Source organism: Schistocerca serialis, chromosome 2, assembly GCF_023864345.2.
Source record: "Schistocerca serialis cubense isolate TAMUIC-IGC-003099 chromosome 2, iqSchSeri2.2, whole genome shotgun sequence".
NCBI lineage: Eukaryota > Metazoa > Arthropoda > Insecta > Orthoptera > Acrididae > Schistocerca > Schistocerca serialis.
Genome location: NC_064639.1, coordinates 941,275,948 through 941,420,126, shown reverse-complemented (window position 1 = coordinate 941,420,126; position 144,179 = coordinate 941,275,948). Strand labels below are relative to the sequence as shown.

Here is a 144,179-nt window from a genome sequence, read left to right as displayed (position 1 = left end):
GGTCCAAGATGTTATCTCCACGAGTCAGTTCTCTGTTTAATTGCTCGAGGCAATTTTCAGATAGTGCACTCAGTATAATGTCACTCGAAGCTCTGTCCCTACCACCTGTCCTAAACATCTGAGTGTCCCAGTCTATATCTGGTAAATTGAAATCTCCACCTAAGACTATAACATGCTGAGAAAATTTATGTGAAATGTATTCCAAATTTTTTCTCAGTTGTTCTGCCGCTAATGCTGCTGAGTTGGGAGGTCAGTAAAAGGAGCCAATTATTAACCTAGCTCAGTTGTTGAGTGTAACCTCCACCCATAATAATTCATAGGAACTATCCACTTCTACTTCACTACACGATAAACTACTACTAACAGCGACAAACACGCCACCACCGGTTGCATGCAATCTATCCTTTCTACACGCCGTCTGTGCCTTTGTAAAAATTTTGGCAGAATTTATCTCTGGCTTCAGCCAGCTTTCTGTACCTATAACGATTTCAGCTTTGGTGCATTCTATCAGCGCTTGAAGTTCCAGTACTTTACCAATGCAGCTTCGACACAGCAGTGTCCTTACAGTAATACATCAAACTTGCAACTGTCTTATGCCTCAGAAATGTCCAAGGTCATAGAAAGACTCTCAGTATCAGTTTATCTATTGCAGTATGGCTAGATACTCATTTATACCAACTGTCTTCAAAGTCTAAGAATTTAATAACTGCAGCGGATATTAATGACAGCTTTCTAAATGAGAGCAGTAGTAAAAATATCCAGCTGAGTCTTTTAACCTGTTGACACAGTACGTTTTTTGGCAAGAGTGACTGATAACTGTCAAAGTCAGATTGATAATATATGAGGGTCACTCCAAAAGAAATGTTTACAGTGTGTAGATATATCCTTCCTGCTTGTTTTCAAACTTAGTTCAACCTGTTCCCATGAGTGGCGCCATCACAGCATGTCTTCAAGATGGCAGCTACACTTGATGTTCATCAGAAGCAATGTGCTGTCATAGAATTCCTGTGCTGTGAAAACGAGACAGTGGGAAACATCCACAAGAGGTTGAAAAAGGTGTATGGAGATACTGCTGTCGATTGCAGTACAGTTAGTCAGTGGACAAGAAGGTTACATGATGAAAGTGGGCACAGCAATATTGAGGATTGTCCTCGCAGCAGCAGGCCTCGTACTGCACACACTCCAGACAATGTGCAGAGAGTTAACAAACCACCATAAATTCTGATGCATATGTGATGACACTGAAGAAACTTCAAGCTCGACTGAGTCATGTTTGACCACATTGGCAAAAGCAGGATGTTTTGGTGTTGCATGACAATGCATGGCCATATGTCAGTCAAAAAACCAAGGAAGCGATCACAAAACTTGGATGGACAACACTGAAACACCCACCTTACAGTCCTGACCTGGCTCCATGAGACTATCATCTCTTTGGGAAACTGAAAGACTCTCTTTGTGGAACTAGGTTTGAAGATGATGACTGCCTTGTGCATGCTGCCAAACAGTGGCTCTAACAGGTTGGTCCAGAATTTTACCATGCGGGTATACAGGCACTGGTTCCAAGATGGCTTAAGGCAGTTCAGAGGGATGGAAATTATGTGGAGAAATGAAAATATTGTTCCTAAAGGATGTATCTACACACTGTATAACTTTCAAACATGTAGAATAAAAAATGGATTTAAAAAAAAAAATTGTGTGCATTTCTTTTGGAGTGACCCTCGTATTTATAGACAAGTAAAGAGTCAACAGGGTCAGTGTGCATCCAGTCATTAATGGCATTTCAATTATGATGCTTAATTGCTTACAATCACTGACATCAATCTGTGCAACAGGTCTGTACACTCTTGGACATCGCTTAGGACAATAAATGATGGGGGTCCTTAAAAATTTCAATTACAGCCTGCAAGAAGTAGATTGGAGTTCAATTTTCAATGAAACAGATATAAATAAAAATTATATTACATTTTTAAATTAAATCATGTTGCTCTTTGAAGCTATCTTTCCAAAAAAAATTATAAACGGCCCTATAGGGACTGACAAGAAAACACAACTCACTGCAGGAATAAATACATTCTGCAGAACAAAAATTATGCTATGTAGCTCTCTCAGAACTTGCAAAGATGCAGCAGCACTACAGTCATTGCTGTAGCACCTTAAAATAGGTAATAAATAAATCTAAGTGCATAAAATCTGAAATTGTGAAATCAGAAAACAAAACAGAAAACATCTGGAATGTGATGGAGATGGAATCTGGTAGAAAAATGAGGAACATGACACACACAATAATTTAAAAAAGATAATAATATTGTAAAGAAATGTGGAATGGTTGCAGAAATATTAAACAAACATTTTTGGCAGCAGCAGAGAAGGCTGGCTGTAAAGGACCTGTGGATGAAGCAATGGCTCTTCTACAGAAAGCTATCAGCAATGTAATGCTGCAGATTTCTCTACCTCAAGTTACAGTAAATAAGCCTGAAAGAACAATTAAGTCAACAAAGATTAAAAAATTTGTTGGTGTGGAAAATATGATTCCAACACAAATTTTAAAGGCGTGATAATTCACGTAGGGACCAACTCTATTAGAAGCAGCACACAAGAAGAAATCATAAATGATATTTGTAATGTAATTCGGTCAGCCAAAGGTTTGTTTCCAAGCTCCAGAATTGTTATCAAAAGAATTCTACAAAGAAGATCGGCGAGTAATGCGTATATAAACAAAATAAACACTGCCATCAGGGAACAGTGCGACAAACTTGGTGTTGTATTTGTTGAACCAAATAAATTTCTCGACAACAATTGTCTTGATAGGAATGGCCTGCACCTAAACAGACTAAGAGCAATGACTTTCAGCAAAATGCTCCTGGACTTACGTAAAACTATAAAAAATAAGGGAAACTAATACAGTCTGCAGGAGGTGACTATCCAAGAATACCATATGCAAACAAAAAACGTGAGTGTAATCGTAATAAGGAAGCAGTTGAACCAACACAGAACGACATTAAAACGAAAAAAAAGTGGGAATGCAAATAGTGTTGGCAAAAATTACTTAACAGTTGTTCACCAAAATATATGTTCCCTAGCAAATAAGACCCAACAGCTAGAAGTGGAGTTGGAGTCTACAGAGTGCTCAGTTGTTTGTCTCACTGAGCATTGGTGCAATGAGGCTGAAATTAATCAATTAGTCTTGCAGTCTTATAATTCAGCGTGTGCATATTGTAGGACTTCTATGAAGTGTGGAGGGTGTTGTATTTATGTAAAACAAAATTATCAGTATAAGACCAGAAGCGATTTAGGTGCAATCAGTGAAGAGCAACATTTTGAACTGGCAGCATTTGAAATCAGGGACCAATACAGGTGTAGGAATTTGATTATCTTATGTATATACAGATCTCCTAGTGGAGACTTCAACATCTTTTTCTCCAAACTTAACCATGTTCTTGACAAGATATCCACTCCAAAGAACCACATTCTCATATGTGGAGACCTAAATGTAGATAACTGAATCCTGATGCTACATGGGACTCATTACTAAGTCTTGCTCAAAGTTTCAATCTAGTTCCAATGGTTAACAGTGCAACAAGAATAACAAAATACTCCAAGGCAGTTGTTGATCAGGTATTAACAGATTTAGGCAAAGAAAACTGTGCGGTGGTGGTTGCAGAGCTAGGATTATCTGATCACTCAGGTCAAATCATTAATATAAAAGTGTCTCCAGAAGAAACAAAGAAAATGCATATTTACAGACGAATTTTTTCTAAACAAAGTAGATATGAGTTTGCCAAACAGATAGCAGGACAGACATGGGACTCAGTATACTCAGAGGTAGATGCAAATGAAAAATTCAAAAATTTCATGACACTGTTTAAAGTAAATCTTGAAGAAACATTTCCTAAAGTGTTATGTCCATTATCAATAGCAGGAAAAAACAAGTGGGCCACAAAAGGCATCAAAAAATCGTCTGAAACACTAAAGTTCCTGAGCTCCATTAAACACAGCCAAACTAATCCTGCTTTCTCACTCTTTTATAAAAGAAATAGGAAAACTACCCATGGTCTAGGACGCCGGCATGGTAGCTCAGCGTGTTCGGTCAGAGGGTTAGCTGCCCTCTGAGTTAATCAATCAACAACGAACTTAAACGAATGTCTTACGACGTCCGCCCCAAGCAGATACAACGAACAAAAGCGAACAAAATGAGATTTAAAAAAAAAAAGGGGGGGGTGGGGGTAGTGCCTTTGATTCATAATCAAAACGCCTTCGGTCCCGGGTTCGATCCCCGCCACTGCCTAAATTTTGATAAATAATCAGCATTGGCGGCCAAAGACTTCCGGCATAAGAAGTCAGCCTCATTCTGCCAACGGCCTTGTCAAAGAGGGTGGAGGAGCGGATACAGGTTCAGGGCACTCTCTTGTCCTAGGGGTGGGAAATTGCCCCTAAAGGCAGAAGAATCAGCAATGATCAACGACATGAGGATGCAGAAGGCAATGGAAACCACTGCATTAAAGACACATAACGTGTATCCACAGGACATGTGGCCTGTAATTGAAGAAGTGTCATGATGATCTCTCCATTGGCAAAAGACTCTGGAATAGTCCCCCATTTGGATCTCCGGGAGGGGACTGCCAAGGGGGAGGTTACCGTAAGAAAAAGATTGAATAATCAACGAAAGGATAACGTTCTACGAATCGGGGCGTGGAATGTCAGAAGCTTGAAGATGGTAGGGAAACTAGAAAATCTGAAAAGGGAAATGCAAAGGCTCACTCTAGATATAGTAGGGGTCAGTGAAGTGAAGTGGAAGGAAGACAAGGATTTCTGGTCAGATGAGTATCGGGTAATATCAACAGCAGCAGAAAATGGTATAACAGGTGTAGGATTCATTATGAATAGAAAGGTAGGGCAGAGGGTGCGTTTCTGTGAACAGTTCAGTGACCGAGTTGTTCTAATCAGAATCGACAGCAGACCAACACCAATAACAATAGTTCAGGTATACATGCCGATATCGCAAGCTGAAGATGAATAGATAGAAAAAATGTATGAGGATATTGAAAGGGTAATGCAGTATGTAAAGGGGGACAAAAATCTAATAGTCATGGGCGACTGGAATGCAGTTGTAGGGGAAGGAGTAGAAGAAAAGGTTACAGGAGAATATGGGCTTGGGGCAAGGAATGAAAGAGGAGAAAGACTAATTGAGTTCTGTAACAAGTTCCAGCTAGTAATAGCGAATACCCTGTTCAAGAATCACAAGAGAAGGTGGTATACTTGGAAAAGGCCGGGAGATACGGGAAGATTTCAATTAGATTACATCATGGTCAGACAGAGATTCCGAAATCAGATACTGGATTGTAAGGCATACCCAGGAGCAGATATAGACTCAGATCACAATATAGTAGTGATGAAGAGTAGGCTGAAGTTCAAGACATTAGTCAGGAAGAATCAATACGCAAAGAAGTGGGATACGGAAGTACTAAGGAATGACGAGATACGTTTGAAGTTCTCTAATGCTGTAGATACAGCAATAAGGAATAGCGCAGTAGACAGTACAGTTGAAGAGGAATGGACATCTCTAAAAAGGGCCATCACAGAAGTTGGGAAGGAAAACATAGGTACAAAGAAGGTAGCTGCGAAGAAACCATGGGTAACAGAAGAAATACTTCAGTTGATTGATGAAAGGAGGAAGTACAAACATGTTCCGGGAAAATCAGGAATACAGAAATACAAGTCGCTGAGGAATGAAATAAATAGGAAGTGCAGGGAAGCTAAGATGAAATGGCTGCAGGAAAAATGTGAAGACATCGAAAAAGATATGATTGTCGGAAGGACAGACTCAGCATACAGGAAAGTCAAAACAACCTTTGGTGACATTAAAAGCAACGGTGGTAACATTAAGAGTGCAACGGGAATTCCACTGTTAAATATAGAGGAGAGAGCAGATAGGTGGAAAGAATACATTGAAAGCCTCTATGAGGGTGAAGATTTGTCTGATGTGATAGAAGAAGAAACAGGAGCTGATTTAGAAGAGATAGGGGATCCAGTATTATAGTCTGGGAGACGAGTCTTTAGTATTGATAGCTCGGTAGCGTCTTTCCGTTGCCTAGCGACCACAGGCAGGCAGCCAATGACGGCCTGACTTTGAGCGGGTAGCAAGGGCCACGTTGTCGCTCTGAAACCCGGTCGCGCGCGCTTATGAAACTTACCAGTGTCTCGCGTGCAGGCGGTGCGGTCGTTTGTCGTTTGTCTGAAGTTGAATTCGCAGTTTATTTCGTTTTTGTTGTTTTTAGTGTTTCTTTGTTTATGTTTCGTTGTAAACAATGTCTAGTGCGGCGGGTAGTACCAGCCCAACACAAGAAGTGAAACGGAGGAAGAAAAGTGTGCTACACACCCAGGCCCGTGAATTCATGTGTTCTGTGAGGGATTACTTTGAGGAAGAAAAGGACAAAGGTGGGCCCTTAATACCTGTTGTTCAGGTTGTGAGGAGAACTGCAGCAGCATTGAAAATATGTAAGAACACTGTTGTAAAGATAGGGAAAGAACAGTATAGTGCAGATTGTGACGAGAGTGGCACAACAAAGCTGCACACACCAGGAAAGAAGCGACCGAGAAATAAGCAGGTGACAGCTTTGGACGATTTTCAGAAAGACGCTATTCGTCATCATATATACAGCTATTATAAGAGAAGGGAACATCTCACTCTATCTAAATTACAGGTGTCGCTTCAGAAAGACGATCTTTTTAAAGGGAGCAAGTTTTCATTGCGTACAGTGTTGAAAGACATAGGCGTCAGCTATTCACTGTTTAACGGACACAAAATATTAATGGAAAGGACAGATGTAGTTGCATGGTGGTGCAGATTTCTGCGCAGGATCATGGGTGTGGAACTCGAAAGTATAGTGTGGTTAGATGAAACTTGGGTCAATGCCAGCCATTCTTTCCGTAGAGGCTGGAATGATGGAACGCCCAAGGGGACAATGGCAGTGCCTGTTGGCAAAGGAGGGCGTATTATTGTCTTACATGCAGGAACATTGAAAGGTTTTGTGCCAAACTGCTTGAAAATGTTTCGGTCAAAAAAGACGGGAGATTACCATGAAGAAATGAACAGTGTAGTATTTCAAGAATGGTTCGAGACATCGCTTATGATGAATCTGACAAGTCCACCAGTGATTGTTATGGACAATGCGCCTTATCATTCCGTTGCTCACGATAAGGCACCAACCTTGGAAACAAAAAAAGACGATATCATTCAGTGGTTGAAACGGCGAAAAGTAGATTTCAGAGAAGATTTAAGGAAGGCAGAACTGCTCGAAATTGTGGCACAAAAGAAACCCCAATTTCCAACATATGTAATTGACGAGATTGCTAAAAGGCACGGGCATGAAATCGTTCGGCTTCCTCCATACCACTGTCACTTCAATGCAATTGAAGGAGTGTGGGCGCAGATAAAAAATTACATTGCTGCAAACAATAAAAAATTCACGATCTCTGAAGTGGAAACTCTCCTTCCAGCAGCTATCAATAAAGTGACAAGCGAACCGTGGGCTAAAATTGTAAACAGCACTGCAAGTGCCATCAGAGAGGTGGCCAAAACCGAAGGGGTTGTGGAAGAATGCATCGAAAATTTAATTATACATCTGGGAGGGAGCAGTGATAGTTCGAGTAGTGCTGAGGAAGACAACGTCAAATCAGATTCTGACAGTGATGTGAGTGGTGTTTTTCCATTACAGTAACTACAACGTATTCAGGAATGTAAGGAGGGAGTTTGCTATCGATCTACAACCAAATCACCATATTGTGAGTACTTTCTTCAGATTATAACTCTTAAGACACTGACCAATTATTCTGTAGCTTGTAGTAGAACAAATTAATAATGTTAATACTTAACAATGGAAACCAAAACTGCTAATGTTCAACAACTTGCGAAAATAGTTTACATTTCAGTTGTGAAGTTTAACAAATAACTTTATTATGTTTCAGCATCTTAGATACTTGTACTAAATAGCTCTTATCAGTTTTTGAGTTAATATATTTCAAGCATCAACTTTAAATAAATTCACGCGTACCAATACGACTTGTATTTTGTCTCGCTTTTATTTCTGCTGCTAGAGAATGCGTGTAGCAGACAGGGCACCGCTTGCTGTGAGCCACATTCGGCTACAGCACCGTCTGCCCACCGGAACTATCAGTACCAATCACTTGTCTCACGGACTATAGAATCGGAATTTAAAAGAACTTTGGAGGACTTACGGTCAAATAAGGCAGAAGGGATAGATAACATTCCATCAGAATTTCTAAAATCATTGGGGGAAGTGGCAACAAAATGACTATTCACGTTGGTGTGTAGAATATATGAGTCTGGCGACATACCATCTGACTTTCGGAAAAGCATCATCCACACAATTCCGAAGACAGCAAGAGTTGACAAGTGCGAGAATTATCGCACAATCAGCTTAACAGCTCATGCATCGAAGCTGCTTACAAGAATAATATACAGAAGAATGGAAAACAAAATTGAGAATGCGCTAGGTGACGATCAGTTTGGCTTTAGGAAAAGTAAAGGGACAAGAGAGGCAATTCTGACGTTACGGCTAATAATGGAAACAAGGCTAAAGAAAAATCACGACACATTCATAGGATTTGTCGACCTGGAAAAAGCGTTCAACAATATAAAATGGTGCAAGCTGTTCGAGATTCTGAAAAAAGTAGGGGTAAGCTATAGGGAGAGACGGGTCACATACAATATGTACAATAACCAAGAGTGGACGATAAAGAATGAAGTGCTCGTATTAAGAAGGGTGTACGACAAGGCTGTAGCCTTTCGCCCCTACTCTTCAATCTGTACATCGAGGAAGCAATGATGGAAATAAAAGAAAGGTTCAGGAGTGGAATTAAAATACAAGGTGAAAGGATATCAATGATACGATTCGCTGATGACATTGCTATCCTGAGTGAAAGTGAAGAAGAATTAAATGATCTGCTGAATGGAATGAACAGTCTAATGAGTACACAGTATGGTTTGAGAGTAAATCAGAGAAAGACAAAGGTAATGAGAAGTAGTAGAAATGAGAACAGCGAGAAACTTAACATCAGGATTGATGATCAGTAAAATAACCAATGACGGATGGAGCAAGGAGGACATCAAAAGCAGACTCGCTATGGCAAAAAAGGCATTTCTGGCCAAGTCCACTAATATCAAATACCGGCCTTAATTTGAGGAAGAAATTTCTGAGGATGTACGTCTGGAGTACAGCATTGTATGGTAGTGAAACATGGACTGTGGGAAAACCGGAACAGAAGAGAATCGAAGCATTTGAGATGTGGTGCTATAGACGAATGTTGAAAATTAGGTGGACTGATAAGGTAAGGAATGAGGAGGTTCTAAGCAGAATCGGAGAGGAAATGAATATGTGGAAAACACTGATAAGGAGAAGGGACAGGATGATAGGACATCTGCTAATAATTGAGGACATAGGTTGCAAGTGCTACTCTGAGATGAAGAGGTTAGCACAGGAAAGGAATTCGTGGCGAGCCGCATCAAACCAGTCAGTAGACTGATGAAAAAAAAAAAAAACACACACACACACACATATAGGAAAATATTGCTTGCAGCAAAGAGAGCTCATAACTCCAAACTGTTGCTCTCTGCTGAAAACAAAAATAAGGCAGTATGGAATATTGTAAAGCAGGAAACTGGTACCAGGAAAATGAATCTGTCAAACTTGAAAATCTAAGAGGAAGGGATTCTAATAAAAGACCCAATATATTTGGCAAATTATATAAATGATTATTTTAGTAGCATAGGTATAAAATTACAGGAAAATTTTCTAACAGCCCCTCAGGTCAAAAAGCCAAATAATGGTGTATCACACTCAACGGTGTTATTCCCTACAACACAAGAAGAAGTCTACAAAGCAGTCAGCAAACTGAAAAACAAAAACTCGGCTGGTCAGGATGGAGTCCCCATTTTCATAATTAAGGACTATATCAAGAGCCTGCTTCCACCTTTAGCTGATATTATAAATCAATCTTTCAAGCAGGGCTCCTGTCCAGACTATTTAAAACATGCTAAATTACTACCTCTCTTCAAAAAAGGTGATGCAGGAAAAATTGAAAATCATAGGCCAATTTCTCTACTCTCGTGTTTTGCAAAAATATTAGAAACCATTATGAAAGATAGGCTAATGAATTTTTTAAATAAATACAACTTACTGTCTGTTGACCAGTTTGGATTTAGATCAGGGAAAAGCACAGAATCAGCAACAGCACACCTCACAAAACACATTCTAGAAGCATTAGATAAAGGGAACTACACAACAGGTATATTTCTTGATCTAACTAAAGCGTTTGATACAGTACACCACAACATATTGCTAAATAAGTTAGATGAACTGGGAATAAGGGGACTTGTGAAAAAGTGGTTCCAGTCATATCTAAAAATTAGAAGACAGATACCTGAAATCTCACATATTTCAAGTTGCTCAAACTATATTGTAAAGTATACTTCAGACCCAAATTATGTAAATATAGGTGTCCCACAGGGTAGTGTTCTTGGCCCAACACTATTCCTCATTTACATAAATGACTTCCCACAGAGCATCAAGCATGGACAAACAATATTGGTTGCAGATGACTCAAATGTTCTAATCAGTGACAAATCACCAGATGCACTGAAAGAAAAAGCCGAACAAACACTAAACAAAGACCAATATGTCTGCTTGTGTCTGTATGTGTGGATGGATATGTGCGTGTGTGCGAGTGTATACCTGTCCTTTTTTCCCCCTAAGGTAAGTCTTTCCGCTCCCGGGATTGGAATGACTCCTTACCCTCTCCCTTAAAACCCACTTCCTTTCGTCTTCCCCTCTCCTTTCCTCTTTCCTGATGAGGCAACAGTTTGTTGCGAAAGCTTGAATTTTGTGTGTATGTTTGTGTTTGTTTGTGTGTCTATCGACCTGCCAGCGCTTTCGTTCAGTAAGTCACCTCATCTTTGTTTTTATATATAATTTTTCCCACGTGGAATGTTTCCCTCTATTATATAAAAATATATAAATATTGTTATAAATATGTATGTCCAGTATTATGTAACATATTCAGTACACTGAAGTGACAAAAGTCATGTGACAGGAATATCACATATACGGATGGCCTCAGTATCATATACAAAAAATATCAAAAGGCAGTGCACTGGCAGGGCTGTCATTTGTACTCAGTTGATTCATGTGGAAAGGTTCCTGATGTGAGGCATGAAGGAATTAACAGACTTCATTGACTGGAAATGGGAACAATAGTGAAATTTTTATGGACGACAGTGCACTCTGTTGCTTGGTCACAGTTGTTTGCAGTTGATTAGAAAGCATTCTGGACAGTTCGCGTGAGTGGTTAGCCACCCAGATCACCCTGACAGGAATCCCATCGAACATTTATGGTACAGAGTCAAGAGGTCAGTTCATGCACAGAATCCTGAACTGACAACATTTTTGCAATTATGGATGGCTATAGAGGCATCAAGGCTCAATATTTTTGCACTGGACTTCCAATGACTTGTTGAGTCCATGCCATGTCGAACTGTTGCACTGGAAATTCCATGTGGCTAGGGCCTCCCGACAGGTAGATCGTTCGCCTGGTGCAAGTCTTTCGAGTTGATGCCACTTCAGTGACTTGTACGTCAATGGGAAGGAAATCATGATGACAAGGACAACACAACACCCAGTCCCTGAGCGAAGAAAATCTCTGACCCAGCCAGGAAGTGAACCCGCGCTGTTAGGTATGGCATCCCGTTGCGCTGACTACCCAGCTACCAGGGGCAGACAACTATTGCACCATGCTGGGCAAAAGGAGGTCCAATACAATATTAGGAGATAATCCATGACTTTCGTAACCTCAGAGTATATTTCTGCAAGAAGGAGTTGTCCCTGACTGACTAAAAGTGCCTGTAATGATACTACTCCATAAAAAAGTGACAAAACTTATGTCACAGACTATTACCCAATATTCCTTTCAACTATTTTTAAAAAAATTTTGAAAAGCTCATACACAGATTGAATGTCATTGATCTAAACTTCTACAATATCCTACAAAAAGTTAATTTTGGTTTCATCCTCATCTTTCTACTAAACAAATAATATTCTCTTTTAATAATCAAGTTTTGAAAGCCTTTAACAAAAAATTTCATCAGTGGATATTTTTTGTGAGCTCTCGAAAACCTTTGATTGTCTAATCCATCAAATTCTCTTGAAGAAAGGGAGAGTATTATAGTTTAGAAGGTGCTGTCAGATTATGGCTTCAGTCATATCTAAAGGATTAAAAGCAGATTGTAATGCTGAAGAGCTTATCTTTCGTGTTAACTGCTATTTCGTAATTTCATTAATGACCACCTACTTTGTTCTGATACAAAGAGTAAATTTACTCTCTTTGCAGGTGATACCACAATTTTCATCAACAAATTGTCAAAAAATAGTCTTGAACAAACTGCAAAATCTTAGACTGGTATTGCTCAAATGGTCTCTCTCTCTCAATGCAGATAAAATCCATTGTGTGAGGTTCCATACACCACAAAGAAGCCATGAAGAAATTGACATGAGGTGTAGAGATCAGTTGATACAAAACGTTGATGATACAGAATTCCAGGGTGCTTTATAGACAGCAAATGTAGTCAATTCATGTTCTTCATCTTTTCAAAAGGCAACATTTACTCTTTGGATTATTGCTTCAGTGGCTGAAGCAGACACCATTAATGCTTCTTGCTTTGGCTACTTTCATTCATTAATGTCATATTCACTTATATTTTTGGAAAACCACCCTCTTGCATAAAAAAAAGAAAAAAATCATTGCACAAAAGAAAGTCATTAGAATGACGAATGGTGTCCATCTCGGGCATTCTTGCAGATACCTATTTTGAAGGAAGAGGATCCTTTTCACAGCTTCACAGTATACTTTTTCCTTATTGACTTTTGCCTGTAATAATAGTTTCCTCTAGAAAGACAACAGCAGATACAAGAATGAAAAACAGTCTGCATATTGAACTGAAAAGTCTTAATCTGGTTCAAAAGGAGTTTACTACTTCAGCATTAAGCTTTTTAATGCACTCCCATCGCATATTAAATGTCTTCATAATCAATTGCCCAAATTTAAACAAAATCTCAAAAAGTACCTAATAGAGCAATCTTTTTCTACAACTGACGAATTTCTGAGACAAAATGAATATCACTTCTAAATTAGCAATCATTCTAAAACTAGATTTGATACATTTTGCATCAGGACAGCTAATCTAAATGTGATTGTGGTGCACTAATTAACAATCTGTGCAAAGTACAGTATTTTAGTCATATTTTTATCTTTTTTATATTGTTGGCCCTACAATTGTTTTTGAACTATTATTGACTAATTTTATGTTAGGAATTCCATTTTAAAAATAACTGTTGTGCTCCATGCAAGAACAGTGTAACATACTTTGCCTGTATCACATATTTGTTCTTTATTATCTTCTTAAGTACATGCTAAGTTTAAACCATTATCACACTTATACTTATTTTGGACACTATCGCAGCCAAGTGAAAATTTGGCATTTGTATTGATATAATTATTTATTGTAATATTTAGCATAATTTTTCTCTCTGTATATATTACTCATCCTCCCACAGTGGCACACAATTTTCCATCAATTCACTGTCTGTTCTGTATCTGATATTTTATTTCCATTATACAGAGTGTTTCAAAATGAACATACTGGTTTTAAGGCATTGTATCAGTTATTACATTCAACTTACAATTGTAAATAATACACCAAATGAAAGAGCAACTCAAACAGTTTTGTTTGTATACCTGTTCACAATGGGAAGAGTATGTAATGACAAAGAGTGACTGAAAAACGTGTTGAAGGGGTGCGAGTCTTTCACTCATAGCCTCAAGAAATATCCCCATGGAAAGTTTATGGGGCCTTTTTTTTCTGTGAATCAAGTTAATGTTTCTTATCTCAGTGTTCTACAGTTATGGCCCTTGCCTCAGTGGGAAGAAGCTGAACAACACATCTTTATTTGGGAGCAAGATGGTGCACTGCCTCACTTGCGTAACTCAGTACACGACTGGTTAAAGGACATTGTATCCGACCGGTGGATTGGGTGCAAGGGGCCGGTTGGCACATCATTTTATGCATGACCTCCATGTTCACACACAATCTGGTGCGATCATGTGTATGTGCCTCCGATACCAGCTGATCTATCAGACTTTAGAAACAGTGTTATTGCAACAGTTACTCTTGACACATTGATCAAGGTTTTGGAACAACTCGCCTATTGACTCAATGTGTGCTCAGTGTTCACACTGAATAATCGTAAGAGAAAACTGTTTGTGTTTCTCTTTCATTTGCTGTATTATTTATAATTGTAAGGAGAATGTAATATGTGTTACAAAGCCTTAAAACCAGTATATTCATTTTGAAACACCCTGTATTTTTATTGTAAGGTAAATTATGTTTCAACTCTGTACAACTTTACACATTCCGTATCCTTGTGATTCACGTGCTGCCGGGATCTACAGAACATGAAGTAAATAAATAAAATAAGTAACTCTTTACACAGGTTATTATCAGAAAACAACATTAGCACTAAAAAGAATCAGATGTTACTGATTCTCTTGGACAAATTCCAGTGGTAATTAACTAATTAACTATAGAAATATACCTTTGAGGTTTCTGTTGTTAATAGTACAAGTAACTTGATCAGAGAGTGGTTTTGACCCTCACTTGACAAATATGGATTTTAATGTTAACTTTAAAAAAAGATACTTTTTCAAGTGCTGTTCGTTAAAGTAATATGTGTAAAAATATAACTAGAGTTCTGTTATTAACAAAAAAACACAGAGGAATTATCTGAATGGAGTGGAAATTGTTAGATGCGATGTACATGTGCAGATAAATCAATGACTTATTCAAGACAAAGGGCTTCACAAACTGAGCAAGTCAGTAAAATGTTGGTCCACCTCTGGCCCTTCTGCAAGCAGTTATTCAGTTTGACATTGATTACAGAGATGTTGGATGACTCCTGAGGGATATCATGCCAAACTCTGTCCTATTGGCACATTAGAACATCAAAAACCCAGCTGGTTGGAGGGCCTAACTGACTCAGCTGTGGTGAAGTCTTGTGACCTTGCTGGTCAAGGCAGGATTTGGCATGCAGGAAGACAAGCAGTAGAAACCCTCACTGTGTGCAAATGGACACTATCTTGCTGAAGTGTAATCCCAGGATGGCTTGCCATGATGGCAACAAAATGGGAATATTGCTGACATAACATTGTGATGTAAGAGTGCTGTGGATGACAACCAAAGGGGTCATCCTGTACAAAGAAATGGCACTCCACCATCATTACTGGTTATTGGGCCATATGGTGAGTGACAGGTTGATATCACACCACTGTCTGGGGCATCTCCAGACATGTCTTCAGCCTGAAAATGCACTGACTGGGGTAAAATGGTCGTTTAAAGTGAATTTTTACTGTTGAAAATATGTCCAGTGTGTGTAAACAGATGTAGCACTGTGTACTGTGTTTTTGTAATGTAACAAGCATCTGTGAGTGATGTACAGTATGTTTCAGAAAGGACTTTACAACTTTAGAAATTCACATAAATTTTGTAGTGAAACACATAAAGTTTTTTTTTTTTTTTTTTTTTTTTTTAAAAAAAAAAAAAGAGCTGTTGTATGTGGCTTCCATTGGTTATCCTGCACACATCTCATTGGAAACAAATTTCTTCCCAAACTTGCTGTAGCATTGCAGGTGTAACTTACATAGTGGCAGCATAAATTCTTGCTCTAAGGACAGGTAGAGAATTTGGCACAGGAGGTACAAACACAGTATCCTTGATGAAACCCCATTAAAAAAATTGAGTGGTGTCAGGTCTGGGGAACATGGGGGCCATGCAGTTGGTGCATCATGGCCAGTCCATTGACCTGGAAAGCAGTCATTGAGAAAATCCTGGATGTTAGCCAGGTAGTGGGGTGGTGCACCATCTCGCGTGAAGTAAACATTTCATTCTTGGTCATCCTCATCGATCTGTGGTATCAAACATTGTTGAAACATATCCAGGTACACTGTCCTGTTGATGGTTCACTCATGGAAAATTAAGGGGCCGAACACTTTGTTCTTGCTCAATGCACAAAAAAGTTCAGTTTAAGGCTATCATGAACATGTTGCAATGTTTGTCGTGGATTTTCACTACCCTAAATCATACAGTTATGTGTGTAAACTTTGCCACTTAAGTGAAAAGTTGACTCATGACAAAGATGACTTTGTCCAAGAAATGTTCATTCTCATGTAATCAATTTAACATATCTGCACAGAAGTTCTTGCAAGCAATTTTATCAGCGTCTTTTATTGCTTGTGGAATTTGCAGTTTGTGAGATGCTCATGCCGGATTGATTTTGTAGGGCTGTTGACAAAACATTGTCTCACTTGCTCAATGACACCGTCAGATGTGCTTGGATGACCTGATGCTTTCCCATGTCTTACCGAGCACCCTGTCTCTATGAAACACTTATGCCGCTCATAAATTGTAGCCCTACCAGGAGGATCTTTAGTGTACATGGTATGGAAATTATGCTGAACAGTTGTCACCAACTTCAATTCTTCAAGTGAAAACACACAGATAGCTCGCTCGTGTCCAGTGAAGGCAACCATCTTTAATGCAGTTGCCACTAGCGCTCCTTACAGTGCGATTCAGCGATGTATTTTCCTACAAATTCACACTATAATCACCTCTGTAGGTACTGTGAATTAATTTATATGAATTTTCCAAGTTGTAAAGTTCTTTTTAAAACACTCTGTTTATAGGGACATGGCCTTCTGCACAAGGTGTTTATGTTTTTAAATATTTTAGTTATGTCAGACCTTTTATAAAATGCTGATTTTTATCTGCTTGACAATTTGGCATGAGGTTCAGTGTAAAATGAACACATTTCAAAGCAAAAAGATTTTTAAGACCTGAAGATAACAGCAAAGTCTGCTGAAACCGGTTGTCTTAAATAAGTTTTTTGTGATACATTGTGGCATATTTTGTGCACCCTACCCTCAGAGTATGCTTTTTGTCATTCTACGAACTGCTAATAGAGCCTCATCATCACTGTCTCCTTGATACTACCACTAACTTAGCCAGTCATGGACATTTACACTCTGTTGATGACACTGCTGTACAGATGATCACAGGTGATTCTCTATATTTAGAACTCCTTAAGCAGTTCCCGAAGATCACACAGTATCTGCTCATGCTAGCACTGGTACAGCATTCAACAGTGTGTTACATACTAACTATGCCAGGACTACCTTGTTACTTGATGCTGGAGAAACTGAAAGTAGTGAAGGAAGAGTTTTACTTCATGCTCACTCAAGGAATGTGCCACCCATCAAGCCACAGCTGGTCCTCAAGTCTCCATGTAGTTCCAAAGGAAACCAACAGTTGACATCTATGCAGTAATTACTGAACCGAATCTGTACATTCGATATCTCTTCAGGAGTAGATCATGGTACAGCTTCGTTACACGAACTGTTCAATACTGTTCATAATGTAACAATGTTTCTTTGTGATTGCAAAACTTATTTTCATTAGGGGAGTTTTTGGACACTCGTGATATTGGGTGAATGTGTTCAGACTTGTCTCCATTATAACTATCACAAATACATTAACTGAAAATTTGATGATTTTTGGAACTTTATATTCAAGAATTGTTCAGATTTTGATCAAAGGTAAATATACAGAGTGTGAAGTTTAGAAACAGTTTCATTCAAGAACATTAATACTTAATACTGTATTATTTTGAAAGTGAACAGGGCCTTATTATTGACATAATTGTCTCATGAATGCATTACAAAGACTCATCCCTATCAGGAAAGATATTTTGTTCTGAAACTCACCAAATCCATGGTCTCCACAGAGAACATATCCTGTTTTATTACAAGAGAATGAGCTGATCCACTATCTCTGACAACATTAATTTCAAGATAAGTATAATTTCGTAACAATTGTATATTGCAACAGACAATGTAGGTGCAGCATATCTACAATGTTTGTTCCTAAATTTAATTGCACACATTTCTCCGTCTGTTGCTTCAGATGTAAATGTTATAAAAATTAATTTTGTGGCTAAATATTTTTCTTAATGCTTATTAGACTGTGGGACAAGGTTGTTTAGGTCTGTGACTCTGTCTGGGCTCTTTTGTTGTGAGCAAAATTCATCTTCCTGTATTTTGCAGATAATAGGACTCATTATGTACCTGTAATGAAAGAAACTCTGGAGGAAATATATGACAAAGTACTGCCTCTGTACATGAATTTTGAGGACAATACTAACTTCAAGATCAATCAAGATAACGAGTGAAAATTAGAAAGAACAGAGGACCTCCAAACAATGTGTTCAGCGATAACCAAGATGAGTATAAAGTTTAAATTTACATTTCTTTGTTTGAACAATTTGTGATTACATCAACAATCATGATCATCATTGAAGAAGTGAATCGGGCAGTGGTGGGAGGGAGGGGGGGGGGGGCAAGTATTATATATAAGTTAATCACATATAAGTCAAGATTTAGACAATTTGCAAATTGATAAGAAACCAGATCAGGAATATACATTGAGAATACTGTTGGCCAAAATAGGAAAATTCAAAACCAAACTGACAAGGTAAATTCAAAATTAGAAAATGTAGACTCAGCTATGAAAGCAAACAATAAATTGTTAAAGTTAGAACTGCCAGGTGACATGGACTCGTCTATAAAAGCCAACAGTGACCTTTTAAGAGGTGAAATGAAAAACATCAACAAACTTTTACAATTGACTATAAAATACAATAATGATCTTTTGAAAACAGAAACCTTACAATTAAAAAATCATTTAGTAGAAGGTATAAAACATGTGAATCCCAGAATAGATGTAATCGAGAATAACTTCATACTTTTGGAAAATGTGTTCACCAAAGAAGTTCATAGTAATGAAAGGACATTGAAGAATTAAAATGTGTATGAAAAGCAGTGGAGGAAAAAGTCAATAACTTAAGTTCTGAAACAGAGGGAAAAATCATTAAGTTATATTCAATAGTAAATGGGGTACATGAAACTGTAACAAACAGAGCAAATGTATTAGACAAAAATATTAATGAAATTCAGTTAAATTTAACATAAAAAAACCTATGTGTGAGTAGTGGCACTGTATAGTCTAGTGTACCTGTGAAAAACTTTCCTCATAACATTTTACACCCTGCAACACTGTAAAGATAACTTTGTGTCTGGTATGTAAAATTATTTAAGGATTGAATTTGTCAAAATGTTTCTTAGAGGAGAGGCATTGTCTTGAGCTAATCAACATTTTAATCAGTGGCAAACCATTAAAAATTTTAAGAAAGGTTTCTTGAATAAGTTTTGGTCTGAGTTTGAGAAAGCTAGAATCACGAATGATTATTTAAGTTGACCTATTTCAGAGGTCAGAATAGAATGCTGAAAGATTTTCATAGGGATCATTTAAAGAAATTAGTACTTTTAGACAAACCCGTTGATGAAATGACTAAGATAGATGCACTCAAAAGAAGGTTCCCAGTAAGATTACAGTGAGGTTTAGTTCGTGGACCAGACAATTCAACTGATCAGTTTCTCAAATATGTAGACAAATTAGATAAGACTATGGAAAGGAATCTTTCATTTAACTTTGCTATTGAGAACTATCACAATGGGGGTTGCAATCCATATAACAACGGGCAGAGTTTTAGAAGATGGGATAATGGGAACTTTAGGTATGAAAACCAGAATAATAAGGCAAGAGAGTATAATGCTAATGTAAGAGGTGGAGGCTGGAAACAAAATGGTGATAACAGAAATGGAAAATGGGATGGGGGAAACATAATGCAAAAAAATTAGAGTTGGGATCACTGCAAAAACCGTTCAGAAAGCACAGGAACACCTCAGTGAGAGTCTGCAGTTTTGGGGCAAACAGGTCAGATTATAATAGGACCTATAACTTTTGCTGGAATTCAAATAAGCAGAATAATTGTGTCAAACAAAGTCAGATTGAGCATAGGGAGCATCAGAGGAATCATAAAAGTTTTGATACAAAGATTTGGGATAGTATGAGGAACTGTGATCCACTACAAAGCAAGTTGTGACATTCGCCTGCTTTATTTCTTCGTTGATGATCCTCGGTTTGTTTTTTTTTTTTTTTTTTTTGCTTTGGGTGATGGTCTCAATGTACTGCGTTGTTATACTGGCTGAAAAATGTGGGGTGGAAGTTCAGCACTGACTACTATAAATGAAGTAGCCAACAGGTGCACAGTTGTGTTTCACAGTTCTTTACTTTAATTGTTCACAACCCCCCAATATACACAGTTGATATGGCCGGTTAACTATTGGAAAATTTTGATAAGCCTTATGAATAGGCTGCAGGCAAACTTCAGCATACTACTACGACAGTTTACTGTTGAATATCTATGAGCAGTAAAAACTTAACCGCACAGTTCTTGCAGCATAATACAGTACGTATTGTTTTAAAACAGCCTATATATTTCACAGTTAAGTTGATAGCATTGTTGTTAATGTAACCAATATGCATTCCTTGTCTGAAAATCGGCCGTGGACTGACTGTCGGTCCTTAAATATCATCACAGTAATATGTACTGAAACTACACATTGTTTGATGTTTAATTTACAGAAATTATAATTAAAACTTGACTCATTAAATCAACTGAATACATCGAAAACTTCCATCTTTTATATGTTTCTCCTAGTACAAGGGTTTAGCCGAATTATTTGTTTAAATCATGAAATTAAAATATATAGTTATGCAAACAATACTTTTGACAAAACTTTAATACTTTGGAATTAATTTAGGGCTGGCTTTGCTAACGTGTTTTCGAATAGAGCCAAATAGATCCTTTAAGAATTCTATTAGTTATTCCTTAAAATTTTTGTAATTAGTGCAGAATTTATATTTGTTTGTAAGTCAACAATATAATTTAAGTTACGAAAAAATTACTGATTTCACTCTATAACAAAAGATATTAACTAGGGATAATCAAAATAAATTAGAAAATCAAGTACCTACATAAAACTAAGCATGAAATTAGATCTGGTATTATATTCTTTAAAACTGAGGGCCAACCTTTTTCTTTTAAGAAAATGCAGATTATACTCATGTATGTTAATGGTAATTAGTCAAAATGAAAAACCGAATTTTAAGGAAGCAGATGGCAAAACAAGATGGGAAGTAAAAATATCCGAGCTCACTTCATCACAAAGTGTGTTAAAAACAACAAGTAGAAAATCCAGATTTGGGTGTGGAGGCTCAAACTGATTTTTGCAACTGAGCGGAAAGTGAGGTTCAAAATAACAATGAGGAGAGTGGTAATTGTTTGTTTCAAAATTGGGGTGGGGGGGATTGGGAAGAGAGCACGATGATGACTTTGTGAATGTTGCTACTGGACCACAAGAAGCTGTAAAGGTGATGCAGGGGAGTGGGGAGACGAGGTGAAAGCAACAATGCTGAAAGTAACTTTTGTGAAGGTAATAATGTTGTAAATACCATTGTAGAGGAGATAGGTGTTCAGGATTCTGAAGGTGAGTGCAAAATATATACTGAAATATATGATGATGAAATGTTGAAGATAAGTGATGATAGTGTTGTTGTTAGTGAAATCAGGGAAACTGTAGTGCTTGATGAAGCTGCTTCTGAATACAGTTTTTGATTATCCATGCTAATCAGTCAATAGTCACTCGAGAATGTTGTGATAAAGTTAAAAATAATATGTCATTTGAATTTGTCTGTTAGTTTTGAATGTAAAGTGAAGAAGATTTTAAGATTTTTATCAGATCAGTTTGGAAATAATGTTGACAGAGAATTATTTTGGAACCAATTAGCAAAGAGCAGTAGACCTATATACCCAAACTGGTGGAAGGAAATTAAAAAGGGACTGAGTTAAAAATATATAACTAAGTGTGATTTAAATGATAATTAAATGAAGACCCTAAGCTGTCAACAGGTATTGATATACATCAACGAGGACAGTTGAAAATGTGTGTCCTGACTAGGACTCGAACCCGGGATCTCCTGCTTATATGGAAGACACTCTATCCATCTGAGCCACCGAGAGCACAGAGGATAGTGCGACTGCAGGGATTTATCCCTTGCATGCTCCCCATGAGACCCACATTCCCAACTTAATGTCCATACACTACATTCATAGTACCCCTGTCCATTACGCTCATTACTCGCGACAGACAATCTTACTGAGTCCTGTAAGAGTTCGGGCAATGCATGTGCATCTAGCACAGAAGAAGAAGGTCGATGGCCGGTTAGCCTTATGTCCCAAAGAACGAATGCCATCTTCATATAATTAAGGCTAACCGGCCATTGACCTTCTTCTTCTGTGCTGGATGCACACACATTGCCCGAACTCTTATGGGACTCGGTAAGATTGTTTGCTGCAAGTAAAGAGCATAATGGACAGGGGCACTATAAATGTAGTGTGTGGACATTAAGTTGGGGATGTGGGTCTCACGGGGAGCGTGCAAGGGATAAGTCCCTGAAGTCACACTATTCTCTGTGCTCTTGGTGGCTCAGATGGAGAGTACGTCTGCCATGTAAGCAGAAGATCCCGGGTTCGAGTCCCAGTCAGGGCACACATTTTCAACTGTCCCCGTTGATGTATATCAATGCCTGTCGACAGCTGAGTGTCTTGATTTAATTATCATTTCATTACAAGAGAGCTGCAAGGTCACCAATGGTATCTGTTCTTTCGGACATGTCTGAAAGAACAGATACCATCTTCATATAAGTGTGATTTGTTTTCTGTTCAGCCAATGCCCAAAATTACTGTATATTCTGATCCCTCTATGGGTGCGGGTGGCTTTCTTAGCGAAGTAACATCCTGAACACCACTTTAAATGAATAATGCTTCATTGCAAGTAACACATTTACATAAGTCAACCCCACAGTTCAATAGTCAACTGGAGACTGCCTGACTCCTTGGCAGGCACCAAAGACCTCTGTACAGATATTTCACATTCCTCAATGTATTGATCTGCCACGCCTTTATTAATTTTGTGGAAACTGAAAGGGATGAAATTGAGGGAAATTTTAAAAATGTTGAAAATGATTTTTTGTATGAAGTTTGTGAAGGGAAGGGAGTTGATAAAGAGCTAGGTTGTCCTTACATTAAAGCTGAAGTAGATCAATGGGAACATAAATGCTTAATTGACACAAGAAATCTTATTTGTAGAATTTCAGTGAAATTTATGGATAAAATAAGAAATAGGAAAGACTTTGCAGCAATGCCAATAATTAACTGGAGTGAAAAATTCGAGGATCGACTGGGAAACAAAGCAAGTTGGTGTAGAATCAAGTGTTGTTAACTTTCAGAATTGAAAATTTAATTCTTGTACAAGGATGTCTGGTGATACCAAATTTGTATGAAAATTTTATTCTTGCAATGGATTGGGTGCTAAAAGTTGGTGCAAGCTTTAGTTGTGATGAAAATCAAATGTTAATTACACAACCTAAGACTAATGTGGCTTTGAAAACTGATCTCTATATTCTGAATTGTGGCAATAATTGAAGCCATATCAGAGGTATAGAGAGCTATGGTGCAAATCAATTTCTTGTAAGGACAGTAGTCATATCAGAGGTATAGTGAGCTATGATGAAAATCAATTGCTTTGTAAGGACATGTCTTTAGATTACACAAGTGAACAAGATTTTGTATAACTGGTAAACTGCAAGGTAAGTGAAGCCATAAATATAAAGGTTAAATCAGAAAAACCAGCAAAGGGATATGTTATGCAATTTCAAGGCGTGTTTAATGAAAAACCTGGCAAAGTTAAGAACTATCAGTATAAACTTTATCTCAAAAAGCATCAACCATTCTGTTTGAAACTGTATGGTATTCCTTTGCCAAAGAAAAAAAGATGTGGTGACAGAAATACAGAAAATGGAAATATTTGCACTAATAGAAAGAAGTAGAAGTGAATAGCAACCTGCTAGTTGTTGTTTCAAAAAAGAATGGAGGCATTAGACTTGTACTTGATTCCCGACATCTTAATAAATTTTCACTAAGAGACAATGATTGACCTGAAAGCACGGATGAGCTTCTGCATAAATTTAATTGTGTAAAGGTTATGAGTAGTCTGGATTTAACTTCCAGCTATCATCAAGTTCCTCTTGAACCTGATCCTAGAACATATACTGTATTTTCCTATGGGTTGAAGTTATCATTACTGTGTTGTTCCTTTTGGGCTGAATGTGTCAGTACCACAATTTGTTGGAGCATTGGACTTTGTATTGGCAGATGAAGATTCTTCTAATTTAATTGTATATGTAGATGACATTTAGGTTACTGGTAGAACATGGGAGGAACATTTTGATCTATTAAGGGAAGTTTCTTTAGGATCAAGGGAAGGGGCATGACTGCAAAATTAGAAAAGTGTAATTTTGAGGTTAATGAACTGAATTTCTGGGACACGTTATTTATGAAAAGGGGATAATATTTATTACTGTCTGTGTCCAGGAACCTTTGGAGAATAAATCATATTTACTGTGTTTTGAAGATTTTTGTTATGAATGAAGTTAGTGGAAGAATTTTTATTTTTTTCTTAAACATAATATATTTTTGATGTGCTTTACTTACTCAAAATTATGCTATGTTGTATTTTTGCTAACTTGAAATAATAGAAGGTGAACACCTATGAAATACTGGTATTTTGAGAGTGGGAAGTCAGATTGTCGTATTGCAGTTATTGTCATATTGTAGTTATAGTCAGTAGCTATTTTTGATTATGTTAAAGTATAGGCCTACAAACTTCCAGTGGGTTGAAAATGATGATATGAAATGAAAATATTGGATCTAGTGTCACAAACTATGTCAAATGTGTATTTATACTTGTTGTTGAGAGAAAAATCTTACTAGAGGAAGATGGTTGTCAAATCAAAATGAATATGAATACAGTGGGATCTTTGAAAAAAATCTGTTGCACTGTAATGTGTTTCTTAGTTCAAAGTAGGGCCTGTATGCTGTGTGGTCATGAGTGAGATATATGACTTATATCCAGAGCATTATTCTACTGGAAGAAATGTAATGATGTTTACGGCACTACGGAAATATTATGGTGTAATGAAGAGTATTTGTTGCGGTATATATAAGGTTAGGGGATGAGATTTATAAGGGTTATAGGAGATGCTGAGATTAAGTTAGTGATGTATTCTGCAATGATAATAGCAAGTACTATAATGCTAGGTTGAGAATGTGTTAAGGACTTGTTAATGGTCTGTTTTGTAATTTACATTATTGTTGTTTATGTTAGTATGCTGTACATGGTTTTGAGAAGTGAGTAAGGTGAGTTTATGGCATTTTTTAAAGTAAAGTTTTGATCTATGAATGTGTTGATGAGTTATTGAAATGCTAGCTTGTGGGGTCTGACATATTTGTGGTGTGTAATTTTGATTGGAAATATTGTAGTGATGGCACAGTAATGAAGTGAATGAAACAACTGGGATGATACAGATGAAATGATGATTATAGTGATGTATCTGACTATAAATAATTATCACCAAAGTATACACCTTAGGAACTGTGTGACTCATCAATTACACAAAATAAATGAAAATAAGGAATTGTTACTGTAGGAAAAATACTAATAATAATTCATCGTTACAAAATAATTAATAAGAACACTATGAACCTGGTACTTACATACTGTAGAACATGGTGAGACTATTCAAGATTTCAGTTTAGTATAAGAACATTTTATGGTTTGTCAGCTGGTCCATTTGGTATAGGTTAAAACCTGAAGCTAGCTACTTTGACTTTCAGATTTGTGGGAGTAACTAATTTACTGAAAATCAGTTATATTCATGAGAAACTTGAGTATTTTTTGTTACTCTCTTATTAAAACTCCAGGTATCATAAGTGTAACTGATGCATAAATGTGAAAGAAATCGAAGAGAAAGAAGATTGTTCTCATTCCATATTTTTTACTTTGTTTCAAACAACTTCCTGCCTCATTGATCAGAAGTCAGAAAGTCAAAGGTTGGTAAAGAGGTACACTGGAATGAGAAGCAGAAGGTCATATATAATCGAATTTTCTTATGTTTTTCATATGTACTCGTTTAGCTTGTAACATGTGTTTTTGAAGTAGAAAATGAAATCGCTGCTGAGCAACCGTGGTGGGGATAGGCACAATATATGTTTCGTACAGATTTTGGAAACATGTGACATTCTGTTTATGGAGATGGTGATTGACTTATTGTAAGATATTTTTATTTATTTATTATTTTTGACACAACAAGAACGATCACTGTGTCAAAAATTTACAGATAACAATCACTGAATGCTGGTCCTTATTTTGACTGGACCAGAGACAGGATTCTTCCTACATGCCCATCAAGAAGCCTGAAGATGGTGTAATGTAGTGCCGAAACTGGCTACACAAATACAATAAGTTGAAATTTAGAAAGCTGAAGGTGTTCTGATTCAACATTTTACATTAAACAGCTGAGGTCCCATAGCCATCTATATAAAGATGGACTTACAGAGAAGCTATCTCTGCTGCAGTAGAGCTGTTGAACATATGACTGCAATTTGTACATAGTGCACACTTACATCAAGAAATTCCGTCACATGCTTGAAGGTCAACAGTTTACGCTGGTCTCTGGCCACAAGCCACAGATTATACTTTCCATCAGAGACCAGACAAAGCATTGCCCCATCAACTGTGTCACTTGGGCAACAGTAGACAATTCAAGAGTCACATAGACCACATCAATGGAGAAGTGAATATACGAGCAGATGCCCTCTCTCATGTAGATGCTATTACAGGCGCAGTTGACTAAGAAACACTTGCCTCAGCACAGCACTTTGACAATGAGCTGCGAAATTTTCTGGTACAGCCATCTGGTATACAGTTCTGTCATGACCAGGTTACACCACCAAACGTATTGTTGTATTGTGATGTTTCTACATCTAGGGCGTGACCATTTGTGACAACTAACTTTTTACAGCAGTCAATTGCATCATTGCATGACTTATCTTATCCTGGGATTTGTAGTGTGATGAGCCTGGTTAAGTGATTTTTTTTATATGGCTGAATACAGACTAAGACTACAAAGTATTTGTGCACCAGCATGTGGGCTGTCAACAAAATAAGGTCACTTGTCATGTCAGTGCGCCTCTTGACGCATCTGTCCCACTAAACCAACAATTCTACCATGTACACTTTGACATTGTTGGATGTTTAAACTGCCTTTGCTCCACTTGTTGTCCTGAAGTTTTCCCCATGGTTGACATCACCGTCACAATAGTTGCAACCACATTCTTTGATGGATGGACTGTTCATTTTAGAGTACCACTCTGTACTATCACTGATCAAGGCAAGCAATTTGAATCTTACCTGTTTAAAGCACTCGGCATCTTGTTAGGCATGAAGTACATCTGAATTACAATGCATCACCCGGCAGCAAACAGATTAGTGGAACAGCTGCACAATTCAGAGTATCTCTTCGGTTCCGTGAATTACAATGTTGGACAAAAAAGCTGCCAGATGTCATCTACAGTCAACTGATTCAACTGCACCATAAATTCAGCAACATACTGAGTGATCTCATCGGGGTATCACACTTTGTCCCCAGATTGCACTTGCAAATCCAGCAGCTACATCCTGATGCACAAAGAATCAACAGACTTGCCACCCTTTTACCTTCACTCACCTTTGGAAATGTGACCAAGTCTTTGTTCGGCAAGCCTCTGCAGCCACCGGCAATGGACTGTATCCAGTCTGCAGCAGGGATGAGAAAATGTTTAATGTTGATGCTATGGGACTCCAATGACAATCTCCGTTGATTACCTTGGACCCACCTTCTGCACTTCCTATGCTGGTATACACAAATCACCTAATCGAGTTACCATGGTTACAACAGAATCGCCCAACACTCCACCACCAACAGACATCGGACATCAAGTCTGATGACAACAGCAGACTTGGCAAAAGCTGTTGTCGCACAATGTGGACATCACATCCACTTCAGTAGAAGATATTATTAGCACTCAGTGGAGGAATGATGAAGCAATTGTGTAGTGCAATGTCAAATGTGCTTAAGACACAAAGTTTTTATGCTCCACAACATAGGCACTGACATAAGTTTATCCTTTGTTTTATATAGTTATTCCTTGGTGTTGTCTTCCACTGTTTCTTGGGCTGCCGTGTGTGTCCTTGTACTTTATATTATTAAATGTTGCCAATAAAGTAAACATATTTAAACCACAAAAAAGAAAGTCTTTCATCCATGTCTGACATTTCCTTTCTCTTACACTTCTCCAGATGTCAGTAGATTTCATACCTTTGGCATCATTATCACTTGATATGGAGTCATTTCAGTAGTCATTCATATTTTCTTCATGAATGACAGCCTCACTGTTTGTGTCTTCTTTGGAAAGAGAACCAATCTTCATTATTAAAATCAAAATGACTTTCAACAAACTTGATGTCTCCTCCAAGAATGATATATCTTTCTTCCGGACACAATAGGCCAATGTCCATTAACACACTGTCCATCCTTGAAACACTTCTGTATTCCAGAAGGGAACTCTCTGGAAATCACTTCTCCAGGAAGTCTAATATACTATTCAAGGAATAGTATATAGGGGGGATAAAAACATAACAGGGGGAAAAGATCCACATGCTTTGTTACACAACCAGTGACTTGACTGAAATGTCAACAACTCACCACCCTCAGTACATTCATACAGTTGGGGGAGGGGGTAATGTGATAAAACTGGTTTTGGTTGCTTCTTAGGCGCCCAGCTCTGTTGTGCATGCACACACCAATACAAATGGTGGTGTCTTGTGTGGGCCATGTAAGCTGTAGCTGCAGCACTGCATTCACATCTACCAGTCATTCCTCCATAAATTGATTGGCCTGTTACAGCGTTTCCATTTTTATCTCATTTTCTACTTCTGAAATAATGGTTGTTTGTCAACACGGTCTTATCCACAGTTATGTCTCATCTTGATCTTGAATATGTAAATGATTAGTACCTATCCTGACATTTCACTTTCTGGTTCAGTTATTTTAGTCAAAGAATAGTAATACTCTTGGACAAGGAAGCATCCTTGATCCATTGTACATTATTATTTAACATATTCTGCTTTTGTAGGTTATATTAAATTTTTGACAGAACATCTGAATTTGTGTTGCAACAATCATTTCAAATATTTTTAGAAAACACTGGAAGAAGGAAAATATGACAGTAATTCGACACATCTTTTTGGGGCATTTTTAAATAGCAATTTCACTTCTGCATGTTTCAGTAGATAAATGGTGAGTGTTGAGAAGTAGGAGAATGCCATATGGGAGAATGCCAAATGAGGACAGAGATATGGAGGGGAAGAGGTAGAAAAACGTTTATTTTTTTAGGTGGTTAATCCTTTGGATAGCAACATGATTATCACAAAATCTTCTCTTTTAGACATTTAAAGCATTTATTTCATGAAATACAAAACAGTACAAATCAGCTGTCACATTAATATATATTTATGGTTTCTGAAGTAGTATACAAGTTTCTAAAGCATGTCAAAAAATAAGTTTTGTGAAGAAAAAGAAATAGAAAATACTCTTTCTGAAGCTTTGTGCCCACATTTCTTTTTCATTTACATCAAAATAGTTTGCACTTATACTGGAAACTGTTACCAGTGAAGGAAGTGCCATGGTGGTGTAGCAATCCTGGCAAAGATGAATTTTACTGTGGCTATTTTATAACACTATTGCTTTCTTATTCTGCCATTCAATTATACAAATCATACAAATAGTTTACTATAATATCAGTACAAGAAATTTTTGATATAATGTGTGTCAATAATTGAGAAAGGCTAGTTAAATATGGTACATGTTATAATGCCCCAGGGCATATTAAACACCATTCAACTAATGTTTGTAATGTATGGTGGTATCCACAGGAATGTCAATAAATGCTTGCTTGTTACAAATCCATTTATCTTTTACAGTAATCATACCATGCAGCCATTTTGTTTTTTCAAACACAAGTTGAACACCTATATTTTCTTGGTTCCTTGATTTATTCAAGCACATGATGATATAAAAAATAGATTTCTTGGTCATGGTTATTGTGTTTTTCATTGATATCACTCATGTTCCTATGATAAATTATAAAAATTATTATACAGCTAACTAAAATAAAATAAATGGCCAAACAGAGGTATAAAAACTAAAAAAATAAAAAATAAAAAAAATAAAAAGATTTGCACATGCCTTGACAAGAGCATTAATGCACTTTCAGATCTTACCAACATTAATGGATGTAATGATGTATTATATGAAATAAGAAGATGAATATCAGTGATAACAATGTGAGCCAGTAACTATACAAATATACACATGGTTAATAGTGTAAATGAAGTTTCATTTTGTACATGATATATACAATAGTAACAATTCATATATCTGTCATAATAATGCAGTAAGCTAGCACTGATAAATGAGATTGTTGTGTGCCATTGTCTCAATTTAAGAAATATATTATAATGTAATGTATAATAATACATATAAAAATGTTTTTCTGGTGGGTAATTAAAGCCTATGTGCACTTACATCAAGCTCAGAAGCTTTTGTTTTCATCAATGTCACTGCTATGTGTAATGACATACAAAATTCATCCAATTTTGTTTCAGATCATTCCATTTTAACATTAAAAGAATAGGTGCATTCAAAATTACACTTCAAAATAATTTCATTATATTCTGATTTTCATTCTTATGAGGTTCTTCGTTTATTCCCCACGGAAGCTAAACACCGCATCCAGAAGGAAACAAACACCATTAATGATCGCCAGTGCTCCCTTTGAGAGACCCTTGTCCCTCAGGTCCCCCTTATACATGTTTTCGTAATACTGAATGCTGAGGGCACCCGCTGCCACAAAGAGAGCACAACCAGCCAGACTGTAGAAGATATCCTGAAAATAAATTTATAAATTAGGTTTGCTGCCTTTAGAGCATAAGTGTGAAGAAGAACCCCTGAATGATAGTACAGAGAAAAAAGACTTCTTTACCAATTCTCAAAATGTAAACAAGACAGAAAGAAATGAGAGGATGATGAAAACAAAAGATTTGGTGTGTGTTTGTTTATTATTGGCCACAGTGATGGATGTGGGTTGCAAACGTTCTGGAGAAATGAAGAGGCTTGCACAGTATAAACTAGCAGCAGTTGCTGCAAGAGCCTAGTATTTTGACTCAAGATTACAACACAACTTCTGATTTTTGCACATTGTGATGGAATGCGCTGGGCCCACAGCAGCAGTCTTTTTAATTCAGGGGTGAAACATTTTCACCATGCATCTAATTTTATTTATTTACCGACCAGTTTCAGAGCATTATAGTTCAATTTTCAGAGTAAATACTTCAAATGCATAGAATGAACTGTTTACATTTAACATATAATTATAATGTTCTGAAACGAGTCTGCAAATAAATAAAATTTCATAATCATGTAGTGATATTTTTTCTTCATATACACCAGCAACAACAAATGATAACAAGCAAACTGCCAGAGTAAATATATTACACAATGCTGGCTTTCATAGCTAGTATTTGCGCCCTTGATGAATTTTGTTTTTCCAGTACCGTGTTTCTTTCAAGATAGAATCATTATTATGCTAATATGTACAGAGGGGCCATAGCAATTTTTAAGGGATCCACTGTTCCTTGCTCAAATATAATTGTACTCTGCTCACACAGGTCGAAGGTAGGTAAAGAATTGATAGTCGAGCACTGAGAGCGCTGAGCGACTGATATTGTTTTCAGAGTAAATGAGTACAGCTCCATGCAGTATATCAAATCCGACTTTCAAAGCAGTGCGTTCAATTAACAATATAAACATTGCAAACTTTAGGGAAAGCCTACAGCAGCTAGACTGGGATGAAGTGTATAAGGAACCCGATGCAAACTTGAAATATAACTTATTTCACGATACATTTTTAAGGGTATTTGAAAATTGTTTTCCCAAGAAAATAGTTAAACATAATTCCAAGAAAACATATAAAAAACCTTGGCTAACTAAAGGATTAAGAATATCTTGCAACCGTAAAAGAGAACTGTATCTAACAATTGTTCAATATTATAAAAACTATTGTGCGGTACTAAGAAAAGTTATTAAAAAGTCCAGAAGCATGTGTATCATGTCTGAGATCAGTAACTCTGATAATAAAATTAAAGCAATTTGGAATATTATTGAAAGGGAAACAGGGCAACCAAGAGCACAGGAAGACTTTAATGCCATAAAACTAAATGACAAGTGTACTAACAAACAATCAGAAATTGAAAATATTTTCAATAATTATTTTTTAAATGTTATGGAGAAAATAGGATCTAGATCTTCACTAGAAGAGGCAAGGCTACTAATAGAAGAGGCCATAACTGTGCAATTTGAAACAACTGTAATTCCACCAACCTCTCCCTCTGAAATCAGTAAAATAATAAACTCACTGAACAGTAAAAGCTCTTACAGAATTGATGGCATTTCCAGCAAGGTACTTAAAGCTTGTTCCCCACAGATAAGTAGGATTCTCAGCCACGTATGTAATAGCTCTTTGGAGCAGGGTGTTTTTCTCGATAGACTGAAATATGCCATTGTAAAACCATTGCATAAAAAGGGGGATACGTCGGATGTCAAAAACTACCGCCCAGTCTCTCTTCTGACAGCTCTATCAATAATTTATGAGAAAGTAATGTATTCAAGAGTAGCCTGCCATATTTGTAAAAATAAAGTTCTAACAAAATGTCAGTTCGGTTTTCAGAAAGGTTTTTCAACAGAAAGCGCTATATACGCCTTCACTGATCAAATATTAAATGCTCTGAATAACCAGACATCACCCATTGGTATTTTTTGTGATCTCTCAAAGGCCTTTGATTGTGTAAATCATGGAATTCTTTTAGATAAGAAAAATCATTATGGTTTGAGTGGGGCAGTGCACAAATGGTTTAATTCATACTTAACTGGAAGAATGCAGAAAGGTGAAATAAATGGTTCATGTAATGTTAAAACAACAGCTGATTTCTCAAACTGGGGAGGGCTATCAAGTATGGGGTCCCACAGGGTTCGGTGTTAGGTCCTTTAATGTTCTTGATATACATTAATGACTTATCATTCCACATTGATGAAGATGCAAAGTTAATTCTTTTTGCTGATGATACAAGTATAGTAATAACATCCAAAAACCAAGAACTAAGTGATGTAATTGTAAATAATGTTTTTTTTCACAAAATTATTATGTGGTTCTCAGCAAACGGACTCTTTAAATTTTGATAAAACACAGTATATACAGTTCCGTTCAGTAAATGGCACAACTCCAGTAATAAATATAGACTTTGAACAGAAGTCTGTAGCTAAGGTAGAATTTTCAAAATTTTTAGATGTGTCCATTGATGAGAGGTTAAACTGGAAGCAACACATTGATGGTCTGCTGAAACGTCTGAGTTCAACTTCGTATGCTATTAGGGTTATTGCAAATTTTGGTGACAAGAATCTTATTAAATTAGCTTACTACGCCTACTTTCATTCATTGCTTTCGTATGGCATCATGTTCTGGGGTAATTCATCGTTGAGTAGAAAAGTATTCATTGCTCAAAAACGTGTAATCAGAATAATTGCTGGAGCCCACCCACGGTCATCCTGCAGACATCTATTTAAGGACCTAGGGATCCTCACAGTAACCTCACAGTATATATATTCACTTATGAAATTTGTTATTAATAATCCAACCAGGTTCAAAAGTAATAGCAGTGTGCATAGCTATAACACCGGGAGAAAGGATGATCTTCACTATGCAGGGTTAAATTATGCTCCCACAAAAGTCTTTGGTCACCTACCAAACAGCATCAAAAGCCTGACAGATAACCAACTAACATTTAAAAATAAATTAAAAGAATTTCTAGATGACAACTCCTTCAACTCATTGGCTGAATTTTTAAATATAAATTAAGGGGGGGGGGGGGGGGGACACAACAACAACAACAACAACAACTTAAACATTAGTGTCATGCAATATTTTGTGTAATGTAATATCTTGTACAGACATCTTTTATTAACCTGACACGTTCCATACCATTACTACGTGTCGTATTCATGATCTATGGAACAAGTATTAATCTAATATAATCTCTAATCTAATCTAGTCAGTGGTTGTTGTAATGGCATACTGGGAGGAGACTTTTCGTACAGGCTGAGTTTCCCCATAACCATGGGCTGACCCTCAGCAAACCTTAAGAATGATACTGGAGGTGACAAAGTATTTGTTTTGGCCAAAAGTGATCATAAAGTTACAGAGTGTCAATATTATGCATTTGCATCTACTGCACCAGCCAATGGAATGCAGTGTGGATCACGTGTGCAGATTACTATCCCAGCATGTGATAAAATTTCAAGGTATCTTGACTCTTGTTGAGCTTATATGTGAATAGATGTGTACAACAAAGGTACTGACCAAGGGCAGTGGCAAGGGGAGGGGAGGTGCTATGGGAGTTATAGTAGCCCCCCCCCCCCCCCCCCAGTGGAGTATCATATTACCTTGGGATAAAATGACTTCAGAAATCAGCAAATATATTATTCCAACAGATTCAATCTTTTTTTTAAAAATAATTATGTAACAATAAAGGTTACAATGTATTTCAAACACATCTTAACAAAAGAATAAGAGCAGCAAACAGCTTACTATCCAAACCAATAAATATCATTTAATTTAAAATGGGCATTTTATTATTTATTAATACACATTTTTTACCATGAACTTCAAAACAGTTACCAAAAACTACTTTAAGCAAAACCAAATTTTACCAATTTGTCGGTGTAGGACCCCAACTCTCCTTTTGTTAAGCGTTATCACATTCCCCAAAACCTCTCCCCCCCCCCCCCATTAGCCCCCCACCATTGACCAACTTCAAGAATCGCCCCTGGTAGTGACTATCTCTTATTTCATCTGACACTAATATATTACCTTACTCATTGCAAACTTATGTGATCTTTGATTACTGCAGAACCTCTGTTCCTCGAATACAGTGTTACTGAATAGCTTAAATCTGACAAACATCTCTCATATCAGTTAAAACCGATCAGCTGTTATCCATCAAGGAGTGGTCAGTAAAGTAAAATATCAAGCTGCTAGATTATTAACTCTCCAAGATAGCAACTTTAATAGGGGGTGTTTCATTTTGGTTACCATGCCTAGGACCTATTCTTATGACTGATCAATAATGAATATTAAATCCTGCAGAGTGTTATGCAATGTAACTTAAAGTAAAATATTGTGCAAAGGAGAACTGTCATTTGGCCTGTATAGTGCAATAATACCTTGTATATCACGAACAAACTTGTTTTCACTATATCAGACAATAGAAGCTGTGCTAATCAAGTGCAGACATTAAAATTTGCATGTATAACTGTGAAATTAAGACATTAAAGGAAGACACACGTGGATATAGTTGCAATGGAATAGGTCAAATATTCATCAGAAAGTTAGTGGAGAAGCATTTTCCATTGCTTTTATGACTGAAATTGCTGTTTGAAGAGTTAAAATCAATTGCTTTCATACGGACCCATAAACTTTAATGCATATGTTAGATTCAACACATGATAATTGTTGAGTGATGTTACAGAGAGAAGCAAAGCTAAAAAGTAGGGTTTGCAAAGTGATGCTACATGCCACTGCAGCAAATACACACAAGGAGTATCAATACAGCAGAGAAACCACATTGAACTGTGACTACAGCAACTTAAGTGGCAAAATAGGGAATATCAGGCACCGAGCTTGACATGTAGTGGTGAAACCCCAAGCTATTTATCAGCTCCACCATCTGGCAGCTGAACTTGTGACTTCAAGCAACTACAGCCATACCGTGTGGTGAGTTATTCGACTGCAACAATGCCAGCACAAGAAGTGAGTACAAGGAGAACGAATGCATGACATGAGCAGCCCTACACAAATAAAGGTACGCCAGCATCAGATATCAAACATCACAACTTGCTAGCTGCAGTGGGCGAGTGAAGACAATCTGCTAGTGCTATACTAAACCATATGACACAATCTTCAGAGGAATTACATCTATTTATCTTCACCCCACATTCAGTGCTAAAACACATGTGATTTCAGTAAATAAAATTTAAGTCTTCATCGAGCCTGCTGTGAATGACTATGTCCACTGCATTTATTAACATTTCCAACAGTTTTATCACAATTTTATTTCTGCCCTGTAATTGTCTTTCATTTTGATCATTGTTTCTTTGAAGTACACAACAGTGCCAGAAACTGACCTCCACTCTATGCCCATCTTAACTTTTGAGTTTCTCTTACTTGGTTAGACATCAGTATTACAGGGTGTACATAAAGTCTGGGAACACTTTCAATTATTTGCACAAGAATTAAACATTGTACAGATGTCATACATATTACATTTTGAAGAGAAACTCTGAAAGATTTTTTTACAAACATTCGATATGCGAACCATGAGTGACCCGACAGATGTCTATACGGTAATCGAATTCTTGCCTTACCCATCCCAGAATGGCATCGTCAACTGTGGCAGTCACTTCCCGTATTCTCTCCCTGAGCTCGGCTACATCATGTGGTAGAGGTGGTACGTACACCAGATCTTTAATGTGTCCCCACAGAAAAAAAATCACACGGAGTGAGATCTGATGATCGGGGAGGCCATTTCATGAAACAGTGAAACAGCTGTCCCCTTGTGTAGCACAGCCAATCCATCGATGCCGCAGCTCCGTGTTCAGGTACCCACGAACTTCACGATGAAACTGGGGTGGAGCTCCATTCTGCTGAAAGATGAACAGAGTGTCCAATTGCACTTGAAACATCAGCCATTGGTGCAACATGTCCAAGTAGGAATATCCAGTGACAGTGCTCACGGCGAAGAAGAATGGCTCGTACAGTTTTTGATGTGACAAGGCACAAAAAACATTTACCTTTTGGAAATCATGCTCAAATTCAATGCATTCGTGTGGATGCTTTGTACCCCAGATTAGACAATTATACCTGTTCACTTTCCCGTTTGTGTGAAAAGTGGCTTCATCACTAAAAATTAAGTGATCAACAATGCCATCCCCATCCTCATTCAATTGGGCAACTGTGAACAAAACTCAAAATGCTCGTCTTTGTCGTCATTTCTGAACTTCAGCTCTAGCTCCAATTTGAATGGTTTCATAGACAGCTTCTGTCCACACTGTCATTGGAGCCATTTCGAGTTCACAGGATGCACAACACAACGATTTCTTTGGACTCCTTATGAATGTCTCTAGTACGCGCACCACATTCACTTCACTCACACTGGGACATACGCTTCTCTTTGCCAGGCACAAGCAATCTGTCATAACGAATTTGTTGTGCCAGTGGTAAATGACCTTCCTTGTTGGTGGCTTCTTACCATGCTTGGATCTAAACATCCATTGAACAGCTGTAGCATACTTGTTTTTATCAAACTCCAACACACAGAAAGCTCACTCAGCACCTGAACTCACCGTGTTTGCAACTAGCGCTGACTATCGGCAAATTACCAAACTACGCTGTGGCCATATACATGAAAAAAACTTTCAGGGCTTCTCTTCAAAATGACATATGTATGACATCTGTACAATGTTTGGTTCTTGTGCAATAAATAATTGATAGAATTCCTGGATTTCATGTACACCCTGTACTCCTACTTCTTTTCCTCTTTCATCTCTGGTCCTTATCTGCATTTCCATGATTTAAAACTTCTTATTTTATCTCAGATTTTTGAAGATTCTCTTCATCCGTAAGTGTCATATTTTCTGATTCTTTTTTTATTCTGTCTTCCATTACTGACCTGAAAGTCATGATTTCTTCTCTAGCCCCCTCCTCTTCTATGCAGCCAGAACTGCTTATCACGCAGTGGCTCCTCAGTTTTTCCTTCTGTACATCTTCATGTATTATGCACAGAATTTACAAGTATGAGGCATAAAACTGGCTTTGTATTACATCCCTTGCCATATAGGATTTCATTCTTTCATTGACTTCACAAGACACCCATTATCTTTACACTTTTGATGTGATAACCTCTCCAAACCTAAAAATTTATTCTTTTGTTAGTCTGCTGAATTATCCTCAACACTTCCTATCACTAAGTTCAATGGCATCAGAGAATTTTCACTCTGTCTTGCTCTCTTTATTGATCAATATCAAGCTTCATTACACATTCCTTCTCCTTTATTGTTTTTCATTTCCTCCTACTACTCACCACTATCAAGTCATGATACAGATCCACAGCCACACAGTGGTATACTTTACAGTCCAGCATCTGATTCCACTATCTTTATCTAGTCATGTAACAAACAACTCCTTTCTGATGGTATTTTCTCAAGTCAATTGAAGTGTATCACACACCTCTAGAAAGCTTTCTCCTTTCTCATTAGTTTCACCAAGCTCCTATTCTCTGCTAATTATACCTTCTTTCTGTCCCTAGGACAATGTTCCATTCTCCCATGACTATGCAGTTTTCTTTTCCCTACACATACTTTTTCAATTATTTGATTTTCTTGCATATATGCTGTATTTTATCATTGTCTTTTTGACATATGGACAAGTAAAGTTGGAAAATGATTGTCACTGTTGGTTTCATTTCATTCTGGAGCATAATTTGACCATTAGAATGTAAACAATAACTTATTGTGTTTCCTTCTTTTTGTCCATAACATAATATAAGAGGTAATGTAAGAGGAAGTTATTCAAGGTTCTTCGGTGTCATCTGAAACATTTTTTGCAATACCTGCTCTCAAAACAGGAATAATTATTAGTGTAAACGAAATACCCTAAAGAAATTAATAGCAGAATGTTAGTATTTGGAAGAATGGACCCAGCAATAGGTAGACGTTAGACATTAATTATATGCATAAAAAGAAATATAACATAAGCAGCAGCAACACAGATGGTGTCTAATGGAAATGAGATGGAAACAACTTTGAAGCCTCCAAAAATGTAGTTACAGGCAGACAAGTCAAGGAGGAGGGACAAACATAATATGAGACAGAACAGTGTTCTAAAGGGAAAATTATTGTCCACGAAGGAATACAGAAAATTTAAGATAGCCTCCAGTAAGTACCAGGTAAACATCAAGAATGATAACAGACGGTTATCTGGTAAGCTGAAGGGGTGAAAACGAATTACTTTGTTTTAATAAATTTAGTACAACAAACTACATGGATCCAGGTAGGAGTGACATCATCAACAAATTGAAAGCAGACCAAGATAGACATTGGGGAGTCTTAAAAAACACACAGCAGGCAAATACAACTGGAACTGTCCAAATATGGAGAAATTCCAAATTTCACAATTCATTTAATTTACACATGATCTTATTTTCTATTTCATATAATTTCTGCACCGATGCATGTATTTAAAATTTTGAAAACTATACTTGCTTCAAAAGAATTGATGCAGATAGTGTTGACCTCAATTTCTTAATTTATTATTTTTAATTTTAATTGTAAAGACACACCATAATTATTACTTGAACTCCAATGTTGAAATCTTTCCTTCAGAACATTAGACAATATAATCAAGAGTGAACTGAAAGACAAACGAAATAACATGAAGATAAATATAAGGGAATTCTTACCACTCTTCTTCCAACAGGTTGTCCAGTAAACATTCCAACGAAAATACCAATCAGGATAACAAGGAAGCCACCAAATGTTCCACAGATGATAAGCTGTTCATTTGCATCTTTTGCAGCAAAGCTGTGTAGATGCAAACCTATACACGTGATTGTTAATGCCTGAAAGGTAAATATAATGTATTAACAATATGCAAATTTCAGTTTAAGTAACTATCTCCTTTAAGGGCACATTAGACTTCTCTCAGGTGCACTAGTACATTTTGTATTACTACTTTTATGTTGAAACCCAAAAATTATAAATCATTAACAAAAGTCAGTTTATCTCATGATACACAGTATTTGTATCTTCTGTTTGTGTACTGGTAACATGTATTTATAAACTTTGACATACAAACTTAGATTGTTTCTACAGTCATCAGTCTTCTAACTGGTTCAGTGCGGCCTGCCACGAAATCCTCCCTTGTGCCAACCTCATCATCTCAAAATAGCCTCACACTGAATGTCCTCAATTACTTGTTAGATGAAATTATTTGCTTTATGTGAGGGTTGTACCAAAAGTAAGGTTCCCATATTTTTTACAAATAGAAGACATTGTTTATTGTTATTAATTTATGCATCGCTGAAAAGCTTACATTTTTGTCCATTTTTTTCGACACACTTTTGAAGACAGTGCTCCAGATTTTGTATCTCTAGGTCAAAGAAGTCTCCCATCAACCCATTGGGGAAGCGTGTGACATCTGATCAGACTTCGTCATTGCTCTTCAAGCATTTGCCACCTAAGTGTTCCTTTACCTTGGGGAAGAGGTGATAATCGCTGGGGGCTAAGTCTGGTCTGTACAGGGGATGGGGCATAACAGTCGACGTGAAGAAGGACTACACCCTCCGTCAGTCGTCGTCTCCAGCGATTCTGGATTGCTCACCGGATGGTCAATGTTTCACTATACCTGTCTGAGTTTATTGTCGTACCAGGTTGAATGAAATCGATGAGGAGTACCCCCTTCTGATCCCAAAACACAGTCACCATAAACTTTCCTACCGACTGTGTTTGTTTGAATTTCTTTGGTGGTGTTGAACTGGAGTGACACCACTGACGAGATTGTTGTTTTGTTTTGGGGGGTGTAACGAAACACCCACGTTTCATCTCCCGTGATGAACGAGCCCAACAACTTCTCCTTGTTGCCTCCCCCCTCAAACTGTTGAAGAAACTTGTGAGCACAGTCAAGGTGTTGCTCCTTGTGGCTGTCAGTCAGCATCCGGGGCACCCAGCGAGCACTCACCTTGCGATAACCCAATGTTTCTTTTAAAGTTCTTCAGGAATGCATTCAACAAGTTCATGGACAGTGACCCTCTGATCTTTGAGCAGCTCACTGTTGATCTTCTGGACAATCGCATTCAAAACCGGTGATCTTAAACTCTGTTCTTCATCACGAACTTCCATGCGACACTCAGCAAAAGCCCTGCACTATTTGTGGACTTGCTGAACAGACATGCACTCTTCACCATAAACCTCAGTCAGTTGCCGATGAATCTACACAGGCGGTAACTTCCTTATGTGGAGAAACCGGAGTAATGCTCAAACCTCGCACTTCGCGGGAGCGGCGATCAACACTTCCATCTCTGACGGTTGCCAAGCCAACACTGAGCAACGTAGCAAATCACGGATGGGCAGGCTCGAGAGTGAGGGAACCATTGTGCACGGCACTGTTGTCGGATTTAGCCTAGCACCTTCCCTCAAGGCTGTAGCTCATTGGGAACCTTACTTTTGGTACAACCCTTATACTACAGTCACACTTTCATTGTGACTACTGTCTATTATTTTCAGTACCAAGTACCACCATCAGGCCACCTACTTGGGAAGCAAACTTGATGACTGTGCACAGGGGATGGCCTGATGATAATACATGGTACTTAAACCAGTAGACGGTAGGTTAAATAAAAATGTGACTGTAGATAAAAGTAAATATGTTTCTCTGATATTGTTGTTCGCTGTTCAAACTTACAGTATGTTGGGAATACGTGTTTCTTAGATGTATTCCAATCTCTGCCTTCCCCTTCAGTTTTTAACTTCTACAGTTCCCTCTAGTACCATGGAAATTATTACTTGATGTCTTAACAGGTGTCCTATCATCCAGTCCCTTCTTCTAGTCAGTAATTTTCCGCAAGTTCATTTTTTTCTCCGATTTTATAGCAAAACATTTCAAGTGCTTCATTTCTCCTCTTTTTTGGCTTTTCCACCATCTATGATTCACTGTAATACAAGCTGTGAGCCAAATGCACAAGTTCAGAAATTTCTTTATCAAATAAATAAAGTCTATTGTCAGGTACTAGTGGACTCCTTGTGATTAAAGATGCTCCCTTTGCCTGTGGTAGTCTTCTTTTTATGTCCCACTTGATCTGACCATTATGCATTATTTTGCTTCCATGGTAGCAGAATTCCTTCACTTCATCTGCTTTGTAGACACTAATTTTGATGTTAAGTTTATCACTAATCTCATTTATGTCACTCCTCATTACGTTTGTCTTTCTTCACTTTCCTCTCAATCTCTATTCTGTTCTCATTAGACTCTTAATTTCATTCGACAGGTCCTGTAATTCCTCTTAACTTTCACTGAGGATAACATCTTTGAATCTTATCACTAACACCCATTTGCCCTGATTTTTTAAACCCATTATTGAATCCTTCTTTCATTTTTGTCATTGCTTCTTTGATTTATAGATTGTACAGTTGGGGTAAGAAACTGCATATCTGTCTGACAGCCATCTGAGAACTTCATTCTTGCTTGATCTTTCATTCTTATCGTTCCCTCTTGTTCTTGTACATATTGCACATTACCCATCTTTCCCTGCAGCTAACACCTATTTTTCTGAGAATTTCAAATGTCTTACATCATTTTAAACTGTTGAATGCTTTTTATAGGCTGACAAATCCTCTGAAAGTAATCTTGATTTTTCTTTCATCTTGCTTCTTTTATCAAGCACATCAGAACAGCAGCTCTGGCTCCTTTACCTTTCCAGAAGCCAATCTGCTTGTCATCTGTCAGCTCTTTGTTTTCCATTCTTCTGTATATTATTCCTGTCAGGAACTTGTATGCATGAGCTGTTAAGCTGATTGTGTGATAATTCTCACACTTATCTGCCCTTGCTGTTTTTGTGGTTGTGAGGATGATATTTTTCCAAAAATCAGTTGGTATGTTTCCAGTCTCATAGATTCTACACACCAACTTAAATAGTCAATTGGTTGTCCACTCACCCAATTGGTTTTAGAATTTCTGAAGAAATGTTGTCCATCCCTTCTGCCTCATTGCATCACAAGTCTTCCAAAGCTCTGTTAAACATGAAGTTCTAGACGAAGAGGCTCTAACTGTACTCAAGATGCAGCTCCCTTAACCCTTCCTCCTATGTGGAGAATTTAATGCATAAAATATAATTTGGGGCTTCACAACCACATACCCCATGGGCAGAGCAATTCAGAGTCTTCTAATGTCATCACATACATGTCTGCTAAACATGGGGCACTTCACCACTGCAACAGAATCATTCACTGCTATCTATTGCTCAGTCAGGCAATGTGGATGCTGCATCTTCATGTTTTCAAGGCACAAAGACTGTTCCATAAAATTTCAGGCATGCAGCCACATAAATTCAGCTTCTTCTTCTAATATTTCAGCTGAATACTGTCCAGCCATCTTCAGAGTGAGCTGATGTGACTAATGCTCCAGCACCTGCTCCGTCCTTTTAAACCCGAGAACTGAGCATGCAGTGGTTCGGTCCTTGGTTTAAAAGGACCATACAGTTGTTCGGTCATCGGGCTTAAAAGGATGGAGCAAGTGCTGGAGCATTAGTCACCTCGGCTCACTCTGAAGATGGCTGGATGGTATTCAGCTGAAATATTAGAATTTATGCGGCTGCACTCCTGAAATTTTATGGAACAATGTGGATGCTGCACAGCCAGCTTTCTGTATCTGAACAATGTGAAGCATCCAGAATTGGGTGCATCGTACTACCAAAATTATCCACCCCCATTGCTGCAACCATTGCACAGTCCTCAGGACAGCTACAAGGACAACCTGTCCATCAGCTTAACAACAAAATAATGCCTCTATGTAGCAGAGACAAGCAGATGGCTCTGTCCAACTGCATTAGTTTAGGTGCCAGCAAACTGCTGCGAATCTAGCACCCTTTCACGTAATGAGAGCGAAATGTTGCCAAGTTATTGGAGAGTGTAAGAAGAGATCATGGCTATAATTCATGAACATCATAAACTAAACCATTAAGGTTGTCTGGGAGACCATGCACAATGCTACAACAAAAATTTTTTGTTGCTTATCCAGTGATATAAAATGTTTGACAGACAACAAAGTAAAATTTGAAAACAAACTGAAAAAGTTTCTCCTTGACCACTCCTTCTATTCCATTGAAGAATTTCTATTATTGTAATGTGTAACAGATAGTGGGTAGGAATTAAAGTAACTCACATTGTATACACTGTCAGGAAAAAGTAGTACATCTGGAAAGACAGCATCGCTTTTGTCCTCGTGATGACATATGCCTCCTGGGGGATAGTAAATGTACTGATAATGGTTCCTTTCACAAAATTTCCATGCAAGTTGGTATCAGTGGTCACATAAACATTCTCACACTTGTAGAACAGGTTCCGGGCGTCCGCACAGCACAGACATCTGTTGGGATTGTCAAATTGTTGAAAGGGCAGCAGTGGCAGATCATACAGCTACCAAAGCATTGATAAGAGGGCTTGTGAGCCCAGACATATCAACACGAATTGGTGTGGACAAGTTATTAACAGTGGGACTATGGGCATGCATTCCTCTATCCCATCTTCTACTCATGCCACAGCATCAGTATGTACAGCATGTCTGGTGCCATCAGATGATCATTTGCAAGATAGAATAGCTCACCCTGGTCTTCAGCAATGAAAGCAGGTCCTGCCTGCATGCAAGCGATGGTCATTTGCATGAACGACACAGACCCGCTGAGCATTGTCTCATAGATTGCATTCATCCAAAACACACTGGCCCCAACCCAGGCCTTATGGTCTGGGGTGTGATAAGCTACAATTCTCGTTCATCTTTGGTGTATGTGGAGGGGATGATACCAGCACTCATTAGACTCATTCTTTTGCCCTCCTTGCAACAGGGAGGTGATATGTTGTTCCAACAGGATAATGCTTGCCCACCCACTGCCTGTGAAACTCAATGTGCTTTGCAAGATGTGCAGCAAATTCCCTGGCCAGCACGATTTCTGGACTTGTCTCCAATTGAGCATATGTGAAATATGATGGGAGGAAAAATGATTCACCAACCAACAACTCCTATAGAACTACACTCATGCTCATAAATTAAGGATAATGCTGATACATGGTGAAAGAATGCTCTGGTGGTCGGTTTGCGGGTTTAAATCACCTCAGGGTATGACCATGCAGTGTATTTGACCTGCGGTCGTCGCACGGAGGCGCTGGCAGCAGTTCACATACACAGAGGTGTGTTGGTGCATGTCAGAGTATGGTCCAGCGAGTAAGTGTGCAGATGTTTTCAGACGTGTTAATGGTGACTGTGTGTTGAAAATGGCTCAAAGAACACATATTGATGACATTGTGAGGGGTAGAATATGAGGGTGACTGGAGGCTGGTCAAACACAGCAGGTCGTAGCATGGGCCCTCCATGTGCCACAAAGTGTGATCTCAAGATTATGGCAACAATTCCAGCAGACAGGAAAGGTGTCCAGGTGCTAAAGTACAGGATGTCCACAGTGTACAACACCACAAGAAGACCAATATCTCACCATCAGTGCCTGCAGACGGCCATTGGAGTACTGCAGGTAGCCTTACTCGGGACCTTACTGCAGCCACTGGAACAGTTGTCTCCAGACACACAGTCTAAAGACGACTGAACAGACATGGTTTATTTGCCCGGAGACCTGCAAGGTGGATTCCACTGACCCCTGGTCACAGGAGAGCCTGTAAAGCCCGGTGTCAAAAACACAGTACATGCTCATTGGAACAGTCATCCCAGGTTATGTTCACAGACGAGTCCAGGTATAGTCTGAACAGTGAGTCTTTCCAGGTTTTCATATGATATGAACCAGGAACCAGATACCAACCACTTAATGCCCTTGAAAGGGACCTGTATGGAGGTCGTGGTTTGATGGTGTGGGGTGGGAGTATGACTGGTGCATGTACACCCCTGCATGTCTTTGACAGAGGAACTGTAGCAGGTCAGGTGTATCAGGACATCATTTTGGACCAGTATGTCCACCTTCTCAGGGGTGCAGTGGGCCCCACCTTCCTCCTGATGGATGATAATGCATGGCCCCACCGAGCTGCCATCGTGGAGGAGTACCTTCAAACAGAAGATATCAGGCAAATGGAGTGCCCTGCCTTAGGCGAATGGAGTGGCCTGCCTGTTCTCCAGACCTAAACCCCATCGAACATGTCTGGGATGCTCTCGGTCGACATATCGCTGCACGTCTTCAAACCCCTATGACACTTCAGGAGCTCCAACAGGCACTGGTGTAAGAATGGGAGGCTATACCCCAGCAGCTGCTCGACCACCTGATCCAGAGTATGCCAACCCGTTGTGCAGCCTGTGTACATGTGCATGGTGATTATATCCCATATTGATGTCAGGGTACATGCACAGGAAAGAGTGGCGTTTTGTAGCACATGTGTTTCTGCACGGTTTTCTCAACTTATCACCAATACCGTGGACGTACAGATCTGTGTCGTGTGTGTTACCTATGTGTCTATGCTATTAGTGCCAGTTTTGTGTAGTGTCACGTTGTGTGGCACCACATTCTGCAATTATCCTTAATTTATGAGCATGAGTGCACATAAGCATGTCAATCAGGTGTGGAATAATGTATCCCAGGACAATATCTGCAATCTGTACGATCAACTGGATGCCATATTCAGAGCCTTCATTGCCACCCTTGGAGGCTACAACACATTGGGTGTTTCAGCATGGGCAATACCTGGTACTTAAGAACTGCTTGTGCTATGGATCTGCAAACGTAATCGGTTCATGTACTCAGTATGCACTGTTGCAACAATAAATCTTTAGTGAACTGGAAACCTCTAAAAGGGTGTACTAATTTTTTCTGGCAGTGTATTTAAAATAAGGAAATAAACAAATAAAAATAAAACAATCTATTAAATGTTAAGCATGTAGCCCATCTTTACAAATTAATTTGTGATGTGACTGTAAGATGACTCATTCCACATCATTATGACTTATCAGGCAAAATGATCTATGGAATGTGAAACTAAGTAACTAACTATGATAAATAAAGAACAGTGAAGTATTGTACTCACAATTTCCAGAAACTTCAGGATTGATACTTTGCTGACGTTAGCCATTGTTTATTCTGTAAGAATAAAATAAAGGAGTCATTTTAGTTTGAATGAACACTCAAAAAGCTTTAGATAGAAAATCTTATAACAGCACAGACATATTCACTTCGTACATCAAGTTTGTAAATAACATACATGTATATAAGTGTTCACAATGAGGTAGCACAATACTGAAAAATTTAAGCATTCATCTCAGGACACTTGACAGAAGATGAATGTGGCATCACAGCTGTGACGTTTTACAAAAGATCACAGCACCCATACTATAGTTGGGAACCAGCCATTTTTATGTCTTCCCATTAGAAAGTGGAGATACATCTATTGACAAACTCTTAACAAGCAATCTGCTTTCACTCATTCATTCGTTGTGTTCTGTGGTTCCCATTACAAAGGAGAACCTTCAGGGACATGGAATGAGTCAAGGAATACCTTAACAAAAGACAAAGAAACCGCAGAAACTTTATTTGTGTCAACAATATACTACCATCATACTGCTTCATGTTATTCGTACTTATAGTAGCTAAATTCAATCAAGTGAATTTGCATGACAGGCTTGCAGCTCATTTCTCTTGACATACTAAAATATAACATTCATTTATTTACTCATTCTTCACATTCCATAATCCATATAATGAATGATAACTTCCAGGGATCTGGTATGACTAACGTTATATATTAACAGACAGAATCAACCACTGCAGACTACTTCTATAACATATACTAACAACCAATACAACTAGCGATCTTAATTCACATAGTTAAAAAACTGAAATTGTGTGTGTGTTGTGGTGGGGGCAGTGGATTTTAGTAAAAAAGCAGAAAAGTCTAGTCTTCATACACCACATACTTATCTGCTGTTTCTATCTAACATTTGAAACTAATGTATTTATATATATGTAACTTTACACAGAATGCTGTCAGCTGACTATATGGTGGAAAGTTAAGAACCTGTTTAATGTGACCTTTACTGTAGACCAGAATTTACATACTCAAGTCCAAATATTCTCATAAATTACAGAATAAATTAACTAATAAGGTACTGTTTTACTTTGTTTTAAAATATTTGGGGATCTTCAATTTCCACAGTGATTTCTGCCAACAACCATTTAAAGACTTCTGCAACAGAATATAAATTCCAATACAAACTCTAGAAAGGGACACTATTCTGCATCAAAGTTATTTTTCCTTATAGTTTTGTGGCTGTGAATTTCAGTTTGTCTTAAATTCATTCTTATTATTAGCTTCAAATACAACTATAGAATAAATGTGTTGGTATGTCAGTGTAAAAAACCCAAGGTCTTGTTTAATTGTTGACTTCATGCAATAAATTTACTGCACACTACTGTAAGATAAATACTTTTTTTGCCTAGCTGAATTGCCTCAGAAAATAGTAATAAAAATAATAATGTATATCAGAGCAAATAAAAACTTTTTATATTTTTTTTTTTTTTATATAAAGGTGAAGGAATGGAAATGTGGGAAAAAGACTGAACAAGATGACAAGGAGTGAAGTGTGTGCTGTTATGAAACTTCCCGGCTGAGTAAAACTGTGTGCTGGACCAGGACTCGAATATGGAACTTCACTTGCAAAAGACAAGATTTTAGGTTCAGGACTCAGAGGCAAAAGATTTAGTTGGAAACAAGAGAAAAGATTTGTATACAGTCAGAGCCAGTCTATACAGTTTTACAACTGTAAGGTGGCCTGCAAAACCTATATCAATGTAAATCAGTATTGTAAGAAATAAAGAAACTCTGTGATATAGGTCTATAAACAATGCTCTTGTTAAATTATGATAAGTTTGAAGTTCTGTGACATGTCAAAGACTACTCTCTGCAGGATCACTGAGATACGTTTATTGTAAAAGTAAACATTAACGTAATTGCTTCTCTGGTCGACTACAGTTTGATTCGAGCGGTGGTGATGTAATGCAAGACTATAAGACAAGCAGCAAACTGGAAGGAATTCTGGTATTCGTGACTGAAACGAGAAAGTGGGGCTTGCGCTGAGGACAAGGTGTGGCGCTCTCTGAACCTCGAAAGTTCTTGGGCGACTCTGGCATCTGCCAGGAGTTGATTACGTAAGAGCCAAAGGGGGCCAAGGCCATCCCTTGCTCCCCCTCCACCCACCTTTCTCCTTCTTCACGATGCCGTACACTGCGTGCCCCTTCCTGTGGCACGAGCGGACCGACGCAACGGCGCTGACCTCACCGCGGAAATGACGGTCTTAATGGTGACGTCATCGTTCTTCCCTGCAGGTAGCTGTCCCCACGCTGTTCTATATGGCGCACGCCAGTTGTGATCGACTATGAGAGTATGTGTGGCGCGAAGCTTTACGAACAGCAGCAGTCGTGTCGCAATTCGCGGAGAACAACTTAAATTCCTGTGCACCTACAAGGAGATTTTTGGCCCAAGACGCAATCAACGGTTTGCCTCTCCAGAGTTCCTCAAACAACTCCAAAAGCTGGTTAGACGTGCTTCGTGAGCGCCTTTTCGTTAACAGGCGCCATAGCCGAACTGAATCGGAAAAAAAAACCTGTTGAGTTGTTGATGATAATCGCAATATTGCACTCCGAGTTAAGTGCATTCATCCATGACTCGCCAGTGCTCTCGGGCTCCGGTCACAGTGGCACCGATATCGGTGGATTTCTATTCCGACGACGACCGACATCGGCCGAAGACGGCCGATCATTTCAAATCAGTATTCCACTATTTTTTGTTTTGTTTTCTTTAGCGCGGTCGCACTGTAGCCGATTTAGTCGCTTGGACGTAGAGACATCGGACGACAATCTGCTAAATTCGGATAAGTTTGTTTTCTTCGATCAAATCGACCGACGTTCTCACACACTTCATTTGGACTGTGAGAATCGGGCAAGTCTAACCCAAGAAAGAGAGATTCTGTGGCGCCCGGAGGATGAACAATATCATAACCGGTATATTGTTCGGAATCTATGTACTGAAATCTCAGGTTTATTGGAAACCACAAGCAGGCAAATTCCTTATCAAAAATTTTGGGCGTAAATTACAACGTCAAAAAATAATACTTTCGGGTGAGAAGGTTGGCGTCTTAAGCTTCTAATTACCGTGGTGGGTCTTCTTTGAGTTGTGATAGGTGAGCATTAGCTAGTCTACAAATTATTATTACTGCTTATTGGCGTTTTTATATCTATAGAGTAATGATTCTGCTATATGAAGTGGTTTGCAATTGTGGTGTATGTGTTTTTATTTTTCAGTGCTTTGGGTGTTGAGAGTACCTTTTCTAAACTTAATGCTTAGATCTTTCACACGTATGCTGAAGGTCAGTCACTGACGTTAATTCACGTAAGGCAGCAAAATTTCAAACAATCTTGCTTTTCACTGTCACCAAGAATCGCTGCACAATTTCAAACAAATACAGCAAAACATCCAGTTTGTTATCTTTCTTTTCACTGTTACCAAGAATCATCTCGAGTATGTTACAGAACGTCTCCCTTCATCTCATACATCCTTAAAAGTTGTCTCGTTATTCTGATAACTGACGACAGAGTGAAAACTAATCATGTTGTATTCGAGACAGATTAGCTCACTTACATGCACTTGGCATCTTTTTAAGAACAAAAACGGCAATGCAGCGCTCGTCTCCAAGCACAGAGGCTTCGTGGTATCCATCCTACATTTGGAGGTTAATGTCTAACGTACTTCATAGAGAGAGTAGATTCAACCTAACCTAACCTCCTTGACACTGCCACAATCAGCCGGAGATAGTACACAGTGTTACCAACTACCGGCCGATGTTATCGGGCGACCTCTAGCGATGGAGTCCGACGAGCGTTTTCGGTGCCAGTGTGAACGCAGCCTTGAGAGTATCAATCCTGTAGATGCGCTCTGTGTATCGTGGGTGCGTCGTAAAGTTTACGCGAGCCGGCATCGTAAACAGAGCCCGTTGCGGAACCGGCTGTTGAGTCATCAGCGACGACACACTTTCGTCTACCTCCAGGGCAGACGGCGCTCCGCCCATACTAACACAGCTCCAGCACCTGCTGGCGTAAGCCTTGAGCCTGCTAAGATCAAGTTGCGGTAACCAATCAGTTACAGGATCTTCTGAAACGGACACTAAGGGGGCTATTTATGCTACTAAACGGGTAAACAAGGGCACGTTGCGTCTCTAACGCCTTCCACGTGCAACAAAAATTTTATTTTCATTATTTCATACAGTTACTGGCCAAATTTAAAACGTTGTCATAATCCACTCATTTAGAACTACAGTCGTTTGTTAACGGTTTGACACAGTATGTCAATTATTATAATTTTATTTTTGCGGAGGTCCAAAGTCTCAACGTGCTTTGAGAATGAAAGCATGGTCCAGCTGTACCTATGCTGCGGTACGGCAGATTTCTGTTTTTGTCGACTAATGGACGTAATCGTGTGCACTACTGCACTGTTTCTGTGCCACTTATGCACAGAAATACGATCCATACCTGTCCATATGTACCAGCGGTGTGTTCAAATGCGAAAGGATGCGTTAAGCTTAAAATATATGCTTGAAAATGGTCCACGGTTGAAAGTGCCCAACTACACGGATAATAAATCGAATACAGCCTTCTTAGACCATGTTTACAATCTCAAATCAACTATTATAGTTGGAATCTATGTACATTTCTTTAGGCAGCATAACCCACTGCACTCTAATCACCCAGGTTACATTCGTCCAATGTTTGAGAATGAGCGTACTTGGCGACTTCCAACAAACTTCATACATAACTTCGAACCTTTACTAAATTTTTTGCCGCTCGCACCACCCACAAAATGATGAAAGGAAAAAAGTTTATCGCTTACTGCATTTTCGCTGCCCACGCAGTAAAACCGCAGCATCAGGCCTAACGTTTTATTACTTCTGTACTACAAACTCTATTCATTTCACATTTTGCAGACACTATCCACATATACCAATGAATTTAGCTGCAAAATTATATCATTGTACGAAAAATAATTCGGTCGATATGGCGTTTCAGACAGTGGGAGTTATATTTTTTAAAAGAATCGGAGGTAGAGGTTTACTCGTTAACGCTAATTAATCATTCTTTACTATCATTTATACACGGTGTACCAGAAATATTTCTACAAACATTGGGTACGAAATCCTCGCGTCAAAAAAAGAAAACGACTTACGAACATATTTTTCAAAATCCCTCGGTTTGGGATAATTAACGAAAGAACATTTTTACAAAATTCTCAAATCAGGAAAACGCCAGAAATGTTCTAAAAGTGTGCCGCTTGCTTCTAAGGACGCATGCACTCGCAAAGTAAATGATGTCGTAACCTTTCAACTATCTCCGGGCAGTTGTGAATGTTTAAGTATGCTTTGATTACGTGTTCACAAAGCGTCTTCGTGTAAAAAATGTCTTCTGGATAAGCTAATTGTTTCGGGTGCCCCCATGGAGAATCCAAAAGATTAAAATCGAAGGAACATACAGGAAGGAACATACAGGCCATGAACATACAGGTCATGACAAATCACCCACTGTACCTCGAGCAACTGAATTGAAATGTCTAGTTGCCCAATACGCGTAAACGGCGAGGTTTTTCTTTGCATGAGTAGATCCTGCAAAAGTGTGGAACAGAGTACTGAACAAAATCGTTGTAGTTAGCACTAGTACAACGTCCTGTGGGAATAGAATCTACGAAGATCATTATAAAAGTAAAGCACGTTTCGACCTGACGAGCCGCCCTATCCATATCCCATCCCCCCCCCCACCCCTAACGCCATGCACTCACACAAATACGCGTCGTCGCGTTGTAGAATTTCCTAGTCGTTGGCGTCAGTAAGATGCTAACAGTGGGCAGGAATAATCGATTACTGTTTATCTGTGCGATTTTAAAATGTCTGACAAAATTAACAATCCAGTCAAGCGTGGTTCGTAGTGTGATAAGGTTTTCGAATGCAAGTTTCAGTTCAAAAATGGTGCATCATGTTTACTGACGGACGAACGGATACCCATGACGAACGATCAGCTCGACCTTTAGTTGTGACTGACATAGTCAAATCAAATACTTGAATAATGAAAACTGAAACTATCTGCAGTATTGTAATTCAAACGTCGTTTATACAAAACATGCCACCAGTTTCGACGCGAAAATGCGTCTTCAGGCCCCATGTGTAATCCCATCCATGTACAACTACAATGACAAGGACCAGTGGGGTCTTTAAATGGGAACATTACAACTTATTAAGCATGTTACGCCAGCATGTGCAACCAACAAAGTCGATTGCAGCGGAGCAAAACAACTGGATTCGGTAATTTCCAGAACAGGCCCACCAACGGTCAGACGACAACTGAAACCCGAAACCATTGGTGGGGTTGTTGCTGGAGGTTACGAAATAGTGTTATTATGAATTCGCGTTTTCTAAGTAGAGAACTTTGTTCTGGATCTAAATGCGAAACGACCAGTGGTGTAGGAATGAAAGAAATCATACGACAGGATAAAAAGGATAAAAAATTCAGTGTGATATGCAGTATCTGCAAGGATGACTCATATTATGAAACCATAATAGTTAAAGGAATTCCAAGAAAATTCACGACTGGAGACATATTTCTTGCATAGCAAGGTACTTTTGACAAGTGACAATATATGCTTAAAAAGCAAGTGATTAAGTCACCTAACAATTAAAAAATTATATCTTCTATGCTTTCTGTTCACATCACCTCTGTCTGTATTGATCTAAACAGAAATATTGGTGATGGGTGCAAACCAGCAGGAAGAGAGAGAGAGGGGGTTCAATAAATTTAAATAGAAAGGTAATTGTTATTTTATTTAACCATAAACTTATTACGTAGCACTAGTTATTAATCTTTAAAATTAAACAAAAATCCATATTTAATACCAGAAGTACTAACATTTTGTGTTTAAGTAAATAAATATATAAAAATGGTTCAAATGGCTCTGAGCACTATGGGACTCAACTGCTGAGGTTATTAGTCCCCTAGAACGTAGAACTAGTTAAACCTAACTAACCTAAGGACATCACAAACATCCATGCCCGAGGCAGGATTCGAACCTGCGACCGTAGCGGTCTTGCGGTTCCAAACTGCAGCGCCTTTAACCGCACGGCCACTTCGGCCGGCAAATAAATATATAAACACTGAAAAATGTTTCACTTTTGGCAATATGCTTTTTATTCATCTCTCTTTGAAATAAAATTTGTTAGTTATCTCTAAAAAGTTGGCAGTACCGGTCATGGTTCACAGCAGTGGCTCCTGCAAAATTTTACGAATGTACTACAATATGGTGGCCTACAGCCTTTTGACTTACAAGGGTAGTGATTGCAACTAAAAACTGTGTATATTAATTTTACGTTTATAAATTGAACGGTTGAAATACATTTAAATTTTATAATTAATCATTTAATATGGCGAGGAATAAAGTAAAATGAAAAGAAAAAAAGCGGAAGCAGTAAGAATCCAACCCAAAGCGACGAACTGTCATTTAGAGCACCTGACCGCTTGGCTACCACACGTATATGTGAACTGCTGTTCAAAAATCCTTCATAATCTACGTGGAACTCTTTAGAGAGCGTTTTACTTTTTCCTACGGCGCGCTCTGGCGAAATGTTTTAGGAACTTTAAAGGGGCAAAATACCGGCTTCTACGCACATAGTCTGAACCAAATCGGTGAGCCTCATCCCACGATGTACGTTAGATTTACATTTGGAGCAGACCTAACTGTTTAAATCTCACTTTCTCCTCCGAAGATCTACTGGAAAAGGGCCTCTTCAGCATATCATCTACAGAAAACACTTTCATACTATATTTCCTTGTACATTCCCTTTTTTGCCGCCATCTATATAGTTTTTTGACTTACAAAGATAGTAATCGTAACTGAATTGAATATATTGATTTTATGTACATAAAGTGGACTGTTTAAATGTATTTAAATTTGATAACTAATAGTTTAACATTGCGAAGAATAAAAAGAAATGAAAACAAATGATAGCAGTAACGGGAATAGAACGCAAGCCGACGAATTGCCCATCAGTGGGCTTGACTACTCAGCCACAGCGCAGTTATGTCAACTGTTTATACAAAAAAAAAGAAAAGAAAATCCTCGTACTATACGCCTGCACAATACGTTACACATGCCTTCAAAGAAAAATACTAACCTGGTGCTGTGAGCAACGTAACAGTGCCAGGAGTGATGACGTCACATCTGAGCATGCGCAGTCAGAAAGAGACAACTGCATCCTTACTCAGTTGATGATAGAACATCTGACTATCATTTCATCACTCGACACAAGTTTCTAGTTATCGCGGAGATAGAGAGAGCAACAAAACACGATTTTGTCCGTGTAATTTTCATAAAAGTTCAAATTCGAAGAGAAACTGGTTATGTTTAGTACGACTTCCCGCTTGCATTCGTAAAGAAATTGCGTAATTTTAGTGTGATTTCTGGCCGGCGTTCGAAGAGCAATGACACAATTTCAGTGGGGTATTTACAGTGTGCTTTAACTCATCAGTACATGGTAACCGGCCATCTCTGGTGGTTCATGTACAACCAAAAGGACAGCGTAAGAATGTAAATGAAATCACTCAAACTCTAAGACTGTGACAACATTCATATACCTGGCACGGCCGCAGAGACTGGTCTCATTCGGTTGTTTCTTTCGACTGAAAAAAAAAAACGACTGAACGGAAAAAAGTCGACTGGCCATTCGGTTGTTGAAACCTGAAGCTTGTCTCATCACTAAGTGACGGTGGAGAAAGCAAGCAAAAAAGGGGCAGAGGGGATATACCCCTCCAGCCAGTGCTTTTGCTGCTCCCAAGTTTCGGTTGGTGCAACCTGCTGTGGAAATAAAGAGAATTCTAGAATAATTTTTTTGTGGCTGATTAACAACAACATTCCGGAAATTGTTAGTCGTCATGTACTTACGTACAGTGTCCCAGGTGGAATTACCAATATTCACGGATATGACACGAACGAGCATTCGAAGCAAAAGAGCCTACTAAACATGGGCTGTGAAATATGTACCTTAAAGAGGTATGAACACTTGTTCAGTAGAAGAGATGTGTTTCAGAGTAGCGAAGATGAACAAGTGCTCACAGCTCTTAGGGTATGTACTTTAGAATCCATGTGTACTGAACATTTTTTCTTAGAATCCATGTGTACTGAACATTTTTTCTTAGAATCCATGTGTACTGAACATTTTTTCTTGTTTTGGTCCATTCTATCATCTCTAAAAATATGGAAAGCAAAGAGCTTGCTGCAGAATAGTTGTTTCACAGTATCGAAGATTAAAGAAGTACCCGCAGCTCTTAAGGTATGCATTTCAGAGACCATGTTTACTAGACTTTTTTTGCTTCGAATGATCATTCCTGTCATATCCCTGAACATTGTCCATCCCCCCTGGAACAGTCTGAATAACATATATTTGTTATTCTAACGCGAATGAAACTCAGTCACACGCAACGAAAGTTAAGTTTCTTTGTTAATAACTAAGTTGAAGGTTTGATCCTTCTACCTCTTGTATCAAATCCCCCCCACTGCTGGTTTCGTAATGTCTGCTAGTCGTGCCAGTATCGCTGTATGGTTCGTGTGCGCTTATATGAGCGTAAAAACAGTTGCAGAGTAGTACTTTTACTTGAGATCGGTGGGGGTCTCAGCTTTGGCAGTTTTGCCAGCGGCGTAGGATCACCTCGGTACGGCTGTAACTGTAAGCCCTCACTAGGGGTAGGTTAGTGAATCATCTTCTAAGGTAGTCCGTGAATAGGTTCTCACTGGAAGAAACAATCATCTGGAAAAATTTGTGAACGCAGACGGCGTCTAAAACATGGTATGTAAAACATCGTTGAGTAGGTTGGCTGTAACAGGTACGAAATTATAAACACTGTGGATTTAATCAGTCTTATTGATCGGAGAGATGCTGGATAGTCAGCTGAGTCTGACATGTTTTACCGCAGTGTTCGTCTCCATTGAACGGCGTCGGCGCTGCGTAGAATACTGTGACGCGCTGATAATGGACGTGCGTGGCAACGAGTCACTGTTGACCTCTGCACGAAGGACTGCTGGGTTTTTTCATTGTCACGCGCTTATGAGTAAGTTCCTCGCGGGGTGGTGTGACTCACGAACTGAGCATTGTGACTTGTCAGATTCCCCAGGAACCTGCTATTCACGCCAGAAGGCTGCCTCCTCTTACGGGCCAAGGGCGCTAAAGAGCACGAACGCCACATCCGTTTCGGCCAACATGCAAAATCAGCAGCAGCGGAGCTCCGAGAAGAATGTGACCATGTTATGGATTTTAAAACTTACGATTCCTGCCCAGAGAATGCAATATTTTTAGAAGGAAAGTCCGGGATGCAGTTGAAATATCGAAGACGACGGCGACTGTAGGCTTCCGGCTTCGTGGCTACCCGTTATCAAGCAAGTAAACATCAGCCAGAGCGAGCGAGGAATATGAAGAACTATCGGGAAGCCGCAGATGTAGCACAACGAGCGAAGGTGATACTGCCTTTAGACAATGTTCAGCCACCCACGGACACCATTGGAATCCTGTAGAAGATCGAAACGTCGAACACTGAAGAAGTTCGACGAGGAATATGAAGCGGCCTAAAAACTCAGAAGATTTTACCATCGAAGTTCGCTACGGTTTCTGCGCTTAATTTCAAACCGACTCCTTCTGTGTGTAAGTACGTTTGAAATATCGAAATATTTTCCGAGCGATATAAAATGCAGATTGGCAGTAGTAAAAAAACGTTTCTGAAAACGAGAGGTATGTTAACACCGAATGTCAATTTAAACGTTAGGAAATGTTTTCTGAAAGTATTTGGTCTGGAATGTTGCCTAGTAAGGAAGTGAAACTTGGACGATCAGCATTGCTGGCAAGAAGAGAACAGAAGCTTTTGAAATGTGGAGCAACAGAAGAATGCTGAAGATTAGTTGGGTAGATCACGTAAGAAATGAAGAAGTACTGAAACAAGGAGAAAATAAATTTACCAAACGAAACTATACGGTTTCAGAGATCTTTTAAGTCCCAAACGTCTATGATGTGTATATGCAGACTGAAGCGATGAATGAAAATTTGGACCAAGGCCAGGATTCGAACCCGGGTCACCTCTTCCTAGGCAGATGCACTAACCACTGGCACAGGGGTTTTGCACAACTGCACGGACTACCCTAGCTTGACTCCCTGCTGAATCCAAATTCCCATTGGTGCCTTTGCTCACTTGGTATTCCCCCTAAACTCGAAGAGCATTGCACAGGCTCTTCAACAGTACTTGAATACCACTTCAGGATCGAACGAAACGGGGGATTCTGTCTGAAACCCAGGCGTAGGTGCTTTAGTCAAAGCCACGCTTCAAAGTAGCATAGTGGTGAGCGCATCTGCCTGGTGAGCAGGAGACCCGAATTCGAATCCTGACCTAGGTATAAACTTTTATTCGTCGCTTCAGTCTGCATATAAAGATCATAAATAAATTTGTCCCACAACCTGACGAAAAGATCAGGTTGGTTGACAAGACATAATTATATCATGAGGCACCAGTGGGAGGTCAATTTGTAATGGAGGAAAGAGAGAGAGAGAGAGAGAGAGAGAGAGAGAGAGAGAGTGTATGTGTGTGTGTGTGTGTGTGTGTGTGTGTGTGTGTGTTGGGGTGGGGCGCAAAAATTATAGAGGCACACCAAGGTGTGACTACATTAAGCAGGTTCTAGTGTATGTAGGCTGCAGTAGTTATGCAGAAGAGAACCGGTTTACATAGAATAGACTGACGAGACCTACAGCAAATGAGATCACCAACATACGAATAAATATAACTGTGTGTTACACAGTGGTGACTGAAGAATTTTCGCACAGTCTTCCTAGAACAGCGATTCTCTAAAATTAACGAACAGGGTTTCGCGCGAAAATGAAGTTGCCTTCCTTCCAAAGATTGACAATTAAGTTTCCTGATCATCTGTATCACATTTTCGTAATGAGATTACCGACCTGTTACTATCCTATTAACACCTCTCCGAGTTTGTCCGAAATATGCCTGCTGTCGTGACTCGTGACTCGCCAAGCGTGAACTTGCATCGTTTCTCTTTTAATTCTTGCTCTGAGGGGGATAGGCAGGCTCCTAGCTTGTTGATGTACAGAGTATCTAATAATAAATCAATGCCTAAATATACAGCTCTACAGCCAGCAGTATATTTACAATGTGCGGCCGATATTTTTATAGGCCTTAACGTCGATATTTCTTTTATTTATTGATGCTTCTTTTCGATATATCAAAGGCCAATAATTTTTTTTTTAATATCGATGTACCGGATTCCCAATTTTTTTTAAAAAATATCATGAATTCTCGTAAGGACATCTGCTCAGAACAAAACGGTAATGATTAACCTAAGTTCAGGTACGACCACTGCCCGCATGCGACCGGAGTGAAGTACTCGTGCTGCCTGTGGTTGTCGGACTATTTTATAATAATTCTAGCGAGCCGCCCCGGTTTCGCGCCTGTAGCTCCAAGTGCCTACTGCCAGACGAAATGTCAGCCGTAGCCGTAATTTTGTTTGCAGAGGACTGCGTAGAGTTATGATTAAAAGTCAGAGAAGAATGCTAGGAGAGTGTTATCACTTCATATCATAAATTACCAACGATTTAAGCACCAAACGCCACTTGCAGGCGTACTGCAACCCCTACAGGCGTGAGCGGACTGCCCAAAGACAACCCACTAACAGCGCGAGTCGTGCATCAAAGGCGCCGCTAGGCGGATGTGGTCGCGCCCACAGAGCATACAAGAAAGATCGCGCCAGTCCGCCGTATCAACAAACCTACAGCAGTTACTAAGATTAAACCGTACATACAGACAGAAGCGGACTGGCAATTTTAATTTGTATAATCATACAAACACAAACCACAAACAGGCAGGAAAACGGAGTAGCGGACTTTTAATTTGTATTATGAATATGGAAAACGTATGTATATTTTTATAGGTTTTGGTAATAACAATAATTTCGTGTGGCCCAATGTAATGGTTCAAGTGGGTTAATTGGACGTCACTTCTGCGACTTGCGTCTCCGTGCCCAGTTACCCAACTGGGAAAAGGCGACCTACAGCTGAACGTGGGATCTGAAACACGTTTCGTTTCTGGCGAATCTTCCCCATGATTGAGAGGTGTCTGCTAGGTTAAAATACAGAGACAGAAGTCCGTGCCCCGAATAGGATTCGAGCTCATGATCTTTCGGTTGTCAGCACGCGCTATACCACCAGGTCCGACTCGGATTCTGCTCAAGCTTCGCTGCTTTCAGTAGTTTGGCGGCTCTACTCGTAGATCGCAATCCTATCGTTTCTACAGCGCCGTCGGAGACATGCCAGTTTCCATGAAATACAGAGTGGTTCAAAATGAACATACCGGTTTTAAGGGGTTGTAGCATTTATTACGTTCAACTTACAATAATACACCAACTCAAACAGTTTTGTTTGTATATCTGTGCGCAATGGGAAGAGTACGGAATTACAAAGAGTGACTGAAAAACGTGTTGAACGAGAGCGAGTCTTTAACGCTGAGTCCCAAGAAATATCCCCGCGGAAAGTTTATGGGCCTGTCATTTGGTGGTCATTTTTGGTGAATCAACTATAACTGATGTTTCTTGTCTTGATGTGCTACAGCTATGGCCCCGTGCCTCAATGGGAAGAAGCTAAACAACACGTCTTTATTTGGGAGCAAGATGGTGCGCTGCCTCACTGGCGTAACTCAGTACACGACTGGTTAAAGGACGTTGTATCCAACCGGTAGATTGGGTTCAAGGGGCCGGTTGGCATAGCATTTTATGCATCACCTCCATGTTCACACATGATCTGATTCGATCATGTGTATGTGCCTCCGATACCAGCTGATCTATCCGACTCAAGAAACAGGGTTATTGCAACAGTTACTCCTGACACATTGATCAAGGTTTCGGAACAACTCACCTATGTGTGATCGATGTTTACACAGAATAATTGTAAGAAAAACTTTGTGTGTTTCTCTTTCATCTGGTGTATTGTTTATAATTGTAAGGTGTATGTAACATGTGCTACAAAGACTTAAAACCCGTATATTCATTTTGAAACACTCTGTACTTATAAATTATACACACGAACCTTCAAAAAAATGTTCAAATGTGTGTGAAATCTTGTGGGACTTAACTGCTAAGGTCATCAGTCCCTAAACTTACACACTACTTAACATAAATTATCCGAAGGACAAACACATACACCCATGCCCGAGGGAGGACTCGAACCTCCGCCGGGACCAGCCGCACAGTCCATGACTGCAGCGCCCAAGACAGCTCGGCTAGTCCCGTGCGGCCCTGTCACTCCGTTACTATAACTAGTGTACTGGGCGCTCATGATACGGTAATTTATGTATGTTACCCAGCCCCGGATCTACGAAATTCCTGAACCAGGGCAAAAACTTAATACTGGCCTCCGCTCCCCCTCGAGCGTCTGAGATACGACGTCAAAAATTTAAAAAAATCCATTTTTCGAAAATATATTCATTTTTTAGCGGACATCTTTTTGAAGAGTTTAATGTATAAAACACATATGTTTGAGGAAATGTAAGAAATTTATTTCGTCTTAAGCGTGCCAAAGTGCAGTGCCACGCCTCTTCACACAGTATTCTTCCATCGCACGTCACTGTATTTCGCTATGTGGAAATCAAACGTGTATATTTTGTAATGGAAGCCATCAAATCTTTATTCAGGGCAGTAGAAATTACAATGTTCTGTGGTGTCTCTCCTGCTCCCAGTCAGCCGGTGTGACATCCTATAGTTGTTGTGGTCTTCAGTCCTGAGACTGGTTTGATGCAGCTCTCCATGCTACTCTATCCTGTGCAAGCTTCTTCATCTCCCAGTACCTACTGCAGCCTACATCCTTCTGAATCTGCTTAGTGGTTCCATCTCTTGGTCTCCCTCTACGATTTTTACCCTCCACGCTGCCCTCCAATGCTAAATTTGTGATCCCTTGATGCCTCAGAACATGTCCTACCAACCGATCCCTTCTTCTAGTCAAGTTGTGCCACAAACTTCTCTTCTCCCCAATCCTATTCAATACCTCCTCATTAGTTACGCGATCTACCCACCTAATCTTCAACATTCTTCTGTAGCACCACATTTCCAAAGCTTCTATTCTCTTCTTGTCCAAACTATTTATCGTCCATGTATCACTTCCACACTCCATACAAATACTTTCAGAAACGGCTTCCTGACACTTAAATCTATATTCGATGTTAACAAATTTCTCTTCTTCAGAAACGCTTTCCTTGCCATTGCCAGTCTACATTTTATATCCTCTCTACTTCTACCATCATCAGTTATTTTGCTCCCCAAATAGCAAAACTCCTTTACTACTTTAAGTGTCTCATTTCCTAATCTAATTCGCTCAGAATCACCCGATTTAATTCGACTACATTCCATTATCCTCGTTTTGCTTTTGTTGATGTTCATCTTATACCCTCCTTCCAAATCACTGTCCATTCCGTTCAACTGCTCTTCCAAGTCCTTTGCCGTCTCTGACAGAATTACAATGTCATCGGCGAACCTCAAAGTTTTTATTTCTTCTCCCTGGATTTTAATACCTACTCCAAATTTTTCTTTTGTTTCCTTTACTGCTTGCTCAATATACAGATTGAACAACATTGGGGAGAGGCTACAACCCTGTCTCACTCCCTTCCCAACCACTGCTTCCCTTTCATGCCCCTCGACTCTTATAACTACCATCTGGTTTCTGTACAAATTGTAAATAGCCTTTCGCTCCCTGTATTTTACCCCTGCCACCTTTAAAATTTGAAAGAGTGTATTCCAGTCAACATTGTCAAAAGCTTTCTCTAACTCTACAAATGCTATAAACGTAGGTTTGCCTTTCCTTAATCTTTCTTCTAAGATAAGTCGTAGGGTCAGTATTGCCTCACGTGTTCCAACATTTCTACGGAACCCAAACTGATCTTCCCGAAGTCGGCTTCTACAAGTTTTTCCATTCGTCTGTAAAGAATTCGCGTTAGTATTTTGCAGCTGTGACTTATTAAACTTATAATTCGGTAATTTTCACATCTGTCAACACCTGCTTTCTTTGGGATTGGAATTATTATATTCTTCTTGAGGTCTGAGGATATTTTGCCTGTCTCATACATCTTGCTCACCAGATGGTAGAGTTTTGTGTGACATCCTACCCCCTTACAAAAAACAATTAAAACTGGGTGGGCTTATTTGTGACCGGGAGAATAAGAACTCTTCAGTAAATTTGCACTCTTTCTTGCTTATTAGCTAATAACTTTCTCTTGTGCGACACAAAATTTAATACAGGAAACACAAAAACAGTAAAGATAAGAGACAAGCAAGGCAGTTACATTTCTTCAGTCCTTAGGTCCCAGCATTTTTTGCTCTCTAATCTTGCTACAGCTTTATACGGCATGTTTTCCTTTCTGCTAGATAAAACGAAATATGCCTTTCTAATATTTCAGCAAGTGTAACACCCGCCAAATAAGGGAGACTGTTTTGGCACAAATGGTAATTTCATCTACTTCATTTACATAAATAATACGACAGAATATAATTCACGAAGTACCAATGTCAAACGCCTATTAGTCCTACTACAAGCAAAAAGTTTTGTGTTAGGAAATGTTTAACATTTCATTGATATGCTCCAGTTTCTCAAGCATGAGATCGAAAAGTACTAGTACTACGAAATTTTTATATAAATTTGGAATCGTCATATTCTACCATATAATTTCCGTGATGTTCCTATTTCCTCTCCTTCCTCGTTCTAGCTGACAAGATTTTCATCACTAATTCTGTAACTATTCCTGCCATTGTCAAAACTTATTCTCTGGTTAACTTCACTAATCCTGCCAGAATCCCCAGTTTAGTAATCCCGCGTTTATTCTCCTGTTACGCGTTATTACGTGTTTGTACAATGCGTTTTCCACGCTATTCCAAGAATAGCATTAAGCAGCTGCTAACCGGGAACTGTATAACTGGCATTTAGTGTTGTAACAATCTGGCAAAAATTTTCTGTCAAAATTTCATTTTCTTGGATACACCGAGAAGACAGAAGATAAAATCTTGCGCCAGCCAAGATCCAAAAGGAGCCGCACTTGACAGAAAGCAGGACCCCCTTCCCCGCCCTCCCCCCCCCCTTTCACTCCTCTCTCTCTCTCTCTCTCTCTCTCTCTCTCTTTCTTTCTTTCTCTGCGCTGAAGCGCACTCCCATGCCTTATTGCGCTGTCTTATTTCTTTTGTACTACGAAAGCCGCTTTACAGTGAGTTGTGGAACCAATCTCAAACTATTTCCATCGCGTTTTCTATTCCGTCCATGAATACAACAAGAACGAATATATCAGCACACCCCGGTAAAGCTGAAAATCTCTAATTTTTCTGTCTTGGTCATTGCGCAGGATGTTTGTAGATGAAGCTAAGTAGTTCTTGACACGTCTTGGAAAAACTGCTGTTGAAATTTTAAGTGTTTGTTGAGCATTTCTATGACGCTCTTGCGATTACTAAACAAACGTGTATACAATCCCATGCATTTACCGTGAATCTCTCTCTCTCTCTCTCTCTCTCTCTCTCTCTCACTCACTCACTCACCTTTCGTTAAACAAACATGACAATGAGCTCAGAGTGATATCCAGCCCAATAATCCAGTGGACGAGTGTTTTCTATGCAACTTCCACATATAATGATTGATGATTTGTTGGCTTTCCTCTAATAATCGCAGTCTTCCATCTGCCTTCCTCAGAACTACAGCCCTATAGATATTTCCCTTGAAATCGTTTGGACTGATATTTTTAAATATATATAGTTGTGTGTTTATTGGTGTCGATTTTACGATTATTCCCCTAACACCTACAAAAAGTACAAATTCTCCTTCATGTGTATCAAATGGATGGTAATTTCAGTACATGAGAGACAATAATGGACCTAACAATGAACCTTTAGGAACTCTATTAATAAATTTCTACTTTGTTCCATTGCCTAAATTTACATTTCCCAACTTCCTGGATGCTTTCCGCTATGTGTAAGGTGACGCATCCGTTACCTCATCATTTTAAACCCTACAGAAACTTCATTTATCAAACAGAATTTAGCGTGACTATAACGGTTTTTGCGGCATGTCCATGGAATAAAATCTTCAAAGGTTTCTTTCCTCCATTGTGAGTGCGACGTTTCGAAGACGCTACTGTCTCTTCCTATTATCTGGCCAAGTGCCGGTGTATCACAGTCCGCCTGCTTATGCAGGTGTAGGCAACAGGCATTTACTCTCGCAACGGCCGATCCACGACAGTTTGTAACAAGCAGTGGCCCCACCGATTGCTTTTTGCTTTCAATGACTAAATAAGTAAGAAGCCCTTGGTTGCGCACAGGGCCGGGGGCACACAGGAGCAACTACATGAGCAAAGAAGGAGAAAAACAATGGAAGAAAACAGAAGATTGGTATCCTGTCATATACACTCCTGGAAATTGTCCCAGGAAGGGGAAACTTTATTGACACATTCCTGGGGTCAGATACATCACATGATCACACTGACAGAACCACAGGCACATAGACACAGGCAACAGAGCATGCACAATGTCGGCACTAGTACAGTGTATATCCACCTTTCGCAGCAATGCAGGCTGCTATTCTCCCATGGAGACGATCGTAGAGATGCTGGATGTAGTCCTGTGGAACGGCTTGCCATGCCATTTCCACCTGGCGCCTCAGTTGGACCAGCGTTCGTGCTGGACGTGCAGATCGCGTGAGACGACGCTTCATCCAGTCCCAAACATGCTCAATGGGGGACAGATCCGGAGATCTTGCTGGCCAGGGTAGTTGACTTACACCTTCTAGAGCACGTTGGGTGGCACGGGATACATGCGGACATGCATTGTCCTGTTGGAACAGCAAGTTCCCTTGCCGGTCTAGGAATGGTAGAACGATGGGTTCGATGACGGTTTGGATGTACCGTGCACTATTCAGTGTCCCCTCGACGATCACCAGTGGTGTACGGCCAGTGTAGGAGATCGCTCCCCACACCATGATGCCGGGTGTTGGCCCTGTGTGCCTCGGTCGTATGCAGTCCTGATTGTGGCGCTCACCTGCACGTCGCCAAACACGCATACGACCATCATTGGCACCAAGGCAGAAGCGACTCTCATCGCTGAAGACGACACGTCTCCATTCGTCCCTCCATTCACGCCTGTCGCGACACCACTGGAGGCGGGCTGCACGATGTTGGGGCGTGAGCGGAAGACGGCCTAACGGTGTGCGGGACCGTAGCCCAGCTTCATGGAGACGGTTGCGAATGGTCCTCGCCGATACCCCAGGAGCAACAGTGTCCCTAATTTGCTGGGCAGTGGCGGTGCGGTCTCCTACGGCACTGCGTAGGATCCTACGGTCTTGGCGTGCATCCGTGCGTCGCTGCGGTCCGGTCCAGGTCGACGGGCACGTGCACCTTCCGCCGACCACTGGCGACAACATCGATTTACTGTGGAGACCTCACGCCCCACGTGTTGAGCAATTCGGCGGTACGTCCACCCGGCCTCCCGCATGCCCACTATACGCCCTCGCTCAAAGTCCGTCAACTGCACATACGGTTCACGTCCACGCTGTCGCGGCATGCTACCAGTGTTAAAGACTGCGATGGAGCTCCGTATGCCTCGGCAAACTGGCTGACACTGACGGCGGCGGTGCACAAATGCTGTGCAGCTAGCGCCATTCGACAGCCAACACCGCGGTTCCTGGTGTGTCCGCTGTGCCGTGCGTGTGATCATTGCTTGTACAGCCCTCTCGCAGTGTCCGGAGCAAGTATGGTGGGTCTGACACACAGGTGTCAATGTGTTCTTTTTTCCATTTCCAGCCAGTTTGCCGTGGCATACGGAGCTCCATCGCAGTCTTTAACACTGGTAGCATGCCGCGACAGCGTGGACGTGAACCGTATGTGCAGTTGGCACAGCTGCCGCCAAAACTGGCTGAGCTATGTCTAAGAAAGGTACGAAGCTCATATTTCAACCACTTGCATAAATAAACGACCTTCTGGGCAGCGTGAGAGATAACCTAGGTCTTCGCACACCTGCGAATCTACCATATTCCTTGCGAATGTGGAAAATGTTACATCGGACAAACGCAGCGCTGTGCATCCCTGCGTTGCACTGAACACATATTCAACGTAAGACTTGTACAAAGAAAGAAATGTACAATGGCAAAACACAGCTTAACGCAAAAGTAAACGTTCGATTTCTAGAATCCGTGTGTCATGTGCTCACCCCTTCACTTACTGTGGCCAACTAATTTAACATTATTGGTATGGTGTGGTTTGTGTAACCCCATATTAAATTATTTGGAAATTAAATGGTGTAGACATTATTAATGAACGTTGACAACGTAAATCATTTCAAGAAAGTTTTGATTTTTTTCTATCACAGCGTATTTTCTTAAAGATCTGAAAAGTTTTGTAGTATTTAGTCATAAAGATCACATTGCCAAAGTAAGAAAAATAATAACTATTCTTACATTGTCCTTATCATAATTGCAACGTATTCTTTCCTTCGTGTAATATTGGAGGAAATAATATTCATTCAATGTTCTTCATTTAAGAACAAAAGTAAAACACACTTACTAAAGACTGTTTTGTTAGGATGAAATTTTCTCTGAGCACAAGCATGTCCACTAATCACGCATTTTGCTTTGTTAATTATGTTGTCAAAGTTATGTATTCTTGAACTTTCAAATGGTTCAAATGGCTCTGAGCACTATGCGACTCAACTGCTGAGGTCATCAGTCGCCTAGAACTTAGAACTAATTAAACCTAACTAACCTAAGGACAGCACACAACACCCAGCCATCACGAGGCAGAGAAAATCCCTGACCCCGCCGGGAATCGAACCCGGGAACCCGGGCGTGGGAAGCGAGAACGCTACCGCACGACCACGAGATGCGGGCATTCTTGAACTTTTCGTATTTTTTACAATATATGTAATACACATTGAAATATTTATCAGACTCTTCTCTATTATGTTATACAGGCTTTCAGAATTTACCGTGGAGTTTTAATTTTTATGGTGAGAAGTGCTCTAAATCTAGCAAATAAATGAGAGTACTGACAGCAAAATTCACAGTTTGTGACTAAATCGGGGATAAATCACAACATGATATTACGTAATAAAACATATTATCAGTACCCATACAAAATTCAGGATCCAGTTTATGCTTATACATACACCAATCAATTAATGTCCCCGAGGGAAGTCCACGCGTGCAATAGAATATTTTCCGCACGAGACATACTTCGGCAGTTGTTCGTCGTTAAGTATCGTGTACGTTATTCTTAACCCTGTGGGTACTTACTGGTGGTGGACGTTACTAATGCTGGCAACATTGTTTTGTGTCTAGTACATTTCCTTGAAATTGTTTCGTTGTTACTTTGGAGATATTGCATATTTATGACCTTTTACTTACACAAGTTACACATTTGCTATGCTAGTGTGTTCATGGAGCTTGGGATATGACTGGGTTGATGTATGGTAATATGAATGCAGCATGTGTTTGTAGTTTTTTGTGACTTCATCGCCTTTTGTATACTAGGTTTCAGACCGTAATTTACATTGTTTATGTATTGCGAGATCTTAGCGCGTATGTGACATTATTTCGGTGGGTATGCGTTATTCAGTGAACGTTTACTCATTAGGTTTTTGTTGCATTTGTTTATTCCATCCGTTTGGTTTTGTGTTATTACGAGGGTTCCCCAGAATTGATGCACCGCATTTTTTTTTTTTTCGTCATCAATTCTTTATTGAACACAATGATCATTACAAACACGAAGCCGGCCGAAGTGGCCGTGCGGTTAAAGGCGCTGCAGCCTGGAACCGCAAGACCGCTACGGTCGCAGGTTCGAATCCTGCCTCGGGCATGGATGTTTGTGATGTCCTTAGGTTAGTTAGGTTTAAGTAGTTCTAAGTTCTAGGGGACTAATGACCTCAGCAGTTGAGTCCCATAGTGCTCAGAGCCAGCCACAAACACGAAAGAATGGTGTCTCATCTACATGCCCTATTTTTCCACATAATCTCCGACCTGTTTTGTGGCCTTCCTCCAGCGCGAAACAAGGGGGGTTTGCCCTGTCGGTACCAATCCTTGTCCTGGTGGCGGAGCCAGTGCTTCACTGTCTGAATCACCTCCTAATTGTCGTCCTCCAAATGTCTTCAACGAATGGCATCCTTTAATGCCTTTATTGGCCCAAACAAGTGGAAGTCCGAGGGGCTATGTAGGGCTGTAGGGTGGATGGGGTAACACGGTCCAACCCTGTTTTGCGGTGTCGTTATTTTTGGGCTCAAAATGGTGAACTCAGTTTTCATCAGCTGTCAGAATCCGGGACAAGAAGGCCTCCCCCTCAGCTTAAAACGTTGTGCGTTTTGTGATTCACAGCTAGATAACGCGCGACCCATATTGCACACACTTTTGAATATCCAAGAGTGCGGATAATTGCATCCACACTTCATTTTCAGACTGACAGCTGCCGAGCCGTAATGCCTCTGTCCTCGCGAATGCCATCAGCTCGCTGCAACATGTCGGGTGTGACAGACGTGGATCATCTCCCCCACCACTGAAAATCGTGGAGCTCCGCCAAACGGGCTTCTGATGACCTCACCCTCTGTGCCCAGCGACTACAGTATTTCTGGCGACAGCAGATGCTACATAGACTTTGCACAAGCGTTTGTGAATTTTCCCCACAATTTCTTTCTCTGCAGTGGGCGGCACTTCGCTTGTAACGTACATCACCAACAGACCCCATTTTGAAACTGCTTGCAGCTACGCTATTTGTCGGAAGTGACGGAAACTTGGCGCACTCACTCAGGAGACTTCAAATAATACACACGTAATGAACGTTTCTCATTCGTAGTATTGTTTTCGGCTGAAAAAAAAAGTGCGGTACAATAATCTCTGGGCAACCCTCGTAGTTCGTTTCGTTTTGTTGTAAGTATACCCCGTATTCGCAGGCGTTCCGGTTAGGGATATACATGATTTTGGTTACTTTGCTGGTGTAATTCGTTGTACGATGGACTCTTCTCAGGTGCATTACGTCACTGGAGTACGTAATTGATGTGTATATAAAATAATTAAGCAATATAAATTAGATGTTTAATTTTTTGTATAGGTACTGATGGTATATTTTTATTATATAATTTTATGGTGTGATTTATCCCCGTTTTAGTCACAAACTGTGATTTTTGTTGACATTACTCTCACTACACTTTCCTATCATGCAATGTAAATTTCCATATACAGGAGCTTGAAGTTGACGCTTTTTCGCGTCGAAACCGGTAACATGTTTTGAATACATTACGTTTGAATTACAGTATAGCCGTTGGTTCCAATTTTCGTTATTCAAGTTGATTGTTGGGCTGTATTGGTGGCTACAGTCAGGTTGGTATCGCATCACTGTCCGGGGTGTCTACAAACACGTCTTCAGCTGGTGTCTTACTGACTGGAATAGAATTGTCTTCAGTGATGACTGTGATGGTCTGGGGCGCTATTCTTTTCAAAGCAGGACCCCTTTGGTTGTCATCCGCGGCATTCTTACAGCACATTGGTACGTCGACGACATTCTACGCCCTGTTTTGTTGCCCTTGACGGTAAGTCATTCCGGATTTACATTTCGGAACGATAATGCCTACCTGCACACGGCGAGAGTTTCTACTGCTCGTCTTAGTGCTTGCCAAACCCTGCCTTGGCCAGCAAGGTCGCCGGATGTCTCGCCAAATTAAAAATTAAATGGCTCTGGGCACTATGGGACTTAACTTCTGAGGTCATCAGTCCCCTAGAACTTAGAACTACTTACACCTATCTAACCTAAGGGCATCACACACATCCATGCCCGAGGCAAGATTCGAACCTGCGACAGCAGCGGTCGCGCGGTTCCAGACTGTAGCGCCTAGAATCGCTCGGCCACTCCGGCCGGCTCTCGCCAAATGAGAATGTATGAAGCGTTAGGGGCACGATCCACCAAGAACCTCGGGATTTTTGACGATCTATCGCGCCAATTGGGCAGTATTTGGTACGATATCGCTCAGGAGGACATCCAGCACCTCTATCAATCGGAATAAGGACCAGCGGTGGACTAATGCGTTACTGACTTGCTCAATTTGTGGAGCTCTTTCTCTTGAATAAATCATCCAATTTTTCTGAAATTGGAATCATTTTGTTCGTCTGTGTATACATCTCATCTATCGATTTCCGTCTCAATCGGTTAGTTTTATTGTGGTGTGGTGGTGCGGTATGTCTTTTTTCTGTCGTCTTACAGTGTACTATAACCCCCTAGACATCGCTCTCGTAGGGATCGTGAGGATGAGATTAATTAAAGCACGCAAGGGGGCATTTAAAAGAATGATTCTTCCCGTGCTCCATACGAGAATGGAATGGGAAAACACCCTCATAACTGGTACAGTGACGCCCCTGCCTTGCACATCACAGCTGTTTGCACAGCCGGAATCGGTGAGCTTGTGCACAAACATGGGCGTTAACAGTTGGTCTGGACGTGGAATGAAGTGATCACGTAAGCTCAGTCGTGGGAAAAGCTGTACACTACTGGCCATTAAAATTGCTACACCAAGAAGAAAAGCAAATGATAGACGGGTATTCATTGGACAAATACATTATACTAGAACTGACATGTGATTACATTTTCATGCAATTTGGGTGCATACATCCCGAGAAATCAGTACCTAGAACAATCACCTCTGGCCGTAATAACGGTCTTGATACGCCTGGGCATTGAGTCAAACAGAGCTTGGATGGCGTGTACAGGTACAGCTGCCCATGCAGCTTCAGCACGATACTACAGTTCATCAAGAGTAGTGATTGGCGTATTGCGACGAGCCAGTTGCTAGGCCACCACTGACCAGACGTTTTCAATTGGTGAGAGATCTGGAGAATGTGCTGGCCAGGGCAGCAGTCGAATATTTTGTGTGTCCAGAAAGGCCCGTACAGGACCTGCAACATGCGGTCGTGCATTATCCTGCTCAAATGTAGGGTTTCGCAGGGATAGAATGAAGGGTAGAACCTCGGGTCGTAACACATCTGAAATGTAACATCCATTGTTCAAAGTGCCGTCAATGCGAGCAAGAGGTGACCGAGAGGTGTAACCAATGGTACCCCGTACCATCACGTCGGGTGATACGCCAGTATGGCGATGACGAATAAACGCTTCCAATGTGCGTTCACCGCGATGTCGCCAAACACTGATGCGACCATCATGATGCTGTAAACAGAACCGGGATTCATTCGAAAAAATGACGTTTTGCCATTCGTGCACCCGGGTTCGTCGTTGAGTACACCAGCACAGGCGCTCCTGTCTGTGATGCAGCGTCAAGGGTAACCGCAGCCACGGTCTCCGAGCTAATAGTCCATGCTACTGCAAACGTCGTCGAACTGTTCGTGCAGATGGTGGTGGTGGTTAGTGTTTAACGTCCCGTCGACAACGACGGAGCGCAAGCTCGGGTTAGGGAAGGGTTGGGAAGGAAATCGGCCGTGCCCTTTCAAAGGAACCATCCCGGCATTTGCCTGAAACGATTTAGGGAAATCACGGAAAACCTAAATCAGGATGGCCGGAGACGGGATTGAATCGGGCAGATGGTTGTTGCTTGCAAACGTCCCCATCTGTTGACTCAGCGATCGAGACGTGGCAGCACGATCCGTTACAGCCATGGGGATAAGATGCCTGTCATCTCGACTGTTAGTGATACGAGGCCGTTGGGATCCTGCACGGCGTTCCGTATTGCCCACCTGAACCCACCGAGTCCATATTCCGCTGACAGTCATTGGATCACGACCAACGCGTGCAGCAATGTCGCGATACGATAAACCGCAATCGCGATAGGCTACAATCCGACCTTTATCACAGTCGGAAACGTGATGGTACGCTTTTCTCCTCCTTACACGAGGCATCACATCAACGGTTCTCCAAGCAACGCCGGTCAATTGCTGTTTGTGTATGAGAAATCGGTTGGAAACTTTCCTCATGTCAGCACGCTGTAGGTGTCGCCACCGGTGCCAACCTTGTGTGAATGCTCTGGAAAGCTAATCATTTACATATCACAGCATCTTCTTCCCGTCGGTTAAATTTCGCGTCTGTAGCACGTCATCTTCGTGGTGTAGCAATTTTAATGGTCAGTAGTGTAGATGAAGTTACTAAAAGCAATGGTGCGGGCAGCGCCCCGAGGCGCGGTTGCATGTGGAGCGGAAGCTGAGAGCAAAGCGTGCCCCGGCCAGCCAGCCAGTCCAGCAATCCAGCCACGTGGGCGACCGGACGCGGGTGTTGGGCAGGGCGCCTACTTTCCTCGCCTCGCCTCAGCTCGCGCCGGCCGGCAGGAAATGCGGTCATCGCGCCCGCCACTTCACCACAGGGCTGCCAGCTAGACAGGCCCTTCCGGTCGCGAGACGCTCCTTGTATGGTGACTGCCTGCACCTGCCGACGGCTAAGCCTTCTGCGCTACGCCCTGTTAAACACTCAGAGCCCTGCGAATACACCTCTGTGTTTGTGAGCTTTCCTAACGCGTGGCACCAACTTGCAGACTTGCGGTACTAGAGGTGCTCTGGGAGGCGTGGGTCGACTGAAATAGCGTGGCAGTCTAGGGTGACCAGATGCAATTGTTTAAAAAGGAGGACAAACAGCTTCAAAAAGAGGGCAAAAGAAGAAAAAAGAGGACACATCAAACGGGTCAACTGCAGATGAGGATACCACCCGTCAGCTTTGGACAAGTCACGTGACTGCTGAGAATTACCGATAAAACTAGTAGGCTAGATAATTGTTACTGGTGCTCAGGTAGTGATTCCCAGAGCAATATTTTTTTTTAAATTTTAAATTAAAAACATTGATTGTGGTGACAGTGTGTCATCAATTGTTTTTATATTCACGCGTAGTTTTAATATTTAACAAAGACGGCTGCCTAAACGCCACTCCTGATTGGCTACTTTCATGTGACACCCAATAAGATTGCCTGTTTCTGCCGGGAATTAAAACTAGTTGTCAATTGTTACTGATGGTCAGGTGGTGGTTAACTGATCAATACAAAAACAATTAAAAACATTGATTGTGGTGGCACTGTGGCGTCAATTGTTTTGTTATGTCAACAACACGGAATTGTTTACAAAGCGAAAAACATAAGACCATTCACCTCCCTTCATTCGACGCACCGCTAAATATCTACAATTCAAGCAACAGCAGACGACATGTAAACTGCACTTTAACCTTTCGAATACAAATAAACTGAATGACTATGAAACAATGAAATAAAACCATGACAGTTAATCTGTCGAGTTATTTCTTACCTTTATTGGCCACTGAGACGTATGTTCCAGCACCACATATCTTACATTCCGCTTCAAATCCATTTCTCCCTTTCTTGAAAGCCGGATATTTGCAGGAAAGGGCATCATAAAATGTACATTTTCGTTTAGGCATAGCCAAATATTTTACGTAACTCACTCGGTTAAAAATTACACTCATTAATCACACGTGCACTACAGGAAGCCAAGCCAATACAAAGCGAAGATACGAAACGAAAATTTTAAGTTATCGATATTTGCATTCGCTTATAAGTCGATTAACGATAACATCGACGATCCTGGTGCCACCTACTAACACCGCCTTCGTGCGTGTTTATCACGAAGGCTGTGCCAATAGTTAAAGTATTTAAGAAAAAAAGCAATAGAATGGGACGAATTGTAAATTTAACTCTATTACGCTCAACTTTGCGAAAAAGCCGGACACTGTAAAAATCCGCCCGGATGCCGGACAAGGAGCTAAAAAGGAGGACATGTCCGGATTAATCCAGACGTCTGGTCACCCTACGTGGCACAGAACAACAGCGAAAATTTCAAACGCATATTCGTGTTTTGCGTCTTCCTCGATTCTAATTCAGTACAGGACGGAGTTAAAGATTGTCTCATATTGCTGAGTAACTTGGACCATAAACGCTCTCGGTAATACGGCACGATAGAGTACGTGCTGAAAGTAGGCTGTTTAGGTTTTTATGTTGGTAACGCTACTTAGCGCTCTGTATGAAAATCACTGACTGTGCTGTGTGCAGTCTGTGGATGGTTGGCATTGTTGGAATATTCGCTTGTGTAGTGTTGGGCATTTGGATGTGAACAGCGCGTAGCGTTGTGCAGTTGGAGGTGAGCCGCCAGCAGTGGTGGATGTGGAGAGAGAAATGCCCGAGTTTTGAGAGGTTACTATAAGCGGACGATCTCGACGTGTGTCCGTCAGAAAAAGGAAATTTGTAAAGATGGTTGTCATGAATATATATCAGTGTAAGTAAAGAGAAAACTGAGTACGTTTAGTTTTACTCAGCTGTTTCTGTATCAAATAACGTAAGAGTTTTTCCAGCACTGTCATTCATAATTTTTTCTAAGGGGGCGTTTGAGTGTATCCATGTAATGAGCATAGTCTACTGCGCATGTTCTGGACACCAAACCGAGCTTGTCATGTGATTTTGGGACGACGCTGCTCGTCTACAGTTACGGTAATAGCGAAACTTGAATTCTACGCGTATTCGCCTTGTTCTATACAAGTTTTCAGCACGTTTGAGTTTTAGTAATAGCTATGGTGCAGTATTGTCGTTGGTGCAGATGTAAAGAGAAGTATATGAAAAGAGGTTCAATTACTTTTCATAGGCATCTACAACAAATGTATAATTGTAAGCGACAAATTGATGAGAGGTACTTTATATGTTGAGAAATATCGAGACACGGTACTGTAAAGTCTTGCAGAGAAAATTTCTGCGATTTTATAGCCCTGTGTTTACGAGACAAGTGCCAGATAAAGTTGCAAGTGCGTTTGAGTAAACTGTCAGTAAGTGTTTACATACTGGTGCTACGTTAATACGTAGATAAAATTTATACTTGACTGTGATTAATTTCCTCCATTATATGCAGGTTCTCAAGCCCTTGTATGTATCTATTTCTGTGTGAGACAGTTTCCTGTACAGTGCCACCGTAACGTAATTAATTAGAACAGATTCAGCAAAATATGAATCTGCCAGAGCCTCTTTTTGTCGTTCGTGCGGGTCGCTTTTGCCTTGCCCTGCACACTGAGTTTCCCTGCCGTCATACTGATGCAGGCAAATTTTAATGAATGGGGCACATATTCTTTACCTTTCGCTCGCCATAACATTGACGACATTCACTGAATAGTAACTTTTGATTAGGAGCGTTGGGTATGCCTATGATCTCTTAACACTGTTCACCTGACGATGCGGCTTAAAGCCGCGAAACCGGTCATGTTTTAATAAACAACAATTTTAGCTGCTGTGAGCGAGATTCTTCCTAACATCATGCGTTTCAACAGCTGCTTTTGCCCGGAATATGAAACAGTTTGATCTAGATGATTGTGTGATACGGCTGCACGCACGAAAAGAATGTTGTTGTTGCTGTGGGCCGGCAGCAGTTTGGGGTCTACGGCAGGAGGAATACGACCAAAACTTAATAACCGCATTCGTTCGCTTGCAAATTCCTCACTTGCACTACCAAGTTATCCATATTTATTGCCGGACGTTGTGGCCGAGCGGTTCTAGGCGCTACAGTCTGGAACCGCGCGACCGCTACGGTCGCAGGTTCGAATCCTGTCTCGGGCATGGATGTCTGTGATGTCCTTAGGTTAGTTAGGTTTAAGTAATTCTAAGTTCTAGGGGACTGATGACCTCAGAAGTTAAGTCCCATAGTGCTCAAGACACTTCTTTTTTTTTTTTTTTTTTTTTTTTTTTTTTTTTTTTTTTTTGCGGTCTTCAGTCCAGAGACTGGTTTGATGCAGCTCTCCATGCTACTCTATCCTGTGCAAGCTTCTTCATCTCCCAGTACCTACTGCAACCTACATCCTTCTGAATCTGTTTAGTGTATTCATCTCTTGGTCTCCCTCTACGATTTTTACCCTCCACGCTGCCCTCCAATACTAAATTGGTGATCCCTTGATGTCTCATAACAACCGATCTCTTCTTCTAGTCAAGTTGTGCCACAAATTTCTCTTCTCCCCAATTCTATTCAATACCTCCTCATTAGTTATGTGATCTACCCACCTAATCTTCAGCATCCTTCAGTAGCAGCACATTTCGAAAGCTTCTATTCTCTTTTTGTCTAAACTATTTATTGTCAACGTTTCACTCCCATACATGGCTACGCTCCATACAAGTACCTTCAGAAAAGACTTCCTGACACCTACATCTACACTCCTGGAAATGGAAAAAAGAACACATTGACACCGGTGTGTCAGACCCACCATACTTGCTCCCGACACTGCGAGAGGGCCCGACACTGCGAGAGGGCTGTACAAGCAATGATCACACGCACGGCACAGCGGACACACCAGGAACCGCGGTGTTGGCCGTCGAATGGCGCTAGCTGCGCAGCATTTGTGCACCGCCGCCGTCAGTGTCAGCCAGTTTGCCGTGGCATACGGAGCTCCATCGCAGTCTTTAACACTGGTAGCATGCCGCGACAGCGTGGACGTGAACCGTATGTGCAGTTGACGGACTTTGAGCGAGGGCGTATAGTGGGCATGCGGGAGGCCGGGTGGACGTACCGCCGAATTGCTCAACACGTGGGGCGTGAGGTCTCCACAGTACATCGATGTTGTCGCCAGTGGTCGGCGGAAGGTGCACGTGCCCGTCGACCTGGGACCGGACAGCAGCGACGCACGGATGCACGCCAAGACCGTAGGATCCTACGCAGTGCCGTAGGGGACCGCACCGCCACTTCCCAGCAAATTAGGGACACTGTTGCTCCTGGGGTATCGGCGAGGATCATTCGCAACCGTCTCCATGAAGCTGGGCTACGGTCCCGCACACCGTTAGGCCGTCTTCCGCTCACGCCCCAACATCATGCAGCCCGCCTCCAGTGGTGTCGCGACAGGCGTGAATGGAGGGACGAATGGAGACGTGTCGTCTTCAGCGATGAGAGTCGCTTCTGCCTTGGTGCCAATGATGGTCGTATGCGTGTTTGGCGCCGTGCAGGTGAGCGCCACAATCAGGACTGCATACGACCGAGGCACACAGGGCCAACACCCGGCATCATGGTGTGGGGAGCGATCTCCTACACTGGCCGTACACCACTGGTGATCGTCGAGGGGACACTGAATAGTGCACGGTACATCCAAACCGTCATCGAACCCATCGTTCTACCATTCCTAGACCGGCAAGGGAACTTGCTGTTCCAACAGGACAATGCACGTCCGCATGTATCCCGTGCCACCCAACGTGCTCTAGAAGGTGTAAGTCAACTACCCTGGCCAGCAAGATCTCCGGATCTGTCCCCCATTGAGCATGTTTGGGACTGGATGAAGCATCGTCTCACGCGGTCTGCACGTCCAGCACGAACGCTGGTCCAACTGAGGCGCCAGGTGGAAATGGCATGGCAAGCCGTTCCACAGGACTACATCCAGCATCTCTACGATCGTCTCCATGGGAGAATAGCAGCCTGCATTGCTGCGAAAGGTGGATATACACTGTACTAGTGCCGACATTGTGCATGCTCTGTTGCCTGTGTCTATGTGCCTGTGGTTCTGTCAGTGTGATCATGTGATGTATCTGACCCCAGGAATGTGTCAATAAAGTTTCCCCTTCCTGGGACAATGAATTCACGGTGTTCTTATTTCAATTTCCAGGAGTGTATATTCGATGTTAACAAATTTCTCTTCTTCAGAAACGCTTTCCTTGCCATTGCCAGTCTACATTTTATATCCACTCTACTTCGACCAGCAACAGTTATTTTGCTCCCCAAATAGCAAAACTCATTTACTATTTTAAGCGTCTCATTTCCTAATCTAATACCCTCAGCACCACCCGATTTCATTCGACTACATTCCATTATCCTCGTTTTGCTTTTGTTGATATTCATCTTATATCCTCCTTTCAAGACACTGTCCATTCCGTTCCGCTACTCTTTCAGGTCCTTTGCCGTCTCTGACAGAATTACAATGTCATCGTCGAACCTCACAAAGTTTTAATTTCTTCTCCATGGATTTTAATTCCTACTCCAAATTTTTCTTTTGTTTCCTTTACTGCTTGCTCAATATACAGATTGAATGACATCGGGGATAAGCTACAACCCTGTTTCACTCCCTTCCCAACCACTGCTTCTCTTTCATGCCCCTCGACTCATAACTGTCATCTGGTTTCTGTACAAATTGTAAATAGCCTTTCGCTCCCTGTATTTTACCCCTGCCACCTTCAGAATTTGAAAGAGGGTATTCCAGTCAACATTGTCAAAAGCGTTCTCTAGGTGCTATAAACGTAGGTTTGCCTTTCCTTAATCTCCCTTTTAAGATAAGCCGTAGAGTCAGTATTGGCTCACGTGTTCCAATATTTCTACGGAATCCAAACTGATCTTTTCCGAGGTCGTCTTCTACCAGTTTTTCCATTCGTCTGTAAAGAATTCGTATTAGTATTTTCCAGCCGTGGTTTATTAAACTGATAGTTCGGTTATTTTCACATCTGTCAACTCCTGCTTTCTTTGGGATTGGAATTATTATATCCTTCTTGAAGTCTGAGGGTATTTCACCTGTCTCATACATCTTGCTCACCAGATGGTAGAGTTTTGTCAGGACTGGCTCTCCCAAGGCCGTCAGTAGTTCTGATGGAATGTTGTCTACTCCCGGGGCCTTGTTTCGACTCAGATCTTTCAGTGCTCTATCAAACTCTTCACGCAGTATCGTATCTCCCATTTCATCTTCATCTACAACCTCTTCCATTTCCATAATATTGTCCTCAAGTACATCGCCCTTGTATACATCCTCTAAGTTAGTGTTTTACATATTGGTGCTACGTAAATATGCAGATAAAATTTATACTTGACTGTCTAATGAATTTCCTCCATATATGCAGGTTCTGAAGCCCTTTGTGTATCTAACTATTTCTGCGTGAGTCAGTTTCCTGGACAGTGCCACTTTAACGTAATTAGAACAGATTCAACAAAATATGAATCTGCAAAGAGTCTCTCTTTGTCGTTCGTGCGGATCGCTTTTGCCTTCCCCTGCACTGAGCTGCCCTGCCGTCACACTGATGCAGGCAAATTTTAATGAATGGGGCACATCTTCTTTACTTTTAGCTCGCCATAACACTGACGACATTCTCTGAACAGTACCTTTTGCTTTGGAGCGTTGGGTATGCGTCTGATCTTTTAACATTGTTCACCTGACGATGCGAAACAGGTCGTGTTTTAATAAACAACAATTTTACCAGCTGTGAGCAGGATTCTTCCTAACATCATGCCTTTCAACAGCTGCGGTTTCCCGGAATATGAAACAGTTTGATCTAGATGATTGTATGATACGGCTGCACACACGAAAAGAATATCACTGCTTTAACACCTGTTGTTACGCGACGGTCACTTGCAGCCATAGTTATCGCGTACGACGCGTCACGCGCCAACCGCAGTCCGGCAGACAATCGATCCGTGAAGGGCCGGTGCGACGTGACAGTGACAGCTGTCCACTTGTGGGTTGGCGAAGCGAGCCGGGACGCGGCGCGCGCCCACGCACCGGCTGGCCGGCGGCTTGCGACATCGCCGGCGGCTATTGTCGGCTTCATTGCGTCCGTGGACGCAGCTCCGGAGGATAAAGGCGCCATTAACGCTGGCGATTGGCGCTGGAGGGGGCGCGTGCCGGCCGCCGCACGTGGAGGGCGCTACAGGCGGCGCGGCCTCGCTCCCCGTCTTTCTCGTCGGCGGCTGGGAAGGCGGCGCTCTCATTCCCACGGTTACCACGTGACTCTTCTTACGGCCGCATTGCGTAAACCACGGGGCCACTTTTCGAGCTGTAGGTGCCACCGACCAGTGAGTTAACCGAAGGAAGCTAAAAGCTCGCTGATGGTTTGGAGCTTTCTTATGTCACGGAATCGTCTGGAGTCCTTATCAAATATGAATCTTCTTTCTTTTGCTTGTGCCTTTTTCCCGCAATGATGCAGGGTCGGCATGGTTAATCGGATTTGGCAAGGTTAATTTAAGGGGTGGCCGGAAGCAGTTCCTGCCGCCACCCCGTACTCCCCGGGACGGAATTAGTGTACCCCAACTGTCTGTGTCTACTGTAAGCCATGGAATAGTGCGAATGTGTTCATATGACAATAGACATTTAACGAATTCACAGACGCTCTGCTATGATCGCAACAAGTCCGTACAACCATATACCAAAGAAGACAGAGGACACAACACACAAAAAGATCAGAACACAAGAAACATGCACGGATAAATTTAGCAGATCAGGAATATATGAACTCACATGCAACAACAGACATGCAGATACTTCAAAACCAGATATTCAGAACATCTCACAGCTTTAAAAAGCAACAGCTCCCATAGCACATTTGCTGACCACCTAATACCCCACAATCACCGCCCAACTACAATAGATAAGAATACTAAAACCCAGCCACAGCCTATACAGCAAACTGACAATTGAGGAAAACTTCCACATACAGAAGGTAATAGCAGAGGGAAAACAGGTCACAAATGACTACACTACACTCTGCAAGGGCACGCTATTTAACACTTTACAGGAACTTTACAAAAAAGACAACACAAACAGCTATAAAGTAAACACACACACACACACACACACATACACACACACAGGCACACAGACACAGACAAACAAAATGAAAACAAAATTCAAGTTTGGTGCCAAACTCACTGGTGAACAGATGAACACTGACTGGGCTGGGACACACAACAACCACAATTATAGTGTGTTTCGGTGAAGTGCAAACTGCTTTTACGACCATATATGCGAAAATACGTGTCATATTTACGTATGTTTCACAACACCTCATCATGATGCTGAGAATAAAAGGGCTTGCCACACGAAAACGTAAGTAAAAACGAATATGGACGCGAAATACCGCGACAAACTAAATTACGTGTAGAGCATAAAATGATAGGTTAACTCCCAACAAAATTTCTTATCAACATCGTTTGGTTGCAGATGACAAGCTACCTGTAATAGATAATACACAAACAATGCAAACCGAGTGTAAAGGTACCAACAAAAAGGAAACGAATTATTGTTTGAACTAAATATCCACATAATTTTGTTATCATTTGGTAAAAATGTTCACATTACAGATTAAATAAAACAGAAACCCACTGATGATGGCACAGAGGTGCTGAAACATGTTTGGGAACTTGGAGAAAACGGTGTTTTGCATAACTGGTGGACCTTTTATCCAACAATATACCAAAGTACAACAGAAGTGCTTAGCGAATTTAAAAGGTAATTTATGGGGGGAAAGGCGACGTTTTTCCTTTAACTTTAAAGAAGACGTAATGTATCATTTCCTGGCCGCGGCTATATTCACCTCAGTTCTCAATTGTGTTTGCTACACGGTCATTTTGCAGTAGTTGATGGATGGCGGTTTTGGTCAGTCTGGAGTTTATTGAGCGGTCTTTCCTTAATCCTCCAAAATGGGTAGTGGTCTGGACATAAGAGGTCGGCTCAGGACCGAGTAGTTTCCCCCTGACGTCCGGTGTTTTTCAACAATCGTTGCAAGGAACCTCCCAGAAGTCCTGACAGGAAGCCTGGAGACTAATATTTTATCCGGTGAGCTTACATTCCTTCACGTATTTTGAAATCATACGAGGAACTGCTAACTGTTTGTGGTGTGCATCTTTTATTTATTTAACCGAGACTGAAGAATGTGTATTCCATCTGCTACTTTTGTTTGGACCTGTAGCGTTGCTTTACAGCCTAGATAACATGCTTTATGGAGACCGTTTATTTGCCGTCTTGCCGCTCATAAATTATTTTCGAAGCCTTTTGATGGTCTATGCACTGTTTTGCCGGCAGTTTTCATCTGCACGTTTAGTACTGCGGCTGTGGAGTGATAATATGATATTTGTGTGTGTGTGTGTGTGTGTGTGTGTGTGTGTGTGTGTGTGTGTGTGTGTATGTGAATGTGCGCACGCGCGCGTCGTTGGTTGATGCCCGCAGTAGAAAAGGGAATTTCTGAGAAGATCCTCGCTAAACTGTACCGCATGAAGCTGAAGTTTAGCGACGAATTTTCTTCTGCCGTCAACTACAGCAGGAGCCTCACATGACATTTAGCATGGTGTTACATGCGATCAAATACTCTGAGAATTCCGCATCTCAAGAACAAGAAGTGGTTTGCACCGTCACGGGAGCATTTCTCACTCGGTGAACAGGTTTGCTGGAACTCTCCGGTTGCCTTGAGTAAAGTGTTTTTCTTTAGCTCTCTACATTGGCATTTATTTTACTGCTGTATCAACAAAATGGGGAAGCATGTGTGGAATGCAGTGGTTATGCCAATGAATTATACAAGGCTCTTCGTGTCCTTATCAGCACGGTAAAGCCTTCACGCGGTAGTTAACTCACCTACAGGTTTCGAGATAATTGCAGTGGCAACCAGCGTGCCTCGGGGACTCATAACATTTTTCCTACCACATCTTATTAAATGGGTAATTCATCTGATGGTTTATATAATTGCGCTAGGACATACAAGGCACATAAGAGATGATGAGGACTATGTTGAGAACACGCCATATTCCAGTATCTACCCACATTAATGTGATTTTTCCTCTCCTGACTTTTATGTGGTCATAGGAAGAATTTGCTTGCAGAACACCGTCCCTGTTGTTTGATACATGTTTCAGGAAACTGGCTTCTTAACTTTGGAGAAGATCAAGCTATTCCTGGAGGAGATCGCATTATGTCTCGAGAAAACTCTTAAGTGACGCAATAACGATAGCACGAAGCAGCTGTGGATAATGATTTTTTTTTAATTTTTTTTTTTGTAAGCTACGCGTCCATTTGACAGTTCGTTCGCTGACCAAAATCCAGGCAAGTCGTTTTGTTTCAATCACGCTCGAAAAATTCAATGAAGGTCACTGAAGGCACTATACGTAAATGACTAGTGACGAGGTAAAGTTACTACGAAACCTACACCAAACAACAATTTGCTCTTTCGTGTTTTTCTTATACAGGTGAAAAGAAATCGAAGCTGTTAGTAGGAAATATATGTAAGCAGTATTCTTGATTATTTGCAAGCTGACGTTGCAATCTGGATGTAAAACGCGTTAAACATAACTGTAATGATGCAGAAAATAGTTATAATAACGGATATAGTTATTACAATAATGTCAGTCGCATAAGCACTGCGATAAGTGTTTTACTCAACACTAATTTTATTCTTATAAAATGAGAGTAACGATGTACTTCGTAGAAAGTCGTGGCAACAGTACCAAAATATTCAAATACGTACAGAAAGTTAACTAGTGTGGGAAAAAGAGAGATATGGAAAAGAGTCGGCATAAGAGACCATGAAGGAAGAAGCTATGGAGACAGAAAACAAGAAAGGAGCAGTGAAGACGACAGCTGGGCGTCTTTTGACAAAAGGGAGATATTCTGCTTCATTGTCGAAGAAGGTCAGCTGCAAAAAGGAGCGAAGATTGAGGATTAGTGTCCCGCAGATGACAGACAATCACTGACGGAGCACAATTTCGGACTGAGGAAGGACAGAAAAGGGCATCAGCTCCGTCGTTTTCAAACGACTCATCCCAGAGACAGATGGGATCTACCGAGATGGTTACACGAGAGGTGTTCAATAAATAATGCAACACTTTTTTATTCAAATGTTCAAATGGTTCTGAGCACTATGGTACTTAACTTCTAAGGTAATCAGTCCCCTAGTACTTAGAACTACTTAAACCCAACTAACCTAAAGACATCACACACATCCATGCCCGAGGCAGGATTCGAACCTGCGACCGCAGCGTCGCGCGGTTACAGACTGTAGCGACTAGAACCGCTCGGCCACTCCGGCCGGCAACACTTTTTTCTGACAGCAGACTGGTTTTATTCAAGATTCCAATACAGCATGTTATTCTCATTCTCTTGGTTACAAAAGGCTATTTTTCAACATAATCTCCTTTCAGTGCGACGGCCTTACACCACCTTACTGGAGGGTGGGGGGGGGGGGCTGATGACCGAATGGTACCACTCTACTGATTGACGTAGGAGCCATTGTTTTGCTGCATCAGTAACAGGGCCAAATGAATGAGAGTCTGAAAGCGCGAGATTCGGTCTGTAGGGTGGTTGAGGAAGAACAGTCCGCACCTTTGACGACCCCATATGGTGGACGAGTGTATCTGTTCTACCAATAGAGATGTCCAGTTTTGGAGCGAAGTGTTTGCTCGTGATCCGTCGATCACCTCGAACGAGAGTGTCCGCACGTTACAGCAGTAGTGGAGTCACAGCTGTGTGCGGCCGGACAGCACGCGGGACAGATTTGCGCGACCTTGCGATAATGACAGACGCCCTGCCCAACGTCTCCGTACTTTTGTTCACTGCCAGGTCTCCGTCAACATTCTACAAGCGGCTATGAATATCTGCGATGCTCTGGTCTTCCGCAACAAGAAACTTAATGACAGCTCTATGCTTGGAAAGCACCTCCGTTACAGACTTCATTTTGAAGGCCTCGCTCGCCATCTATCGGCATTTCATGAAACTATACGGGCTGAAGCAGGATTATTCCAAGATGTACCACAACAAATTTTGCATTTTTTAAACGAAATTGGCAGGGAAAACTATATGTATTGTATTACAAGTTGAACATCACTCGTACGGCGAAGGTAACAAAGCTGTAATGTCTTCCTGGATGCCGCTTGCTTTTGGATCAACAGCAGCTTGCTGCGTAGTTAGCAATGTGGGAGTATTGTTGAAAAAGAGGAGGAGCTGAAGAAATATTTAGAGTTATGCAAAGCGTCAACCAAGGTTCTGGACATGTCAGGTATTGTATAACAGATACAGATTGACGATAGGTATACTGAATGTGAGAAGTGGTTGTGAGTAATTCAGTGACAGTGAAACTGAAGAAGAAGGCAGAACGTATGAAGAGTACATCGTTCATCCAGCCGCATCCAACCTAGCTGCGGGTAAAAAAGATAAAGCTGCCATCAACCCGACGGTTGGTTTTCACAACACAGTGCTTTACTAGGCATGGTCCTATTGTAACTGGCAGGTCGTTGCCTTTCTCTGATCTTTGAACTGACTAAAACAGTTATAGGGGGCCGTACAGTTTAACGTGGACTCCGAACGTTGGTGCGACTCAGCATTTCTCAAATTACGAAAAATTGCCAAAGGAGAAAGAAGTGAAAAATGACAAGATACATATCCTAGGACTGAGCAGGAACTCAACCCCAGACCTTCCGACCTGTAAACAGAGCACATGACCATGTGGCGTAAGACGAAATTCGCAGGCGATACAGAGTGGCACCGTCGTTGAGAAGATGAGGGAAAGCTGCTTATAGCGGTACGGACGCGTACTTCGAGCAGACCAAGAAACAAAAACAAAGCATGAGTTTTCGTTGAAAGTTGATAGTAAAACACCCATTGGGACACCGTGGCAACGTTCATTGGATACCCTCCAAGTAGACCTCAACGTAACAGGTCCTTCACTCTGACCAAGCACAAGACCACACCAAATGAAAGGGGACCAAACGGAGAGACCCCGCTACTTAGCGAGGCAAACGCTATGGAGGAGGAAGAAGAAAAAGAAGGAAAAGACGGGCATATGAAAGGAAGATCAGAATTTAATGTCCCATAGATGACGCGGTCATTAAATATGGGGCACAAAATTGGTTTATATGAGGATGGGAAAGGAAATCCTTAGTGTCCCTTTCCAAAGGACCCAATCTGGCATCTGCCTTACGCTACTTAGGTAAAAACCTAAAGCTAAATGACAGGAAGAAGATCTGAACCACTATTCTCCCCATTGCACATCCAGTGGAACGCAAGGAAACCTAAAATTATCGAACTTCAAAATCGTGCACATACATTCATGACTGGATCAAGTCGTCTGAACTTCCATTCTCACATGGACCACAAACCTGTCCACTGTTACTAGATACCCAACGCGAAGTGATTGGGAATAGTATAGTGGTGGGCGGATAAAGTAACTCAAGCGCGTAGTTCTGGCAGTGAGAATCCAAAGGACACTATATTTCGGCGATAGATGCTGTCGGTATCTAGTTAGTTAATGAAATGACTATACGCTGTACAGCCGGCTGTTGGTGTCCAAAGGGCCGTTCATCAACGTACCCGATGATGGGGACAGGTTCGAATGCCGAAGTACTGTGCGGTTTGGATAGCAACGGCCGGCAGAATACCCTTGGGTTATTTTGTTATAAAATACGCCAGTAGAAACTGAAGAGCCACATGGTATAAGTTGATAAACGAGATCTTTACGGTAAAGTTCTCAAAGAGATTTACAACAGTTAAGCATAAAAAGGTCTAACGTAACCGTAACTAGCATTAGATTCGATCACGGCTGTTATCCTTCCCTTCTCCACAAAACGAAAGGTCTGGCAAGCAAATGAGACCTCTAGCCTCAGTCATTTGATACTCAGGTACTCCCAGTATGAGGGGCAGAAGACCGGAATTTACAGTATCTTGATAAGAGACGCAACTTATCAACATGTTTTCAACGCTGTTAATGGCAGTTAGTCACAGCGGACTACGTCTGTGTCATTCAGGGTTTGGAAAAAAACGGACTCATTTGACAGCCAGACGAATGCGAAGCCGTCAGATTACGCTAGAGAGCTCGCCACGCACGTACATGACTTTCTTAAATATTTTCTCTCTCCAGTTCCTATTAGAGAACGAATACGTAAGAACCGAGACCAGAATAACGATGCTTAGCCGAACTCTTTAAAAAAGTATTGGGTAAATGGTCAGAAGGCCAATTAATCAAATAAACGATGTCACGTGGTGCGGTTGTCGAAATCGCTGGGACAGAGCGTCAAAGGAAGAGACTGATGCTTATGTCCAGTTTTTCCCCAGCAGTCGTCAAGCAGTGAAGTTCTTTACACTCGCAGCACGGCACCAACACTTCTTCGTCGCGTCAACGCACTGGAAAGTAAACAGGAAGCGCCTTAACTCGCCGCGCAACGCTCTCCTCATTAACGCGTGTCAACAAAGCCCAAATGCAGCTGGAGGGAACCGCTAGGATGAGGCTGTTTTTATTGTCAAGGCACAGAATGGAGCCAATCTCATCTTCATTCAGACCCTCAAAACTTTCATTTCCTGTACGCGTCAGCGTGCAAGACCGTCACTAAAAATCATCTGTAGAGTGCTTCTCTTTTGGGACAGAAGAGTCTGGAACCTCGACGCATAAAAATAAAAAGTTTAAGAAAAGCTTTTGGTGACTGGTGGTCTTTTGCTCGATAAATCCTAATACTTTCAACTGACTAGCACACTTTCGTTCTGCAACCTCTTCGTATCTCGTATAGTTCGCAACCCCAGGGTCTCAGAAAAGAACAGCAATTGAGCGCGAAATCCGTAGTTTTACTACAGCAGATCTAAATTTGAACTAGTACACAGTCATCTTCAGTCCAAATAACAAGAGGCGACATTGTCTACATTCAACGATCGCTGCGCACAATGGGATCGTATGGATTCCTATCTAAATAACTCTTGGAGGATCTACAGAGAAAGCGCTGATGTTATTGTGTTAGAGTCACACAAATGGAAACGCTTCATCAGGAACCGAGTCTAGGTTGTGTTTACGTTGTAGTATAACCTAGTCCTTCATGTAGCGCCAGTAAGGGGGCCTCCAAAGAGCTTGAAACTTCACGGAATGAATGATATATTGAAACGGTCGGCACTTGAAACGTATTCTTGAGGCATGATGTGAACAACGTGCAGCCCACAAAAGCCAGGTAACTCGAGCTGAGCCATGGTCGCAGAACAAGCGAGATGGCGCTTTGTTCAAGATACTGGGTTCCCAATCCGGAGAAGCGAGGTCCAAATATCCGTCTGACCATTCACATTTATGTTCTCCCTAGTTTCTCTGAATCGTTTAAGGCAAATGCTTGGCTGATTCCTCCGAAAAAGGCACTGTTGATTTTTCTCGCTCATCCTTCTTCGTAAAGGGTTCTCTAATAATGGCCTCTTTCTCAACGAGAAGTTAATATTATCTTCCCTCTTTTTTCCGGTCCAAAAAGTTACGATCTTCCACTAAAACGTTTAGCGTGCTTTGTGGTAGCAAAGAGAAGATTCTGCACAAGTAGAATGCAGAGCTCTGCGGCTGTAAGGTTGAATAACAAGTTCTCTGGCTTCTAGCCGCGTCGATTGGTTATAAGTGCCACGAGCTTTCGAACAAGTACACCTTGGTCGTCGTCAAGTGGAATGGCCGTTAATGGGCTGCTGGTACGCCCTTATATAGTCTAGCTGCCATCTGTGACCTCACTGGTGAACGCGGTATCGCCATTTATGGACATACGTTGACTCCGCGTTTGATGCGCCTGCTTCACGCTCACGATCGCTGGATCCCAAGCCTCGCTCAGGCATCTCTTGCGAAATTCTTTCCCTGGTCCTCGTCAGTGGTACTATTGCAGATTTTACTTATATCACTTCATCAATTTGGTGATCATTGTAGCCGTTGTTTCTGAAGACCTTGCATAGGTAGCTCAGCTCATCTGCGTTCATGACTGATATCGCACTGGAGAATGCTGTGATGGGCAATACTTGAGCGGATGTCTTTACAGCATAGAAAAGTTTATGCAACTGAAGCCCCGATAGCGTTTCGGGAGACGATCTTTTTTTCTTATTTCTAGTTGTTCTGCAGCGTACCACGCAAAACATCGATGCATCGATTTCATGGACGCGCCCACCACGCTTAAAATTACAAGTGTTATTTGACTAGCATTGTGGTACAGCAACAAACTTTGTTCGCAATACCACGTTGCTAGTATACAAAGTCGAACACATACACTCCTGGAAATTGAAATAAGAACACCGTGAATTCATTGTCCCAGGAAGGGGAAACTTTATTGACACATTCCTGGGGTCAGATACATCACATGATCACACTGACAGAACCACAGGCACATAGACACAGGCAACAGAGCATGCACAATGTCGGCACTAGTACAGTGTATATCCACCTTTCGCAGCAATGCAGGCTGCTATTCTCCCATGGAGACGATCGTAGAGATGCTGGATGTAGTCCTGTGGAACGGCTTGCCATGCCATTTCCACCTGGCGCCTCAGTTGGACCAGTGTTCGTGCTGGACGTGCAGACCGCGTGAGACGACGCTTCATCCAGTCCCAAACATGCTCAATGGGGGACAGATCCGGAGATCTTGCTGGCCAGGGTAGTTGGCTTACACCTTCTAGAGCACGTTGGGTGGCACGGGATACATGCGGACGTGCATTGTCCTGTTGGAACAGCAAGTTCCCTTGCCGGTCTAGGAATGGTAGAACGATGGGTTCGATGACGGTTTGGATGTACCGTGCACTATTCAGTGTCCCCTCGACGATCACCAGTGGTGTACGGCCAGTGTAGGAGATCGCTCCCCACACCATGATGCCGGGTGTTGGCCCTGTGTGCCTCGGTCGTATGCAGTCCTGATTGTGGCGCTCACCTGCACGGCGCCAAACACGCATACGACCATCATTGGCACCAAGGCAGAAGCGACTCTCATCGCTAAAGACGACACGTCTCCATTCGTCCCTCTATTCACGCCTGTCGCGACACCACTGGAGGCGGGCTACACGATGTTGGGGCGTGAGCGGAAGACGGCCTAACGGTGTGCGGGACCGTAGCCCAGCTTCATGGAGACGGTTGCGAATGGTCCTCGCCGATACCCCAGGAGCAACAGTGTCCCTAATTTGCTGGGAAGTGGCGGTGCGGTCCCCTATGGCACTGCGTAGGATCCTACGGTCTTGGCGTGCATCCGTGCGTCGCTGCGGTCCGGTCCCAGGTCGACGGGCACGTGCACCTTCCGCCGACCACTGGCGACAACATCGATGTACTGTGGAGACCTCACGCCCCACGTGTTGAGCAATTCGGCGGTACGTCCACCCGGCCTCCCGCATGCCCACTATACGCCCTCGCTCAAAGTCCGTCAACTGCACATACGGTTCACGTCCACGCTGTCGCGGCATGCTACCAGTGTTAAAGACTGCGATGGAGCTGCGTATGCCACGGCAAACTGGCTGACACGGACGGCGGCGGTGCACAAATGCTGCGCAGCTAGCGCCATTCGACGGCCAACACCGCGGTTCCTGGTGTGTCCGCTGTGCCGTGCGTGTGATCATTGCTTGTACAGCCCTCTCGCAGTGTCCGGAGCAAGTATGGTGGGTCTGACACACCGGTGTCAATGTGTTCTTTTTTCCATTTCCAGGAGTGTATATTGGGGGGATAACTGAATGGCGGGTAGGAAGAAAGGAAGATAACGCTTTTACGCCCCGTCGACAATGTGATCATTACAGACGGAGCACAAACTCGGATTGATGAAAGAAACAGGCCGTGTCTTTTCGAAAGGAACTTCCCTTATGTGAACCGTGAGTTCAGTGTCTTACCTCCGCGGCACAGGGCGAAAAAGTTACTTTCTTATCTAAACGTGCAATGTAAAATTTTCTCCAGAGTTGCGTACCTGCGACCTAAACCAGGAATTATCTTCTGCAGCAGGCCTGTGACATCACCGCAATGCTGGCCTCAGCTTACCGTGAGTGGTATCAGACGAATGGTGATTTCCCTTGGAAATCAAGTACCCAATTCTGATTATCTATGAACGATCAGCTTTCACGCGCTCGGCCCAGGAATCGCTAAGAGTATAACCACTGCATCTGGTAAATTTATTGGTGCATATCTGAATTTCCGGTGCTGTTTTTATTACCTTCTCCCAGTAACACGGAACATGATATAAGTGTTTCGTATTTTCGAAAAATTTATATCCCTTCGTAAAACTACAGTAATCGCTGTCTTCTCTACGTTTCTGGCCTGGGAGACCACGGAGGCAGGGGGAAGGGCGGGCTGCACCAAAATAATATCGATCCTTTTAGGTAGGCTATCGAGTACTTTCATCCCAGTACCAGTTAATATTCGATACTTTTAAAGTGATACTTTTATTCAAATCGATGCTTCAACGCAGGTATCGTATCAAATGAGCCTAGCAATGATTTATTACGTTTTTTTATCTTTTACCCAAAATTTTGTACACAGGACTCAGTTCATTTTAACAACTGTACATGGGAGCAAAAACTATTCAACGAGCGTTGTGCGTGTGATACGACAGTGAGTGTACGAAAAACATCTGCGACGCTTCGCCAACGTTGGCTACGTTTGGTTCGCATTTCGTTCACTTGGAATCCCCCATTTTCAATTATTCGACTTACTGGGTCGTTTTCGTACTGTTGCTTAACACTTTCAGACCCTCTGGCTACAGTTGTGTACATTAACTTTTACTGTGTCTTAGCTGAAATAGAAGTATTTTTTTCCCAATGGAAAACCAAGGTAGACATTTGTGAATCTTCAACCTTTCCATGTGCTGCCAACTGTTGGGCATCACTATGAAAATATCAGTAAGTCAATGTACCAGTGCACAGCAGCTCACAACGGTGCGCAGCAGATCGTGACTATCAGAATACACGGACATGGTTGGTCCACTATATTCCACTGTATAGTTGAATATTGTTATTGTTATTCTGCATGGAAATTATTGAATGACTATTTTACTATTTATTACAATAGAGAATATTTCATAAATAGTTATTTTAGTACATAAAATGAAGCCAAGTGGACAAAGTGTGTTTTGAAAACGGGAACATATTTTTGTACAAATCTTGCATCCAAAATCATTTTAAAAAATCACCTAAGAGCATTATCACATAAATAAAAATTTTCCTTATTCCACAAAAAAATTCAGATCCAAAAGGGTTAAAACAATTTAAGTGCAAGAATTACTGAATCAGCATACGCAATGGCGCTTACCGAAAGTGACACTTGCAAGTATATATGAAGATGGTATTTGTTCTTTGTCCGAAAGAACAGATACCATCTCCATATACATAGCTAAGGCTCACCGGCCATTTGACCATCTTCTTCTGTGCGGATGCACAAACAGTGCCCGAACTCTTACGGGAATCGGCAGTAAAGCCGCGAGTAATGAGTATGATGGGCAGGGGCACTATGAATACAGTGCGGGACAATACGTTGCGAATGTGGGTCTCTTGGGAGGCGTGCCAGAGATAAGTCCCTGCAGTCGCACTGTTCTCTGTGTCCTCGGTGGCTCACATGGAGCCGGCACGGTAGCTCAGCGTGTTCTGTCAAAGCGCTGCGTGCTCTCTGTAATAAAAAAAAACTTGAGTCAAGGAATCAAGGATCAACTTGAACGGATGTATTGTGACGTCCGCCCAGACCAAACGCAATGAACTATATCGAAATAAAAATAAAAAAGATGGATAGAGCGTCTGCCGTGTAAGCAGGAGATCCCGGGTTCGAGTCCCGGTCGGAGCACACATTTTCAACTGTCCCCGTTGACATATCAACGCCTGTGTGCAGCTAAGGGTATTCATTTCATTATAATTTCAAACTTGCTAGTATTTTGATAAACTGGATAATAATGAAATAAGGTGCAATATCTGTTTCAAAATTTTGAAGACGTCGGGAAACATTCCAACAAAAAAATCAATTTACGAAAAAACACCACCACAACAGCAAGGTAAAAATCTGTACTTATAATGGTAGTAAGAGAATGGACAGTGTGTCACATATTTGATAATAAAAGATACATTTCGACATGAGTGGGGGTAGGATATAAATAAAAAAATGTAGTTTTGAGATAATCTTACTAAAGATCAATATCGATATCACAAAGTATCGATACATTTCTGCCTATATTTTTCTTACGATTCTACTTATGAATGAAGTTCGATACTCCTATTTCGGATACCGTGTCGCTGGAGGAATGGAACGTGAACGTATTCTGTATTGTTCTTACTGTCCATTTGCATTTCGATATGCACCCCTGCCAATCCCCAATCCTAGGTGACTTCATTTTACTAATAATAAGCCAGACCACCTGTGGGGTTAAATCTCGCCTACCCATCGGTTCCACCAACAAGTGAAACATAATGAAGGTGAAGCCCTAATGCGTAACACTGAGTGCATCTGCCTCGATCCTAGCTGCAGGTGTGAATCAAGCAGTCAGTTAGAACATAGATTAGTCGAAAGGGGATGTAGGTGAACAGGAAGGGCGGTACCACAATCATGACAATGGGAAGAGCCCGAAGTAGACTCCTTTATTACGATATATTCTGCATTCAAAGTTTACAAAGCAGCAGAAAATCTCTCAAGGAGAGATTGCACTATTTTTCAACGCCAAGTTCGCGTGTTAATAACTGTCAGTTTTAACAGTTACAAAAATGTAATCAATGAAGTACTGGTAAGGATGAGACGGGCGAGAGAGAGAAGTTACCTAGTTCATAGGTAAGGACGCACAGACCGCGGCCCCCAACTTGCCCGCTATTGTTCTGATCGTTATCCGTCCTTCATGATTCTCTTTTTTCATTCCCTCCCGTGAAGGGCAGGGCGTGCTACGAAATTGCACTTCCCACCGGGATAATATATGTATATAGGCGGTCCTTACTTAAGCACGGTGAGGGGTTAGCGGCCACCGGTCCTAGCAAATCTGCACAATCCTGCTGTAGGCCGTACCATGTTGTGCCGATGGCGGCTGGCGGTTGTCTACGAGGCGTTCTGTGATGGACACGGACGCTATGTGCTGATTACTCGAAGTCTGCGACAAAAAGTGAATCTAGGTGAACATGCTGGGTTCTGTTTAAAAGCTCGGTCCCAGCAAGACAACAGCAGACTGTTACAGGGTAGGTACTATTTTCTATTGTCACTCCAAACGGCTGTTCGTACAAAAAGCTATGCCTGCCTTTCCAGCGAGTTCCGTGCACACACTTCTGCCCTACTGTTAGCCACCTGACAGGTCCTAAACTCGAACTACCTCCCAGGAATCTGTCCCTGTCTTCCCGGAGTCGTCCTTCAAACCAAAGAGCTTCTCTAAACTGGTGACTAACAATATTTACAGTTTCAAACGCGCCGCCTTAGAATTACTCCGACGCAAGTAGCTGAGAACTCAGCTCAGCTGAGTGCTATGTAGAGGACAGAGTTCGATTCCCGGTACTCCAGTGACTTTTTTTTCGTGGGAGGACTGGAACCGAGTGCACTCAGCCTCCTGATGCCAACTGAGGAGATACTTGACCAAGAAGTAGTGGCTCCAAGTCACGGAAACTGACAACGGCCTGTGGAGGGTATGGTGACATCACGGCGTTCCATACTGCATCCAATGATGCCACTGGAAAGGATGACACGGCAGTCGGTCGGTACCGATGAGCCCATCTGGGCCTGGGGACGAAATTTACACAGAGGAATTAATGTTAAGTAATTTTCGTCTCACTCTAGTCTCGGGTACACACAGAAAATTCATTATAATTTACAGTGAGATGACGAAAGTCATGGGATAGCGATATGCACAAATACAGATGACAGTAGTATCGCGTACACAAGATATAAAAGGGCAATGCATTGGCGGAACTGTCATTTGTACTCAGGTGACACAAGTGAAAAGATTTCCGACGTGGTTATGGCCGCACGACGGAAATTAAGAGACTCTGGACGCGAAATGTTAGTGAAAGTTAGACGCATGGGACTTTCCAATCCGTAAACTGTTAGGGAATTCAGTATTCAGAGATCCACATTGCCAAGAGTGTGCCGAGAATACCAAATTTCAAGCATTACCTCTCGCCACAGAGAATGCAGTGGCCAATGGGCTTCACTTAACAACCGAGAGCAGCTAACAGACGCCGGCCGAGGTGGCCGTGCGGTTCTAGGCGCTACAGTCTGGAACCGAGCGACCGCTATGGTCGCAGGTTCGAATCCTGCCTCGGGCATGGATGTGTGTGATGTCCTTAGGTTTAATTAGTTCTGAGTTCTAGGCGACTGATGACCTCAGAAGTTAAGTCGCATAGTGCTCAGAGCCAGAGCTAACAGACAAGCAGCACTGCGAAAAATGAGCGCAGAAATCGACGTGGGACGTACGATGAACGTATCCGTTAGGACACTGCGGCGACATGTGACGTTAATGGGCTATGGCAGCAGACGACCGATGCGAGTGCCTTTGCTAATAGCACGATGTGCCCTGCAGTGTCTCTCCTGAGCTCGTGTCCATATCAGTTGGACCCTAGATGACTGGAGAACCGTGACCTGGTCAGGTGATTCCCAATTTCAGTTTGCAAGAGCTGGTGGTAGAATTCGAGTGTGGTACAGACCCAACGAAGCCATGGACCCAAGCTGTCAACAAGGCACAGTGCTGGCTCCATAATGTTGTGAGCTTTGTTTACTTGGAATTGACTCGGTTCTTTGTCCAACTGAACTGGTCATTGACTGGAAATGGCTATGTATGGCTATTTAGATACCATTTGCACCCATTCATGGATGACAATGCACCATGTCAGAAGGCCACAACTGTTCACGACTAGTTTGGTGAACATTCTGAACAATTTGAGCGAATAATTTGGCCACCAAGATCGCCTGGCATGAATCCCATATAACATTTATGGGACACAATCGAGAGCCACTTTGTGCACAAAATACTGCGCCGGCAACACTTCCGGAATAATGGACGGAATGGAATAGAGGAAGCATGGCTAAATATTTCTGCAGGGGACTTCCAACGACTTGTTGTGTCCATGCCACACTGAGTTGTTGCAGTACGTCGGGCTGAAGGAGATGCGACACGATATTAAGAGGTATCTCATAACTTTTGTCACCTCAGTGTTTATCAATGCAGTATCGCATAATTCTGTCTAGGAGACACACAAGTTCCAGCAGTCAGCTTCCTGACGATGACTTTTAAGTCAAACATGACGCGGCTTGAATACCGGGTTAATTTTATACATGGATGCCAGAATGTAATGCTCCGAAGCCGTAGTCATGCTTGTTGGTGCAGCTTATGAATCCTCGCTCTTGCCTGCAGTGTCCTCGCTGTTGAATGGGCGAACTAACGAGAACAGGAAGGCAACCAAAATGGTCCAGTAAGACCGTTGCTCGGGCACGAGACCATCGAGACGATGACCGCACGACCCGGCGGCCGTGCCGGAGACGCCCCTTCCTCCAGCCGAGCCGACGCGCTGACGTCAGCCGACCAGCCGCCCACGGGATTTGCAAGCAAATTGCTGGCAACCGCGCCGAACGCCCAAACTGTAAAAACACGTCGCGCCAGTGAACGGTGGAAGTCCGTCGTCCGGCATGGTAGGGGCCGCACCAGTCCGCTTAAGTAACTGCTGTCTGTGACACGTGACAGCCCGGCTATCAAGAGAGGAAGGGTGACGCTGGACTGCCAGCGAGATGAGATACGCCAGCGTGGTTTATGTGCCGGCTGTCTGTTGCGCTAAGAGGACGCCAGACTCATTAGCCGTATGGGGTCTGCTGTCCGCTGTTTCGTGACAGGCGTAAATACGAGGACGTTCAAAAACTTGCCGTTGTCGCAGCGGTGACACGAAAGGGCACTGGGATCGTTTGTTATGATGTGTTTCGCGGTTTATGGTCGCAGTAAAATTCGTTAAGTATGCAAGAAAGCTTATAGCTCCTTACTTAAGGGAAATAGCAGACATAAGATAGCTCCTTATTTAGGGAAAATTGTAGACCTAAGTTTGGAATTCGTAGATTGTCTCTTCCAGGATTTAAAAAACGCAGTTTCCCCTATTACTACACTTCTGTGAAGCTCGCCCGGCTACCCGCGCGGTCTAAAGCGCTGCTTCCCGAGCGGGAAGGCGTGCCGATCCCCGGCGGATTAGTGTCGAGGTCCGGTGAGCCGGCCAGCCTGTGGATCGTTTTCAAGGCGGTTTTCCATCTGCATCGGCGAAAGCGGGCTGGTTCCTCTCATTCTGCCTCAGTTACACTATGTCGGCTATTGCTGCGCAAAACGCCGTCTCCACGTACGCTTACACCATAATTACTCTACCACGCAAAAATTTGGGGTTACACTCGTCTGTTATGAGACGTTCCCGGTAGTCCCGCCGGCTGCGGTGGTCTCGCGGTTCTAGGCGCGCAGTCCGGAACCGCTCGACTGCTACGGTCGCAGGTTCGAATCCTGCCTCGGGCATGGATGTGTGTGATGTCCTTAGGTTAGTTAGGTTTAAGTAGTTCTAAGTTCTAGGGGACTGATGACCACAGCTGTTAAGTCCCATAGTGCTCAGAGCCATTTTGAACCGGTAGTCCCGGGAGGAGGCAGGGGGGGGGGGGGGGGAGGTCCACTGGGTTCGGTGTGGGGCAGCAGTGGGGTGGGTGGACTGCTGTGGCCTATAGTGGGGTTGTGAACCACAGGGCTACGGCGGGACGAAGCCTCTCCGTCGTTTCTAGGTCCCCCCGGTTCAATACGCAATACATACTTCTGTGAACAACAAGGCCACTTCATATTTAACTGCTGGGTCATGTTAGGTAGCTGATATAACGTTCGACAGAATCGTGCTGTTATCTTCAGATTGGCAATACACTTTGCGTATATGTTCACATACGTGTGTTGTCAACATATTGAGAACTTAGTCCACGTAAGGCCGTCGACACGGCGTGTAATTTTCACTCTATTGGCGCAGTGGATGTTGTACTCTTACCTTTTATTCGTTTGACAACCCATCTGCGAGCATTCTGCTTTATAAATGACAAACAATGTGCAGTTTTTAATGTATTTACACTTTGTTCTCAAAATGTCGACGACACATGTATGTGGACATATACGCAAACAAAGTGTAATACCAATCTGAAGATGATAACACACGAACTGGAGTGGCAGTCATTAAAGCAAAGACGTTTTCCGCTGCAGCAGGACCATGTCATGAAACTGCAATCGCCAACTTTCCCCTCAGAGCCGACCGGTGTGGCCGTGAGGTTCTAGGCGCTTCAGTCTGGAACCGCGTGACCGCTACGGTCGCAGGTTCGAATCCTGCCTCGGGCATGGATGTGTATGATGTCCTTAGGTTAGATAGGTTTAAGTAGATCTAAGTTCTAAAGGACTGATGACCACAGATGTTAAGTCCCATAGTGCTCAGAGCCATTTTTTCCCCTCAGAGTGTGAAAATATTTTGCTGACGCCCACCTACACAGTGATAAATGCAGTTTTAAACAAGGCTGTTTCTCACCAACCGTATATACGTTTCGAACATAGTATAGAAGCTGCTTCTGTACCGTTCCACTCTGGAACAGAGCGGGGGAAAAATAAACACATCTTTCCGGTTTCTCTTACGGTATTAAGATAAGCATTTCTCACTGCAACATAGGAATCACACGACCAACCGGTTGCAAATAACTGTTTGGTTTATTGACCTAGGTTTCGACACCTCTAAGGATGTCTTCATCAGAATGAAATTTTGAGAAACCGTAAAAGTACACTGAGAAAACGCAATGCTCAGAGAGTTAAGAGCGGATATGTTCAGGTCAAAAAGTATAATACAAAACGTTCCAGCCTTTGGCAGGTATGCCTCGTTACGAACTTCGGACTCGAGCATATCTGCAACAACATCAAACTTGAGCATATCTGCTCTTAACTCTGACCATTGCCTTCTCGCAATGTAATTTTAAGGTTTGTCAAAATTTCATTCTGATGAAGAAATTCTTAGAGGTGTCGAAACCTAGGTCAATGTACCAAACCGCAACCGGTTGGTCGTGTGATTCCTATGTTGCAGTGAGAAATGCTTATCTTAATACCGTAAGAGAAACCGGAAAGATGTGTTTATTTTTCCCCCGCTCTGTTCCAGAGTGGAACGGTACAGAAGCAGCTTAGAAGTTCCAGAATGAGATTTTCACTCTGCAGCGGAGTGTGCACTGATTTGAAGCTTCCTAGCAGATTAAAACTGTGTGCCGGACCGAGACTCGCGAAAGGCCAAGGTTCCGAGTTCGAGTCTCGGTATGGCACACAGTTTTAATCTCCCAGGAAGTTTCAGCTTAAAGGTTGTTCGATGAACCTTCTACGTGATACTTAATTGTGAACTGCTGAGTAATCATGTAGATGTAGACATAGATGCAGGTGTAGTGACAGTTTTGCCTTATCCTACGAAATGGAGAGAGGGAGATGAACATTGAGAGGGGGGGGGGGGGGGAGGATGATATGGACAGAAGTAATAAATACATACATACCGGCCAACTCCGGTGACTCAGCTATTATATAATACACACATCAATTATACAATACACAGACACAATCCCTCTGAGATGTCACTAAATCCGCCCAAAGATTTAAACAACCATGCATGAGCAGCGCCTATTAGGCGGAGGGGGTCCGACAACCGATCAGTTCCAGTCATTGCACCACGAAGGAGGTACACGGCTCGGACTGTCTGTAGTTCAACTATGCCTAGACGGTCAGTACCACGGTTAGATGGCGTCCGCATTGTTACTTTGTGCCAGGAAGGGTTCTCAACAAGGGAAGTGTCCAGGCGTCTCGGACTGAGCCAAAGCGATGTTGTTCGGACATGGAGGAGATACAGAGAGACGGGAACTGTCGATGACATGCCTCGCTCAGGCCGCCCGAGGGCTACTACTGCAGTGGATGACCGCTGCCTACGGATTATGCCTCGGAGGAACCCTGACAGCAACACCACGACGTTGAATAATGTTTTTCGTGCAGCCACAGGACATCCGTGTTTCGACTCAAACTGTGCGCAATAGACCGAATGATGCGCAACTTCACTCTCGACGTCCATGGTGAGGTCCATCTTTACAGCCACGACACCATGCAGTGCGGTACAGATGGGCCCAACAGCATGCCGAAGGGACCGCTCAGGATTGGCATCACTTTCTCTTCACCGATGAGTGTCGCATATGCCTTCAACCAGACTATCTACATCTACATACATACTCTGAAATCCACCATACGGTGCGTGCCGGAGGGTACCTCTTACCACAACTAGCATCTTCTCTCCCTGTTCCACTCCCAAACAGAACGAAGGAAAAATGACTGCCTATATGCCTCTGTACGAGCCCTAATCTCTCTTATCTTATCTTTGTGGTCGTTCTGCGAAATATAAGTTGGCGGCAGTAAAATTGTACTGCAGTCAGCCTCAAATGATGGTTCTCTATATTTCCTCAGTAGCGATTCACGAAAATAACGCCTCCTTTCCTCTAGAGACTCCTACCCGTGTTCCTGAAGCATTTCCGTAACACTCGCGTGATGATCAAAACTACCAGTAATAAATCTAGCAGCCCGCCTCTGAATTGCTTCTATGTCCTCCCTCAATCCGACCTGATAGGGATCCCAAACGCTCGAGCAGTACTCAAGAATAGGTCGTATTAGTGTTTTATAAGCGGTCTCCTTTACAGATGAACCACATCTTCCCAAAATCCTACCAATGAACCGAAGACGACTATCCGCCTTCCCCACAACTGCCATTACATGCTTGTCCCACTTCATATCGCTCTGCAATGTTACGCCCAAATGTTTAATCGACGTGACTGTGTCAAGCGCTACACTAGTAATGGAGTATTCAAACATTACGGGATTCTTTTTCCTATTCATCTGCATTAATTTAGATTTATCTATATTTAGAGTTAGCTGCCATTCTTTACACCAATCACAAATCCTGTCCAAGTCATCTTGTATCCTCCTACAGTCACACAGTCACTCAACGACGACACCTTCCCGTACACCAAAGCATCATCAGCAAACAGCCGCACATTGCTATCCACTCTATCAAAAAGATCATGTATGTAGATAGACAACAACGGCGGACCTACCTCATTTCCCTGGGGCATTCCAGATGATACCATCACCTCCGATGAACACTCACCATCGAGGACAACGTACTGGGTTCTATTACTTAAGAAGTCGTCGGAGACGTGTTTGGTGGCAACCCGGTCAGGCTGAACGCCTTAGATACACTATCCAGCACGTGCAGCAGGGTGGAGGTTCCCTGCTGTTTTGGGGTGGCATTATGTGGGGCCGACGTGCGCTGCTGGTGGTCGTGGAAGGCGCCGTAACAGCTGTACGATACGTGAATGCCATCCTCCGACCGACAGTGCAACCATATCGGCAGCATATTGGCGAGGCATTCGTCTTCATGGACGACAATTCGCGTCCTCGTCGTGCACACCTTGTGAATGGCTTCCTTCAGGATAACGACATCGGTCGACTAGAGTGGCCAGCATGTTCTCCAGACATGAACCCTAGCGAACATGCCTGGGATATATTGGAAAGAGTTGTTTATGGACGACGTGAGCCACCAACCACTCTGAGGGATCTACGCCGAATCGCTGTTGAGGTTTGGGATAATCTGGACCAACAATGCGTTGATGAACTTGTGGATAGTATGCCATGAAGAACACAGGCATGCATCAACGCAAGAGGACGTGCTGCTGGGTATTAGAGGTACCGGTGTGTACAGCAATCTGGACCACAACCTCTGAAGGTATCGCACTATGGTAGTACAACATGCAATGTGTGGTTTTCATGAGCAATAAAAAAGGGCGGAAATGATATTTATGTTGATCTCTATTCCAAATTTATGTACAAGTTCCGGAACTCTCGGAACCGAGGCGATGCAAAACTTTTTTTTGATGTGTGAATATGAATGGTGGCCGCGAGGATGTAATTGGATTTATAATAGCTCGCCAACTGACTTGTACTGAAGACATACAAAATGTCACGAAATGTGATCTGAACTGACATACAATGATTCTTCGAGTCATCTCAGCCATGCACGTGCGATGGCACTTAAATAGGGAGTAGTTGCATCGAATCCTGGTGCTGGAAAAATGTTTCACCACTAGTATTTCGCCAGGGGAGGAGACTAGGTGGCTTAGAGTTGCTCGGATCCACGCTGATATCTCCTGCCTCGCACAGAACTGAATGAACTACATTTTTTCCAAAGTTAAGGGACAAACCATTTCCCGAAGACCGATCAATAACTATTTTTATGAATATTTCATTTGTTGTTACGTCTGTAGTTGCACCTATTGATTGCGGTGCTTGTGTCATGAACTTTCCCAGACAGGATGGAAAATGTTAGGGAATTTCATCATCACATGTAACTCGTTGTCTGCTTTCCGAGACACTGGATTTCTTTCTTGCACAGTGCGCAGGAGCAGCTGTATCGTGTGTGAATTACACTTCATCGAATGGATGTCACTCACAAAACCCGAGTAAGAACAATTTTTGAGTAGTGTTCGACGGTTTGGGATCCTTACTAATATGGATAATATCGACGCACGCAAAAATGCAGCGTAGACGAACTCAACTTTCATGTTGCCACATCGAGAAGGCAACTGACCCTTAACATAGACAAATGTAACGTATTGCGAATACATAGAAAGAAGGATCCTTTATTGTATGATTATATGATAGCGGAACAAACACTGGTAGCAGTTACTTCTGTAAAATATCTGGGAGTATGCGTGCAGAACGATTTGAAGTGGAATGATCATATAAAATTAATTGTTGGTAAGGCGGGTACCAGGTTGAGATTCATTGGGAGAGTGCTTAGAAAATGTAGTCCATCAACAAAGGAGGTGGCTTACAAAACACTCGTTCGACCTATACTTGAGTATTGCTCATCAGTGTGGGATCCGTACCAGATCGGTCTGACGGAGGAGATAGAGAAGATCCAAAGAAGAGCGGCGCGTTTCGTCACAGGGTTATTTGGTAACCGTGATAGCGTTACGGAGGTGTTTAATAAACTCAAGTGGCAGACTCTGCAAGAGAGGCGCTCTGCATCGCGGTGTAGCTTGCTGTCCAGGTTTCGAGAGGGTGAATTTCTGGATGAGGTATCGAATATATTGCTTCCCCCTACTTATACCTCCCGAGGAGATCACGAATGTAAAATTAGAGAGATTAGAGCGCGCACGGAGGCTTTCAGACAGTCGTTCTTCCCCCGAACCATACGCGACTGGAACAGGAAAGGGAGGTAATGACAGTGGCACGTAAAGTGCCCTCCGTCACACACCGTTGGGTGGCTTGCGGAGTATAAATGTAGATGTAGATGTAGACATACGTATGGACAACACCACAGAAATCGTACATTTCTGATCGAGTTCTTCCATGTGTGAAACATAATGCTTGAATCATAGTTTCGAAGATCGTGGCGTGCATTCGTAGTTACTCTGATACATACACGTGCGCTTCGCGTCAGTGCTACGAACGTTTTATCACTATTCAGATATATTGGCCCCAGTACAAACACACGCGTGTGGCGCTTTCGGAGATAAGGCTCGTTTTTCATCCGTTCAGTCTGGGCAGATTACAGGATGTCAGTGTTGTGGGCGTGGGCTTAACTGTCAGTTTCGGCGAATAAGTTCCGAAGTTCTGGTTCCAATCAGATTTCAGGTTCCAGAATAATACTAATTTTAAAATAGATTCCACGTTCGCCGTGAAGTACGCTTGAAAACACTGGACGGTGAGTCGACATTAAAATTCTGCCGACTTAACGCCCTGAAATATAACGCTTCTACGGTTACGTTTATAACTGCCGTAGCGTTATCACCTCCACAGTCTCTGTCGTACAAATAATTAATAGCAAAGCATTAGAAATTAAATAACAGAAAAATCTCTTCAAAATACTGAAAAATTCCGAGTAGAATAATGCCAAGAGGTTTTACCTCAAAAGATCAAGTAAAGGAGAAATTAAAGGAATACTGGCACAGTTCTCGGCTAGAATGCATCAGGTAAAATTTTACCAAAGATGTAGCATCGATTCAAAAGAATAAGGAAAAAAAGCATACAACATTAAAATCTGAGAAGCATTTCTATTACTGTTAACAAAATTTGTAGTTATGAGAACGCTTTCCCTGTCTATGGGCATTAGGCCGCCTTAAAATAACACCGTTAAAGCGGACGTTCCGACCGTCTTTGGAGCAGTCCTCTTCAGAGCCACTGCAAAAACGGTTGAAACATCAGTTTTAATTGTGATTTTAGATTCAAAATAGTGCAGCCTACTACAAGAAAGCATTTTATTGTTCATAGCGAGCTACGATATTAATGTGGCACAGAGTTATTTTGTTCTTGTTATATTTGTGAATGTCAAGCGCATCCAAATCATCCGCACGACGTTGGATGTTTTCTAAGAGCTTTATGTGGTTCAAGAAGTCAGTTTGAATCTTGGTTTACTACCTAATTCTAATCAATATACTCACGCTTCCTTCAACACATAAAGAGTTCACATTAAGATATAGAACCTTTACGGCACGTCTCTTACCTCAGCGAGAACTACGAAAATTGTGAACTGATAAATTTACTGTTCGATGAGTTCGCTCCTGATGTTTCCTGAGGTTACTCGCGGCCATTCGGAAGCTTATCGACCGCAAATAACACACTGTGCGATATTCGTGGTACTGGAGAATGAAAAGTGGAAAATAAAAGCTTTTGTTGCAGATCACAACACCTACATTGGCGCACACACAACCACATACACAACATGTATTCACAATACAAATAGTTTTAATTATTGTAGACATAAATTAAAACGGTCCCAATCCCCCAGTACCGACCAAGGTCTTCGGAACGATTTCTTTAGTTGGCAGGTAAATACCGGGAGTGGTAATCTTCTGCCATTCATTCATTTATTCCAAATTGGAGCCCCCTCTGTCCTACCACCACCCTAGCAACCGGCTGAAAAGAACCGTGATTTTGCAGGGTGTGTCAAACGTATGTTGGGAGGCGTGGTAATTGGTAGATAGGTAGCATGCGAGCATATTTCGCTAATAAACTTGCGCTCGAGAACGCTTCGTTTGCCTGCTATCATCTCTGAAATAAGGAGGAGAAAGCCGACAGTTTGGAACAAACAAGCTAGGCAAGGAGTAAAGCAGACATATTACTGTGAGTAAACATCAGTTTAATTCGGTTGCAGAAGACACTCAATAAGACGGTCACGCACTTCGATACATTTTCTGTATCGCCAGATGATGTGTTGCCGAACCCTTGGAAAGATTTCCGGCATATCACCACTGATGACTCCCGCTGCTTTCGTGTTTGTGCCGTAAGATGTTGAGGTGACTGCACGGGTGTCTCGTATATCAGGGATTTCATATACACCCAGCAGTGTCATGTGTCACGTCATGTGAGAGGGGGCGGGGAAAGAAAGGGGGGGGGGGAAGACTCAAAAGCATCGAAGTTTGTGTCGATCGTACTAAGTACCTCTTTTAAGCGAATGAAACTGATGTTTACTGACAACAATGTACATTGTCTCCTTTACTCCTTGCCAAGCTTGCATGAACCAAACTGCGTACGTCTTCCTCTATATTTCAGAGACGCTAGCACGCAAACAAAGCGTTTTCAAACATACACTTATTAGCAAAATATGCTCACATGATACCCATTTCCCAACAGCTACGTCTTGTAAATACTTTTTAATACACGCTAGATCGAAAACACGCCGCTCTTCGCATTGAGGTGGAGAATAAAAAAGGGGAAAACGAAAAACATATATGGAATCCGTTCGCCCCACTACAAGTGCGCCATTTATTTGGTTGCAAAGTCCCTGGGTCATTCGGAAAAGCTGGCTCTAACTTCACGGGTAAGGGGTGAAAAAAATTTCTTACTTTGACACATCCCGTGGCTCATAAAACCTAATACCCAAAGAAACTTGTTCTCTACAGTCATAAAAGTTGTAGAAGAAACAAAAAGCAAACACCATAAGACGACAAGTTATCGTTTTGGGGACAAGAAATAACACCAAAAATCAAAGCTAAATGTCTCGGTCCTGCTGTGGATACTATACTAATGTAACATAGACGAGGTCATACCAAAAGCAAGACAACTCGGACTTTCGAAACTGCGCTTCAAACGAAACATACGAGGGTTGGAACTTAAATTCTGGCAACTATTTATTCACAACCGATACAAAAGACTTACGTGTTTGCACCAGTTACTGTCCTTCAAAGGAGTCACCAGCGTTGTGTAGAACCCGCTGTCATGTGGAAGACGTAGTATACCGTTAGCACTTCCTGTTCTGTTGATGGTTGCGAATGGAGGGGTCTACTGCCTGTCGAATCTCTGGAACAGTTCTGAAGCGAATGCCACCAAGTGGTTCCTTCATCTTCGGAATCAAATCAAAGTCACAAGGACTTAGTCCGGGGAGTATGGTGGATGGTACAGTACTTCCCAGTCCCATCGACCGAACAGAGCAGCCACAGCTTGCGCTGCATGCGTCCACGCATTGTCGAGCAAAATGATGGGAGAGTTGCGCAGAAAGTGTCGCAGCTTCTTTCGCAGAGTTGGTCGCAGGTGATGCTCCAAAAACGAACAGTAATACTGTGCATTGACGGTCTGCCGTAGAGGAACGTAACGCGTTAGGATAACAACATCACAGTTGAGCACGAAAATCACCATAACTTTAGACCGCTCCATTTGCACCATTAACAGACCAGGCTCTACTAACGGTATACTACGCCTTCCACATCGCTGGCAACGGGTTCTACACAACGCTGGTGGCTACGCTGAAGGACAGTAACAGGTGCAAACATGTAATTCTTTTGTATCTGTTGAGAATAAATAATTGCCACTATTTTAAGTTCTAACCCTCGTAATTTCAAACATACCAGACCTTTGTGAGACCAGTTCTCGAATATGCAGTGCCTGTCTGGAGGCTAAACAAAAATATTACTCAAGAAAGGTTATTCAGCACAGAAAGAAGAATCCTAGAATAGTTGCAAGGTGTAGTACACATTCACCGACCAACGCCACACACGAAATAGTCAAAATGAACCTGATAAGATTAAGCACCAATACGTACCACAAAATAAAATCATAACTTTGATTTTTCCAAGATTTCAGTCCAGTTACCCCCCCAAATACAAAAACACAATGAGTAAATGAAACAGGCGAAGACTACAAAGAAATAGAACTGGAAACAGGAGCCGGCCGGAGTGGCCGTGCGGTTCTGGGCGCTACAGTGTGGAACCGAGCGGCCGCTACGGTCGCAGGTTCGAATCCTGCCTCGGGCATGGATGTGTGTGATGTCCTTAGGTTAGTTAGGTTTAATTAGTTCTAAGTTCTAGGCGACTGATAACCTAGAAGTTAAGTCGCATAGTGCTCAGAGCCATTTGGAAACAGGACGCACCAGCAAGCTTCTCCTTCAGGAAAGCCGAGACAAAAAACCGGGAAAGCGTGAGTACGAGTCGTACTCTGTGGCTTCCGTACAAAACGTAATTATGTGAATAGAATAATAATAATTTTGTGTAGCTCAGTGGCCTGCTGCAAGTCTTACCACTGGACGCCACTTCGGCGACTTGCGTGTCCCTAAACTACCCCAGTTATCCAACCAGGGAAAAGGGACGTGAAGTTTAACGTGGCATCCGAACCATGTGTTGTTTCAGGCGAGTCGTCATACCACTGACAGGTGAAGGCTAGGTTAAAACGAAGACTGAAAAATCTAGTCCAACCGAGATTAGATGACGTGACATCTCGAGTTTCCGGCATACACTTTACCACTAGCCAGCCAGGTCAGACACGTACGCAGATAGTTCATGTGTTGGCTTTGATGAGTGAGTTTAAGAGTATCAAGATAGGTGACATATATGGCCGTATCTTTTGATTGCATTGACTTAGGTCCTTAAATGTTTTACACTGGCAAGGGCCTGTAAACTTCAGTATCTGACATAAATTTGAGCTTGATATCACTGCCCGTTCCTGAGGGAAGGGAGTCTTAAAAGACAGACAAGTTATGGCAAAAAATGTGTATGTGATATGATTTCAAACTAACAGTGTTCAGATTTCTTCCTTCTTTGTAAATGCTTCTTGTCAAATTTCATGATTCTAGGTCAACGGGAAGTACTCTATTTAGGGTTGACTATTGAGTTTGCGTGTATAGAAAAATTATTGCGTAGGCTTAGAAGCTTAACTTCTTCACACCGCCACCTTAGTATTTTATACCTCTATCCATTCCAGAGAAAATGGGGTCTTATCAGTCGGACAGACAGACAGACAGAAATACAAGAAAGTGATCCTATAAGGGTTCCTGTTTTACCGACTGAGTTAGGGAACCCTAGAAACTAAGACAATAACAATCAAGCCTACTATCCACAATATAATCCCAGGTGAGTTTTAGAGGGGCTTCCCTCACATGTAAGGAGGATGCCGGGATTATGCTATACCCACTAAAAATCAAAACCGGAAAGGAAGAGTGGACAGTAAGCTACAAAATGAAAATTCCTCTTTCTTCCCATTTACAAATAAATGGCGTCCCAAATGAAAAATCAAACCTACGGCTGAAAAGGGCGTAAACTCTCTCATCAGTCCACTCCCTGCCATCAGAGAAGATAATGAAAGACCCTTTCTTTAAAAAAATAATTGTCCTTTACTGAAAAAAATCTCCAAAAATAATAAGATTTCTGTCAGTTATTCATTGCTGATAGCCATACAACACACACAAAATTGATTGTAAAATTACTATACGTCACTTCACAACAGTATATCACTTAAGCATGAAGGACCACCGGTGCTGTAAACACATCACGCAAATGGGCCAGTGTTTGCGCAGTGGAATGAGTCGGCACACGACACTGCCTCTGGTGGAATGTGCGCATATATTTGCGGCAGTGTCGAGCGGCTCATGAGCCTCGCTTGAGCATTCGGTGAACCACACTGCTCGCGAGCGCGTAGATACCGGCGCACGACGGTGCCTTTCCTACTGAACCAGAACGCCCGATTTTGTTCGCTGAGAAGAACAACAGGTGGCTAGCGCCACGTGCCCTTCGCCGGACACAAGCTGTGTGCTGCTGGTTGGCTAACGTTCATGATGTCATAAGAGAGGCAGCTGGTCTGCAGCAACGCCACATGGGTCTGTAAGCAGCTTTAGTGATACAGTGACGTCACTCACCTGTTGGCCGAGGCCTACGAGAAAGATAGGCCGCGGCGCTTACGTCACGAGGGTAGGCCTGAGCTACTTCGCTCGCTCAGCTCAGCAGACGAAATGCGTTTCTAATCGTATTAACTCGTAACTGGGCGTGTACGTATTAACGACAATTGCATATTCAACTCAAATCTGCTTTTACAGCCTTACTGATTACTAGTACTACAACAAAATACACAACTGTGCAGTAGCTGTAATTTAAGATCTATGCTCTGCATAAATGGTACAAGAGCTCATTTATAGCATTTAATCTCCGCTGCTTAACAGACCTCGTTTCATACAAGATGTAGTGCCTCATCCAACCGACAAAATTTTATTGTACCCAATACAGCCGTAACAAATTATTAGCAGGCATACGGGCTTTCGATCGTCGTAGGACTAATAAACAAAAAGACTCCACAGTAGTGGATTCCTGTAGAAAACGCAATTACGAGTTAACAGGTGCAGAAGCGTAATTTGTCTGGTGAGTTAAGCGAGCGAGAGAGTTAAGCCTGTCTTCGTGACGTAAGCGCCACGGCCTGTCTTTCTCATGGGCCTCGTCTGTTGGCCAAAACCTTGTAAATACCGACCTGACCACAGCTGCTATTCTGCAACACTAAATCATTAACAGATAGCTGCACGGAGTTTCGGTTATGTAAACGGAATGTGTTAGAAAACGGGTTCGAGTATGATAAATCTCGACTGTGGTGACAGATCGATCCGTTGCGTAGAGTTACAGATAAGATTCGAAGGAGATAGTCTGAAGCTAATAAATGTGACTCCGAGTTATTGGTTGAGCGACGGGTTTATAGCATTGACTGTCGTCATTCCGTTATTGGTTTCATCAGAAAACTGAGACGTATTTTCGACGTATGTCAGTTGGAATAGCGACCAATACACTTTAAAAATAATATGTTTTAGTCAATAGGTGCATTTTTTGTTTGTTCTGCCTACCATCCTCAGGCCCTACTATGATCAAAAAATTCCAGTACGTAGCTACAGCCTGCCGGAGTGGCCGAGCGGTTCTAGGCGCTACAGTCTGGAACCGCGCGACCGCTACGGTCTCAGATTCGAATCCTGCCTCGAGCATGGATGTGTGTGATGACCTTGGGTTAGTTAGGTTTAAGTAGTTCTAAGTTCTAGGGGACTGATGACATCAGATGTTAAGTCCCATAGTTGGGGTTGGGTTGTTTGGGGGAGGAAACCGGACAGCGAGGTCATCGGTCTCATCGGATTAGAGAAGGGCAGGGAAGGCAGTCGGCCGTGCCCTTTCAAAGGAACCATCCCGGCATTTGCCTGGAGCGATTTGGGGAAATCACGGAAAACCTAAATCAGGATGGCCGGACGCGGGATTGAACCGTCGTCCTCCCGAATGCGAGTCCAGTGTGCTAGCCACGGCGCCACCTCGCTCGGTAAGTCCCATAGTGCTCAGAGCCATTTGAACCATTTTGAACGTAGCTACAACAGCATCAGTGCAGTAGAAATTTACCAAACTATTTTTCTATGCGGCAGCAAAAATGTGGGTAAACAGTTATTACCTCCATTTCTACAGAGCTGAGATTCACTTACGGGTATTTTACTTTAGGAAAATGCGTACTTTGGATGACGATAGTTGTTTGAGCGCACATAATTGAGAATAAGATAAGTTTGTGATATATGCAGGGTCTAATAATAAAAAAAATTAGCACCATGGTATTTTGCTTTCATTACAATGTGTGTCGACGTTTTTAGATTTACAAAACGTTTCGTACTAATATAACTATAACGATACCTTTGGAGTGCTTTCCTAAGAAACGTAACTGTTTGTCTTTTCACGAACGTGTCTTTGCATCCTTAAAAGTAACAAATGGTTCAAATGGCTCTGAGCACTATGGGACTCAACTGCTGTGGTCATCAGTCCCCTAGAACTTAGAACTATTTAAACCTAACTAACCTAAGGACGTCGCACACATCCATGCTCCAGGCAGGTTTCGAACCTGCGACCGTAGCGGTCACGCGGTTCCAGACTGAAGCGCCTAGAACCGCACGGCCACACCGGCCGGCTAAGAGAGGGAAGATGAGAAACTTCCTGGCAGATAAAAACCGAGTGCCGGACCGGTAGAGATGAAGCGGGTCGCGATTCGAGTTTGGAAAGCTCAGTTCGATAGAGCCCTTGTTCGCGAAAGGCAAAGATTCTAGGTTCGATTCTCGGTTCGGCACACATTTTCAGTCTGCCAGGAGGTTTCAGATCAGCACACACTCTTCTGCAGAATTTGCAGACTTAGAGAAAGCTTTTGACAACGTTGCCTGGAATACTCTCTTTCCAATTCTGAAGGTGGCAGGGGTAAAATTCAGGGAGCGGAAGGCTATTTGCCGGCCGCGGTGGTCTAGCGGGTCTGGCGCTGCAGTCCGGAACCGCGCGACCGCTACGGTCGCAGGTTCGAATCCTGCCTCGGGCATGGGTGTGTGTGATGTCCTTAGGTTAGTTAGGTTTAAGTAGTTCTAAGTTCTAGGGGACTTATGACCTAAGATGTTGAGTCCCATAGTGCTCAGAGCCATTTGAACCATTTGAAGGCTATTTACAATTTGAACAGAAACCAGATGGCAGTTATAAGAGTCGAGGGGCATGAAAGGGAAGCAGTGGTTGGGAAGGGAGTGAGACAGGGTTGTAGCCTAACCCCGATGTTATTCAATCTGTATACTGAGCAAGCAATAAAGGAAACAAAAGAAAAATTCGGAGTAGGAATTAAAATCCATGGAGAAGAAATAAAAACTTTGAGGTTCGCCGATGACTTTGTAATTCTGTCAGAGACAGCAAAGGACTTGGAAGAACAGTTAAACGGAGTGGACAGTGTCTTGAAAGGAGGATATAAGATGAACATCAACAAAAGCAAAACGAGGATAATGGAATGTAGTCGAATTAAGTCAGGTGATGCTGAGGGAATTAGATTAGGAAATGAGACGCTTAAAGTAGTAAATGAGTTTTGCTATTTGGGGAGCAAAATAACTGATGAAGGTCGAATTAGAGGGGAAATAAAATGTAGATTGGCAATGGCAAGGAAAGCACTTCGGAAGAAGCGAAATTTGTTAACATCGAGTATAGATTTAAGTGTCAGGAAGTTGTTTCTGAAGGTATTTGTATGGAGTGTAGTCATGTATGGAAGTGAAACGTGGACGATAAACAGTTTAGACAAGAACGAAATAGAAGCTTTCGATATGTGGATTTACAGAAGAATGCTGAAGATTAGATGGGTAGATCACATAACTAATGAGTAGGTACTGAATAGAATTGGAGAGACGAGAAATTTGTGGCACAACTTGACCAGAAGAAGGGATCGGTTGGTAGGACATGTTCTGAGGCATCAAGGAATCACCAATATAGTATTGGAGGGCAGCGTGGAGAGTAAAAATCGTAGAGGGAGACCAAGAGATGAATACACTAAGCAGATTCAGAAGGATGTAGGTTGGAGTAGGTACTGGGAGATGAAGAAGCTTGCACAGGATACAGTAGCACGGAGAGCTGCATCAAACCAGTCTTTGGACTGAAGACCACAACAACATCACATAGACTGAGTTGACGAAAGTTATGGGATAGCGATATGCACATATACAGATAGCGGTAGTACAGCGCACATGCGGTATTAAAGGCGGTGCATTGGCGGAGCTGTATTTGTATCCAGGTAATTTATGGGAGGAGGTTTCCGACGCGATTATGGCTGCACGACGGGGAATTAACAGACTTTGAACGCGGAACGGCAGTTGGAGATAGACGAATGGAACATTCCATTTCGGAAACCGTTAGCGAATTCAATATTCCGATAACCACAGTGTAAAGAGTGTGCCGAGAATACCACATTTCTGGCATTGCCTCTCACTACGGACAGCCTTCACTTAACGACCGAAAGTAGTGGCGTCTAAGTAGATTTGTCAGTGCTAACAGACAAGCAATACTGCGTGAAATAACTGCAGAAATCAATGTGGGACGTACGACGAACGTATCCGTTAGGTAAGTGCGGCGAAATTTGGCGTTAAAGGGCTGTGCTAGCAGACGACCGACGTAAGCGCTGTTGCCAAAAGCACGATATCGACTGCAGCGCCTCTCCTGGGTTCGTGGCCATATCTGTTGGACCCTAGACGACTGGAAAACCGTGGCCTGGTCAGATGAGTCCCGATCTCAGCTGGTACAAGCTGTGTTGTGTCCTCGCCAAGGGACGCAACCGGAGCTGGCGCGGTGAAGCAGTTTGCGACCGGCTTTGAAGTTCTCCGCCAACCACAGGCGCGTCCCAATCACCAATCTTCGCGCCGCCGCCAATGAGATGGACTTCCGCGTTATGATAAGCGCCGGCCACAGGCAGCAACCTGGTTTATGTTCGGCATTGGCGTACGACAGTTCTAGTACGGAGTTACAGGGTTGGAGTTCCTAGTTACAGTTCATAGAGGAGACTCAGTCTACAAGCGCAGTCGCCTGTAGCCTTAGCATAAGAACAAGTGTTTACTGCAAAGATTGACAATGTGATGCTCAGGACGGACCTAGTCTTGGGGATACTGTATTCAGTAATGCACGCCTTGACAGGCCACTGCTTGTTGTACCAGTGCACAAACACATCCAACGATATGCTGTACGCGCCCGGGTTCCCGGGTTCGATTCCCGGCGGGGTCAGGGATTTTCTCTGCCTCGTGATGACTGGGTGTTGTGTGATGTCCTTAGATTAGTTAGGTTTAAGTAGTTCTAAGTTGTAGGGGACTGATGACCATAGATGTTAAGTCCCATGGTGCTCAGAGCCATTTGAACCATTTTTGATATGCTGTACATCCTTAGACAAGTATCGCAGTGCAATAAAGTATATAATTGTGTGTCACTAATTTGTTTGCACTGTTATAGTTCCTTCATCCACCTCGAAGCACCTAAAAAAATACGACATGTGCGAGCCGTTCTACCCAGATGTCCCATACGCATCAAGCTGATGATAGGATTCGAATCCCATCCCACCATGCCTTGGATCAAATTGTGAACAAGACACTGTGCAAACTGGTGGAAGCTGCTTGATGGTGTGGGCTGTTTTTTCATGGAATATACGGGGTCCTCTGGTCCAGTTGAACAGATCATTGACTGGAAATGGTCATGTTAAATGGTCATGTTCGGCTACTTGGAGAACATTTGCAGCCATTCATTGAATTCATGTTCCCAAACAGCAATGGAATTTTTATGGATGACAATGTGCCATGGCCGGTCGGTGTGACGGAGCGGTTCTAGGCGCTTCAGTCCGGAGCCGCGTTGCGGCTCCTGTCGCAGGTTCGAATCCTGCCTCGGGCATGGATGTGTGTGATGTCATTAGGTTAGTTAGGTTTAGGTAGTTCTAAGTATAGGGGACTGATGACCTCCGATGTTAAGTCCCATAGTGCGTCGAGCCATTTGAACCATTTTGAACAATGTGACATGTCACCAGGCCACAATTATTCACGACTGGTCTGAAGAACATTCTGGACAGTTCAAGCGATTGATCTGGCAGATCGCCCAACGTGTATCCATCGAACATTCATGGGACATAATCGAGAGATTATTTCGTGTGCAAAATCCTACACCGGCAATACTTGCTTGCACCGACTTGTTCACTCCATATCACGTCGAGCTGCTGCACTACACCGGGCAAATTGAGGTCAGACACGATATGAAGAGGTACCCGATTAATATTGTCACCTCAATGTATATATCGCAAAATGACCATGAAGTTAAATTAGAGACATTCGAGTTCACACTGAGGCTTACCAGCAATTGTTCTTCTCGCAAACCATTTTTGACTGAAACAGGAAAAGAGGGAAGTGGTAGCGATAGACAAAACACCCTCCGCCACTCACAAGGGAACCTCCCCATCGCACCCCCCTCAGATTTAGTTATAATTTGGCACAGTGGATAGGCCTTGAAAAACTGAACACAGATCGATCGAGAAAACAGGAAGAAGTTGTGTGGAACTATGAAAAAATAAGCAAAATATACAAACTGAGTAGTCCATGCGCAACATATACAATATCAAGGCAAGTGTGAACAGAGGAACGACGTGGTCCCGTGGTTTGCGTGAGCAGCTGCGGAGTGAGAGGTCCTTGGTTCAAGCCTTCCCTCGGGTGAAAATTTTAATTTTTTATTTCCGGTTTACATGACAAACTCTTATGTTTTCATCACTTTTTTTGGAGTGACTATCACATCCACAAGAAAACCTAAATCGGGCAAGGTAGAAGAATCTTTTTACCCATTCGCCAAGTGTATAAGTTAGGTGGGTCGACAACATATTCCTGTCATGTGACGTACATGCCGTCGCCAGTGTCGTATAGAATATATCAGACATGTTTTTCTGTGAAGGAATCGGTTGACCTATGACCTTGCGATCAAATGTTTTCGGATCCCATTGGAGAGGCACGTCCTTTCGTCTACTAATCGCACAGTACTGCGGTGCGGCCGCAAAACACAGACACTAAACTTATTACAGTGAACAGAGACGTCAATGAACGAACGGACAGATCATAACTTTGCGAAAATAAAGAAAGTAAAATTTTCACACGAGGGAATACTTGAACCCAGGACCTTCCGCTCCGCAGCTGCTCACGCTACCCACGGGACCACGGCGCTCCTGAGTTCTCACTTTCCTTGATGTTGCACATCTTGAGCATGGGCTATTCAGTTTGTATATTTTGCTTGTTTTTTCATAGTTCCACACAACTTCTTCCTGTTTTCTCGATTGATCTGTGTTCAGTTTTTCAAGGCCTATCCACTGTGCCATCTTATAACTAAATGTGAGGGGGGTGCGATGGGGAGGTTCACTTGTCAGAGTACGGTGGCTTGCTGAATACGGGTGCCTAAATATCGCCCGTGGCTACCGTGTTGATGCTGTAGGGGTTCCCCTGCCTATACATCAGGGCTCCCCTTTAAGCGGCCCCACGTCTCAGCCAGCCTTTTCCCGGAACGGCGCGACGCAGTTCGACGCGTCTGAGACGCGCCACGCCCACCCGCCGCCACACCCCGCGCAGAGCGCCTGCTGCCAGTCGATACCGCGGCCACAGCTCCGTTGCCCACGCCGGAGACACTTTGCGCGCCGAGCCCAGGCGGTGACGTCACAGCGACTCGTGGGCGCGTATCCGCTGCTCCCACGACCGGCCTACTACGTGCTTGCGACCTTGTACAACGAGCTGCTCGCAGATACTAGCTAGCAGCAACGATCGCCACGGATAAACGGGGGCACTGACCTGTCGCGCTTCCGCAGCTATCACAATCGTTACGATTCATCACACGCAAATACTCCGCGGGCCACTGTAGGGTGCGTGGCGAAGGGTGCATCGGACCAATATTAACAATTTTCTTTCCTGTACCATTCGCTCGTTAAGAGAGGGAAAAGTGACTGTCTAAATGCCTCTGTACGTGCCCTGATCGCTCTTATCTTATTCTCGTGACTCCTGCACGCGATGTACACTGAAGAGCCATTGAAACTGCCTAATATCGTGTAGGGGCCCCGCGAGCACGCAGAAGTGCCGCAAAACGATGTGGCATTGACTCGACTAATGTCTGAAGTAGTGCTGGGGGTGGAACTGACAATATGAATCCTGCACGGCTGTCCATAAATCCGTAAGAATAGGAGGGTGTGGAGATCTCTTCTGAACAGCACCTTGCAAAGTATTCCAGATATGCTCAGTAATGTTCGTGTCTGGTGGGTTGGATGGTCAGCGGGAGTGTTCCTGGAGCCACTCTGCAGCAATTCTGGACGTGTGGTGTGTCGCATTGTACTTCTGGAATTGCCCAAGTCTGTCGGAATGCACAAGGGACAGGAATGGATGCTGGTGATAAGACAGGATGCTTACGTACGTGTCAGAGTGGTATCTAGACGTATCAGGGGTCCCATAATCACTAAATCTGCACACGCCCCACAGCACTACAGTGCCTCCACTTGCTTGAACGGTCCCTTGCTGAGATGCAGGTTCCAAGGATTCATGAGGTTGTCTCCATACCTGTACACGTCCATTCTCTCGACACAATTTGTAACGAGACTCGTCGACCAGGCAACATGTTTCCAGTCGTCAACAGTCCAGCGTTGGCGTTGACGGGCCCAGGGGAGGCGTAAAGCTTTGTGTCGTGCAGTCATCAACGGTACACGAGTGGGCCTTCGGCTTCGAAAGCCCATATCGATGAAGTTTCTTTGAATGGTTCGCACGCTGAAACTTTTTGGTGGCCCAGCACTGAAATCTGCAGCAATTTGCGGAAGGGTTGGACTTCTGTCACGTTGAACTTCAGTCGTCGTTGGTCCCTGCAGGATGCTTTTCCGGTGGCGGCGATGTCGGAGATTTGATGTTTTACCGAATTCCTGATATTCACGGTACACTCGAAAATGATCGTACGGGAAAATCCCCACGTCATGGCTACAGCAAAAAGGTCTCACAATCATCTTAGAACACAGGTTCCTTAAACGTACCCTACAGGTATTCGCGAGAACTGCGTCGTCTTTCTTCCAAGGATTCAAAGTCTTTCTTCCAAGGATTCAAATTTAAGTTCTCCGAGCATTTTCGTTGTACTTGATAAGGACGCCATATACTGGAAAAGTACTCTAGAATTGGTTGCACTAGCGTGTTGAATGTGATTTCCTTTATAGATACACTGCGCTTTCCCAGAATCCTTCCAACTAATCTTAGTCTTATATTGGCCTTCCCTAATACTGGTTTTGCTTGATCATCCCGTTTCATATAGCTTCTGAGACTTCCCTCTAACTACTTAGACAATGTGAAGAGCTCAAGATGTTTACCACTGCTCTTGCAATCAGATGCTCTACCTTTCTTGTGTTTTGTCACAGACATTATCTGCATTCATCCACATTTAATTGTTAAAGTCTTTCTGCAGTTCCTTACGACCGTCCAACTGCAATAATTTCCTGTACACAACTGCATCGTCAGCGAACAGTCTTAGGCTGCTCGCCCTCCTGATAAATGAAAAAACAGATACCATCTTCATATAGTTAAGGCTAACCGGCCATTAACCTTCTTCTTCTGTGCGGATGCACACGTATTGCCCGAACTCTTACGGGACTCGCCGCCGAGTACTGAGTGTAATGGGCAGGGGCACTATGAATGCAGTGTGTGGACATTAAGTTGGGAATGTGGGTCTCACGGGGAGCGTGCAAGGGATAAGTCCCTGCAGTCGCACTATCCTCTGTGCCTCGGTGGTTCAGATGGACAGAGCGTCTGCCATGTAAACAGGAGATCTCGGGTTCGAGTCCCGGTCGGGGCACACGTTTTCAACTGTCCCCGTTGATATATATATATATCAACGGCTATTGGCAGTGTACGGTCTTGATTTAATTATCACTTCACTCCTGATAAATCGTTTATAGGGGTGTCTGTTATTAAAGTTCCTATTTCAAGACGCTGTAGAAAGAGAACCACAGAATGATGTCAAATTGAACAGCACATTACTGACGCAGGGGAAACATCGCCGGAAAAAAAACCGCAAATTTGACCAACAGAGGGCGCTGTAAGCGTCTTAACGTGAAGGGGGTCGCCTACAAATGGCGAATGAATGGCAACACGATACTATGATCTGAGTTTTATATTACAACATCCGAAAAGTCCATCCACCACGCAAGGACATAGCACAAAGGATAGAAAAATAGGCTTTTAACTGTCTTGATGTCAAAAACCACATAAAATACAAAACGGCATTGTTTCTAATTGTCGTGAGACTGGCGCAAGACATGTTCAATAGGCTGTCCACCGTTTTCCGTCTAAAATTGAAATCGAGAAACAGCATGTTCCACAACGGATCTTGGTTTCTCCGTGGTCACGTTCGGAACGCGTGCCTTAACACGTCCACGTTGTGAAAAGGTTGGAAAGAAGTTGGTGCGCAAAAAACTCTCATAGCGTTTGCCAGTTGACGGTACAGATAATAGGACTCATCTTCTCGAAAGAATACAGCCCTACGATCAACGATGCCTCAACCCACACCACAAAGTCACCCGTACAGAATGAAGTGGTACTGGCTGATGTGCGTGAGGATTTTCCGCTGCCCATATTCTGCAGTTGTGCTTATTGACATGGCCTTGGAGATGGAAATGAGCTACGTTTGTCCGCAAAATGTTACATGCTCATTCATTGTCCACTTCCATGTGAGCAGGAAATTCCAGTGCGAACGTTTGTCTGGCTGTCGGGTCAGCAGGAAGCAACTCGCCAACACAGGTGATTTTGTGTGGCTATCAATGCAGGATGTTTCGTAGGATTTTATGCACCGTGCTCGCAGGGATGTCCAGCGTTCGGGCAATTCCCCGTGCACTGCATCTTTCCACACTACAGCGCTGTGGCCACATCTTCAACAGTCGTCAGATCGATTGCTTTCCTTCCTTTGCTGCATTGAACTTGTCTTTTCGAATTTTGTAATCATTTCCTCCAGACCTTTAGCAGACATCGAATCACTGCCTTTTTCATATCCTGGAGTGTCCGGAACTGTTGCAGGACTACTGGCGCACAGTCCCCGTTCTTGTAGAGTAGCTTTACCGGAAGTGGGCGATTCTTCATGGAAACAGTCATGTTGGGCGTCTCGGACGCAAACTGAGGAACAGCCGAATGCCACGGATCTGTTGGTGAGCAAATTCTGACAATTACAGCACCATCCGTGACGTTCCTTACTGCCTCAGTAATATGCTGTTCAAATTTGACGTCATTCTGAGCAGTGGTTCTTTTCTATAGCGATTTGAAAGTGGAACTTGAATTATGTGCTGCTGCCGGGCGGTAGCAGGGCGGTACACGAGTCGCTGTGTTGGAGTACCAGTTACTCTTCGCGTTCTTCAAATGGCTCCAAGCATTATGGGACTTAACATCTGAGGTCATCAGTCCCCTAGAACTCAGAACTACATAAACCTAACTAACCGAAGAACATCACACACATGCATGCCCGAGGCAGGATTCGAACCTGCGACCGTAGCAGTAGCGGGGTTCCGGACTGAAGCGCCTAGAACAGCTCGGCCACAGCTGCCGGCCTTCGTGCTCTATTGTCCCTGTTAATACATATGGATAAAACGAATATCCCACTAGGCTGATCTGGGTCCGCTCTATCCAATCGGGAAGAAAATTTCGCTTTAAATATCATTTTGTTTGTAGCGGGAAACAAACCAACGCTTTCCGTCGACTGAGCGTCGCATGAAAGACGTGAGGCGGAATATTTGTTTGGGCTGATTCCTGCTGCACATTGCGAAACGAAATTGCCAATATCTGCCGCGACTATAGAGAAAAAGCTCCTGACAACTCTTAAGAGGGACACTCTCTATATTAAAATACGCTATTTTCGGGGACATCCGATGTTACTTTCATTTCTGTAGAACATTCGCCTTTCAGTACAACGCATTGAGCTCTATTACAGAAATATTCCTCGAGTCAGTGATATGTTTGCGATGGGACGCCGTATTACCGTCAGCAGCTTGTGGCCTTGTGGTTAGCGTTGCTGACACTCTGTTACGGTGTCCCGAGATCGATTTCCGGCCGCGTCGGAGATTTTTTCCTCTGAGGACTTTGTGTATCTCTCTCTCTCTCTCTCTCTCTCTCTCTCTGTCTGTGTGTGTGTGTGTGTGTGTGTGTGTGTGTGTGTGTGTGTGTGTGTCAGCGGTGCACAAATTCTCCTTCCAGCTTGCCTGCCCCTATCGCCGCCACGGAGACACAAGAGTACATATGTACTAAAGCACACTGGTTAAAGTAGGCCAACTTCGGTTTCCACAAGCTTGGCAAGCTTCATGGGATCCGTCCAGCCTGCTGAATCTGAAACAGGTTGTGCTATCAATCCAACATGACTGCAGAATAGCCAGGCGTATGTTTGCGCAGTTAGTTTCACTGCACATCATTTTTCATAACGGTGGAAGTAGCAAAGTGAAGGAACCAAACTTAAAAAGAGAATGAGGAGAAGTTAAGAATTGGGGAATATACACCAGTCACGAGCCCAACAGCCCAAGTCCAGCAGCGAAAAAGTTGTGTATTTATGAGGCGGCTTCAGATGAAACGGTAGGTGTCTCGCAATGCAAATTGTGTAGGAAGTTACTAAACACTCATTCGGGAACCTCGAATATGACAAGAAACGTTTGTAAATTTGCTTGTAGTTTCGTCAGGCAGACAAGTTTGTGTGGGGGCCATTTCGCAGTATATAGGCTTTCTAAATTTAGAGCAAACATTTATTAACATACGAAAAAATATGGAATATCAAAACCCAGTTTCTCCTCGTATGCTGCACAGTGCGAAGAAAGCGTACTATGAAAGAAAAGCTGCTTGTTTCAGACATGCAGTTTTTAGATTAACATAATATGAAAAACGAAATTCGTATTTGCTAAAGTTCATTTAGGGTATTTGGAACGAACTATTTTGGCCACTTAGAACGAATTCAGCGAACCCGCAATACATATCCTGGAAAAAAGGAATTAAATTTGGAATAACTGGGGTCACAACTGGGTGGAAAACACTTCAGAAACTAGACTTCCAAGAAGCGTATTTCAGTTGGTGCTGTAGTATAGTAGAAGTTTCTAAGTTTTAATTGCAAAGGATCTCGACTTTCACAGATGGTTCTCCTTACTACAGAAAACATACATTAGATGTGACCCGATGACGATTCGAATTGAGGACGTTCAGTAACAGTCGCAAGAAGCTGCACATAGAACCGTTCATATCGAAATAAATAAATGAGCTGCAAAATATCAAGGACTAATCAAGTCTGGATGGAATCCCGATTCGGTTTCACAAAGAGTACGCTACAGCATTGACCCCTTTGTCTGCTTTTATCGTGAATCTCTCGCCCAGCACAAAGTCCCAAGTAACTCGAAAAAAGCGCAGGTGACCCCAGTATTATAAAAAGGGTAAGAGTATCGACCGGCAAAATTTCAGACCAATATCCCTAACTTCGGTTTGCTGCAGAATCCTTCAACATATTCTCAGTTCGAATACATTAAACTTTCTTGAGACTGAGAAGCATATGCCCACGAATCAGCTTGATTTTAGAAAGCATTGCTCATGCGAAACTCGGCTTCCCCTTTCCTCACATGATATACTGCGAACTAAGGATAATGGGCAACAGGCAGATTCCATATTTCTAGATTTCCAGAAAGCATTTGACATGGTGCCCCACTGCAGGCTGTTAAGCAATGCGCGATCGAATGGAATAAGTTCACAGTTATGTGAGTGGCTCGAAGACCTTTTAAGTAACACAACACAATATGTTGTCCTCGAAGGCGCGTGTTCATAAGAATGGTTCAAATGGATCTGAGCACTATGGGACTTAACATCGGAGGTCATCAGTGCTCTAGAACTTAGAACTACATAAACCTAACTAACCTAAGGACATCACACACATCCAAGCCCGAGGCAGGATTCGAACCTGCGACCGTAGCAGTCGCGCGGTCCGGACTGAAGCGCCTAGAACCGCTCGGCCACCGCGGCCGGCCGTGTTCATAAGAGACAAGGTTATTGTCAGGAGTGCCCCAGGGAAGCGTGATAGGACAGCTATTGTTCTCCGTGTACATAAATGATTTGGCGGACGCGGCGGGCAGCAATCTGAGGTTGTTTGCTGAGATGCTGTGGTCTACGGTACGGTGTCTACGTTGAGTGACTGTACGAAGACACAAGACGACTTAGACATAATTTCTAGTCGGTGTGACGAATGGCAGCTAGCTCTAAATGTGGAAAAAAAGTAAGTTAATGCGGATGAGTGGGAAGAACAAACCTGTAATGTTCAGTTACAGTATTACCAGTGTCCTGCTTGACACAGTCGAGTCATTTAAATATGTGGGCGTAACGTTGCAAACCGATATGAAATGGAACGAGCATGTGGGAACTTTGGCAGGGAAGGCGAATGGAACATTTCGGTTCATTGGGAGAATTTTAGAAAAATCTGGTTCACCTGCGAAGGAGACCGCATATAGGACGCTGCTGCGACCTAGTCTTGAGTACTCCTCGAGTTTTTGCAATCCGTACCAGGTCGGATTGAAGGAAGACATCGAACCCTTTCAGAGGCGGGAAGCTTGAAAATTTGAGAAATTAGAGCTAATGCGGAGATTTAAGGACAGTATTTCTTCCCACGCACTATTCGTGTCTTGGAACGGGGAAGGCAGGATTGGTTAGTGGTACCAGAAGTACTCTCCGCCACCTACCGATGATGATGATGAAGATGTTTGGTTTGTGGGGCGCGGTCATCAGCGCCCTTACAAATTCCCAACCTTTGCTCAGTCCACACTCGCCACATTCATGAATGATGATGACAACACAAACACCCAGTCATTTCGAGGCAGGTGAAAATACCTGACCCTGCCGGGAATCGAACCCGGGACCCCGCGCTCGGGAAGCGAGACTACGAGCTGCGGAATCGCCACATACCATCAGGTAGATTGTGAAGTTTTGATGTAAATGTTGTGTCTGCCAAGATATAGGTTATTTTGCTTTACGTGAATTTTGAAAAGCGTACCATTATTTTCATGTCGGAGGCAGTCATCCTCTAGTCGTTTGAGAGTTGAGCAAGTGAGGTGTCTCCACGTTAAGTTGTATGTCGTATTGCGCAACGGCTGCGACCTTTACGCGGAACAGTCTTATGTCTGTTCTGACGGATAGTAGATTCAGTTTCTTTATCTCAGAAGTTGCCTTCATCGCTCTTACTGCTCTGTCTTCAATGTGTTTGGAAAAGGTGTGTATGATCTGTCACCTGCAGTGTGATTCCTAGGTATTTTTAGCTGGCGCAGGTTAGGGACACGGAAGTCGCCGAAGCAGCATTCAGTTGAAAGACGTGCACCCGCCCATTACGCCACTGAGTTTGACTAGTCACAGTTCATTAAAATCCTTCTAGGCAGCCCGTAACATCAACAGAGATGACGGCTACAGGGTCCCGACGTCCTTGTTGCCAACGGTCATGGTACTATGGGGCAAGTGCTATCGCATGGCAGAGGCCTCACGGCACACTACCGCGAACTGCTTTGTAAACAAACAGTACATGCAGAGTCGGCGTGATTTTTCAGCGTCTAAAAGCAGCTAAGCACGGTCCTCGAAAGCTTGTCGCCGATTCGCAGTGGACTAGATAATTGCCAGCAAGCCATGTAACCCACGAATAGTCAGCCATATATCTCCTGCCTCTCCCCTAGCACCGGTTCGTGGTATTTTACGGCTAATAAAAATCTAAAAAAATTGACGTCGCTGGTTTTACGACACAGTTGGAAACGTAGTATATTGCAGCTGCGGACTCCCCCTCTCCCCCTCCCCTCCCCTCCCATCCTAATCCCAGCTAAATTAATCTACGCCTTTGAGGAAGCTCGCTGCACAGTTATTTCAGTATTTTAACATTTATAAGATGACTCGACAGTACACCCAGAAGGATTTTAACGAGACTGACCCTGACCGCGAAAGCCTACGTATTTATAGTCACAGCTGTTTCGGCATATCATACGCCAGTATACCTAGTCTTGCAATACAAGTTTTCCCCATACTTCTTTCTCCTCTATTCTATCTACATTTGATATTTGAACTGTCAATTAACTATGTGAAAAATGCGAATAAAACAATATTCTCTGTATGTCCATTTTTTAACAGCGATTCTAGGCGCTTCAGTCTGGAACCGCGCGACCGCTACGGTCGCAGGTTCGAATCCTGCCTAGGGCATGGATGTGTGTGATGTCCTTAGGTTAGTTAGGTTTAAGTAGTTCTAAGTTCTAGAGCACTGATGACCTCAGATGTTAAGTCCCATAGTGCTCAAAGGCATGTTTTTTTTTTATTTTTATTTTTTTTTTAACGGCGAGTGATACTTGAAGTGGTCGCTACAGCAAGCAGATATCTACTAATATCAGTATTGCTGACCCCTGCTTCGACCACAAGCGAGGTAGATCATTCCTAAACATCGGTCAGGGGCCCGAAGATGGCGTAATAAAGCGCCGAAACTGGTTGCCTAATAAAACAACGCTGAAAATTGACGGCTCAAAAGTGCTTAATTTGACATCCTCAAAACAATATTCCGTCACTTCCTAATTTTTTATATTTAATTATCATTCCATAACAACATAACTCATCTTTTAGAATGATTACAAAATATATCTAAGGATAACTTTAATATTCGGCACTCCTGAGGCATAGATGTTTTTACAATGTTTTCGACATGCCTATGAATGAAACAAAACAATACATAATTTTAAGATATTTCCGATTTATGTCTACAAATGACATTCACTAACATAACAAGGGCAAAATAAATCTGTGCCACATCAATACTTGACTTACCTTGCTATGAACAACAAAGTTTGCGTACAGAAGGGACATGATTCTCACTTTTTTCTGCTTGTTGACTTTGAACATAACTACGTCTTTGGCATAATTTTTTCTCATGCGTTCGAGCTGAATATTGAACCATTTTTTTCTTCAAACTCTTCTTTAGACCATGTCTGGAGGTAAGCAATTTTCGCCTTATGAGTCACTATAATGTGGGACTTTTTCCATTGCTTTCATGTTCATGCTTGACAGGACTAAGATTACAGAGATTGTGGACGTATTAACGTAACGGCAATTGTAAATCTACCCTTATCAGCCTTACGTTTCTGCGTGTGATGTTGGTAGATTTTGAATACAAATACGAGTTCCAGTATATGACAAAAAGTAACACCACAGTTGTATTTCGAGAATGTCTTTATTCTCTCAGACGAGTTGTTTCGGCAGCACATTACCGCCATCCTCGGGCCCTGGCGAAAGAGTATTTGATTTCCTTGGCGCATTTACTGTGGGATACTTGTTACTAGCATAAGCGGGCTAGCTTTCATCAGGAGTCTACATTCGACACCGTGTTGTCTCCATATTGGTCAACGGCCTTGCCGCGCTGGTAACACAGGTTCCAGTCAGATCACGGAAGTTAAGCACTGTCATGCTGGGATAGCACTTGGATGGGTGACCATCCGGTATGCCGTGCGTTATTGGCAAGCGGGGTTCACTCAGCAGGCAAACTGAGGAGCTACTTGACTGAGAACTGGCGGCTCCGGTTTCGTAAACTGACATACGGTCGGGAGAGTGGTGTGCTGACCACACGCCCCTCCATCCAGTGAAGCCTGTGTGTGAGGATGACACGGCGGCCGGTCGGTACCGTTGGGTCTTCCAAGGCCTGATCGAACGGAGTTTAGTTTTGGTTGTCTCCAATGCCGACTCTGCCACTTCTATCTCTGCCACTGCAGTTTGATGGCCATCTGCGTACCGCTTTCGCGTTGCTGTAAACCATGACAAGGTACCTGACTGCACTTCAGGATAAGAACTAAAGTGTTAACGTGACATTTCATGATATTTCTAGGTGGGAGAAGACTCTCGCACCGTCGTTGGCCGAATATTGGAGTGACGTAACTTGGCGCTACCAAAACTACAAGAACAAAAATAACATCTGTAATTACTATATCGAAGTTTCCGCAGACTAAATTCAGAAAAAAAGCGCGGCATACAAAGTAAATACTGACACGAAGAAAGTATGAATTTACTGTTTTAAAATTCTTTGGAGCTGTAGTGGCATATTTAGAGTGAAAATGGAAAATGTTCCTACGCTTTTTTAGCAAAAAATGCATTTTCACTGTTGTTATATTGTCGATACTCTGTCGCATGTCCCTAGAATTGATCCAGGTGCAAAACCATGGAGAAAGTGTCTGAAACGTGCGTTAGTAGACGGTACATGGTCCTCGTGCCATGCTGTACTTCAAAGATATGTGAAGTGGTTTTTATTGAGTACAGTCCTACTAGGTAAAAACCTAATGATGTGTTTCTCCACTTTTATCACATAAAAAAATAATGCCTCAGTATTAGTGGCACTTTGAACAGAAACTTTCTTCCTGCTATTTTGTCGAAAGTTTGCGTTTTTGAGATCGTGGATGTGTACAAAATACAATCTGATCCTTGCAAAGAAGAAAACAACAACCAAACATCGTTTATAATGCCATTTATTTACACTAATCGCGTCATTACCGGTTTCGAACTGACAGGTATATCTTCAGACGGCTGATCGTTTACAGTAGATTTGTTCTTGTTTATAGTAGTTTTGTCTAGTTGTTTTCAACAACTAACGCAAACAACAATATATGACGCGAAAAGCCGGCTAAGGTGAACGTAACGGTTCGAAACCTGTAATGACGCTATTAGTGTAAATAAATAGCATTTTTAACGGTGTTTGGTTGCTGATTTTTTTCTTTGCGAGAATCAGCTCGTAGAAACTTCCTTACTGACACCTAGAGCATGACAGTTTACTGGTAAGGTAATTTGAACGTTCTTAATTAAAGAATTTATTTTCTAATTTCACGCACCATTCTCTGCGGTGATGCGGTGCGCAGCTTAATTTTGCGGCATCAGAATAACTTACTAATTTTTTTTTTTTTTTTTATATGGTTCAAATGGCTCTGAGCACTATGCGACTTAACTTCTGAGGTCATCAGTCGCCTAGAACTTAGAACTAATTAAACCTAACTAACCTAAGGACATCACACACATCCATGCCCGAGGCAGGATTCGAACCTGCGACCGTAGCGGTCACGCGGTTCCAGACTGAAGCGCCTTTAACCGCACGGCCACACCGGCCGGCTTTTTTTTTTTTTTGTTTTTGATACAAATTAGTCATGTGGAAACACAGGTATATTACTTTTCCATTCTCTGATAAATGTCAGATTTGGCACTTACGTTCTCCATTTTCACTCTTCTTATGAGAAATGGCCAAAACATATGTGTCACCTAAGCTTTGTCCTCTACTACGTCCTACTTCTTACTATTCTTGGTAAGACATTCTTCCCTCAAATTGTCAGCAAGTTTGATCGTCTTCATCCTCTGTTTCTATGGTTCCGTACAACCATTGGTAAAAACGGAACCCTTCTAGCATCACTTTGCTGTCCATTTGCCAGTGTTTGTATACGTGTCTGTCCGACAGTTCAAAACCCTTTTTCTCAGGACGGGTAAACACATCAAGTTGATATTTATGCCACATATTAAGTCTATTGTGCCTTGAGATTCTAAGTCAAGGCAATCAGAAGATACAGCCAATTATGTCACACATTTGGATACTCGTAAACCCACTCATCGAAACCTATAGGGTACTTCCCGTTGACGTACAATTTTAAAGCTTTCACACTACAACAAAAGAAAAAAAAAAATCAGGAAATTTTTAATCTGTAATTATAAAACACGAAAAAATATTTCTTTGGTCATTTTTCATCCGAGTTCAAACTTGAAATAAAAACATTTTCGTAAGTCTTGGAGTCCCTGGGATCGATATCTTGCCAGTATCAACGACGATAACAGGCAAAAATCTTCGAGATACTCGATTCGCGGGATGAATAAACTTGATCAGAAAGTAACTGGAATTTTTGTTTTTCTTAAAGAATCATTATTCATCATCATCAACTTTTTCCCCTTCAAAGTAATCCCCTTGAGACCCTTCAGATGTAACACGCTTTGTGCCAGCGGTTTTTCCAATCCTTTAAGCACCTCTGGAACTCACTTTTCGTTATGGTGTTCAGCTCCTTCAGCGATTCCGTTTTTATCTCATCAATGGTGGCAAAATGTCGTCCTTTCATGGTTCTCTTCAGCCTCAGGAATGGAAAGAAGTCGCTGGGGGCCATGTCTGTCGAATAAGGTGGCTGAGGCAGCACAACGGTTTTGTTTTTCGCCAAAAAATCACGAACTACCATTGAGGTGTGAGCGGTAGCATTATCGTGATGCAATTTCCACGAGTGGTTTCGCCATAATTCTGGTCGTTTTCTTCGGACTGGTTCAAGCAAACGGCGCACAACTTCCAGGTAGTATTTCTTACTGACCGTACGACCACAAGGCAGGAACTCACAATGCCTGTCCCACTGTAGTCGAACAAAGCAGAAGAACCTCAACAAATGATCTATCTTGTCGAACTTTTTTTCGGTCTTGGCTCTTCAGGCAGTTTCTGTTGTGATGATTAGGTCTTGGTTTCCATGTCATCCCCGCATACTCATGTTTCGCCCCCTGTTATAACAGTGTTTAGAAGTTATGGATCGTTGTCGACTTAATTCAGCAATTTCCGACATGTCTATGTGACGTCGTTTTTGCTCTAAATTCAACAATTTCGAAACAATCTTTGCTGCTACAAGTTTTATGCCCAAAACATCCGAAGAAATTGCTTGGCCTGAGCCAAAGGATATGCCGACATCACCAACCTCAGTGATGGTGATTCGGCGATTTTTCAGAACCTTTTTCTTTACTTCCTCCACACTGTCGTCAGTAATACTAAAAGATGTTACAGGACGTCCAGGATGTTGGTCGTCTTCAACGTCTTCTCCATCCTTTTTGAAACTTTTATACCAACCGTAAACTCTTGTTTTACTCATAGTACATCCGCCAAAAATCAGTCAACATTTCGAATGCGATGCTGTACTTTATTCCACTTTTCAACCAAAATTTAATGCAAATTCTTTGATCTATCTTTTTCGAAACTAAAAGTTTGCCGAGCGCTTAAAACAATGTATAACTTTTACGACCGCCAACAATAGCTAAATATTCAAAACAGCTGGAAATGCAAGCATACATCAATAACATGTGTACCAAAAAGATAAAAAATTCGAAAATCGAACGTATAAAGCCTACGAAATTAAAAAATCCATTTACTTATTGATTTTATTCGTAAATAATTAAGGGCGTGCGGAACACTCAGTGCATAAGCCCTGTTCACAACTGGCTAACATTTTTTCTATTCCTCCTCCTTACTAAAACACATCAGGTACATAACAAAAAAAAATTGTTTTCGAGAACGTACTTGCTGCATGTCATATGCTTTATAGCTTGAGTGGTTATTTCTTTAATTATTCTAAAGAAAGCATAACATAATAAGGAAGCCGAATACTGTAAGAATAAGATACCGGACGAATTTTCCTTCTTACGAGTTATGTTTTCGATTTTGTACGTCATGGCTGAAAAGCGGCTTTCACAGTTTGCAGCCGCCTCATTCTGTGAAGTTAAAATACCAATGGCAAAAAATTATTAGCAGTCTTATTTCTGGCATTCACTCCTCTGTGATGATGTCACACGAGCGCCTACGAGTCAGATCAAATATTTGTGCGCTTCGGAGAACCAGACGCGATGAGACTCAACAGGTGGCTTGACTTTCGGAGCACGTCTCACCGCTTGATGGTGGTCTTGTGAGTCTTGAGATAGGATGTTTATATTGCGTCTCATACGACCAGTGATGCAACAGCGTGCATTCCGCAGCCTAGGACAAACATGAAATCATGACGAGTCGCGCGTGTCTCGCAAGCAAAGTGTATGGGGAAAACTCTACGCGAGCTGCCTGCACAAGTCACAATTAACAGTGCGGACGTAACCGTTACAGAGGAAAATGCATTACAACAAGACATGGTGAGCTTAAGCGGCTGGTAAAGTTCGTTATCTGGGGGAAAAGATGCAGATCAATACGCTGGAAAAAAGGGATAACAAAGACAGAGCCATAAAATTTGAGAGTTACCCTGCAGAGTAATCCAGAATAGATATATAACCAAGCGGTATATTATAAAGCAAAATGAGGGACTACAATGCACCACTGAGGCCGAGTGTCTTCAACTGAACAAGAAATAAGATATGCGAAGATATGAGAAAAAGAAAGAAGGACCTTGAGGAAAAGCTAAGACATAAAAGTATATATGGAACATGGAGGGGCAGTAGAAATACAGACTTACACTAACGAAGTGAAAGGAGTACAGACAATACTCAAAAGGAAGCTGAAATTGTAATGATATCTTCTGAGAATAAAGACAAGTTGTCCAAAACGATTTTCCAATACGTGACGAAATTAACAGATTAGATCAGGAAGGGCATATGTGAGATTGGTATCATGCCAGAAATAATCTATGACGGGAATGAGGACAACAGCGGCACCGAATACATTAAGACAATCCATGACAAACTGCGTGGAAGCAGATTTAAAGTTTTATTTACCAAGAATCACAGGTAGATAATATGTGACAAGATGCACACGAACTGGGAGGAGAATAAGATTCTCAAGTAAGCACTGGAAACCAAGAGGTCCACAGTCGGCTAATATATACAAAACAAGAAACAGACCGAAATACGAACACGAAGAATTTGTAATTGAGACAACAGTATCGACTGACACCAAAAATACAATAAACAAATACAATTACGTCTTTAGGATGTATCGATTTTCGAAGAAAACTACACTTCTGCGCCTCGACATTCTATTAAACACACACAACAATGGTTGTCAACATTCAGCTTCCTATTATAAATGCCGGCATTGTCTTTGGTAACCTCAATATATCAGATTTCTTGCAAATGTATTGCAATTCAACAATTCCAAGTTTCAGATGAATGTTCGGGTTTTTCAAAAAAAAGCGTCGTTTCATAGGATATCGTTGAGGCTCTTGTAGCCGATCTGTATCTGCCGCCTGTTGACGGGTCTCCCAAAATTCCTCAGATGTCGATTGTTTGTTTTTCTGACTCTTCGGCAGGACTAGACGGTGCCACTGTCAAACAAACACTTTCACTATAAGTGGTTTACTTAACAAGTAACGGAGGAAGAATCAGACAATTACGCAAGTGAAACGCAGAAAAGGAGTGTGACAACAAAAAACCCAAAGAAAAACGCTAATTATTATTTCCTTAATTATTACGAGTAACGTTAAATCTCATTGTCAAACAATATTAAAGTGGATACAGTACTACGGTATGTCCTTTTTACAGTTTTGTTTATTTGTGTATATGCTCCTAGTGAATTACTGGTCAAAGAGCCGCGAACTTAACACAGATTGGTACTCGACGGATTTATAGTTCTCGTTGATTAAATTGTAACATCAAAACATATTAGAAAAATTTACGTGTGCTTAAGAGTTTACCAAACCATTCTAATAGTTAAGTCGCAGCTAGAATACCTCATTCCTTCCCTGTAAAAGCTAGGTTACGTTCAGCTGTTCATTTGGTTAAAAATGTATTCAGTATCACATCGCTTTCTACAATAAGACTCACAATATAACCAAACGACTACCTGTAGATGTAAATCCACTAACTAACGGTCACCGCAGAGCAGGGCTTCCCAAAATTTTCCCAGGACGGAACGTTTTGGGAATCCTGGTACTTTGATGAAAGGCCTTGTTTATTTTGAAGGTAAATAAAATTTTTAAAAATGTCGAAAACTTGTTTTGTTCAGTGATTACTTCAATTTTAAATCATAACTAATAACACAGAAATAAAATCATATTTTAAAAAAATAGTAGCATCAAAATCTAGATATAACGCCAAATTATTACTAGTTTTTCGCGGAAGATTTATTCACTTCTCCTGGAACATCAGAACACAGTCTGGGAAAACCTGCGCATAGAGGGAGAAAAAAAAAAAAAACAGGTAAGCAACACAACTTTTGTTAAAGATTCGCATATAATTTTCGATACTCACGTATCTCTTCGGGCTTCATTGCACGCAGTTTCTCACCCACAGCTGTTTGCAATATCTGACAGTTGTGCACAAGGCGCACAGCGAGAATACACTGAACGCATATTAACAATTAACTCGTGTCTACGAAGCAACTGTTGAAGAAACTAGCATTGACGTTCGAATATTAAAGTTAACAGGCTTGATCTAAGGAAAGCTGTCACGAATCAAAGCTTGTGTTGAGCTTTATGGTGCCGAAACAGACTGTGCCTAATGCGGATGCGTTCCGAACCTTTTAATCTCCGCCTATGTGGCAAACAAATATGAAAGCCAAGATAAAATGCAACGTTAGCTCTTTAACTTGCGTATTCAAACTTTTTCTGGATATGTAAGTCGCTGTGAATTCCAGGAAAAAAGTCTAGCATCAGTCGACAAAACGGGTCAAACAGTCACGTACAACGAAAAACACACACACACACACACACACACACACACACACACACACACACAAGTCGTGAATGAATAAGGAGCATTATTCCGCTATCTTTACCCTCCCACTTTTCTCAATGCAAAAGACCAGATATGTTTTTTGTGTACTAGAGCCCGCCAATTTTCGAAAATACTGAGCTTGAGAAAATTAACTACAGACAGTTGCGCAGAGTCCAGAGATTGTAATTGGTTGTGTAACTTACCAGTGGGTAGACTCGAGTCTTCGTGGCTGCCTCTGCTGTGCTTCTGAGTCGCCTTCTGCGCAGCGAATGACAGCTGCGCGTTCTCCAGCACGAGTTGCCGCCTCAAATCTACGCGCATGCGCGATGCCCCCGCCACCCTCCGACTGCCGGGAGCCGAGTTCATTACGGGCCCTGCTGCCGTATGCATTCCGTTACGGTATAATCATTCGTTACGTCACACATCCTGACAACCAAATTGCAACTTTCTCCTCTGGAGTCGTGCGAAGAGATGACGTTACAACAGACTGCTCACTGTATGGGTTTATTTTAACAAAAAAATCGTGTTTCAGTGCGAAAGATCGATCTTGAGGGTTATACAATTTGGAAGAGCTCCATCATTGCCCAGCGAAGCCTCCAGATGTTATATTGATGAACAAACAGCCCTTAGACCTAAATTCTAATAATACAAAAAAACTAAAGCGTTTTTAAGTACACTGCGTCTTCAGGCCACGAGTGGCCTTCCGGGACCATCCGACCGCCGCGTCATCCTCAGAGGAGGATGCGGATAGGAGGGGCGTGGGGTCAGCTCACCGCTCTCCCGGTCATTATGATGGTATGCTTGACCGAAGCCGCTACTATTCGGTCGAGTAGCTCCTCAATTGGCATCACGAGGCTGAGTGCACCCCGAAATATGGCAACAGCGCATGGCGGCCTGGATGGGCACCCATCCAAGTGCCGACCACGCCCGACAGCGCTTAACTTCGGTGATCTTACGGGAACCGGTGTTGCCACTGCGGCAAGGCCGTTGCCAAAGCGTTTTTAAGCATAGGCTATATTTTTGGAAAGTTCGCAATGAACTTCGCTGAGTGCTTCCGTTCGTACTTCGTGAACGATAAAGTCGTAGCCACAATCGTGGCCGACGTATAGAGGAACCTGAGAATCAGAGTGACTGATAACCGGTTTTCTGCCTCCAAATGTCTCATTATATCCCTATTTACTGTGAAATTTACAGACCAAATTGCTCTATTTAAGAAAATATGATGTATTAAGTTAGATACTACTGTTCGTGGAGAACGTATCGCAAAATTCTTCAAATATAATTCCATCAGTCTGTCTAGTAGACCTATACGAAAATGAGGAAAAAGAGTACAGAATTTCCTGTTTCCTGTGCACCACAGGACCCGCAAATCTCAGTCTGTAATACTTCGTAAATGTGACGTTTATTGCCTTGGAGCTTAATAATTTATTATGGAACACTGCAACTAATGATCAGTTCTGTGGTTTTGTCACTGAAATAAGACACAGATACTAACTGTGCAATACATGAGATATGCGTACAAAATGGTTCAAATGGCTCTGAGCACTATGGGACTCAACTGCTGAGGTCATCAGTCCCCTAGAACTTAGAACTAGTTAAACCTAACTAACCTAAGGACATCACAAACATCCATGCCCGAGGCAGGATTCGAACCTGCGACCGTAGCGGTCTTGCGGTTCCAGACTGCAGCGCCTTTAACCGCACGGCCACTTCGGCCGGCATATGCGTACAATTACAGAGGACATACAGTACATAGTCCTAGAAGTGGAGAAGGGCTTCCTCATAATCATTTTCTTTTACATATTTTATAGCCTTGCATATATCATACGATGAAATACGGTGAAGGAAAGATGATGGAGTGTTTTTATATAAATTGTGATAGATTAGGACCAAAGTTACGGAAGAAAATTTTAGATATATGTAAAGTGATAATGATGCTGGATACGATTCCTTTAATACCGTCGGCCGGGGTGGCCGAGCGGTTCTAGGCGCTACAGTATGGAACCGCGCGACCGCTACGGTCGCAGGTTCTAATCCTGCCTCGGCCATGGATGTGTGAGAGACGTCCTTAGGTTAGTTAGGTTTAAGTGGTTCTAAGTTCTAGGGGACTGATGACCTCAGAAGTTAAGTCCCATAGTGCTCAGTGCCATATGAACCATTTGAACTTCAAATACCAAGATGTGTTAAAAGTTATTAAGAAGAGTATGGTCTTAAGGTTTTTAACACGGCTGTCAATCAGCGACTGTTGTATAATACAAAATTTTAAAAAACACAGCCCTCAGTCGCGAACACAATTAAGTAATTACTTTATTTTTTTGTGTTCGCGACTGAGGACTGTGTTTTTCAAAATTTTGTTTTAGTGTAGTCTTTGTTTCAGATGTACTGAATCTGTTTGATTACAAGCATAGCCTTCCTGGAATATGCTGTTTTTGGCTTCGGGGTTGAATTTATACTCAGACCACCTTAAACAACAACAAAGGCCGAACACGAAATACGAGATCATGAGGATCATGAAGGTTTTTCTTTCAGGAGAACTACTATATTTACGGAGAACAAATACACAATAAACACCTTTTTGGGCACAGGATAAACACTGGCCTCATTTCTCAATCCTCTTTTCTTCCATCTCCATGTCTGTATTTCTCACACCAACAAAGAACATGGGCGTACAAAAGTCACAAATTTTAACAATATTTAAATGTATGGCACAACATCTCATAATTGTGTAGCTCTCCATGGTAAAACTGCTTGTGATACGTAAGTCTCGAACGACACACCCTGATATAAACGAAAAACTGATGAACTCTGAAGAATGTTTACAGACAATCATTCTTTCCACGCATTGTTCGTGAAAGTAACTGGGAAGGAGGATAATATAGTGCCACAAGAACTGTTTTCCGCCACACACCGTAAGATGGCTTGCGGAATACAAATGTAATGGAAAACACAATAAGCAAAGGAATCTCACTTTAGTATTTTAATAAATGAAATAGTTTTGGATCTCATACAAAACAACGTTGTAAACAGTGTGTTATTTTCAGGCCACTGACGTTGGCTTTACTGAAAAGAAGAACGCATATTAGGGTGCAAAAAGCATGTTAGTATGTTTCAAACTTGCTTGAGAAAACTGACGCTCTCCCTGTTTACCCGTCTGCAGCCGACTTCGTCATTTCTACACATCACTACAGCTTTTTAATTGCCATCTACAGGAATACGCATGTGCTGAGCGCAATTCTACTCGCCACACCTGAAGACTATAGATAGGGGAAACTAACATTAACTCGGCCGCAAACCCCGAGAATAGGGAGATTAATGTCTTACTATTTTCTTAATAATATACATAATAAATAAGGATCACTTGGTGGTGCAAGTGAGGAATTTGCAAGTGAACGAATGCGCGGTTACTAAGTTTTGGTGGTATTCTTCCTGTAGTAGACCCCGAGCTGCTGCTGCAGTCATAGCCTCTATTTATCACCATACACAGGAGGACGTAATCATTTTAAAACGTTCACGCCAGTGACCGAACGCCCTTGCCCTTGGCCCTCTGATATCGAGGAACCCAACTGACCTCCAAATTGCTTGCTACTTTGCTTTGTAGTCTTCTAACGCTGAAGTCAGCTGTAATAATCAGTAGTGAAGAGACCGAAATACGTCTCACCTACGAACTTCCATTCAAGATAAGCGCTATGTTCATACAACAGACAACGCAAGCGCATTCTCCCGAATCCAGTATGAATCACGCCACCGTCTATCGGTGGTTCTTGACGAATGAAGAAGCCTTACGCCGCTTTCACACTATACGGTTTTGACCGTACGGCAAAAAGCCGTACGAGTTTTAGCCGTGCCTGTGTTGCTTTCACATTACACGGCTTTTTGACGTGACCAGTTGTTGGTGTCTATTCAGTTTGCTTAATGTGTGTATCAAGATGAACCGTAAACGAGTTGTTGCTTTGTGGTTGCTTCATCGTCGCCGCAAAAGAAAAGGTCGTCTTTTGTGGGTACACCCCATTAACCAGAGAAGAGACGAAGTGGGTTTATTTTATACACTCTTTGAAGATTTGAGGAACGACGGAAATAAATTCTTTAACTATTTCCGAATGTCTATTACCTCGTTTGACGAATTACATAGAAAACTAAAGGATGTGTTACAACGACAAAACACACAATTCCGCAATTGCATCCAACCTGTTCAAATGCTGGCTATCACGTTAAGGTAATTTAATACATAAAAACTAGTTCTGTTTATTTACTTATTTATTTGTGTTTTACATTTTTATTACGCTCAGATTATGAAGTAGAAAAGTCAATATCAATATCAGCAGTTGAAACCAAAGAGTTTGTAGCAGGACTGACTGTACTGTCACTTTGTGGCGACAGGCTCTCTGCAAAAACGTTGTAGAACTGCGTTGTTGATGGTGGGCCTTCATGGCTACTTGTGGAAGGCGAAGGGTATGGTGGTGGCACTTTATTAATTCGTTGATAAGAACTGCGACCTTGAGAAGTCTGTAATGGTTGTTCGAGAAAAGTAGTTGGGTTTGGTGCAGCTGGAGGAGGACGAATCTGATGCGTATGGTAAGAGGATATTGGAGCAGCATTTTCCATAGGTGAATAAGAATAAGCTTGAAATCTATTATTATAGGGCATGGGAGGTGTGTAATGGGTAAATGGAGGAGGTTGAGCTGTCAATATATTTCTCCTTTCATATATATTTTCTATAACTTTGAGGACTCCCATCTGAAACTGAAGATAATCCTGTTCATCAAATTTTTCCAGATGAGGCTTCAGACTAAGTAAAAATGACATTTTGCTGCAAGGTTTGTCTTCTTCCAGAGCTCGTAATATTTTCATTTCGATTGCATCAGGTTTTCTATGTTTTCTGTTTGTATGGCACTCGCTTTTGGATGTTTGTTGTGTGGGTGCTGTATCAAATGGCCCAGAAACATTCTCAGTATTTTCGACGGAGCCCTGCGTTTCTATATCTTCTTCCAGTCTGGCGGTGCGTTCCGATTGAAAACTGTCCTCCGTCTCTCGAGCATCATACAGCTTTTTTAGAAACTGCAGCTGATCAGAATATACATACTTTTTCATTTTCTTTGCTGCTGAGCCACTTTTTTTCGCAGCTTGAATTTTTATGTTTGACTTCACAAAGGAGTCTCGTAGATTGGTCCACCTCCGTATTACTTCTATACCTACATCAAAAGAAAACAAAACTGTATGAAAACATTTTAATTTTGTATAGAAAAAAGCAAAACTGTAACAAAAAATGTCCACTGCAAACTAAATGTCACTGATTTTTTTTCGTTTTGTTCAGGTTTCTGGCAAGCGGTTGTTCCTTCACTGACTTACATTTCCAGTACAGAATTGGGATTTCTACAGCAAGTAAAGTGGTTAATGATGTATGCACAGCAATTTGGTCATCACTGCGGGAAGAATGTATACAAAGACCGACCAAAGAGGTATGGGAATCAATAGCGGCTGGATTTGAACGTACTGCTAATTTCCCCCACTGCTTAGGAGCGGTGGATGGAAAACATATCCGTCTTACTGCCCCATTTAATAGCGGATCAATGTACTTCAATTACAAAGAATACTTTTCTGTGGTTCTGATGGCTGTAGCGGATTCCAACTACAGGTTCATTTATGTCGACGTAGGAAGTTATGGCAAAGACTGTGACTCTTCAGTGTTCAGACGGTCCAGTTTATGGAAGTCAATAGAAAGTAATTCCCTGGAATTTCCAGACGTCCAATGTCTGCCTGGTACGGAAGGTCCAAAAGTACCCTACTTCTTCGTGGGAGACGCAGCATTTGGCCTACACACGCATTTGCTCCGGCCTTTTGGGGGAACAAACTTGACAGTTGAGAAACGTGTATTTAATTACCGTTTGTGCAGAGCAAGGAGGTATGTGGAATGTGCTTTTGGCATCCTCACCAATAAGTGGCGGTTGTTTCACCGACCTTTAAATGTTCATCCAGATTTTGCAGTAAAAATGGTTAAAGCTTGCATTGTTTTACACAATTTTGTACGTCAGAGAGATGGATTTATAATTGAAGACACCACATCCTTCACTGGTTTGGAAGACTTAGCCCAAGATGCCAACATAAGAGGAGGACTGACAGCCAACGCCATAAGGAACACTCTTTGTAAATATTTTATGACAAATGCTGGAAGCGTGTCATGGCAGATGTCAAAGATATAAATTAACAAGCCTTTTCCTTTTTGTAGATTGTTTGTGAAAGCCTGCGACTGTATAGTAAATAGTTTTCTTTATAAATAAATTACTGCTACCACTCACGTTTTTAATCGTTTTGTTTATATTTTGTACGACGCGTTTCGGGAAATAATTCCGATCTTCAAGTGCGTTTTTTTCTCTAAGTTTTCATTATGTGTAGTGTTTTTTTATTTGTGAGGTCTTGTGCGTGTTTCTCTTATAAATTACAGTAAAGAAAACAGAATGCAAGACCTGACACATAAAAAGACACCACACATGATGAAAACTTAGAGAAAAACGCACTTAAGGATGGGAATTATTTCCCGAAACGCGTCGTGCAAAATATAAACAAAACAAAAAAAACGTGACTGGTAGCAGTAATTTACTTATAAACAAACGATTTACTTTTAGAATAAAATTTATAACGTTAAATAAAAACTGTTTAAAACGTATTAAATGTAATATTAATATATTAAATAAATACTTACCAAACACATTTTTATCTTTGTCTTCCATCTCATCAAAATCTTGCTTCAGTGCTACGCAAACTTCCCGCCAAGCATTCTTTGTAGCAATACGATCTCTATACGCATCTAGAGTTTTGTCCCACAGAACAGGTCTTACTTCCACCAAGGTTATCAAAAGTTCAGTATCAATTTCATCCATTCTTCTACACTTTTCAGTAAACAAGAATAAACACAAATGAATAAAACGACACTACAACGAACTAGTCGACGCCGTACGGCTCAAAACCGTCCAGTGTGAAAGCATGCACTTAGTCACGTAGGCCACTGTTGTCGAACTTGCCGTACGGCGACCGTCTGTTGTAGTGGCAAGACACGGCTGCAGCACGGCACGGCAGCGGCATTTTGCCGTCGCCGTATAATGTGAAAGGCGCCATACATTTCTTCACACCTACAGCCGTACGGCTTTTTGCCGTACGGTCAAAACCGTATAGTGTGAAAGCGGCGTTAGTCATTATCGTGGGTGATCCGAAGAGGAACGTGTGAATCAGGGAATGAGGACTAGTTATCTTCCACCAGATGTCTCATCGTGTTTCTACATACTACGGAACCCACAGCTCAATTTACACCACGTAAGAGAATATGCTGTTTTAGATTAGACATTACTGCCCGTGATAACACATAGCAATATTTTCCAAATAAACTGCCTAAATCTGTTTAGTTTTGAAGATAATGGTGGAATGAAAAAAAAATCCTTTTCCTGTGCCCCATAGGACATGTGACTTAAATCCCAGTATTCTCGTAGGTGTGGCATTATTGACTCCTAATAAAAGGTTATCAAAGAATAAATCAACAAAATACATCAAAACTCAAAACCTTAAACGGCGTGTTTTAATTCAAATAAATTTCTTCTTCCAAGGAGTTTTTTTTTTTTAACATATATATAACAATGCCAAGTTGCTTAGTCTTATCTCTCTGGAGCTTAACCCTTATGAGTTCTACGTTTAGTTTTCATAATTCTTTGTCTTTCTGTATCTTACGTATTGCAGCAGCTTAGTAAAAGATCCCATCCCTGCAATTCCAAATACAGTACTAAACTTCTTTGTTGTTCCCCAGTTAGACAGAAACAGCCATTGCCTTAAACCTTAGGCTTAAAGAATCTGATCTCATATTCTTTAGCGTTCTGTGTAAGGTGTCATGTATAGAATGAAATTTTGTTGCTGTGTTTTCCTGTTTCAGTCTTTCAAATAATTACACATTTTACAGTCTGGAAGATGTCAATAGTTTCTAAGCTAGTTTTGATTATTGAGCTTCACATGACGAACACCATTCTCATGGCCTGTCAAACGCCTTTTGAATTTTTGTTTGATTTGCAAATTCCTATCGACTATAATTTTATGCACCTTTTGTGGACTTCTCCTCTGCTTCGACACTTTCATTACTTTACTATCATTATTCGTTAAATTAATTTCAATTTACTTATTGGTTTGCTTTCTTTGCATATGTATTCTTTGACGTTTATGTGGTAATTAACACGCTGTCATGCTTACTAACTAAGAAAGGAAATTGTTTGCTGAATGTTGCGTGACTGATGTAAATAGTGCAGGGAAGTTTGTAAGACATCGGCATTCTCCATTATTACTGAAACTCCTCCGATTTTTTCGTAAAAGATCCAAGATCTCATATTATTGATTAGAATATCAGTTTGTGGGTACACAGAACTGGTAACATCTCTGGTCAGAGAACTCACGTGGCAGAGTGGGAGAATGGGAAGTTCGGTATGGAATCTGTGAGAGTACAGATGTGCTGTATGAAGTGCTTTGCAAATAAAGTATTATTGCCACACCGACACATCGTCTTTATTGTCAGTACATTCCCTGCACCGGGTAGGCGAACCTACCAAGTTGGTGACCCATGACATCCACGCAACATGTTAATACGCAGTAACAATGTAGCCATTTTGCATCGGTTACACCACGTCACCAGCCCTTCGAGATCACGCGTCATGGGTTAACGCTAGTGATCTGCATCACCAGTGTCATCAGTGTATTAACTGTCAACTACTGCTCAAATACGAAGTAAATGTGACTATCGGTGTCGCTTCTCAGAGCAATACGTGATCCTGCACGCTACGACGATGGCCGCCGTCGAATGATCTGCTGTTGGGCTTTGAACATGCTTCAACACTAAAGGCACCACTTTACGATTCAGCAGGGCAAGTCGGACTAAATATGAACAATAACGTGACTCCTGCGCCAACCTTAACAAGTGCGTCAGTCGCATCGCGAGCACTATTCGTAAATAAGATCACCATGTATGACTGCTTTCCTCAGTGAAAGTGGGGAAGAATTACAGGATCTTCTGAAAGGAATGGTCTAATGAGTACATAACCTGGAGTGAGAGTAAATCGAACAAAAACGAAAGTAATGAGAAGTAGCAGAAATGAGGACAGTGAGAAACTTGACATCAGTATTGGTGATCACGAAGTAGATGAAGTTAAGGAATTCTGCTACCTAGGCAGCAAAATAACCTATAACGGATGGAGCAAGGAGGACATCAAAAGCAGACTGGCAGTGGCAAAAAGGGCATACCTGGCCAAGAGAAGTCTACTGGTATCAAATATAGGCCTTAACGTGAGGAAGATGGTTCAAATGGCTTTGAGCATTATGGGACTTAACTGCTAAGGTCATCAGTACCCTAGAAGTTAGAACTTTTTTTTTTTTTTTTGGTCATCAGTCTACTGACTGGTTTGATGCGGCCCGCCACGAATTCCTTTCCTGTGCTAACCTCTACATCTCAGAGTAGCACTTGCAACCTACGTCCTCAATTATTTGCTTGACGTATTCCAATCTCTGTCTTCCTCTACAGTTTTTGCCCTCTACAGCTCCCTCTAGTACCATGGAAGTCATTTCCTCATGTGTTAGCAGATGTCCTATCATCCTGTCCCTTCTCCTTATCAGTGTTTTCCACATATTCCTTTCCTCTCCGATTCTGTGTAGAACCTCCTCATTCCTTACCTTATCAGTCCACCTAATTTTCAACATTCGTCTATAGCACAACATCTCAAATGCTTCGATTCTCTTCTGTTCCGGTTTTCCCACAGTCCATGTTTCACTACCATACAATGCTGTACTCCAGACGTACATCCTCAGAAATTTCTTCCTCAAATTAAGGCCGGTATTTGATATTAGTAGACTTCTCTTGGCCAAAAATGCCTTTTTTGCCATAGCGAGTCTGCTTTTGATGTCCTCCTTGCTCCGTCCGTCATTGGTTATTTTACTGCCTAGGTAGCAGAATTCCTTAACTTCATTGACTTCGTGACCATCAATCCTGATGTTACGTTTCTCGCTGTTCTCATTTCTACTACTTCTCATTACCTTCGTCTTTCTCCGATTTGCTCTCAAACCATACTGTGTACTCATTAGACTGTTCATTCCGTTCAGCAGATCATTTAATTCTTCTTCATTTTCACTCAGGATAGCAATGTCATCAGCGAATCGTATCATTGATATCCTTTCAACTTGTATTTTAATTCCACTCCTGAACCTTTCTTTTATTTCCATCATTGCTTCCTCGATGTACAGATTGAAGAGTAGGGGCGAAAGGCTACAGCCTTGTCTTACACCCTTCTTAATACTAGCACTTCGTTCTTGATCGTCCACTCTTATTATTCCCTCTTGGTTGTTGTACATATTGTATATGACCCGTCTCTCCCTATAGCTTACCCCTACTTTTTTCAGAATCTCTAACAGCTTGCACCATTTTATATTGTCGAACGCTTTTTCCAGGTCGACAAATCTTATGAAAGTGTCTTGATTTTTCTTTAGCCTTGCTTCCATTATTAGCCGTAACGTCAGAATTGCCTCTCTTGTCCCTTTACTTTTCCTAAAGCCAAACTGATCGTCACCTAGCGCATTCTCAATTTTCTTTTCCATTCTTCTGTATATTATTCTTGTAAGCAGCTTCGATGCATGAGCTGTTAAGCTGATTGTGCGATAATGCTCGCACTTGTAAGCTCTTG

The 144,179-nt window shown here is 42.0% G+C and overlaps 2 protein-coding genes and 1 pseudogene across 2 annotated transcripts; all 3 read right to left on the bottom strand.

Moving 5' to 3' along the window:
- Positions 1-29,454: 29,454 nt before the first annotated feature.
- On the bottom strand, positions 29,455-133,792 carry LOC126458316 (uncharacterized). Its single transcript, XM_050095267.1, has 4 exons — positions 133,689-133,792; positions 46,973-47,025; positions 39,646-39,804; positions 29,455-30,965 (listed from the first exon to the last, which is right to left on the bottom strand). Exons 2-4 carry the CDS (start codon positions 47,015-47,017, stop codon positions 30,783-30,785), a joined length of 387 nt encoding a protein of 128 aa, XP_049951224.1. The 5' UTR covers positions 47,018-47,025; positions 133,689-133,792; the 3' UTR covers positions 29,455-30,782.
- A 567-nt stretch (positions 133,793-134,359) lies between these two features.
- Positions 134,360-134,477, bottom strand: LOC126459740 (5S ribosomal RNA; annotated as a pseudogene).
- A 3,295-nt stretch (positions 134,478-137,772) lies between these two features.
- LOC126456533 (uncharacterized) lies at positions 137,773-140,360 on the bottom strand. The gene is made up of 2 exons (XM_050092283.1): positions 140,183-140,360; positions 137,773-138,674 (listed from the first exon to the last, which is right to left on the bottom strand). The coding sequence occupies exons 1-2, from the start codon at positions 140,358-140,360 to the stop codon at positions 137,773-137,775; spliced, it is 1,080 nt and encodes a 359-aa protein (XP_049948240.1).
- Positions 140,361-144,179: the final 3,819 nt, after the last annotated feature.

Bases quoted from the DNA above. Each gene is read 5' to 3' on its own strand.
- LOC126458316 (XM_050095267.1), bottom strand. From the start codon at position 47,017: ATGGCTAACGTCAGCAAAGTATCAATCCTGAAGTTTCTGGAAATT. The intron at 39,805-46,972 runs GTGAGTACAATA...TTTACCTTTCAG, and splicing joins TCCTGAAGTTTCTGGAAATT to GCATTAACAATCACGTGTAT. The intron at 30,966-39,645 runs GTAAGAATTCCC...ATTTATTTTCAG, and splicing joins AACCTGTTGGAAGAAGAGTG to GATATCTTCTACAGTCTGGC.
- LOC126456533 (XM_050092283.1), bottom strand. From the start codon at position 140,360: ATGGATGAAATTGATACTGAACTTTTGATAACCTTGGTGGAAGTAAGA. The intron at 138,675-140,182 runs GTAAGTATTTAT...CTTTTGATGTAG, and splicing joins CAAAGATAAAAATGTGTTTG to GTATAGAAGTAATACGGAGG.